General features: G+C 40.9%; 2 protein-coding genes, 3 long non-coding RNA genes and 1 pseudogene across 5 annotated transcripts; 1 reads left to right on the plus strand and 5 right to left on the minus strand.

The window, feature by feature from the left end:
* Nucleotides 1–13,296: 13,296 nt before the first annotated feature.
* Nucleotides 13,297–96,117, minus strand: LOC134625408 (ATP-binding cassette sub-family C member 12-like). Its single transcript, XM_063470665.1, has 25 exons — nucleotides 96,046–96,117; nucleotides 93,374–93,547; nucleotides 92,972–93,116; nucleotides 92,423–92,571; nucleotides 92,056–92,163; nucleotides 55,054–55,281; nucleotides 54,906–54,977; nucleotides 54,657–54,781; nucleotides 53,768–53,840; nucleotides 53,344–53,547; nucleotides 21,104–21,238; nucleotides 20,807–20,912; nucleotides 20,534–20,632; nucleotides 19,909–20,012; nucleotides 18,880–19,062; nucleotides 18,497–18,723; nucleotides 18,271–18,408; nucleotides 17,935–18,124; nucleotides 17,765–17,854; nucleotides 17,452–17,641; nucleotides 16,297–16,456; nucleotides 16,141–16,219; nucleotides 15,877–15,990; nucleotides 14,470–14,646; nucleotides 13,297–13,389 (listed from the first exon to the last, which is right to left on the minus strand). The coding sequence occupies exons 1-25, from the start codon at nucleotides 96,115–96,117 to the stop codon at nucleotides 13,297–13,299; spliced, it is 3,435 nt and encodes a 1,144-aa protein (XP_063326735.1).
* LOC134624169 (ATP-binding cassette sub-family C member 12-like) lies at nucleotides 60,765–72,380 on the plus strand. The gene is made up of 20 exons (XM_063469154.1): nucleotides 60,765–61,001; nucleotides 61,078–61,149; nucleotides 61,274–61,398; nucleotides 62,215–62,287; nucleotides 62,508–62,711; nucleotides 64,454–64,588; nucleotides 64,772–64,877; nucleotides 65,052–65,150; nucleotides 65,672–65,775; nucleotides 66,622–66,804; nucleotides 66,961–67,187; nucleotides 67,276–67,413; nucleotides 67,560–67,749; nucleotides 67,830–67,919; nucleotides 68,043–68,232; nucleotides 69,228–69,387; nucleotides 69,465–69,543; nucleotides 69,687–69,800; nucleotides 71,031–71,207; nucleotides 72,288–72,380. The coding sequence occupies exons 1-20, from the start codon at nucleotides 60,765–60,767 to the stop codon at nucleotides 72,378–72,380; spliced, it is 2,796 nt and encodes a 931-aa protein (XP_063325224.1).
* On the minus strand, nucleotides 87,270–87,994 carry LOC134629677 (uncharacterized). The gene is made up of 4 exons (XR_010094086.2): nucleotides 87,808–87,994; nucleotides 87,620–87,710; nucleotides 87,394–87,482; nucleotides 87,270–87,307 (listed from the first exon to the last, which is right to left on the minus strand). It is a non-coding gene; the product is annotated as an uncharacterized LOC134629677 (long non-coding RNA).
* A 10-nt stretch (nucleotides 96,118–96,127) lies between the features above and the next one.
* On the minus strand, nucleotides 96,128–97,996 carry LOC134615882 (uncharacterized). Its single transcript, XR_010091371.1, has 3 exons — nucleotides 97,935–97,996; nucleotides 96,374–96,400; nucleotides 96,128–96,216 (listed from the first exon to the last, which is right to left on the minus strand). It is a non-coding gene; the product is annotated as an uncharacterized LOC134615882 (long non-coding RNA).
* A 2,025-nt stretch (nucleotides 97,997–100,021) lies between these two features.
* Nucleotides 100,022–101,891, minus strand: LOC134615946 (uncharacterized). The gene is made up of 3 exons (XR_010091375.1): nucleotides 101,830–101,891; nucleotides 100,268–100,294; nucleotides 100,022–100,110 (listed from the first exon to the last, which is right to left on the minus strand). It is a non-coding gene; the product is annotated as an uncharacterized LOC134615946 (long non-coding RNA).
* Nucleotides 101,892–134,061: 32,170 nt separating this feature from the next.
* On the minus strand, nucleotides 134,062–139,156 carry LOC134615984 (G2/M phase-specific E3 ubiquitin-protein ligase-like; annotated as a pseudogene).
* Between the last annotated feature and the right edge of the window lie 5,023 nt (nucleotides 139,157–144,179).

The following is a 144,179-nucleotide window of genomic DNA, read 5'->3' on the forward strand; positions in this document are numbered from 1 at the left end:
CCCCAGAATTAACAGCAACAAATTTTGTCAGTCAAATATCCCCAAACTTTTATTTTCACTAATTACCCAAAATCACCACAGACAAAATCCCCAGCAACTCTACTGAGTGAACATTTAATTTAGCTTAATTTCCAATTCAGCACCTTTGGATATTATTTAAATCAACAGGTGGTGCTTACCTTTCTGTTTTGCCTGGCACGTCACTCAGTCGACCTGCTGGGCTCTCGTCCGTCCGTCCGACCGCACCAAGTCCCCCCTCAAACCGGGTTTCCGGCACCAAGAGCTGTCCTGAATTCGTAGTTTGAGGTGAGGGACAAACGACTACAGAGCCCAGTGATGCGTCAAAACAATGATTTTATTACACATATATATATATGTGGGAAGCCGAGCACGATCACCAAAACAGCATCAGTCTTCCCCGAACAATAATAAGGAGTGGTATATATAACAGTTGATGACGGAGAACAGGCGTCAAACACTTAGATTTCCTGGAAATGAAAGTATCAATTCTTGTAATCTAAGAACGTTCCAGCACAGTGGACCCTGAAGACCCCACACCAGATGTTTCCCATTATTGCTCAACAGTCTTCTACGCCGGACAAGTCACGTATCAACTTCTGAACAAAACAAGTCTAGATAGAGTGTGTGTATGAGCAGGCCCCCGATGTGTGTTGTCCTCAGTTAACCTTCTCCTAGTCAGCTTCACATATACACACAGGTCTCTATTCTGTTTCAGAGTTATATGTGGTGTATTGTAAGCAAAAATGCAATGTGGATAACATAAATACAGTTTAACCTGCAATGGAAGATTATTATGCAATTATTATCACCTGGAATACAAACTGTAATATAACATCAACAGATTCAATTAATGCTTTAATGAAATGATAATGGTAAATGATGCACACTCATATATACTGGTTATGAATAGTAACAGAAAAAATAATTTCCTCCCCACACCCGGCTCAGGACATTTTCATGACAAGTGACAGCGCAAACATCTACTAATGAGAGAACATGTTTTATCATCATAAACACGGTGATATGAAGCATCGTTAAAGTGTCACTCCAGTAGTGTTGACTCATGTTTTAATAGAGGACTTTAAAACACTAAAAACTAATTTCTGGGATTTGTTTTAAGCTTACAGAATATAACATGTGGTAAGACGACGAGTTTTACTTCTCACTGTCCGTGTTATGTGTATCTATTTATCATGTATGCTACTTTGCTCTGTGGACTGTTTATTCATAAAATAAACCAGACTTTCACTGTCTGCATCTTTTACTGTTTTTCTGCTTTTGTTCACTCCAAGTTTGACAAAACCTACAGATATCCAGAGTTAACTCACTAACAATGTGGAGCAGTCTCAGTGTATTTAGCTGCTTTTCCCTAAACACAACCGAGAGAAACGCCTGTAGTCCTCACTTTGGTCATTTGAACGCTGAAGGAGATTTGCTCCATAGACACCTTATATTAGTGTTTCCTACACTTAATTCATCACTACTATGTTCTATTTAAATCCAGATTCCTCTTATAGTTTGCACTTTCTTTACTAACACATTTGTAGATATGTTTATTGCTGAACGACACAGCTAGCAGGCTCACACTCACTCTTTAGGTTTTGAAGTTTTGTGTGTAGTGGTTTAGTCTATCAAACCTTACCCTTTTCTCCCCCCAGTATCACAACAGTATGACTCCCAAAGTACGGCTCAGTAAACAACCAATGATTCTAAAGCCAGAACAGAAAGGTACGGTTGGAAGATGAATGATTGCGTTTTTATGATGCATAGTAAAACTACCCCTCTTCTTCTTCGCTGTGTTGTTGTTGTTCTTGTGTGTGTGTGTGTGTTTGTGTGTGTGTGTGTGTGACTTAGAAGTCAAATAATACATTAGCCATACTTAAAAAACATCTGAATTTCATTTAGAAGTGAGATTCTAAGTTGTAAGCAGAAATCTTATGCCCAGCCAGAAGCACGTTTCCCCACTTTCACAATGCTAAGGTGTCAAATCCACAACCCCCAACAAATGGTTTGTTACACGCGGGTGTGAAGGGCAAGCTTTACTTACACAGCCTCACTAAACAGAAAATTTTTAAAGTTTTGGGGGGTGCAATGCTTTAGCCACAGGTGTAACTTCTACTTTTGATAAAGACCACTCCACCTGTATATTTCTTAAGAAATTAAGCATCTTTATTAAGCTCTTATTTATAAATGTCTACACAATAATAGACACCGTGTGCTCTGTGACATTATAGTCTTCTACTTATGCTTCCATTGGTTTGCATTTTAAACTCCCAACCTTTCAGGTTGTTATGAATGACTTATATTTCTAAAATTTTGTGGTATAAAAGTGGACCATGTGGGGTTTTTTTTATTTTCTGTGTGACGGAATGACTTAAGACACGAGTTATTTAAACAATTCTAAATGACAGTGTGATGGCCATAGTTCTTTATGCTGGGCCAAATATGTTAAGGATAATGTTTATCAATGTAAAATTGCAAAGAACCTTTGAATAGATTATAACATTTTGTAAACAGTTACCTCAGAAGCTGTACTGTCAGCCCTATGTATGTAAGGTAAAACTTTCCACAGTACTTCCACTTAAGTAACTAAACACATAAAGTCACCCTTACCAATAATCCACTGCTCCTTGAAAAAAGTAGCACTAACAGACAACTGACTCAGCAATGATAAGTAGAGCTATCCGAGGAAGAGACTCAAGCGGATGAAAATTAAAAGTTTTGGTTTTTGTGGCTCGGAAAATTAAAGAAAGTATGTTTAATAATTCAACAAGACCTACACTTTCAACACATGTACATTCAAATTTTGGATCAGCCTAACATCGCTGTTGTTCAATAGTTTTTTAGCCTCTCTCAAAATTAATTTTATGACCTTTATATACACGTTGTCACGGTGTTTTTGTACTACCAGCTGTGAGGGCTCTGCTTTTGCTTTGAGCAGTCTGTTTTTATTTTGTCTCGTGAGTGTGTGTTTTTCAAACGAGCTCCTGGTCAGTTTGATTTTCTTATCACAAACTTTGTGTGAAGTTCACAACAGAGGTAAAGAGATTTAAACACACCAGTTTAAGGAGGCAGCGGTTGGACCAGCTGCATAGGGCAGGTGAAGCAGAGAGTGTCAGTGGAGATGTGCAACATAAGCAGAGGGAACATTTTACAAGATGATAAATGGCACATTTAGGTGATTAAGGATTTGTTGACAAGATTAAAAGACACGGCCGTCCAGAGTAAGGATCTTGTTAGCCACAGTGTTTCTAAGATTTTTGTGCACGGTTGGATCGGAGCTCTTGTGGACAGGAAGTCGGAGAAGCAGAGTCTAAAATGGACTTCCTGTTGGAGGGGAACTTTGACACCAAATACGTGTACCCATCCATTCTGACAAGCTGAATGGTCCTGGAGCAGCCCGAGAGTCTGGAGAAAGCTGCAGACGGGAGACTGACCATGAAACATTCAAACACGAAGGGTGGCCTGGTCACTGCCTGCCTGTATGGACGAATGTACCACCTGGACAATGAATAAACTTTAGAGGGATCAGGAAAATAAAGTTCAGTGTTATGGTTAAGAGCTGCTCCAACCTTTAGCTATTACACATTTGTTTTATCTCTTATAAAATAAACCAAAACAAATGTCTTTATTCATCTGTTACTTAATCTTTACAGTACAAACATTGCACCAAGTAGCATTCATCCTCTCTTTGAATGTTGCATATTCCTCAAAAGGCAATATTTAATAGTTTTCATTTCACAAACAAATCCACACAGCGTCAGCCACCACCTCTTGTCTCCTGTACATAAAACAGACATTAAGAAGTTACACATCTGCAGTGGTGGGAATGAACAAAACACAACACTTCTGTACTCCTCGACATAAATATAATTTGCAGAAATCTTTAACAGTTAAAAAAAAATAACCTATATGAAGTTAATAGTTGGAGCCACCTGCTGGATGCATAATGCAACGAGGGAAAAATAACACATTTTCTGTTTAGGTTTTTATTCCCACATCTATCATTATTATTATTATTATTATATGTTTATTTTAGCATGAAGTTAACTTAGTTTTGCACAAGAATAGTCAATATAAATTTCAATTCAATTCAGTAAAACTTTATTTATCCTGAAGGTTGACTCCGAAGGAAATTGGGTAATGTCCTTTCTTTCTTTGATTCTGCAATATCTAAACAAACATGAAAGCGTGAAGGTCAAACATCTTTTAACTTTTATTAGATAAAAGAGAAAGGCCTATTTCAGTCGGGTATAGAGAGCAACTGAAAAGAGGAATTGCAACCAAGGTGAACCCAGAGCAGAGTAGCAGTTAAAGTATTATATCTTTACAATAAAATATACAGTAAAAGTCCTAAAATACCTAAAGGAACTGTCAGCCAAACAGTACTTTATCAAAAGCCCAAAGTCAGAACAGTCTCAACAGCATAACAAGAATATACCCAGTCTCCTCAGGCTTCAGTAGCCTCTTTGACTGTCTCTTGCAACTATTCTGGATCTAAACCTCTAAACTCTGGATGAGCTACTGGCACACCAGACGGGTCAGATCCACAATAGTCTAGACAAAACTCCATAGTTTGTGATTTCCAGGTTAATTTTGCAATTCCATCTGTTTCCTAGTTATTATCCTGCTCTCCTGTGTGTCCTGCTCCATTGGGTCACTCTCTTCTATGAACAGGACCAGCTCTGTCTTAATTTAGTGCATCTTCTTTTCATTTTTGTAGAAACTAATCATTTTTGCCTTTTTTCCCCTGTCCTTCAAAATACCACACCAGCTAACAGTGACTAATCAGCAGACTTAACATGCAAAATACCAAACTCACATAAAATGATTTTGGTCAAATACTTTAATATCTTTGGAATCATCTACCTGATTTTTTTTTTAAAGAACATTATGCGTTTTGCATACAAGAAGCTGTGAATCAAGTATTTGTCACCTACCTACAACCTTCTACCTCCAACTTGAGCTACACTCCTGAGTCTGTATTCAGAGCCAGAGTACCTGAAGGACCTATGTCAAGTTGTTTTCGAGATAATTGAGTTTTATAATAAACCCTCAAAACAGGATTTTAGAAAATCCCCACCTTCATCACTTTAAATATTGTTTGGGGGGGGGGGGCTAATGATAGTAGTGTACGGTCTTTGAATTTAGCATAAATTTCATTAATAAGAACATCTTTTACGTTTTTTAGGAACTGAGTGATAAAAGGATGAATTTGTTGAATGTCAATAATCCAATAGACCAATTTTGCAGCACATCTTAAATTGTAATCTCCATGTGCTGTTGCTGTAATCTACGGCAGGACAAGCATGCACATGCTACATCTGGGAGCAGCCACTGTTAATATTACTGGGCTTTTCCCACATTAACATTGGAAAATTTAATCTGTGATAAAGGTCTGTAGGTGAGAACATCATAATGAGAGCTGTGCACTTGGTTAAATATCCTTTCTTTGTAGACAATTGTTTACTAAGTTATTCTATTGAATGAGCCCTTACAGTTCACATTTACATGCATTTTGACAGTCTAAAGCAGCGGTCCCCAACCCCCGGGTACCGGTCCGTGAGTCGTTTGGTACCGGGCCGCGAGAGTTGAGGCTCAGGTAGTTTTCAGGGGTTTTATCGGTTTTCAGCGTTATTTTGTTATCGTTTTTATCGTTTACTCGGTTTTCGCTTTTCACGTGTGTTATGAATAAATCTTCTTTTTTTCGGTACCGGTACTAGTTTTATTTTGTTGTATTTATCCGCGACACCTTAAAGGCTGGTCCGTGAAAATATTGTCGGGCATAAACTGGTCCGTGGCGCAAAAAAGGTTGGGGACCGCTGGTCTAAAGAGTAGGGATGGGTATCGTTTAGGTTTTATCCGATACCAGTACCAAACCGGTACCTTTGAAACGGTGCCGGTGCTTAAATGGTGCTTGCACCGGTGCTTAAAGAATGGAGAACACAAAATTGGTCCAAAAACCTCTCATGTTCAGCTGTTTTTTTGTAAAAAGATAACAATGTTAGCCTTTTCTGCAGCTATGGGGCATATATGGTATCACTCTTGACTGGAAGCAGTGCTTAATCAATGGAAAAAACACAAGCTTTGTCCAAAAACCTCTCATGTTTAACTGTTTTCCACTTTTTCTTTGGTCATTTTAGCCTTTTTGGCCAGGGTGAAGGGAGTATCTGCCATCAAACAAGAAGACAGCCGCATGTAACTACGACGGTGTTTGCTAGTTCACCTTACATGCATTAATGTAATAACGTGGTTAGCCTACTCAACGTAATTACACACGAACAACATTAAGCCACTCACTCAGAGAAGAACGGCTGCTGCTGCCATCATCATCCATCCTCATTTCTGCTACACTGGCAGGGCTAGGGGCCAGGACTCTACTCTTTGGGTTTTTGGGGGATGTTGCTAACTCCGGGTCCGATAACAGGCACCACACCCGCAGTAGATGTGCACGGTGTGAGGTCTCGCAGCAAGCTATCAAATACGGTGCATTTCTCGGCTTTTAACAAAATGCTACACGTCGCCAGGTGTTTCATCAGATTCGAGGAGTTACCTCCTTTGCACAGTATCAGCTTAAAGCACTTGTTGCAGGCTGCTGAGTTTGCATCTTTTGCTGTGAAGTACAGCCAGACTTTGATCGCTTCGCCTTGGGCATTTTTAATCTGTAGCTCTGCTCTAAAAGAACGTACGTACCTGGGCCCGCCTACTACGCTTGCAAAGGTAAAATGATTGGCTACGATCCAAAGTGTATGACATCTCAGGAAAAAAAAGCACCGAAATAAAGCACCGAAATATGCGCTGCTTTTCGGTCTGGTTACTACCGTTTATGTCAGAACCGGTGCCATACTGGTACCCATCCCTACTAAAGAGTCTTTAAGCCTTCCTCTGCATTTTTCCTACAGGTCAGGGATTACAACTATTCTCCAAACCTTAAACACAAGCGCATCTTTATTCACGTGACCGTGTTCCACCACAATGCTCTGCAACACATTCAGAAAAACTCGTACTGTATATCTACGAGGAGCAGACATCCTGGGAAGCCCAGCAGGTATCCACACACTTACATCTCTTTAGTTACAAATCAGTATTGCTCATTTACTTCTTCATAATTCTGTTGGCATATTTTTCAAATTAATCAACTTAGTCGAGGTTCAAGAACTTTGTCAATACAACAGTATACAGCGTACCGAAATGCCACATGGTGCATTTATAAGTATATAAAATATATATCTCCAAGAGATATAAAAAATAGGAATTACATATAAATAACATGATAAATTTGGGCAAAATTAAGGGGTAAAAAGGTATTAATTACTAACTATCCAATACCCTACAATACTATAATAATAACTATGCAAAATTAACTGTACAAACATCAAAGACAGGAAAGAGGCAATACAAAGTGGATTGTGCAGTAGATATGAAAACCAGGTTCAGGTCATGGTCAGGATATTGTAGACAAGACAGGACGAAGACATGTGCAAGATTCAAAATGTGCAAATATAGTATAATTTAGATGTGTGTTAATTAACTATGTGACCGTGGATTTGTGGAAGTTTTTGTTGTTTTAAGTCTTTGGGTGAGTATTGTAAGGTGTTTGTGTATATATATCCATATATATCTATATATATATATCTATATATATATAGATATATATATATATACATATACATATATATATACACATATACACACACACACATACACACATATATATATATATATAACCAATGTATATATATATATATATATATATATAAAACCATATATATATATATATATATATATATATATATATATATATATATATATATATATATACATATATATATATATATATATATATATATATATATAAAACCAATGACTGTTGGTTTAAACACCTACAGCAGACGGCCTTTAGGCACCGCCCAGCCAAAATGTCATGTGACCTTTTCTTTATGACATCATCACTCCTTGATTTAGAGTGATGATGTCATAAAGTCAAATTTAGAATCTTAAATCCTTTGTTTTTCCTTAAATAGGACCGAGAAGCAGCAATTTTTAGTCAGTGTTTTCACAGCATTCAAACGTTCACCAGAGAAACATTTGAAAACCTTTTCAAAGTCACTGTAGTGTATACCGCCATGAATCCACAAAAACACCAAAAACGACAAAACGCATCCCTGTCCTCTCTTCGCTCTGTCGATCAAATAAAAAAAGTTGTAAAACGCCCAAAAAGAATACAGAATAAAAGAAAAAGAATCTTAAACATCCGAAGGGCATTCGACAAAAGGAGGAAGGAAAAATACGATCTATAAAACAAAATTAAACGAGCTGAAGAAGAGATGCTTCGACTTCAGGAGAAGTGCATAGAAATGGAAGCACAAATTAAACGCCAGCCTGACATAGAGATCATTAATAGAGGCTGGGAAACCATGTTTAGTAAAGCCAAAAATGAGATTTATTCCCTGAGAAAAAACGACAAGGAACAGATCGCTCTTTTAAAAGAAATGGCCGACGAGTTTGATGCAGGTCGTGCTTATATAACCAACTTACAAGAAGAGCTCGAACACAAACACAAAATTAATGAGGAGCTCCAAGAAAACCTCTACAAAGCGCTGGAAAAAAATAGAGACATGCAGTGCAAACTCAAAGACATTGAGGAAAAATACAGAGAGTCCACAATGGCTGAATTTCAGACTGTAGTCTCTGTCCTCATTACTCCAGAGAATATCTTACCTGCTGTCAGCGAGTGTTTCAATCGGTTCTCCCGAGTACAATGGGGGACGATTGAACATGGCTGACATGATAACTGAAATAATTCAGACAGTTTCTACTGGCATCCTGAACTCTGCACTTCCCGTAGTTCAGAAGTTTATGACACATGTGTCCCAAACAGATATTAGCATACCTGTGGTAAAAATAGCTCCGTCGCTGGGAGACTCTCTCTCAATAAGCATTGCCATCTCTCTTAACATCCCCCATGACAAGTATGAGTCCATTAAGACGCTGACAAAACTGATTGAAATGGAGATTTCAGAAAAGGTCAACTCGGCTGTGACTCTACTTTTAAACAACCCGGATTTACGGTCAGATCCCGCTGTTTATGTCAGCGGAAAAATTACATGCATAAAAAACCTTCGACGCATGGTCTCTCATGCAGCCTCGTATCTGAAGAGATGTGCAGGTAAGCTAAGCTGCCTGTGCATGCGAAAGGGGGCCAGTTCGAGTTCCCCTAGTCCCTCTGATTCAAGTGCAGAGAGTACTAAATCAAAGATTCGTGAGAGGGTGACACTTGATGAGGTCAGCATTGCTCTCACCAAATGGAGCACAGATGCAGCAATCACTGAGGACAAAATGGAAAGTCTAACCAAAGTGATCGCAGCCGATGCTGTCAATAAAATACTTGACAATCTGAATTATTTAGCTGAAGATGCCACAGGAATAGAGCAGTGCACAGATGCTGTGGCTGCTGAAAGTCTGCAGCCTCCCAGCACGCCAGAAGAAATAGCTGCAGCGGATATTGTAAACACAGTAATTGATAATCTGCAGTCTTCTGATGGTGAAGATGTCACATCTAGTAACAAATGTGGCTCATGCAAACCTTTTAATGTGCAGCTAATTATCCCAAAGGTGAAAAACTTTTTTGCCTCATGCATCCCACCCCTAAAAACCAATGAAAAAAAGCTGCACAAAGACCACTTCTGCAGCTTTGCCAAAAAGCAGTTTTATAAAGTGATAAGAGAGATAAAACACCTGGTGAAGAAAAACAAAAGGTTCTTCATCTGTCTCCAAGATCCGGTCAAGTCACCTGATAATCAGAGAGCAGATTCTATGGACAGCTACAGTTCTTTCTGTAGCTATGTAAACACACCAACTATGCAAACCAGGTTTAAAAGTTCTTCCTCAGTTGATTTTACCACTTTCAACCCTTATCTTGATCAACTGTTTAATAAATTAAAACGGACAAAACACGTTAACCTTATCCAGAAACCCATGGAAAACGTAAATGCATTTGTTGAAATTGAGACGTTTTGCAGGGAGTTGACAGATAAAATTTATGACCATCTCCAGTCAACTCAAAGATATTCACTCCCTGTGATGCTACTGGGAAGAAGTCTTTCAGACTCTGTGATTTCTAGGTCTCCAGAGCCAACAGGTGAGTTACCCTTTTCGCCCGAAGTCCTCTATGTAACTGTAGAAGACTCAGTGCAAAAGTTTTTGCAAAACATTCTTCTGTGGTTAGATGTGCTTTGGATGAAACTGTCCAAAGTGACAAAGTTTCTGGTGCCGTGGAAGACATCCAGGATGTGATTTTACGAGCACTAACCCCAACAGAGCAAAGAGAACGTGACAGACTGTCTGAACCAGAGTCAAGTCCAGTTTCTCCTCACAAAAATCAACCCATCTCCTGTGTGAGTGTACTAGAGCAGGACCTACCTCCAGAAAAAAGCCCTGAGCCTGAGCCAGTCGCTGACACTGGGCCTACAGAAGGTCAAAGTCAGCCATCAGTCTCTAAAAACTTACAGGAGGAACCTTCAGAATATTTTATATCACCTTTTGCTGCTGAGAAAATTGCCAAAGACTTCAGCGCCGTTCTGTTACCGAGTCTCCTCGAGAAATGCAGTTTTGACACAAGAAAGACAGTGAATACAGAAAAAAGAAAGGCCATCACCAGGCGTCTTACACATCTGGTTTTAGATAACGTCAGAAGCTCAGAATATCTGAGTGCTCTTGAAAATAACAAACTTCAGATTGTAAAGAAAATGACTAAAGCCCTTAGAAAGGAGCTTGGCTCTTTAGATCAGTTCGTACATTCTGCTCTTACACCACATGATTCAACATTTGCTCAACTTTTACTGGCTCATCTGGAAATCATTATTGAGGTTGTACTGAATCCCCCAATGAAGTCTAAAATTGCTAGGTTCTTTCGAGCAGTGGGAAAAGCTTTAATGAAGCCGTTCAGCTGCTGCTTTAAGGGCAGCAGTGATGACTAAATGACCATCTTGACTTTTTTCCCCACTAGCATGCTTCTTTAAAGATCTTGAAGCATTTGGCCATCAGAAGTATACTTCATCTTGTCTCCCTATATTTTCTTTTCACACCCCCAACCGGCCGCAGCAGATGGCCGCCCCTTCTTGAGCCAGGTTCTGCTGGAGGTTTCTTCCTATTAAAGGGAGTTTTTCCTCCCCACTGTCGCCAAATGCTTGCTCAAAGGGGATCTTTTGATTGTTGGGTTTTTTCTTGGTAGGACAGGGGTGGCCAACTCCAGGCCTCAAGAGCCCATGTCCTGCAGGTTTTAGATGTGTCCTTGATCCATCACAGCTAATGTAAATGGCTACATTACCTCCTCAACATTTCTTGAAGTTCTTCAGAGGCCTGGTAATGAAGTGATCATTTGATTCAGGTGTGTTGACCGAGGGTGTTATCTAAAACCTGCAGGACATCAGCTCTCGAGGCCTGGAGTTGGCCACCCCGCTGTAGGGTTTTCACCCTACAGTATAAAGCACCATGAGGAGACTGTTGTTTTGCCGTGATGCTATATAATCTTGAATTTAACTGAATTTTAAAAACATCTATTATAGCATCAAAGTAAAACTAAACGACTAAAGTATACTTCATTCAAATGAATCAAAACCTGACATGAAGAAAATATTATTCAGCATCAAATAAAAATCCAAATCACAAATACATTCTGATTTTCTTGTGTTTTATTGTGTTGTCAAGTATGAAAAAAAGTGTTGCATTTGTGCGCTCTGATCATCAGTACTGGCAGTGGCGGCTATGGTTAACTAAGACAAAGAGAAGTTAATGTGGAGTGGAAATTCCCCAGAGGATACCTGTGTGGGGGTCTCAACATTTAACTTTATAACTGTGGTCTGGAAGGGAGATGGAGTCTTATGGCCGGCAGGGAGTCACGTACGCAGAGACACACACAGTGCTTAAACTGTTACACTCACACATTCACATGCACACTCACTCACGTGCACTCACACATACACACAGGTATGCACATACATTCACTCTCGTGCACTCACATAGGCACATGGGAACGTGCACACACAGGCATTCACATGCTCGTGCACATAGACACAGACACAGAGTTTGGAGCACACTGTGGGGGATTTATGATGCGGCCGCTTCTATAAAGCTGGCTGTGACTAACAAAGGGGTGAAGATTTTTAGAGGGACACACCGGCCTCATCTTCCCTTCTAGAAGTGCATGCTTAAATGAAGATAAATAAAGATGAGTAAAGATGAATAAAGGTTTTGTGAAAATGGCTACTGGGTCCGGTGCGTCTCTGGATGCTCGAGGAATAAAAGAACCGGGGTAAAACTGATTTCGTAACACATGCTTAACCTTTCAATGTAAATCTATGCTAAATGTCTTTATAAAAAAAAAAAAAAAAAAAAACAACCAAAAAACAAAAACAAATAAAAATCTGCTAGCATAAATAAAACTCAGTTATTGGCTGAGTGACAGGTCCCGACCTCTTAGGTCCACCCTTCCCACCTGCTGATCCTATTGGCTGAGTTCTGAGTCCTGTAGCCAATGGGTGCACTCCAGGGCATATATAAACTGACTTTGTAATTGGTTTTAAGAATGTTGGGTGCTTTTGTGTACGCTGCTCTTCTTAGTTTGATCCCTCCCCCCAATACAATGATTGTCATTCACGAATCCTCATATTTACTTAATAAATACTTTGTGTGTGTTTCAATAAGGAATCCAAATGATAGTTATTTACTTGCATTGCTGAACAGAAAAATAAAAATGTTTTAGTGGTCAAATTTTCTGCTTGACTCATTTCAGACTTCTCAAACAAGTCCAGTCTGCCAGCCCACATTTTGGTAAACAAATCTTTTTAGCCACCACTGCATCACTGAATGTTTACATTTGATTTAGTGCAGTTGTCCATTAACTGGTGGAAAAAATTAAGATGCTATGCAATAACAGATGCACGCAAAAACAAGCAATAGGCTAAAACTAAGCTAATAAGATGGGGATGTGTTTAACTCTTAAATTATGAATAATTTAACTCAACATTTTGTCAGCAACACTGGAAAAGAACTGCAGTAAGTTGGCAAAACATGGTTTTACAGTTTGTTACAATATTTTTATTTACTGTAGTTTTTTTTTAATACAATACATTATAGATACACAATTATAGATTTAAACTTTAAAGACAATAAAATAATTAACATTTTTAAATATACAGAATAGTCATTAAAATAGTAATCTAAATACATGTGCCTACTCCACAGATGTTCTTTGGTTTTAAGGTTTACTTTGTTTCACAAATTTACAGTGTTTGAAGCAGTCAGCAGTAATGAGAACAGAGAGAATGGCTTTTGCTTCAGTGTATTTGGATCATCCAACTCTGCCACCTGTCATATGGAGCAATTAGTAAGCATAAGATGACAACATTAATCTGTGCATATTTGGGGTTGTTAGTAGGGCTGCCACGATTAGTCGACTAGTCACGATTACGTCGACTATCAAAATCGTCGACGACTGATTTAATAGTCGACGCTTCGTTTGAAGCTTTGTAAGATCCCAAAAGACGCAGGAATAAGTAGCAGGATTTAAGAGTGTAATAACGGACTGAAACAGAAGATGGCAGCACTGCATGTACAAGGATGCCAGCTGCCGTTAAACCCCGAAGAAGAAGAAGTAGCTCTGTCCCAGAATTCATAGCGCAGCCCAGCTCAGTTGTCAACAATGGCGGCAGCTAGTTAGTTTTAATATTACTCTTATTATTCTTTCTGGGTCACAAAATAAACGTTTAACATATTTTCAGGCGAGAATGTAACTGTGTAAACCTCAAATATCTGCTCAGTTTATCAAGACACCACATATTTTCAAAAGCGCTCCGACGTTTTCGGAGACGTCTGTTAACCACTAGCTCGATAGTTAGCCGGGGGCAAGGCTCACTAGAGCCGCTGAAAACACCGGACTCCCGGCAAATCGTTTTCAAACCCACCGCCGTCTTTCGCTACTCAGGTTAAACATGCATAAGTCACTTAGATAACTTAAAAATGTTATTGTTTGGCTTTTTTAGTATTTTATTTGTTCCTGAGTAAATCGCTTTGCCTGAGATTAAAGTTATAGTTTTTACACAGCTGAATAAACGTCAAGCAGACAGCTGGTTATCAGAAGTGTGAGATGCTCGAGAATATACTCCGGTGTCCTGTTATATTTTAGATAGCAAGGAGTTTATTAAACTTCACCGAAACAATCTGCAAATTTCATTAAAATTTAATAAACTATCATCTTGTCTTTATTTTTAGTTAGCACAAACTTTAAACACTTAAAGCTGTAAGCTAATGATAGTTATATAAGAGCAGATGCATGCTGGTGCAATAAGCTGTACGTTTTACGTCCAATGGATGCAAGATCTGATTAGTCGACTAATCGCAAAAATAATCGGTGACTAGTCGACTATCAAAATAATCGTTTGTGGCAGCCCTAGTTGTTAGCTGTCCATTGTCCATGACCAGAATACGATCTGCTTGCATCACAGTGCTGATCCGATGAGCTATTGTGAGCATAGTGCTATTACGGAAGGCTTCTTGGATGGTGTTTTGGATCAGAGCATCTGTCTCTGCATCTATGGAGGCAGTGGCTTCATCCAAAAGAATGATCTCCTCAACAAGAGGACAGACCATTAGTATAAGCAAAAACAATTTTAAAGGAGGACAGCATGTCACAATACATAAAACGCCCATACTTTCTAAATACAAACGTGGCGATTAGCAATCTCATACAAATGTGAGACATTACAGAATAGTTTTAAGAACAAGTCCATAATAATCATAACCCTTAACCAATTTCAATTTGGCCTCTCATTCATTCACCGTCATGGGGCCCCGTGAATTCGAGCCCCGGCTCAGACAGTCTCGGTCATCGTGTCCTTGGGCAAGACACTTCACCCGTTGCCTACTGGCGGTGGTCAGAGGGCCTGGTGGCGGCAGTGTCCGGCAGCCTCGCCTCTGTCAGTGCGCCCCAGGGCGGCTATGGCTACAGTGTAGCTTGCCATCACCAGTGTGTGAATGGGTGGATGACTGAATGTAGTGTAAAGTGCTTTAGGGTCCTTAGGGACTAAGTAAAGCGCTATACAAATACAGGCCATTTACCATTCTCATTCACCTCTGGGCCATTTTGAGCATGGCTGCTAATTTTGGATTTCTGAAAAGTCCCATTATGAATCGGAGAAGTTCGTAAAAATAATTTTCCTTTGTCTTAAGTTATTTTTTTTATTTTTTTTTTCCACAGGAAGTTGCCCACAGGGTGGCAGACCTCTCCAACAGATACAGAGTGAAAATTATGTTGCAGTGGCCATGTAAAGAGGAAAAAAAACAGACAAAGACAAAATACTGGTGACTGCCAATGGTGCCACTCAGCCTCCTAGCAGACACACCTATGTATGAATTTCAAAGTCTTACATCACCTTGTTCTCAAGTTTTTATACTCAAATTTTTAGAAATTTGACATTCAACTCTGTCTGAGATTTTTAGTAAATATGTCTATGGTCTCAATTTGACGCTCCTACGTCACCTCAATCTCAAGTAGCATTCACAAACTTAGGTGTACATGCTGTTCATCTGCCCTGTGGAGTGACGACAATACCGTACCAGGCTTTTAAGGCGTAGGGGTAATTCTAAAGAGGGATCTAAACATTGTACTGATGACCTTAAGGGGAAAAAATTTAAATCAGGACAGATTTGCGATGTTTAAGGACAGTGCAGAGCATATTGACAGAGAGTCACAGGAAATTGCTTTGACTGGCATCAGTGAATGCAGTATGTGACAGCATTGTCCCAGCCAGGTGACAAATCATCAAGCCCCCCCCCCCAAAAAAAGTGCACTCTGACCTTGGAGTTACGGAGTAAAGCTCTAGCCATACAGATCAGCTGTCTCTGGCCTACAGAGAAGTTTTCGCCATTCTCCATAACATGTGCTTCAAGCTTCCCCTCCAGCTTTGAGATCTGAGGAAACAAATCACATTACAGCTCTGCTCCACTATCCTAATTCATCATGTATACAAACAAAGAGCAGAGGGGAAAAAAAAAAAAGAAAAAAGAGGGCTGTATAGGAATTTTAAATGTACCAACTTTCACGTTGCACTCAAAACATACCGAGTCCTTCATGTAGCTCTTCTCGAGCGCTGCCCAGATCTCCTCATCAGTGTATTTATTAAAGGGGTCCAAGTTGTACCTGCAGGGATGGGGGTCATTAGCCAGTTACTGATCCACAGTGGTCAGACCAGTGTGAGATTTATGGGTTAAGGTTACCTGACTGTACCAACAAATAGCACAGGGTCCTGAGGAATCACAGACAATTTGCTACGCAGGTCTTGCAGGCCAATGGACATGATGTCCACCCCACCTATCAGTATGGTTCCTGCTGCAGGCTCCACAAGTCTAAATAGAGCTACTCCTAAAGACGATTTTCCTACAGATGCAAACCGCAGATTAGAGTAGCTGAATTAACCTACAATGGTTAAAATTTACATAAAAATGTGCTACATTAAATATTATTTGAGATCAGGAATATGGGAGGATTTAGAGTCAATCACTAAACTTTCAGCACAACCAGGTGTAGGCAGGGGTGCCATCTACCTTAGAGGGTTGGGGTGGGGGAATAATAGCAACAATAACAAAAAAGCCCTCCTACCATTAACTAAAGATTCAATCTTAATTATGATCAGCTTATTTTTATTAACAGGTTATTTACCACAAATGAGGCAGTAATTAAACCATCATTTAAAAGCCATCACTTGACCCAGCTATCTTAGCCAATCATAGGCCAGTCTCCAACTTTATCTCAAAAATTCTTGAACATAAAACAGCAGTTTCAGTCAACTTTCAGAGCTCACAGTACAGAAACGGAACAAGTGAAGGTGGCAAATGGTTTTCTTCTGGCATCTTACAGTCAACTCTTTGTTCTTGCCTTGTTAGACCTCAGCATTTGATGCAGTTACAGTTCCACAGGGTTCTGTGTTGGGACCATTTCTGTATACATTATATGAGTTTCCCTTATACAGTGTTATTATAAATGGCATACATTTTCATTGCTGATGATACCCAGACCTATGAAGCCTGTTGCGACACACCAATTAATTAAACTACAGGAATTTCTTAAAGATATTAAAACCTGGAACACCTAATTCCCTGCTTCTAAATTCAGAAAGAACTGAGGTTGTTGTGCACTGCCTTATCTTAGAAACACGGCCAGATACCCTGGATGGCATTACCTTGGCCTCCAGTAACATTGAGGATATTAAACAACTATGTAGGACTGTCTTCATATAGATTGCCTGTCTCAGAGTGATATTGAAAAACTAGTTCATGTATTTATCATCATTTCTAGGGTGTATTGTTGTAAATCGTCACCCAAAGACTAGATGAAATCAACAATAGAAACAGCTACTGAACCCAGAGCCTTACCAGAGCCAGTCCTTCCCACGATCCCCAGCTTCTCTCCAGGTTGAATGTGGAAATCAATGCCGTTCAGGACAATTGGTGTATTCTCTCTGTACCTCATCTTGTAGTCTACGAAGGTGATGCCCCCACTGCTAGGCCAGTCCTGTGGGATCTGAGTCTCCTTAACATGCCTGGGAGCCTCAGACTTACAATTCTGCAAACACAATTAAAAGCTTTCAGGAATCAAGCAGATGGGTGTGCAGGATATTTTAATGAACTTTGGCCTTGGTCTCAGCAAAACAATGACAGGTGAATGATTTCAGGACATGAGTCTGACCGTGACATATTCCTGGAGCCGTTCCGCTGAGTCGAATTTTGTTTCCACTTCTATCGAGAGTCTGGCTACATATTGAAGCATGCCTGTCAACTGAAAATAAGTTTTAAAATTATGTAAATCCATGTCTAAAAAGCAAAATGAACATGGATTCATGTGCTGTCCAAATGTACCTGCAAGGAATAGGATATTGCGAGGCCTTTCAAGGATGGACTGATTAAGTCATTACTGCTGAGCACTACAAAGAGAGCCACAAACAGCGTTGTAGTAGCAGCCATTAATTCCAGGCAAAAGACGAATGCACGTGTGCCAGCATTAAACATGAAAAGGTATTTGGAGTTGATATCAGTCAAGATATTGAACCTGTAATATGAAACGGGAGTTTTTGAACATCCCACTGTCCACAGTCACCCCGCCCCAAAGAAACATACAATTTACAATGATGTGTTGTATCAAAAACATTGCAAAAGCAAGAGGTGATAGCCTAGTAACAAATTTCAGAAACTTACTCTTCTATAAGGCTGTCTCTTCTATTATAGGCATGGATGGTGCTGAGGCCATGCAAAGTTGAGGTGGTTAGAGAGAACCATGGAGAGCGACTGATGTTTTCTAGATTCTTCATATGACGTATACTCCTCTGGAATATACTGCACAGAAGGCACAGATATATAGTACCTTAGAGGACCTGTTACTGTCAGTAAGTGTGTTTTATAGATTTAACCAGCATAAACTCACAAGACAGTAAAGGCAAGAAAAGCTGCCATAATAACTCCAACTACAAGCATGGCGGGGAAAATAACTGAGATGACAGCAATTGTGGATGCGACGAGTAGAGAACACGGTAAGAAAGAGTCCATGACAAGAGGAAGGACAGCTTCCACTTCGTCTTGATCTTTAGAGAAACGATTTAGAAGTCGCCCCGTTGGAGTTGTGTCAAAGAAACTCATTGGACTATCAATAATCTGCAATAGGAAAACAAACAGTTCATCTGTAGCTAGTAAACGTTCCCAGTTTTGGATTCGATACATTTGTGATAAGTAAACCCTTATCCATATTTAAAATGACCATGTGTAATGGTGACTAGTAGAGATTTCTATGGTGCTGAGAATTCAAAGTACCTTTTTGAACAGCATGTCATGGAATTTGCAGGAGGCCTTCAACGTGAAATAAGTGTAGATTATGGATTTCACAATGGAAAGTACAACAATGACAACCACTGTTGCAGCATAAATAACCTGGTAGAAGTGAAGGTGTGGATTTTGAGAGATTTCTCCCTGGACTGCAGTTGTGTTACTGGATGACTTGGAAATAAAAACATAAATTAATAAAAAAAAAAGAAAAGTTAGTGAAGTCAGACAAAGTCATTGTATACATAAATGACATTTCACATGATTAAATATAATTTCCTAAAACTAGAAATAAGCAGAATTTGAGGGGTCAGAAACAGTTTTTCGCTTGCTACATCTGCCAGGCTTGGTCTATAATGTGTGGCTCTCTGGATTTTAAATCACGATACTTCTCACTCAAGTTCTTGACACTGAGACATACAAAGTTACCACAGGATTTCATCTCCTGCTTTGTGAGCATCAATTACTTTTCCTCAAGATTTCCTCAAACTGATTTCTTATGTTTCAGGGATGACGCTTACTCAAGTGACAGCTAAAACCCTTGCTGAAATTTTTATACTGTCTGCAAGCTGAAAGATGACCCTCAGGCATTCCAAGTATTTTAAGGGGCAAGTGCATGGAAACTAGAGTAAGTGTGTAATGACCAAAACAAAGTGACAAAACCAACAGAAGATCAAAACATCAAGTTGTTTCAAGGAGAAATGCTTGGACTAGGCCAAAATAAACATTTTCAAAAATAACTGGCAATTGGAAAGAAACTTGATTGCTGATGAATCCAACTTTGAGATATTGGCAGTAGGAGAAGTGTGTAAGTGTGTGGACCAGCAGGAGAGCTGGAAGACCAATGAGTGATGATGTAACATCAACTCAGCTTTACGTAGCAAAATGTAAATACAGAAAGAGTTTATCTTGCACAACAGCCACAAAAAAGGCATGACTTTTTACCCTCTTGTGAGTTGAAGGCTCACAGAGAACCATTTCAACGTGTGTGACAGCGATAAGGAATGCAATAATTCTCACCCCATCACCACTTGCCATCCAGAAGCTAAACCACCAGTTGCTGAAGACTGTGGATCCTGCCAACAAGAACATATTCAGGAGGATAATGAAGGAAACTGTGTAGCCTGTAACAACAATGAGCAGTTTGGCTGTGTATTAATGCTCATAATAATGTATCCACAAGCATATGCAGCATTGGGAAACAGGAGTTTACAGTGTACTCAGTGGTAGTTATATGGGGGAAAAACATAAATGAAAGCTACTGATCAATATGTTATGTTGACTTGAATTTTAATATCTGACCAATTCTCTTGTTTGCTCTAAACAACCAAAGTCTGGAGTAGTTCTTGGTCTTACAAATCTATTCTTGTGAAGCGTTGTAGTGATTTATCTTCTTTGAGACTACAATTCTTGACTTTGCCAAGTTGTTGTGTTTAGAACCCAGTATATATAGCCAAGCTTGTTTAACACCAGTAAAAAGGCTAATATCGAATCCTTTATTTTAAACTTAAACATAAATTAAAAACTGACATGCAATAACTTTCTGTGCATTGATAAAACAATTTATAAACAAAAAACATTTAAAATAAAAATACGCAATTTAATTTCATACATAACCCCAACACTCCATGTGTGAATAACAGACCTCCAACTGCCTGGGAGTATGTGCGGTATGTTCTCCAGGAGATGGCACCTTTTGTAGAGGACTCCTGACTCACTAGCTGGTTACCAGCTGGGACAGCGGCTTAAAAACAAAAAACAAAAACACAACAAAAAAAATGTATCATTATAGAATGAAAAAGAAAAATACACATTTTTATTAGCAGACATCTAATATCTGAATTAATTTTTTTAAAACTTGCTCTTCAGGGAAAATATGTCAGTTTAAATCAAATGTTTTTCTTCCATGTTTTCACACCAGGATTCTCAGTGCCAGTGCTTGCACAATGTCTGAGGTCAATCTCTTCCAACTGGCCATCAATAAATGATGCTAGTGCCATGTCCCCATCTTCCTTTTTCTTGGTCTGACAGAAGAAAAATAAAAATAAATAAATAAATAAATAAATAAATAAATAAATATCAGGGACAGTCTTACAGCTCAGTCTGGATAAGCTTAAAACATTGACACTTATGGAACGCACACTTTGTTTTACAGTCAACAATTTTCTTTCAATAATAAGGACAGTAATAGAACCATGATACATGACACCCTTACTTTGGACTCTTCCATCTGGTAGGTACTGATGAGCTGAGTATAGCGTCCATTGGCTCTCATCAGATCCCTGTGGTTTCCAGACTCCCATACCGTTCCATTGTCCAGAACCAGGATCTCATCACAGAACTCCAAATACTAAAAGCCACAAGGAAGAACAAATTATCAAAACCAGCTCAACTCTGGTTAGAGCTCTAAGCAGTTGTGTGCATTACTGGCATGTGACAAATCCTTATTCTTTGGAAAAATTGCACCTTACAACTCATGAGCAAAATATGTAGGTCTTCCATACATACTCAGGTATGTTTCTTTAAACCAGAGCTTCCCAAAGTGTGTGTGTGTGTGTGTGTGTGTGTGTGGGGGGGGGGGGGGGGGGGGGGGGGGGGCAATATGAAAAAGGGGGGGGGGGAACAAAACAAAAAAAACAAACTACAAAGCGAAAATTTCAGAAGAAATTTTAAGTGTGCCTATGCCGCTGGTAAACAGTGTAGTTTGCCATTCATACAGCTACAGAGAGCAAAACTCAGCAGAGCAGCCATTCTCCACCATGAACTATGGTAAAAACAAACACCGCTCGCACCTCACAGATGACAGCTTACAATTTTGGGTAAAGATGAAGTGACTTTGTACAGCCCCGATTTGCAGACGCTGTGCACATAGTTTCATGAGCAGAAGTCCCATTGTACCACGGCAGACCCGACAATGTTTGCATGAACACGCTTTGAAGCATTACGTTATGGACCACTTTTCACACATAGTTGGTGTACCCACACAGCCGGCTGTAGCTTTTCAACTCACAGCCTGACACACACCCAAAAAACAGCCGAGAGAGCACAGACTACGCCAGAGAGGCGTGATTGCAGATGCCGCTCAGGTGGGTCCACCTCCCCTGCAGCGGCACTGCAGACCACGCCCCGCCATACACATCAATCACGTAAAATAAATATTTATGCACTTTTGCATTCACTTTTTGTTTTTTGTTATTTTTACACAGTGTTCTGAATGATTAACAATGGTCTACAGACAATCTTGTGTATTATTATACAAACTTTGGTTGTAAGATGCCCTACCTGGCCCCCTGGCAAAAGCTTTGCTAGATCCGCCCCTGCACAGTTACCAGCTGTCAGCTAAATAAAAAAGGAGCTTGGTGTTTATTTCTCTCAGAAACAGTTCATAACTTCCCTTCAACTCATTCATGTCACCTAAAAAAAAGGTAAACCTGTTTCTCCATCACCAGTTCAGCTCTGATGATTCGGTAAGGTCATCTCCTGGTTTCCACCAGCCGCTTCTACAGCTGTGGCTCCAGCAAACATCAGCTGATACTAGAAATTAAAATCAAATGAATTCTAACAACAGCTGATCAAGCTTAAACGTGCTGCTGTTGTTTAGCGCGATAAACAAACAAGAGAGAAAAGCCGATCATTGATCAGTTTCATGACTGAAGTTTGAACAGGCGAGAGAATGACAGGGGAGGCTGTCATAAAGTTCAACATCAGTAACTTAGCGCGCACACAGCTGTATAGAAACTCCGTCGTGCTAGCTAGCACGCAGTACAAGTTATTATAACTGATTGTAAAAAGTCAGCACAACGAAAATAAACTACACCTAAACTCGGTTTATATCTGACCCAAATAGAGTGCAGTTCATAACTTCTTACCTGAAATTCAGTTCACCTCACGCTCTGACCGGCAGCCGCCTGCTTCTCCTGCCTTCGGTTTCCCTGATCCACGATCTACCACCGGTTGATCGGCGGTCGCCTCGCCGCCTCGTTCCCTGCATGCTCTGTCTGACACACACCGGTGGATAGCTGCCCTCGGTTGTAGCTCCGCGTCAGCGACCACCAAACAACTCAGTTATTTTTTCCACATCGACCAGCATCTGGACAATCCACCGCCTTTCACTGTTTGTACCGTTACTAAAAAAAACCCCTCATTGGCTCATAAAAACGAAAAATAAGTCCAGCTATGACCCTGAGTCAAAAAGACAGCCAGTTAGCTAGCTAGCTGTCTAGCTCTTTGCAGGCACCGAAACCATCAGAGCTAATATGGGATGTCTTGGTAACACGAGCACATATTTGAAGTTTACATCTGGCCAATCCACCACCTTTCACTGTTTATACCGTTACTAAAATGAATAAATAAATAAATCATTTATTTATTTAAAATAAGTCCAGCTGTGACCACGAGACTTTACGAAGGACCGGGTGTGAAACCAGAGTAAGCCGCTCTCACTGTCATCCAGGCCGGCTGTAGCTTGTTAGCAAAGCCGCGCTAGCCACACTAGCCAGCTAGCCTCAAGCAGAAACGACATCGTCAGAACATTGTCGCTAATATGGGATGTTTTGACAAAATGAGCAGATATTTGAAGTTTACACACCTATATTCTCGCCTGAAAATATCTTAAAAGTTTATTTTGTGACCTAGAAACAGTATTAAGAGGAAAATAAAAACTAAGTGATGGCCGCCATTGTTTGACTCGGCAGACGCGTGCTATGAATTGTGGGATATTGAGTTTTCCACCAAGCATTACCGTAACTTTTGAATGATTTGCGCAACCTTAAAAATTCCAATGGCTCCTGAAAGCAGCGACGCTGTGCGCACCGTTGATATTGTCATCATTACGGTAATCCAAATAAGGGTAGACAGGCCGTACTACTCCCGGCATACCACTAGAGAGAGCCAACACACCACAAATGAAGTTTGAAATTTGTATCAGTGGGACCAAAAGATGGAGCCAACACACCACAAATGAAGTCTGTTTCTATGGCGCCAAAAGAAGAATCTTTCTAAATTTGCACTAAAATATTAATATTTAAAAAACTATAAAAGTCATAAACACCAAAAGTGTATACCATACTAGTCCAGCTCCAGCCGCACAAAATGATCTAACATATGTAACCCTATTGTCAAAACTGTTTGGCAGAGAAGCGCGGGAAAATTTTCACTAAAATATTAATATTTAAAAAACTATAATAGTCATAAACACCAAAAGTCATAGCACACCATTCCTGATCCAGCCGCACAAAATGAGGTAACATATATGAAGCTTGTCTCAAAACTGCGAGGCGAGATTCGCTGCAAAATTTCAGGCGGAAACTGAAGAATAATAATAATAACTAGAAAAATTTGCATTTCCTGCGAAAATGCTGTGTGGATGCCTTAACGCTGAAGCTGTCTGCTGAAAAGCTGAAAAAGCTGAAAAGTTGCAAAAAGTTGTATGGTGGTGAAAAAAAAAATGTTGTCCTGAGCAGGATTTGAACCTGGCCCTCCTGGTCTCAAGGTAGCAACTCATCTCACTGTGCCTAACTCACTCTGTCAAAGAAAGAGATGGAGAGACTGACAATTATGGTGGAATGAGCAGAAGCTGCTGAGAATTGTGCTGATAAGAGGTGAAAAGGCTGAAAATTTTGCAGAAAAGAGGTGAATCAGCAGAATTTCTGCAGAAAAGAGGCAAAGAAGCAGAAACTTGCGCTGAAAAGTGATGAATCAGCAGAGTTTCTGCTGAAAAGGGTTTTTTTTTTCTGAAAACAGCCAAAAAAGCTGGAATTTGTGCTGAAAAGGGGTGAAAAAATGAAAATTTTGCTGAAAAGGGGTGAAGAAGCTAAAGTATACCAAATCAAAGTATTTCTGCCAAAACATAGTGTTTCTGCCATATTGTGGTACTACTACATTACAACATGAATACGGATTAAAGATGAAAGAAACGGTCAACAAATTCCTCCACTACAAACCAGTCTGATACCACTTCTTTGCAGTGTTCACGTTTACTAAGGCACTACCCAAAAGGCGCCACGAGAGGGCACTCCAACACAACAGATGACCTATGTACACTGATGCACTTAGTAACAGTCAGCCTCCTTGAATTGGCAGAAATAATGTGATTTAGTAGTAATACTATAACATAACAGATATACTGTGATGTTGCAGACATAGTATGTTTTTGTACTACTCATTTGTAGTGAAAAAAATTAGCAATATAAATTACAGGTCTGTGATAGTGTATCAATTTTTAGTGAAAAAAAAATATTGACCAAGGTGGGATTGAACCCACGACCTTTGAGGTGCAGAGCCGTGTCAATACTGATTGCGCCACCTGGCAAGGGGGCGGGCGGCCGAAAAACAAAGAGATCAGCAATCAGAAATAGATCGCGGTGAGAGGCGAAAAGCGCCGTTTTTTGGAGTTACAAAACGTCGTGTAACTCAAAAACTAGGTGGAATAGAAGCATAATTCTTGTACTGGGTGAATCAGCGGACTTTGGTGTACTTTGACTGCGATTTTCATAGCTCTTTGTACCTCCGTCACGGAGATATGACGAGAGAAGAAACGGCTTCATTTTCAGAGTTTGAAAACTGAGAGGACAGATTTCCACCCCTCAAACAAACGTAATTTATGGCTCAACAGTAAGATGACTGTAAAAACTGCTCCAACCCTGAGTGTCAGCAGTGTCTGAAGATGAATTGGCACAAGCCTCTCGTCTTACCTTTGCTTTGTTAAAATTATTTATGATTTATGATTTGGCAGAAACACTGGGACTTGGTAGAAATACTATGATTTACATGAAATACTTTGACTTAGCAGAAATTCTATAATCTTGCAAAAAGCACTACAGCATAGCAGAAGTTCTATCATTGAGCAGAATTACTAGGATTTAGCACAAACACTATGATTTGGCTCAAAAACCTTTATTTTGCAGTTATATTGTGATTTGGCAGAAATACTATGAGCAATAATAATATAACATAGCAGAAATACTGTTATTTGTGGAAATACTATGCTTTGGCACAAATACCATGATTTGGCAAAAATACTATGATTTAGCAGAAATACTATGATTGAGCAGAAGTACTTAAATGTAGTAGAAGTACTTTGATTTAGCACAAATACTATTATGGAGGAGTAATACTTTAACATGGGAGAAATATTGATACAGACACACAAACATACACATACACAGAGCCTAAAGGGAGCAGTGGCTTTTAAGACTCTGCGCTTGGTATATCTAGGTCAGTTAAATTGGCTGCACCTGCTGCACCTGGGGTGAAGAAGCTAAAGTATACCAAATCAAAGTATTTGTGCCAAAACATAGTATTTCTGCCATATTGTGGTATTTGTGCCACAAAAGTTACTACATTACAACATGAATACGGATTAAAGATGAAAGAAACTGGCAACAAATTCCTCCACTACAAACCAGTCTGATACCACTTCTTTGCAGTGTTCACGTTTACTAAGGCACTACCCAAAAGGCGCCACAAGAGGGCACTCCAACACAACAGATGACCTATGTACACTGATGCACTTAGTAACAGTCAGCCTCCTTGAATTGGGAGAAATACTGTGTCTTAAATATTATGGTTCTGCCCCAAAACCATGATTTGGCACAAATACCATGATTTTTCAAAAATACCATGATTTAGCAGAAATACTATGATTGAGCAGAAGTACTAAGATGCAGTAGAAGTACATTGATTTAGCAGAAATACTATTATGGAGGAGTAATACTTTAACATGGGAGAAATATTGATATACACACACACACATACACAGAGAGCAAAGTGTACAGGGCTGTTAAGAGTCTGGGCATGGTATATCTAGGTCACCTAAATTGGCTGCACCTGCTGTAATCAGCACTTACACACAATTTAGCACAACTACTGAGATTTGGGTGAAATACTATGATTTAGAAGAAATACTATGACTTCGTCCAAACACAGTGTTTTGGTTCAAATAATATGATTTGCAAAAAATACTATGATTTGGCACAAGTACCATGATTTAGTACAAATACTACGATTTCGCTCAAATACTATGAAATTGCAGTAATACTATGATTTTGAAGGAATACTATGATTTGGTAGAAATACTATGCCTTAGTAGTAATACTATAACATAGCAGATATAATGTGATTTTGCAGACATAGTATGTTTTTGCACAAATACTACGATGTCGCTCAAATACTATGAAATTGCAGTAATACTATGATTTTGAAGGAATACTATGATTTGGTAGAAACACTATGCCTTAGTAGTATTACTACAACATAACAGATATACTGTGATTTTGCAGACATAGTGTGTTTTTGCACAAATACTACGATTTTGCTCAAATACTATGAAATTGCAGTAATACTATGATTTTGAAGGCATACTATGATTTGGTAGAAATACTATGCCTTAGTAGTAATATTATAACATAACAGATATACTGTGATTTTGCAGACATAGTGTGTTTTTGCACAAATACTACGATTTTGCTCAAATACTATGAAATTGCAGTAATACTATGATTTTGAAGGAATACTCTGATTTGGTAGAAATACTATGCCTTAGTAGTAATACTATAACATAGCAGTTATAATGTGATTTTGCAGACATAGTATGTTTTTGCACGAATACTACGATTTTGCTCAAATACTATGAAATTGCAGTAATACTATGATTTTGAAGGAATACTATGATTTGGTAGAAATACTATGCCTAAGTAGTAATACTATAACATAGCAGATATAATGTGATTTCTACAGACATAGTATGTTTTGGCACGGATACTATGATTTCACTCAAATACTATGAAATTGCAGTAATACTATGATTTTGAAGGAATACTATGATTTGGTAGAAATACTATGCCTAAGTAGTAATACTATAACATAGCAGATATGATTTGATTTCTGCAGACATAGTATGTTTTGGCACGAATACTATGATTTCGCTCAAATACTATGAAATTGCAGTAATACTATGATTTTGAAGGAATACTATGATTTGGTAGAAATACTATGCCTTAGTACTAGTAAGTTTGTTTTTGCACAAATACTACAATTTGGCAGAAATACTATTTTGGGCACAAATACTATGATTTGCTATAAATGCTATGATTTGGCACATATACTATAATCACCAGATATACTATAACATAACAGAAAGTCTACGACTTAGTAGTAATACTATAACATAACAGAAATTTTAATTGGGCCCAAATAACATGATTTGGCACAAATACCATGATTTGGAAAAAAAATACCATGGTTTGGCACAAATACGATGATATGGCAGAAATACTATGATTGGGTTCAAATACTATGATTTGGCACAAGTTCTATGACTTAGTACAAATACTATGATTTGTCACAAATACTCTGATTTAGCAGAAATACTATGTTTTAACATAAATAATATCTTTTGACAGAAATTTCTGCTAAAAGGTACTATTTCTGCTTTTTAACAGAAATACAGTAATTTTGCATAAATACTATGATTTTGGATAAATACTATGATTTGGCAGATATACTGTGTTCAGCAAATGTACTATAACATAACAGACATTCCTCCACTTAGTAGTAATACTATAACATAAAATAAATATTATGGTTTTGCCCCAAAACCATGATTTGGCACAGACACCATGATTTTTCAAAAATACTATGATTTAGCAGAAATACTATGATTAAGCAGAAATACTATGATTGAGCAGAAGTACTAAGATGTAGCAGAAGTACTAATATTATGGAGGAGTAATACTTTAACATGGGAGAAATATTGATACACACACACACATACACAGAGAGCAAAGGGAGCAGTGGCTGTTAAGAGTCTGGGCTTGGCATATCTAGGTCAGCTAAATTGGCTGCACCTGCTGTAATCAGCACTTACACACACAGACACAGAGAGAGCTATGGGTTTTCTTCAGTGTATTTCTCACATTCAGGATTCCCCTCGAACAAATGGCTATAATTTCCTAACCGTAGGAACTAGAACGGTCATTCTAACACCGTTTTGTTCAGAAGAGATGGGGGAATCAGCAGGTCTTCATAATTCAGAGATAGAATATAAATTATTGAAGATATATGACTTGTAATACACTGTAACTGAGTAGAGGCAAAGCAAAACTGCCTTGACTTGCCCTCAAACAACGTTTTGTAACTCTAAATCTATATGGAGCATCAAAATCATTCTTTCACCGTAAGAAACAGCAGGCTTTGGTGAACAGTCATGGAAATTTTCAGGTCTCTGTGGAAATCCATCAAAAAGATATGACGAGAGAAAAAAGTGCCTCATTTCCAGAGTTTGAAATCTGAAGAGATCTGAGAAAGGCACAAATTTCCTACCCTCAAACAAATGTAATTCATGGCCAAACGGTAATAGGTGAGAAAAGAATTCTTGAATTGTGAGCATCAGGGATGTCTGAAGATATATTGGCACAAGCGTCATGCCTCAACTTTGTTTCGTTAAGGAGATATGACGATTTGAAAATGCCTCTCATTACAGAATTCCAGCGCTGATTTTGAAGAAACTCTCCATTGAGTTTCTATGGAGAGTTTTCAAACTTCATGTTACTCTGAGGAGATTTGCAGAAAATCTATAAGTCCCACAAGAATGATAGTGACATTTTCTGAAAGCCAGCAAAAATACCCACGTTTTGATGTATAATTTGTGGGGGTTGAGTGGAAATTGAGCGAGTTGCAAGACGTTGTTCAGACATGAAGAGAGAATTCAGAAAGGACAAGTGCACACTCTGAGTTAATTGCATAGCAACCATAACAACGCATGTATTTTCTGAAAAATCACAATTTTGCAACTGAAAACTTAAAGAGGTATAAAATTAAAATGGTAGAAGATCTGAAAAAACTGAATCATACAGGAATAGCCCAATAATCTGAGAACATTTTAAAGTTTGAATGGAGTTTCTAGGTGAAAGTATGAGGAAGTAGTTAAGTTTCAAAAACAAGCAAGTTTTAGCAGAATTTCTGAAGATTTCCATTCATTTCAATGGGACAAAAAAAAAGCATAAAAAGTGTAATATTTTAAAAAGTATAATAGTAATAAACACCAAAAGTCATAGCACACATTAGCAGAAATAGCAGAACAGTTTAGAGTTTGAACTGAGAAAATCGGCTGAAAACTGCGGAAGTAGTTAAGCGGCAAAAAACGTACGGAAACCCCCAAGAATAATAAAGAACTAGAAAAATTTGCATTTCCTGCGAAAATGCAGTGTGGATGCTGAAACGCTGAAGCTGTCTGCTAAAAATAGCTGAAAAAGCTGGAAAGTTGCAGAAATTGTAAAAACTTTGAACAAACTCTCCATTGACTTTGTATGGAGACTTTTCCGACCTTGTGTTGGTCTGAGGAGATTTGGCAAAATTCTATAAATCCCACAACAATGACAATGACATATTCTGAAAGCCAGCAAAAATACCTACGTTTTGATGTATAACTTGTGGAAGTTGAGTGAAAATTGAGCAAGTAGCAAGAAGTTGTTCGGACATGAAGAGAAGACTGCAAAACTTACAGTGGCTCACTGAAAGCCAAGTGCATAGCAACCATAACAACGCATGTATTTTCTGAAAAATCACAAAAATGAAACTCAAAACTTAAAGAAGGATAAGATGAAAATGGTAAAAGATATGAAAAAGCTGAATCATACATGAATAGCCCAATAATTTGTGAACATTTTAAAGTTTGAATGGTTGTTCTAGGTGAAAGTATGAGGAAGTAGTTAAGTTTCAAAAACAGGCAAGTTTTAGCAGAATTTTGGAAGTTTTCCATTCATTTCAATGGGACAAATTAAAGGAAAAAAACTTAATATTTTAAAAAGTATAATAGCAGAAAAAACCAAAAATCATTGCCGGAAAGAGCAGAAATAGCAGAATAGTTTAAAATTTGAACGGTGAAAATAGCACAAAAATTGTGGAAGTAGTTCTACGGCGAAAAACGTACGGAAGCAACTTGAAGAATAATAATAATAATAATAATAATAATAATAATAAAGAATAAAGAGAAACAGGAACTCAATAGTGTGGATGCATAAAGCATCCACACAATAAAGAGAAACAGGAACTCAATAGTGTGGAAGCCCTTTGAGGGCATCCACACAATAACTAGAAAGCGAAAATTTCAGAAGAAATTTTAAGTGTGCCTATGCCGCTGGTAAACAGTGTAGTTTGCCATTCATACAGCTACAGAGAGCAAAACTCAGCAGAGCAGCCATTCTCCACCATGAACTATGGTAAAAACAAACACCGCTCGCGCCTCACAGATGACAGCTTACAATTTTGGGTAAAGATGAAGTGACTTTGTACAGCCCCGATTTGCAGACGCTGTGCACATAGTTTCATGAGCAGAAGTCCCATTGTACCACGGCAGACCCGACAATGTTTGCATGAACACGCTTTGAAGCATTACGTTATGGACCACTTTTCACACATAGTTGGTGTACCCACACAGCCGGCTGTAGCTTTTCAACTCACAGCCTGACACACACCCAAAAAACAGCCGAGAGAGCACAGACTACGCCAGAGAGGCGTGATTGCAGATGCCGCTCAGGTGGGTCCACCTCCCCTGCAGCGGCACTGCAGACCACGCCCCGCCACACACATCAATCACGTAAAATAAATATTTATGCACTTTTGCATTCACTTTTTGTTTTTTGTTATTTTTACACAGTGTTCTGAATGATTAACAATGGTCTACAGCCAATCTTGTGTATTATTATACAAACTTTGGTTGTAAGATGCCCTACCTGGCCCCCTGGCAAAAGCTTTGCTAGATCCGCCCCTGCACAGTTACCAGCTGTCAGCTAAATAAAAAAGGAGCTTGGTGTTTATTTCTCTCAGAAATAGTTCATAACTTCCCTTCAACTCATTCATGTCACCTAAAAAAAAGGTAAACCTGTTTCTCCATCACCAGTTCAGCTCTAATGATTCGGTAAGGTCATCTCCTGGTTTCCACCAGCCGCTTCTACAGCTGTGGCTCCAGCAAACATCAGCTGATACTAGAAATTAAAATCAAATGAATTCTAACAACAGCTGATCAAGCTTAAACGTGCTGCTGTTGTTTAGCGCAATAAACAAACAAGAGAGAAAAGCCGATCATTGATCAGTTTCATGACTGAAGTTTGAACAGGCGAGAGAATGACAGGGGAGGCTGTCATAAAGTTCAACATCAGTAACTTAGCGCGCACACAGCTGTATAGAAACTCCGTCGTGCTAGCTAGCACGCAGTACGAGTTATTATAACTGATTGTAAAAAGTCAGCACAACGAAAATAAACTACACCTAAACTCGGTTTATATCTGACCCAAATAGAGTGCAGTTCATAACTTCTTACCTGAAATTCAGTTCACCTCACGCTCTGACCGGCAGCCGCCTGCTTCTCCTGCCTTCGGTTTCCCTGATCCACGATCTACCACCGGTCGATCGGCGGTCGCCTCGCCGCCTCTTATGTCTCGTTCCCTGCATGCTCTGTCTGACACACACCGGTGGATAGCTGCCCTCGGTTGTAGCTCCGTGTCAGCGACCACCAAACAACTCAGTTATTTTTTCCACATCGACCAGCATCTGGACAATCCACCGCCTTTCACTGTTTGTACCGTTACTAAAAAAAACCCCTCATCAGCTCATAAAAACGAAAAATAAGTCCAGCTATGACCCTGAGTCAAAAAGACAGCCAGTTAGCTAGCTAGCTGTCTAGCTCTTTGCAGGCACCGAAACCATCAGAGCTAATATGGGATGTCTTGGTAACACGAGCACATATTTGAAGTTTACATCTGGCCAATCCACCACCTTTCACTGTTTATACCGTTACTAAAATGAATAAATAAATGAATCATCGGTCCATTTAAACGAAAAATAAGTCCAGCTGTGACCACGAGACTTTACGAAGGACCGGGTGTGAAACCAGAGTAAGCCGCTCTCACTGTCATCCAGGCCGGCTGTAGCTTGTTAGCAAAGCCGCGCTAGCCACACTAGCCAGCTAGCCTCAAGCAGAAACGACATCGTCAGAACATTGTCGCTAATATGGGATGTTTTGACAAAACGAGCAGATATTTGAAGTTTACACACCTATATTCTCGCCTGAAAATATCTTAAAAGTTTATTTTGTGACCTAGAAACAGTATTAAGAGGAAAATAAAAACTAAGTGATGGCCGCCATTGTTTGACTCGGCAGAGGCGTGCTATGAATTGTGGGATATTGAGTTTTCCACCAAGCATTACCGTAACTTTTGAATGATTTGCGCAACCTTAAAAATTCCAATGGCTCCTGAAAGCAGCGACGCTGTGCGCACCGTTGATATTGTCATCATTACGGTAATCCAAATAAGGGTAGACAGGCCGTACTACTCCCGGCATACCACTAGAGAGAGCCAACACACCACAAATGAAGTTTGAAATTTGTATCAGTGGGACCAAAAGATGGAGCCAACACACCACAAATGAAGTCTGTTTCTATGGCGCCAAAAGAAGAATCTTTCTAAATTTGCACTAAAATATTAATATTTAAAAAACTATAAAAGTCATAAACACCAAAAGTGTATACCATACTAGTCCAGCTCCAGCCGCACAAAATGATCTAACATATGTAACCCTATTGTCAAAACTGTTTGGCAGAGAAGCGCGGGAAAATTTTCACTAAAATATTAATATTTAAAAAACTATAATAGTCATAAACACCAAAAGTCATAGCACACCATTCCTGATCCAGCCGCACAAAATGAGGTAACATATATGAAGCTTGTCTCAAAACTGCGAGGCGAGATTCGCTGCAAAATTTCAGGCGGAAACTGAAGAATAATAATAATAACTAGAAAAATTTGCATTTCCTGCGAAAATGCTGTGTGGATGCCTTAACGCTGAAGCTGTCTGCTGAAAAGCTGAAAAAGCTGAAAAGTTGCAAAAAGTTGTATGGTGGTGAAAAAAAAAATGTTGTCCTGAGCAGGATTTGAACCTGGCCCTCCTGGTCTCAAGGTAGCAACTCATCTCACTGTGCCTAACTCACTCTGTCAAAGAAAGAGATGGAGAGACTGACAATTATGGTGGAATGAGCAGAAGCTGCTGAGAATTGTGCTGATAAGAGGTGAAAAGGCTGAAAATTTTGCAGAAAAGAGGTGAATCAGCAGAATTTCTGCAGAAAAGAGGCAAAGAAGCAGAAACTTGCGCTGAAAAGTGATGAATCAGCAGAGTTTCTGCTGAAAAGGGTTTTTTTTTTCTGAAAACAGCCAAAAAAGCTGGAATTTGTGCTGAAAAGGGGTGAAAAAATGAAAATTTTGCTGAAAAGGGGTGAAGAAGCTAAAGTATACCAAATCAAAGTATTTCTGCCAAAACATAGTGTTTCTGCCATATTGTGGTACTACTACATTACAACATGAATACGGATTAAAGATGAAAGAAACGGTCAACAAATTCCTCCACTACAAACCAGTCTGATACCACTTCTTTGCAGTGTTCACGTTTACTAAGGCACTACCCAAAAGGCGCCACGAGAGGGCACTCCAACACAACAGATGACCTATGTACACTGATGCACTTAGTAACAGTCAGCCTCCTTGAATTGGCAGAAATAATGTGATTTAGTAGTAATACTATAACATAACAGATATACTGTGATGTTGCAGACATAGTATGTTTTTGTACTACTCATTTGTAGTGAAAAAAATTAGCAATATAAATTACAGGTCTGTGATAGTGTATCAATTTTTAGTGAAAAAAAAATATTGACCAAGGTGGGATTGAACCCACGACCTTTGAGGTGCAGAGCCGTGTCAATACTGATTGCGCCACCTGGCAAGGGGGCGGGCGGCCGAAAAACAAAGAGATCAGCAATCAGAAATAGATCGCGGTGAGAGGCGAAAAGCGCCGTTTTTTGGAGTTACAAAACGTCGTGTAACTCAAAAACTAGGTGGAATAGAAGCATAATTCTTGTACTGGGTGAATCAGCGGACTTTGGTGTACTTTGACTGCGATTTTCATAGCTCTTTGTACCTCCGTCACGGAGATATGACGAGAGAAGAAACGGCTTCATTTTCAGAGTTTGAAAACTGAGAGGACAGATTTCCACCCCTCAAACAAACGTAATTTATGGCTCAACAGTAAGATGACTGTAAAAACTGCTCCAACCCTGAGTGTCAGCAGTGTCTGAAGATGAATTGGCACAAGCCTCTCGTCTTACCTTTGCTTTGTTAAAATTATTTATGATTTATGATTTGGCAGAAACACTGGGACTTGGTAGAAATACTATGATTTACATGAAATACTTTGACTTAGCAGAAATTCTATAATCTTGCAAAAAGCACTACAGCATAGCAGAAGTTCTATCATTGAGCAGAATTACTAGGATTTAGCACAAACACTATGATTTGGCTCAAAAACCTTTATTTTGCAGTTATATTGTGATTTGGCAGAAATACTATGAGCAATAATAATATAACATAGCAGAAATACTGTTATTTGTGGAAATACTATGCTTTGGCACAAATACCATGATTTGGCAAAAATACTATGATTTAGCAGAAATACTATGATTGAGCAGAAGTACTTAAATGTAGTAGAAGTACTTTGATTTAGCACAAATACTATTATGGAGGAGTAATACTTTAACATGGGAGAAATATTGATACAGACACACAAACATACACATACACAGAGCCTAAAGGGAGCAGTGGCTTTTAAGACTCTGCGCTTGGTATATCTAGGTCAGTTAAATTGGCTGCACCTGCTGCACCTGGGGTGAAGAAGCTAAAGTATACCAAATCAAAGTATTTGTGCCAAAACATAGTACTTCTGCCATATTGTGGTATTTGTGCCACAAAAGTTACTACATTACAACATGAATACGGATTAAAGATGAAAGAAACTGGCAACAAATTCCTCCACTACAAACCAGTCTGATACCACTTCTTTGCAGTGTTCACGTTTACTAAGGCACTACCCAAAAGGCGCCACAAGAGGGCACTCCAACACAACAGATGACCTATGTACACTGATGCACTTAGTAACAGTCAGCCTCCTTGAATTGGGAGAAATACTGTGTCTTAAATATTATGGTTCTGCCCCAAAACCATGATTTGGCACAAATACCATGATTTTTCAAAAATACCATGATTTAGCAGAAATACTATGATTGAGCAGAAGTACTAAGATGCAGTAGAAGTACATTGATTTAGCAGAAATACTATTATGGAGGAGTAATACTTTAACATGGGAGAAATATTGATATACACACACACACATACACAGAGAGCAAAGTGTACAGGGCTGTTAAGAGTCTGGGCATGGTATATCTAGGTCACCTAAATTGGCTGCACCTGCTGTAATCAGCACTTACACACAATTTAGCACAACTACTGAGATTTGGGTGAAATACTATGATTTAGAAGAAATACTATGACTTCGTCCAAACACAGTGTTTTGGTTCAAATAATATGATTTGCAAAAAATACTATGATTTGGCACAAGTACCATGATTTAGTACAAATACTACGATTTCGCTCAAATACTATGAAATTGCAGTAATACTATGATTTTGAAGGAATACTATGATTTGGTAGAAATACTATGCCTTAGTAGTAATACTATAACATAGCAGATATAATGTGATTTTGCAAACATAGTATGTTTTTGCACAAATACTACGATGTCGCTCAAATACTATGAAATTGCAGTAATACTATGATTTTGAAGGAATACTATGATTTGGTAGAAACACTATGCCTTAGTAGTATTACTACAACATAACAGATATACTGTGATTTTGCAGACATAGTGTGTTTTTGCACAAATACTACGATTTTGCTCAAATACTATGAAATTGCAGTAATACTATGATTTTGAAGGCATACTATGATTTGGTAGAAATACTATGCCTTAGTAGTAATATTATAACATAACAGATATACTGTGATTTTGCAGACATAGTGTGTTTTTGCACAAATACTACGATTTTGCTCAAATACTATGAAATTGCAGTAATACTATGATTTTGAAGGAATACTCTGATTTGGTAGAAATACTATGCCTTAGTAGTAATACTATAACATAGCAGTTATAATGTGATTTTGCAGACATAGTATGTTTTTGCACGAATACTACGATTTTGCTCAAATACTATGAAATTGCAGTAATACTATGATTTTGAAGGAATACTATGATTTGGTAGAAATACTATGCCTAAGTAGTAATACTATAACATAGCAGATATAATGTGATTTCTACAGACATAGTATGTTTTGGCACGGATACTATGATTTCACTCAAATACTATGAAATTGCAGTAATACTATGATTTTGAAGGAATACTATGATTTGGTAGAAATACTATGCCTAAGTAGTAATACTATAACATAGCAGATATGATTTGATTTCTGCAGACATAGTATGTTTTGGCACGAATACTATGATTTCGCTCAAATACTATGAAATTGCAGTAATACTATGATTTTGAAGGAATACTATGATTTGGTAGAAATACTATGCCTTAGTACTAGTAAGTTTGTTTTTGCACAAATACTACAATTTGGCAGAAATACTATTTTGGGCACAAATACTATGATTTGCTATAAATGCTATGATTTGGCACATATACTATAATCACCAGATATACTATAACATAACAGAAAGTCTACGACTTAGTAGTAATACTATAACATAACAGAAATTTTAATTGGGCCCAAATAACATGATTTGGCACAAATACCATGATTTGGAAAAAAAATACCATGGTTTGGCACAAATACGATGATATGGCAGAAATACTATGATTGGGTTCAAATACTATGATTTGGCACAAGTTCTATGACTTAGTACAAATACTATGATTTGTCACAAATACTCTGATTTAGCAGAAATACTATGTTTTAACATAAATAATATCTTTTGACAGAAATTTCTGCTAAAAGGTACTATTTCTGCTTTTTAACAGAAATACAGTAATTTTGCATAAATACTATGATTTTGGATAAATACTATGATTTGGCAGATATACTGTGTTCAGCAAATGTACTATAACATAACAGACATTCCTCCACTTAGTAGTAATACTATAACATAAAATAAATATTATGGTTTTGCCCCAAAACCATGATTTGGCACAGACACCATGATTTTTCAAAAATACTATGATTTAGCAGAAATACTATGATTAAGCAGAAATACTATGATTGAGCAGAAGTACTAAGATGTAGCAGAAGTACTAATATTATGGAGGAGTAATACTTTAACATGGGAGAAATATTGATACACACACACACATACACAGAGAGCAAAGGGAGCAGTGGCTGTTAAGAGTCTGGGCTTGGCATATCTAGGTCAGCTAAATTGGCTGCACCTGCTGTAATCAGCACTTACACACACAGACACAGAGAGAGCTATGGGTTTTCTTCAGTGTATTTCTCACATTCAGGATTCCCCTCGAACAAATGGCTATAATTTCCTAACCGTAGGAACTAGAACGGTCATTCTAACACCGTTTTGTTCAGAAGAGATGGGGGAATCAGCAGGTCTTCATAATTCAGAGATAGAATATAAATTATTGAAGATATATGACTTGTAATACACTGTAACTGAGTAGAGGCAAAGCAAAACTGCCTTGACTTGCCCTCAAACAACGTTTTGTAACTCTAAATCTATATGGAGCATCAAAATCATTCTTTCACCGTAAGAAACAGCAGGCTTTGGTGAACAGTCATGGAAATTTTCAGGTCTCTGTGGAAATCCATCAAAAAGATATGACGAGAGAAAAAAGTGCCTCATTTCCAGAGTTTGAAATCTGAAGAGATCTGAGAAAGGCACAAATTTCCTACCCTCAAACAAATGTAATTCATGGCCAAACGGTAATAGGTGAGAAAAGAATTCTTGAATTGTGAGCATCAGGGATGTCTGAAGATATATTGGCACAAGCGTCATGCCTCAACTTTGTTTCGTTAAGGAGATATGACGATTTGAAAATGCCTCTCATTACAGAATTCCAGCGCTGATTTTGAAGAAACTCTCCATTGAGTTTCTATGGAGAGTTTTCAAACTTCATGTTACTCTGAGGAGATTTGCAGAAAATCTATAAGTCCCACAAGAATGATAGTGACATTTTCTGAAAGCCAGCAAAAATACCCACGTTTTGATGTATAATTTGTGGGGGTTGAGTGGAAATTGAGCGAGTTGCAAGACGTTGTTCAGACATGAAGAGAGAATTCAGAAAGGACAAGTGCACACTCTGAGTTAATTGCATAGCAACCATAACAACGCATGTATTTTCTGAAAAATCACAATTTTGCAACTGAAAACTTAAAGAGGTATAAAATTAAAATGGTAGAAGATCTGAAAAAACTGAATCATACAGGAATAGCCCAATAATCTGAGAACATTTTAAAGTTTGAATGGAGTTTCTAGGTGAAAGTATGAGGAAGTAGTTAAGTTTCAAAAACAAGCAAGTTTTAGCAGAATTTCTGAAGATTTCCATTCATTTCAATGGGACAAAAAAAAAGCATAAAAAGTGTAATATTTTAAAAAGTATAATAGTAATAAACACCAAAAGTCATAGCACACATTAGCAGAAATAGCAGAACAGTTTAGAGTTTGAACTGAGAAAATCGGCTGAAAACTGCGGAAGTAGTTAAGCGGCAAAAAACGTACGGAAACCCCCAAGAATAATAAAGAACTAGAAAAATTTGCATTTCCTGCGAAAATGCAGTGTGGATGCTGAAACGCTGAAGCTGTCTGCTAAAAATAGCTGAAAAAGCTGGAAAGTTGCAGAAATTGTAAAAACTTTGAACAAACTCTCCATTGACTTTGTATGGAGACTTTTCCGACCTTGTGTTGGTCTGAGGAGATTTGGCAAAATTCTATAAATCCCACAACAATGACAATGACATATTCTGAAAGCCAGCAAAAATACCTACGTTTTGATGTATAACTTGTGGAAGTTGAGTGAAAATTGAGCAAGTAGCAAGAAGTTGTTCGGACATGAAGAGAAGACTGCAAAACTTACAGTGGCTCACTGAAAGCCAAGTGCATAGCAACCATAACAACGCATGTATTTTCTGAAAAATCACAAAAATGAAACTCAAAACTTAAAGAAGGATAAGATGAAAATGGTAAAAGATATGAAAAAGCTGAATCATACATGAATAGCCCAATAATTTGTGAACATTTTAAAGTTTGAATGGTTGTTCTAGGTGAAAGTATGAGGAAGTAGTTAAGTTTCAAAAACAGGCAAGTTTTAGCAGAATTTTGGAAGTTTTCCATTCATTTCAATGGGACAAATTAAAGGAAAAAAACTTAATATTTTAAAAAGTATAATAGCAGAAAAAACCAAAAATCATTGCCGGAAAGAGCAGAAATAGCAGAATAGTTTAAAATTTGAACGGTGAAAATAGCACAAAAATTGTGGAAGTAGTTCTACGGCGAAAAACGTACGGAAGCAACTTGAAGAATAATAATAATAATAATAATAATAATAATAATAAAGAATAAAGAGAAACAGGAACTCAATAGTGTGGATGCATAAAGCATCCACACAATAAAGAGAAACAGGAACTCAATAGTGTGGAAGCCCTTTGAGGGCATCCACACAATAACTAGAAAGCGAAAATTTCAGAAGAAATTTTAAGTGTGCCTATGCCGCTGGTAAACAGTGTAGTTTGCCATTCATACAGCTACAGAGAGCAAAACTCAGCAGAGCAGCCATTCTCCACCATGAACTATGGTAAAAACAAACACCGCTCGCGCCTCACAGATGACAGCTTACAATTTTGGGTAAAGATGAAGTGACTTTGTACAGCCCCGATTTGCAGACGCTGTGCACATAGTTTCATGAGCAGAAGTCCCATTGTACCACGGCAGACCCGACAATGTTTGCATGAACATGCTTTGAAGCATTACGTTATGGACCACTTTTCACACATAGTTGGTGTACCCACACAGCCGGCTGTAGCTTTTCAACTCACAGCCTGACACACACCCAAAAAACAGCCGAGAGAGCACAGACTACGCCAGAGAGGCGTGATTGCAGATGCCGCTCAGGTGGGTCCACCTCCCCTGCAGCGGCACTGCAGACCACGCCCCGCCACACACATCAATCACGTAAAATAAATATTTATGCACTTTTGCATTCACTTTTTGTTTTTTGTTATTTTTACACAGTGTTCTGAATGATTAACAATGGTCTACAGCCAATCTTGTGTATTATTATACAAACTTTGGTTGTAAGATGCCCTACCTGGCCCCCTGGCAAAAGCTTTGCTAGATCCGCCCCTGCACAGTTACCAGCTGTCAGCTAAATAAAAAAGGAGCTTGGTGTTTATTTCTCTCAGAAATAGTTCATAACTTCCCTTCAACTCATTCATGTCACCTAAAAAAAAGGTAAACCTGTTTCTCCATCACCAGTTCAGCTCTAATGATTCGGTAAGGTCATCTCCTGGTTTCCACCAGCCGCTTCTACAGCTGTGGCTCCAGCAAACATCAGCTGATACTAGAAATTAAAATCAAATGAATTCTAACAACAGCTGATCAAGCTTAAACGTGCTGCTGTTGTTTAGCGCAATAAACAAACAAGAGAGAAAAGCCGATCATTGATCAGTTTCATGACTGAAGTTTGAACAGGCGAGAGAATGACAGGGGAGGCTGTCATAAAGTTCAACATCAGTAACTTAGCGCGCACACAGCTGTATAGAAACTCCGTCGTGCTAGCTAGCACGCAGTACGAGTTATTATAACTGATTGTAAAAAGTCAGCACAACGAAAATAAACTACACCTAAACTCGGTTTATATCTGACCCAAATAGAGTGCAGTTCATAACTTCTTACCTGAAATTCAGTTCACCTCACGCTCTGACCGGCAGCCGCCTGCTTCTCCTGCCTTCGGTTTCCCTGATCCACGATCTACCACCGGTCGATCGGCGGTCGCCTCGCCGCCTCTTATGTCTCGTTCCCTGCATGCTCTGTCTGACACACACCGGTGGATAGCTGCCCTCGGTTGTAGCTCCGTGTCAGCGACCACCAAACAACTCAGTTATTTTTTCCACATCGACCAGCATCTGGACAATCCACCGCCTTTCACTGTTTGTACCGTTACTAAAAAAAACCCCTCATCAGCTCATAAAAACGAAAAATAAGTCCAGCTATGACCCTGAGTCAAAAAGACAGCCAGTTAGCTAGCTAGCTGTCTAGCTCTTTGCAGGCACCGAAACCATCAGAGCTAATATGGGATGTCTTGGTAACACGAGCACATATTTGAAGTTTACATCTGGCCAATCCACCACCTTTCACTGTTTATACCGTTACTAAAATGAATAAATAAATGAATCATCGGTCCATTTAAACGAAAAATAAGTCCAGCTGTGACCACGAGACTTTACGAAGGACCGGGTGTGAAACCAGAGTAAGCCGCTCTCACTGTCATCCAGGCCGGCTGTAGCTTGTTAGCAAAGCCGCGCTAGCCACACTAGCCAGCTAGCCTCAAGCAGAAACGACATCGTCAGAACATTGTCGCTAATATGGGATGTTTTGACAAAACGAGCAGATATTTGAAGTTTACACACCTATATTCTCGCCTGAAAATATCTTAAAAGTTTATTTTGTGACCTAGAAACAGTATTAAGAGGAAAATAAAAACTAAGTGATGGCCGCCATTGTTTGACTCGGCAGAGGCGTGCTATGAATTGTGGGATATTGAGTTTTCCACCAAGCATTACCGTAACTTTTGAATGATTTGCGCAACCTTAAAAATTCCAATGGCTCCTGAAAGCAGCGACGCTGTGCGCACCGTTGATATTGTCATCATTACGGTAATCCAAATAAGGGTAGACAGGCCGTACTACTCCCGGCATACCACTAGAGAGAGCCAACACACCACAAATGAAGTTTGAAATTTGTATCAGTGGGACCAAAAGATGGAGCCAACACACCACAAATGAAGTCTGTTTCTATGGCGCCAAAAGAAGAATCTTTCTAAATTTGCACTAAAATATTAATATTTAAAAAACTATAAAAGTCATAAACACCAAAAGTGTATACCATACTAGTCCAGCTCCAGCCGCACAAAATGATCTAACATATGTAACCCTATTGTCAAAACTGTTTGGCAGAGAAGCGCGGGAAAATTTTCACTAAAATATTAATATTTAAAAAACTATAATAGTCATAAACACCAAAAGTCATAGCACACCATTCCTGATCCAGCCGCACAAAATGAGGTAACATATATGAAGCTTGTCTCAAAACTGCGAGGCGAGATTCGCTGCAAAATTTCAGGCGGAAACTGAAGAATAATAATAATAACTAGAAAAATTTGCATTTCCTGCGAAAATGCTGTGTGGATGCCTTAACGCTGAAGCTGTCTGCTGAAAAGCTGAAAAAGCTGAAAAGTTGCAAAAAGTTGTATGGTGGTGAAAAAAAAAATGTTGTCCTGAGCAGGATTTGAACCTGGCCCTCCTGGTCTCAAGGTAGCAACTCATCTCACTGTGCCTAACTCACTCTGTCAAAGAAAGAGATGGAGAGACTGACAATTATGGTGGAATGAGCAGAAGCTGCTGAGAATTGTGCTGATAAGAGGTGAAAAGGCTGAAAATTTTGCAGAAAAGAGGTGAATCAGCAGAATTTCTGCAGAAAAGAGGCAAAGAAGCAGAAACTTGCGCTGAAAAGTGATGAATCAGCAGAGTTTCTGCTGAAAAGGGTTTTTTTTTTCTGAAAACAGCCAAAAAAGCTGGAATTTGTGCTGAAAAGGGGTGAAAAAATGAAAATTTTGCTGAAAAGGGGTGAAGAAGCTAAAGTATACCAAATCAAAGTATTTCTGCCAAAACATAGTGTTTCTGCCATATTGTGGTACTACTACATTACAACATGAATACGGATTAAAGATGAAAGAAACGGTCAACAAATTCCTCCACTACAAACCAGTCTGATACCACTTCTTTGCAGTGTTCACGTTTACTAAGGCACTACCCAAAAGGCGCCACGAGAGGGCACTCCAACACAACAGATGACCTATGTACACTGATGCACTTAGTAACAGTCAGCCTCCTTGAATTGGCAGAAATAATGTGATTTAGTAGTAATACTATAACATAACAGATATACTGTGATGTTGCAGACATAGTATGTTTTTGTACTACTCATTTGTAGTGAAAAAAATTAGCAATATAAATTACAGGTCTGTGATAGTGTATCAATTTTTAGTGAAAAAAAAATATTGACCAAGGTGGGATTGAACCCACGACCTTTGAGGTGCAGAGCCGTGTCAATACTGATTGCGCCACCTGGCAAGGGGGCGGGCGGCCGAAAAACAAAGAGATCAGCAATCAGAAATAGATCGCGGTGAGAGGCGAAAAGCGCCGTTTTTTGGAGTTACAAAACGTCGTGTAACTCAAAAACTAGGTGGAATAGAAGCATAATTCTTGTACTGGGTGAATCAGCGGACTTTGGTGTACTTTGACTGCGATTTTCATAGCTCTTTGTACCTCCGTCACGGAGATATGACGAGAGAAGAAACGGCTTCATTTTCAGAGTTTGAAAACTGAGAGGACAGATTTCCACCCCTCAAACAAACGTAATTTATGGCTCAACAGTAAGATGACTGTAAAAACTGCTCCAACCCTGAGTGTCAGCAGTGTCTGAAGATGAATTGGCACAAGCCTCTCGTCTTACCTTTGCTTTGTTAAAATTATTTATGATTTATGATTTGGCAGAAACACTGGGACTTGGTAGAAATACTATGATTTACATGAAATACTTTGACTTAGCAGAAATTCTATAATCTTGCAAAAAGCACTACAGCATAGCAGAAGTTCTATCATTGAGCAGAATTACTAGGATTTAGCACAAACACTATGATTTGGCTCAAAAACCTTTATTTTGCAGTTATATTGTGATTTGGCAGAAATACTATGAGCAATAATAATATAACATAGCAGAAATACTGTTATTTGTGGAAATACTATGCTTTGGCACAAATACCATGATTTGGCAAAAATACTATGATTTAGCAGAAATACTATGATTGAGCAGAAGTACTTAAATGTAGTAGAAGTACTTTGATTTAGCACAAATACTATTATGGAGGAGTAATACTTTAACATGGGAGAAATATTGATACAGACACACAAACATACACATACACAGAGCCTAAAGGGAGCAGTGGCTTTTAAGACTCTGCGCTTGGTATATCTAGGTCAGTTAAATTGGCTGCACCTGCTGCACCTGGGGTGAAGAAGCTAAAGTATACCAAATCAAAGTATTTGTGCCAAAACATAGTATTTCTGCCATATTGTGGTATTTGTGCCACAAAAGTTACTACATTACAACATGAATACGGATTAAAGATGAAAGAAACTGGCAACAAATTCCTCCACTACAAACCAGTCTGATACCACTTCTTTGCAGTGTTCACGTTTACTAAGGCACTACCCAAAAGGCGCCACAAGAGGGCACTCCAACACAACAGATGACCTATGTACACTGATGCACTTAGTAACAGTCAGCCTCCTTGAATTGGGAGAAATACTGTGTCTTAAATATTATGGTTCTGCCCCAAAACCATGATTTGGCACAAATACCATGATTTTTCAAAAATACCATGATTTAGCAGAAATACTATGATTGAGCAGAAGTACTAAGATGCAGTAGAAGTACATTGATTTAGCAGAAATACTATTATGGAGGAGTAATACTTTAACATGGGAGAAATATTGATATACACACACACACATACACAGAGAGCAAAGTGTACAGGGCTGTTAAGAGTCTGGGCATGGTATATCTAGGTCACCTAAATTGGCTGCACCTGCTGTAATCAGCACTTACACACAATTTAGCACAACTACTGAGATTTGGGTGAAATACTATGATTTAGAAGAAATACTATGACTTCGTCCAAACACAGTGTTTTGGTTCAAATAATATGATTTGCAAAAAATACTATGATTTGGCACAAGTACCATGATTTAGTACAAATACTACGATTTCGCTCAAATACTATGAAATTGCAGTAATACTATGATTTTGAAGGAATACTATGATTTGGTAGAAATACTATGCCTTAGTAGTAATACTATAACATAGCAGATATAATGTGATTTTGCAGACATAGTATGTTTTTGCACAAATACTACGATGTCGCTCAAATACTATGAAATTGCAGTAATACTATGATTTTGAAGGAATACTATGATTTGGTAGAAACACTATGCCTTAGTAGTATTACTACAACATAACAGATATACTGTGATTTTGCAGACATAGTGTGTTTTTGCACAAATACTACGATTTTGCTCAAATACTATGAAATTGCAGTAATACTATGATTTTGAAGGCATACTATGATTTGGTAGAAATACTATGCCTTAGTAGTAATATTATAACATAACAGATATACTGTGATTTTGCAGACATAGTGTGTTTTTGCACAAATACTACGATTTTGCTCAAATACTATGAAATTGCAGTAATACTATGATTTTGAAGGAATACTCTGATTTGGTAGAAATACTATGCCTTAGTAGTAATACTATAACATAGCAGTTATAATGTGATTTTGCAGACATAGAATGTTTTTGCACGAATACTACGATTTTGCTCAAATACTATGAAATTGCAGTAATACTATGATTTTGAAGGAATACTATGATTTGGTAGAAATACTATGCCTAAGTAGTAATACTATAACATAGCAGATATAATGTGATTTCTACAGACATAGTATGTTTTGGCACGGATACTATGATTTCACTCAAATACTATGAAATTGCAGTAATACTATGATTTTGAAGGAATACTATGATTTGGTAGAAATACTATGCCTAAGTAGTAATACTATAACATAGCAGATATGATTTGATTTCTGCAGACATAGTATGTTTTGGCACGAATACTATGATTTCGCTCAAATACTATGAAATTGCAGTAATACTATGATTTTGAAGGAATACTATGATTTGGTAGAAATACTATGCCTTAGTACTAGTAAGTTTGTTTTTGCACAAATACTACAATTTGGCAGAAATACTATTTTGGGCACAAATACTATGATTTGCTATAAATGCTATGATTTGGCACATATACTATAATCACCAGATATACTATAACATAACAGAAAGTCTACGACTTAGTAGTAATACTATAACATAACAGAAATTTTAATTGGGCCCAAATAACATGATTTGGCACAAATACCATGATTTGGAAAAAAAATACCATGGTTTGGCACAAATACGATGATATGGCAGAAATACTATGATTGGGTTCAAATACTATGATTTGGCACAAGTTCTATGACTTAGTACAAATACTATGATTTGTCACAAATACTCTGATTTAGCAGAAATACTATGTTTTAACATAAATAATATCTTTTGACAGAAATTTCTGCTAAAAGGTACTATTTCTGCTTTTTAACAGAAATACAGTAATTTTGCATAAATACTATGATTTTGGATAAATACTATGATTTGGCAGATATACTGTGTTCAGCAAATGTACTATAACATAACAGACATTCCTCCACTTAGTAGTAATACTATAACATAAAATAAATATTATGGTTTTGCCCCAAAACCATGATTTGGCACAGACACCATGATTTTTCAAAAATACTATGATTTAGCAGAAATACTATGATTAAGCAGAAATACTATGATTGAGCAGAAGTACTAAGATGTAGCAGAAGTACTAATATTATGGAGGAGTAATACTTTAACATGGGAGAAATATTGATACACACACACACATACACAGAGAGCAAAGGGAGCAGTGGCTGTTAAGAGTCTGGGCTTGGCATATCTAGGTCAGCTAAATTGGCTGCACCTGCTGTAATCAGCACTTACACACACAGACACAGAGAGAGCTATGGGTTTTCTTCAGTGTATTTCTCACATTCAGGATTCCCCTCGAACAAATGGCTATAATTTCCTAACCGTAGGAACTAGAACGGTCATTCTAACACCGTTTTGTTCAGAAGAGATGGGGGAATCAGCAGGTCTTCATAATTCAGAGATAGAATATAAATTATTGAAGATATATGACTTGTAATACACTGTAACTGAGTAGAGGCAAAGCAAAACTGCCTTGACTTGCCCTCAAACAACGTTTTGTAACTCTAAATCTATATGGAGCATCAAAATCATTCTTTCACCGTAAGAAACAGCAGGCTTTGGTGAACAGTCATGGAAATTTTCAGGTCTCTGTGGAAATCCATCAAAAAGATATGACGAGAGAAAAAAGTGCCTCATTTCCAGAGTTTGAAATCTGAAGAGATCTGAGAAAGGCACAAATTTCCTACCCTCAAACAAATGTAATTCATGGCCAAACGGTAATAGGTGAGAAAAAAATTCTTGAATTGTGAGCATCAGGGATGTCTGAAGATATATTGGCACAAGCGTCATGCCTCAACTTTGTTTCGTTAAGGAGATATGACGATTTGAAAATGCCTCTCATTACAGAATTCCAGCGCTGATTTTGAAGAAACTCTCCATTGAGTTTCTATGGAGAGTTTTCAAACTTCATGTTACTCTGAGGAGATTTGCAGAAAATCTATAAGTCCCACAAGAATGATAGTGACATTTTCTGAAAGCCAGCAAAAATACCCACGTTTTGATGTATAATTTGTGGGGGTTGAGTGGAAATTGAGCGAGTTGCAAGACGTTGTTCAGACATGAAGAGAGAATTCAGAAAGGACAAGTGCACACTCTGAGTTAATTGCATAGCAACCATAACAACGCATGTATTTTCTGAAAAATCACAATTTTGCAACTGAAAACTTAAAGAGGTATAAAATTAAAATGGTAGAAGATCTGAAAAAACTGAATCATACAGGAATAGCCCAATAATCTGAGAACATTTTAAAGTTTGAATGGAGTTTCTAGGTGAAAGTATGAGGAAGTAGTTAAGTTTCAAAAACAAGCAAGTTTTAGCAGAATTTCTGAAGATTTCCATTCATTTCAATGGGACAAAAAAAAAGCATAAAAAGTGTAATATTTTAAAAAGTATAATAGTAATAAACACCAAAAGTCATAGCACACATTAGCAGAAATAGCAGAACAGTTTAGAGTTTGAACTGAGAAAATCGGCTGAAAACTGCGGAAGTAGTTAAGCGGCAAAAAACGTACGGAAACCCCCAAGAATAATAAAGAATAAAGAGAAACAGGAACTCAATAGTGTGGAAGCCCTTTGAGGGCATCCACACAATAACTAGAAAGCGAAAATTTCAGAAGAAATTTTAAGTGTGCCTATGCCGCTGGTAAACAGTGTAGTTTGCCATTCATACAGCTACAGAGAGCAAAACTCAGCAGAGCAGCCATTCTCCACCATGAACTATGGTAAAAACAAACACCGCTCGCACCTCACAGATGACAGCTTACAATTTTGGGTAAAGATGAAGTGACTTTGTACAGCCCCGATTTGCAGACGCTGTGCACATAGTTTCATGAGCAGAAGTCCCATTGTACCACGGCAGACCCGACAATGTTTGCATGAACACGCTTTGAAGCATTACGTTATGGACCACTTTTCACACATAGTTGGTGTACCCACACAGCCGGCTGTAGCTTTTCAACTCACAGCCTGACACACACCCAAAAAACAGCCGAGAGAGCACAGACTACGCCAGAGAGGCGTGATTGCAGATGCCGCTCAGGTGGGTCCACCTCCCCTGCAGCGGCACTGCAGACCACGCCCCGCCACACACATCAATCACGTAAAATAAATATTTATGCACTTTTGCATTCACTTTTTGTTTTTTGTTATTTTTACACAGTGTTCTGAATGATTAACAATGGTCTACAGCCAATCTTGTGTATTATTATACAAACTTTGGTTGTAAGATGCCCTACCTGGCCCCCTGGCAAAAGCTTTGCTAGATCCGCCCCTGCACAGTTACCAGCTGTCAGCTAAATAAAAAAGGAGCTTGGTGTTTATTTCTCTCAGAAACAGTTCATAACTTCCCTTCAACTCATTCATGTCACCTAAAAAAAAGGTAAACCTGTTTCTCCATCACCAGTTCAGCTCTGATGATTCGGTAAGGTCATCTCCTGGTTTCCACCAGCCGCTTCTACAGCTGTGGCTCCAGCAAACATCAGCTGATACTAGAAATTAAAATCAAATGAATTCTAACAACAGCTGATCAAGCTTAAACGTGCTGCTGTTGTTTAGCGCGATAAACAAACAAGAGAGAAAAGCCGATCATTGATCAGTTTCATGACTGAAGTTTGAACAGGCGAGAGAATGACAGGGGAGGCTGTCATAAAGTTCAACATCAGTAACTTAGCGCGCACACAGCTGTATAGAAACTCCGTCGTGCTAGCTAGCACGCAGTACAAGTTATTATAACTGATTGTAAAAAGTCAGCACAACGAAAATAAACTACACCTAAACTCGGTTTATATCTGACCCAAATAGAGTGCAGTTCATAACTTCTTACCTGAAATTCAGTTCACCTCACGCTCTGACCGGCAGCCGCCTGCTTCTCCTGCCTTCGGTTTCCCTGATCCACGATCTACCACCGGTTGATCGGCGGTCGCCTTGCCGCCTCGTTCCCTGCATGCTCTGTCTGACACACACCGGTGGATAGCTGCCCTCGGTTGTAGCTCCGCGTCAGCGATCACCAAACAACTCAGTTATTTTTTCCACATCGACCAGCATCTGGACAATCCACCGCCTTTCACTGTTTGTACCGTTACTAAAAAAAAACCCTCATCGGCTCATAAAAACGAAAAATAAGTCCAGCTATGACCCTGAGTCAAAAAGACAGCCAGTTAGCTAGCTAGCTGTCTAGCTCTTTGCAGGCACCGAAACCATCAGAGCTAATATGGGATGTCTTGGTAACACGAGCACATATTTGAAGTTTACATCTGGCCAATCCACCACCTTTCACTGTTTATACCGTTACTAAAATGAATAAATAAATAAATCATTTATTTATTTAAAATAAGTCCAGCTGTGACCACGAGACTTTACGAAGGACCGGGTGTGAAACCAGAGTAAGCCGCTCTCACTGTCATCCAGGCCGGCTGTAGCTTGTTAGCAAAGCCGCGCTAGCCACACTAGCCAGCTAGCCTCAAGCAGAAACGACATCGTCAGAACATTGTCGCTAATATGGGATGTTTTGACAAAATGAGCAGATATTTGAAGTTTACACACCTATATTCTCGCCTGAAAATATCTTAAAAGTTTATTTTGTGACCTAGAAACAGTATTAAGAGGAAAATAAAAACTAAGTGATGGCCGCCATTGTTTGACTCGGCAGAGGCGTGCTATGAATTGTGGGATATTGAGTTTTCCACCAAGCATTACCGTAACTTTTGAATGATTTGCGCAACCTTAAAAATTCCAATGGCTCCTGAAAGCAGCGACGCTGTGTTGATATTGTCATCATTACGGTAATCCAAATAAGGGTAGACAGGCCGTACTACTCCCGGCATACCACTAGAGAGAGCCAACACACCACAAATGAAGTTTGAAATTTGTATCAGTGGGACCAAAAGATGGAGCCAACACACCACAAATGAAGTCTGTTTCTATGGCGCCAAAAGAAGAATCTTTCTAAATTTGCACTAAAATATTAATATTTAAAAAACTATAAAAGTCATAAACACCAAAAGTGTATACCATACTAGTCCAGCTCCAGCCGCACAAAATGATCTAACATATGTAACCCTATTGTCAAAACTGTTTGGCAGAGAAGCGCAGGAAAATTTTCACTAAAATATTAATATTTAAAAAACTATAATAGTCATAAACACCAAAAGTCATAGCACACCATTCCTGATCCAGCCGCACAAAATGAGGTAACATATATGAAGCTTGTCTCAAAACTGCGAGGCGAGATTCGCTGCAAAATTTCAGGCGGAAACTGAAGAATAATAATAATAATAATAATAATAAATCCGACGAATAGTAATATGTGTGCGTCTTGGCATAGGCACACATAATAAATCCGACGAATAGTAATATGTGTGCCTCTTGGCATAGGCACACATAATAAATCCGACGAATGGCACACATAAAAACAAAACAAAACAAAAAAACGTTTGGAAACTGCTAGCATAATGGACAGGTTTTTTGACGGGGCTCCCACACAAACGCAAAGCAGGAGATTAAGCATAGCTGAATATGTTTCCAAACCAACTTCATACTAAGCCAAAGACTAGAAAATATGGTGAAGCATGTCTTCCCTTTGGTTTCACCTGCACATGTGCCAAGGTAAGTCTCCCCTGCAGAATTGGTTTTCCCTGTGTCAGCTCTCCAAATCACGGACAAACAGTATCCCACATTCTTGATTTTTAGTTCACAAACACTTGCTGTAATGACTAACTACTCCTGACATTTTGCAGATGTTAGCTCTTTATACAGTAAAGTTACAGCGGGATACAAATAACATCAGGTCGTTCCTGCCACGATTTGTTCTCTCGGTTCAAATCACGGACAAACAGTATCCCACAGTTGTTTGTTTTTGAACCCATTTTGCATAGAGAGACATTTTTTTGAAAAATGTATTGATAGCAATGTTGAATATTATTACACAGGAAACAACAGAAACAGCAACAACAACAAGTAACATAATCACACCGTGACGCCTCTGCCTTTCTAAATGGAGGGACAGTAACTGCATGTAAAACCTGCAGATAGAGACAAAATACTCTTAATCTGACTATCTTCCATTCTGCAATTCATCTCATGTAAACAATAACGTGCGCACAGCGTGACATGAAAAAAGGCACATACCTTTGATGTTGCGTGACAAACTCCGTATTCCTCGTTCACATGTAAACGCAAAAAAGGAGTTTAAAAAAAAATCTCAGTTTTCGGATTCGAAACACCGTGTGGACGAAAGGCCCAAACGCCCAGAAACAGCTGTGTTTTCAAAAATACCCATGTAGGTGTGGACGTAGCGTACAAGAGTTAGTAGTTTATTTCATTGCTACCTGTAATTTATTGCAGATTACTTGTATTTGCTTAATTGTTTACTAAATGTTTGAGGTGTGAAATAAACCGCAATGGAGTTTGGAAACAAAATATGGGTGTGTGTGGTTGGAGGATGTGTTTGTGCGAGGGGGGAAACCGTTTTCTTGTAAAACAAAGGGGGGCCCAGTAAAAAGGTTTGGGAACCACCGCTTTAAACGATAGCCTGTTTTCCCATTAGTACCTACTCTGATCGACTTGCACGGTTTTCAGTTAGGCCATAGTACCTGCTCGCCTGGGGTTAATCCGAGCAGGTACTAAAATGTGACGTTGTAACACTGCATGGGACTGATTGGCTGGCAGCAGCAGGTATATTTCTTGCCTCGACATCCATCTTTTTTGTAGCATTCATGTTGCATATTAATTACGTCGCCGGACACTTAGACGCTTTGGTATGACGACAACCACGCATGTGGTACCAGATTACAATGGAAAACCAGTCGATCCGAGGCGAGTCAATCAGAGTAGGTACTAATGGAAAAGGTGCTTTTGAGCCCAGACAGCTCAGTCTAATTCAATACGTTTTCCTACCTGGAGCTGATGTGTAACCAGTATGATGGATTTTCCTCTCAGCTCTTTCTTTATACATTCTTCAAAAATGTGTTTCCCCACATGAGCATCAACAGCAGATAGTGGGTCATCAAGGAGGAAAATGTCCCTGTTGGAATACACTGCTCTTGCCAGGCTGATTCTCTGCTTCTGTCCCCCTGACAGATTTAGACCCCGCTCTCCAATCTGCCCACAAAAAGGATATTTATAATACTGTGAACTTTTGATTAATACTAAATTACAATTTAATCCTTCCACTTTATTGCAGCATCAATTTGCAAGCTTAAATTACATCTTAAGTGAGTGGGGTAAATAAATACACTTATTAAAAAAAAAAAAAAAAAAAGATACAGCAAAACCCTGTGTCAGTGTGTGACACTCCCCTGTTAGTCTGGAAAGCACTCACCTCAGTTTGGTCACCATATTGCAGGATGCTTAGGTCTGCTCTGAGGCTACAGACATCCACAACTCTGTCATATCTGTTGGGGAGCAGTACAAGGCAACAAACTGGTTAATACTATAGAGAAGTATATTTTAATAGGATGTGAGCTAGTCATTTATTCAGCCAATTATAACTTGTGGGTGACTGCGGCTCAGTTAGCAGAACAAGAGGTCACTGAATTTATCCCCAATTCCTCGACATACTGAACCCCTAGTTGCCCTTGATGCATCCATCAAAGCGTGAGTGAGTGTCTAAGAATGTTATAAATGAAGACACTGTATGAATGTGTATGTGATTGGATGTGTGCAAGAACAAAATGCTTTGAGTGCTCACCTGAATAGAAAGGTGTTACAGAAGTTCCAGTCCAATTTACCAATTAGCTGACAGTAAAGCATGACCAAAATCATTTAACGTGTCAAGAAAAATGATTTCATGCAAAATGTTGCATTAAATGTATCAATTCAGTTATGCAATTTTGACATATTTTAAGGACTGCTATTAATTTATTCCTAAACTGTTTTCCCCTCAGCAGCAGTTTATGGAAATCTGATTTTGAAACAAAGTGAAATGATAAAGTTTACAGCAAACACTGGTTCCTAGCCAAGCTGTTTACCATTTCTGGCAGTAGAGGTGATACTGTCAGAAAACCAAGAGGACCTCCTTTTGGTTGACTATGAGCCTTCCACCAACATTTCAGAATGTCAAAATAAAAACTGTTAGAAGTTCCATGGAAGGTATCCAACTTGATTTTTTTTGTGCCTCCCAGGATATCCACGATTAACTATCCAGACAAAGTGGTGGTTGACAAGGAGGAGATGGCAGCCACAAATGCAAGAAGATGGATTAAACTTACCTGGCCTGATCAAAAGGTTCCCCCATAAGAATATTTTCTCGAACAGTTCCATGAAAAATCCAGGCCTGCTGGCAAACGTACGCAAATGTCCCATCAGCTGTGATGGAGCCCTGAAGAAGGTGCATCTAAAAGGAAAGTGAGCAGGCCAAAAAACTAATGTCACTGTAATGTAAAGTTAGAAATAGTAAAAACATAATGTGAATAAATGCAGACAGATACAAAACAATAGAACATACAAAAGAAACAAACCTGTTCCAAAATGCTGCAAATCAGTGACGTCTTTCCGCTACCCACATTCCCACAAACACCAAGCAGTTTTCCCTTCAGGAAATATCACAGAGGTCATCATTTCACATCCAACAGAGTCTTGATAACTTCAATTATTATTTGATCACACCTTGGGTAGTGTAAAAGAGATGTTTCTGAGGGTTGGTAAGGTCTCAACATTTTCATTCGGAGAAGTCACGTCCGTATTGTGTTCCGTCACCTCATTAGCTGCTCTGGGTGGTGACTCTGACTGGCTGCGTTTGGTCCATGAAAGTGTAGCATTTCTCATCACTACAGCAGAATTACTGCCTGCTATCTGCGTCAGGTAAGGCTCAGGATTCTGGATGAGTAAGATTTTCTGAAACATACGGTGGCTGGGAAGTGCAAACCGCAACAAATTAAAAAAACCCGCAACAAATTAAAAAAACCCACAACAAATTACAAAAACCCGCAACAAATTACAAAAACCCACAACAAATTAAAAAAACCCGCAACAAATTAAAAAAACCCGCAACAAATTACAAAAACCCACAACAAATTACAAAAACCCGCAACAAATTTAAAAAAACAAAACAAAACGCAACAAATTAAAAAACCCCACAACAAATTAAAAAAACCCGCAACAAATTACAAAAACCCGCAACAAATTACAAAAACCCACAACAAATTAAAAAACCCCACAACAAATTACAAAAACCCGCAACAAATTTAAAAAACCCACAACAAATTACAAAAACCCACAACAAATTTTAAAAAACCTTGACGGAAAGGGATTGTCTGAAATACCAGAAGTGACACAACGATTAGCCTAATAGGGCTTTTGGAGCGTGATGTCACGAGAGGGGGCGTGGTCAGGATTTTTGGTTGAGGCGCCATGTTTCTGGGCCAAACAAAGCGCTAGCGAAAGAGGAGCGAAAGTACACGGATAACACCAGCTATGGTTCGTACTTGCTGTGCGGTCGGTTGTAAAGTTAGATCGCACGACCGGCAAGGGAATAAGGTTGAAAATGGTTTATCTTTTCATTCTTTCCCCACCTGGAAGCAACATGAGGCAGCTCATGTATCGGATGTTACCAAAAGAAGGCGACTAGTCTGGATAGCAGCTGTGAGACGAGCTGATATCCAGTTTTCTTCCATCTCCAAATATCTGTTGGTGTGCTCCAGACATTTTCATTCCGGTAAGTTATAGATATGTTCATATCACTCTTTATCCGGTCTTTAAGTCTGACGTCACTAGCCGTGTCTGGGCTCAAACTCCGCTGCAGGTCCATAAATCACACGATCACTGTGGCATCACTGAGAGTTGAAAAACTATCTAAAGTCTTTCATCTGTAACAAAATGATCAGCGTTCTGCTCTACCATGTGTAACAATTGAGTTTATCATCCACGCATCCATGAAAACGAAACGGAATTTATGACATTTAACAGAGTTAGAAATTAGCAGGAAGTTAGCTCGCTAGCTTCCATCTAAATGAGGGATTTTGGAAACAAATTCAAACGTACAGCTCTGCTATCACTTCCAACATAAATGAAGACAGAAAACTAAACAGCAGTGATGTTTGTAGGTTTGTAGGGTACTGTGAGTAAAATGCGTTTGATTTTCTCCCGAACATTCAAATTAGTGCAATCATAAATTCATTCGTGAGGGACAAATTACAGTGAGAACATGTGGAGGCTCTGGCTACGTTCACACTGCACGCGAAAGCGCATCAAATCCAACTTTTTTGACCGTATGCGACCCATATCCAATCATGGTATAACAGTGTAAAAACAGCACAAATCCGATCTTGGTCACTTTCGTATGTGGTACTGAATCCGATACATATCTGATGTTTTAGAAAACAACTGCTGTTTGAATGGTCATGTCGCATTAAATCCGTCTTTTATGTCACTGACACAAAACATATGCCAATTATCAGCACTGGAGAAGCGCCCGAGAAGACATTGAGAACACATGAGCGCTTCGTGTCCATCCCGTGCAGATGTTAGTGAAACTGTTGGGAAGACGACGTGAACATTTTATTTATACTGTATAATCTGCAGATTCTGACAGAAATCTGCAACTATCCTTTGAAGCACCGCTCCTCTCTAAAACAGCAATAAGGATCATTATTAGGCCATATGTAAATAACAAAATAACTTAAAGCAAAATTGGAGAACGTAAAGTCTGAAACAAGTCTTTATATTAAGGGCCATCAGTCAAACAATACTGTTTGCTCTGGGTCTAAACAGAGCGTGTTGTGTGTGACGTCTGCTTTTGCGCATGCGGGCCGCTTTGAGGGTTCACAAAGGAGCGCGTTTGCTGTCACATTTTATTTGTAGTGTGAACAAGCAGACAAAAAATCTGATTTAAATATAAAAATCGGAATTGAGCATTAAGACCTGCAGTGTGAACGTAGCCATAGTGAGTTCAGTGCATTGATGTGACATTGTCCTGAAGGATTTAGTTATTCTCAATGGTTAAAGAAATTGCAATTATTTATTCATATTTATTATAAATAATCCTAATTATATATCTTGCTTCCATGTTTGTGTCCTGTGTCACAAAAAATAAATTTTTTACTATAATACATTAATTAATGACCTGCAGAATCTCCTAATCATATTACGTGTCCATAATTGTCACCTAAAGTCAAACTTTATGCTTTCTCCATCTTGAAAGTGATTACATCCTTGCATTACTTACTTTAGGTTCATTTTCCGAAGGCAGGTTTCTGAAAGAGAACAGGCAGATTTGGAATACAACATGCAGCGTTCTGTAGATGGATACATAAAAAAATGAAAAATTACATGTATGTGCTAACTTTCTAAACACTTTGTTACATTTATGATAAATGGATTTGAAAGTAGATAAAACACATTTATGTCGGCCTTGGCTCATTAAAGTCCTTGTCTTTAAATTAACTGTGTATGTTTCAGGTACTGCACTCTCAAAGACTGAATGAACCAGCATTGCAGCCATGTGTCACTGTGAGCATCACAGGGAAGGTTGAAGCCGCCCACTGCACCTGTATGGCCGGAGTCGTGGAGACCTGCACCCATGTCGCTGCTCTTCTGTTTAAAGTAGAAGTAACAGTGCGGATCTGTGGCACAAGGACTGTTACAGATGAACCTGCATACTGGGTTTTGCCTGGTAATATGACCAAGATACAGCCAGAGGTTGGCCACAAGATAGACTTCTCCTCTTCAGCTGCCCAAAAACAGCTCTGGATCAAAACATAAACAGACCATCCGTATTGAAAGGTAAAAGGAGCCGTCCCCAAAAACGAAAAATCCCACCTGCTACTGTGGAGGAGTTGTCACCATTACTGGATACTTTGCTGGAACACAGTAAAGCTGTGGGTTGTGGGAATGACCCATAATGTTTTATCTAGGGGGTCTAGATTTATGCCTGAATTGCACTGCCATGTAAATAATTTGCATTTACTGAATATGTACTGACTGAGTACCACTGTTCAAAAGTTGAATAAAGAAACAAACAAATTTTTGCCTCTTTTTAATTTTTTTTATTAAAACCACTTTATAGAACATCACATCAGTTACAATGTAGAATCCATGTCATTTATAGTTTATAAAAGACAAAATGTTTACACAAAATCATGACAGCATTTACACGATATCACCCACTACTAACATTACTTTATTTACTATCAATTACTTCAATTTATCTTTTGAAAAATTACCGCTATTTATACAGCACAAGACTTAAGAATATTTAACAGGAGCAAGTTTCATTTTCCCCTGGTTTTACTACCACACTGTTCACCAAAACGGCAGCAAACCTTCACCATCTTATCCAGAAGGGTCACCTCTTCACCCTCACATGGAAGAAGTAATCTGATTGGCATGGTGGTATGTTTGAAGCAGGTCCCTTGTGTAGCGCTGGAACCCAGTCACGATGTTTCATCCATTTCATAGGCTGGTTTGCCTGCAATAATGCCAAATAATTAGCAAGTCTATAAATAGAACGTAGTTCTGCAAAATCACTCATTAGGATGTTTTTTTCTAATTTGCTATGACCTCAGAGTGCATCGAAAATAAAACTAATAGGCTATCTGGTCTTTAAGTGATGGCGTGACGAATCCTGCTTCCGGGCCTAAAGTAGTCTGCGTTTAATATGGGTTTTGGGTTGTTAACATGTTTAATGTTTTGTATTGTCTTCTATTTAATCTCAAAAAGCTCCTAAAACAGTCAGTGATCACTGTTGGCCTCCCTCGGCTTTTATCACCACTAATCATTTGAAAGCTCAGTTTTTAAAACCTTACGATGTAGCTACAGCCCAGCCCATGCAGCAGTATATGAATGACTAATCCTATTCATCCTTGTACATGAATTATCTCAGTTGTTCTCCTGGCTGAAGTTTGGCCCGTTTACAGCAACCTGCCATGAGATTATATTTGTTCCTGACCACCGAGAATCCTCACGCTAACTTTTATCGAGTGGAAAAAAGTTAGCGTGTTTATATTATGCTCACATAGCTGTGTCGCTAGCGGTCACATAGCACATCGTTATATACCAGCTAGCCAACCTTCAATAACCCTACAAACGTCACTGCTGTTTAGTTTTTTTGTCTTCATTTATGTTGGAAGTGATAGCAGAGCTGATATTTGGAGATGGAAGAAAACTGGATATCAGCTCGTCTCACAGCTGCTATCCAGACTAGTCGCCTTCTTTTGGTAACATCCGATACATGAGCTGCCTCATGTTGCTTCCAGGTGGGGAAAGAATGAAAAGATAAACCATTTCAACCTTATTCCCTTGCCGGTCGTGCGATCTAACTTTACAACCGACCGCACAGCAAGTACGAACCATAGCTGGTGTTATCCGTGTACTTTCGCTCCTCTTTCGCTAGCACTTTGTTTCGCCCAGAAACATGGCGCCTCAACCAAAAATCCTGACCACGCCCCCTCTCGTGACATCACGCTCCAAAAGCCCTATTAGGCTAATCGTTGTGTCACTTCTGGTATTTCAGACAATCCCTTTCCGTCAAGGTTTTTTAAAATTTGTTGTGGGTTTTTGTAATTTGTTGTGGGTTTTTTAAATTTGTTGCGGGTTTTTGTAATTTGTTGTGGGTTTTTTTAATTTGTTGTGGGTTTTTGTAATTTGTTGCGGGTTTTTGTAATTTGTTGTGGGTTTTTTTAATTTGTTGCGTTTTGGTTTTTTTTGTAATTTGTTGCGGGTTTTTGTAATTTGTTGCGGGTTTTTGTAATTTGTTGCGGGTTTTTGTAATTTGTTGCGGGTTTTTTTAATTTGTTGCGGGTTTTTTAAAATTTGTTGTGGGTTTTTGTAATTTGTTGTGGGTTTTTGTAATTTGTTGCGGGTTTTTTTAATTTGTTGTGGGTTTTTTTAATTTGTTGTGGGTTTTTGTAATTTGTTGCGGGTTTTTGTAATTTGTTGCGGGTTTTTGTAATTTGTTGTGGGTTTTTTTAATTTGTTGCGGGTTTTTTTTAATTTGTTGTGGTTTTTTGTAATTTGTTGCGGGTTTTTTTAATTTGTTGTGGGTTTTTGTAATTTGTTGCGGGTTTTTGTAATTTGTTGTGGGTTTTTTTAATTTGTTGCGGGTTTTTTTTTTTTATTTGTTGCGGGTTTTGTAATTTGTTGTGGGTTTTTGTAATTTGTTGTGGTTTTTAATTTGTTGTGGGTTTTTTTAATTTGTTGCGGGTTTTTGTAATTTGTTGTGTGTTTTTGTAATTTGTTGCGGTTTTTTTTAAATTTGTTGTGGTTTTTTAATTTTGTTGCGGGTTTTTGTAATTTGTTGCAGGTTTTTGTAATTTGTTGCGGGTTTTTTTAATTTGTTGCGGTTTTTTAATTTGTTGCGATTTGCACTTCCCAGCCACCGTATGTTTCAGAAAATCTTACTCATCCAGAATCCTGAGCCTTACCTGACGCAGATAGCAGGCAGTAATTCTGCTGTAGTGATGAGAAATGCTACACTTTCATGGACCAAACGCAGCCAGTCAGAGTCACCACCCAGAGCAGCTAATGAGGTGACGGAACACAATACGGACGTGACTTCTCCGAATGAAAATGTTGAGACCTTACCAACCCTCAGAAACATCTCTTTTACACTACCCAAGGTGTGATCAAATAATAATTGAAGTTATCAAGACTCTGTTGGATGTGAAATGATGACCTCTGTGATATTTCCTGAAGGGAAAACTGCTTGGTGTTTGTGGGAATGTGGGTAGCGGAAAGACGTCACTGATTTGCAGCATTTTGGAACAGGTTTGTTTCTTTTGTATGTTCTATTGTTTTGTATCTGTCTGCATTTATTCACATTATGTTTTTACTATTTCTAACTTTACATTACAGTGACATTAGTTTTTTGGCCTGCTCACTTTCCTTTTAGATGCACCTTCTTCAGGGCTCCATCACAGCTGATGGGACATTTGCGTACGTTTGCCAGCAGGCCTGGATTTTTCATGGAACTGTTCGAGAAAATATTCTTATGGGGGAACCTTTTGATCAGGCCAGGTAAGTTTAATCCATCTTCTTGCATTTGTGGCTGCCATCTCCTCCTTGTCAACCACCACTTTGTCTGGATAGTTAATCGTGGATATCCTGGGAGGCACAAAAAAAATCAAGTTGGATACCTTCCATGGAACTTCTAACAGTTTTTATTTTGACATTCTGAAATGTTGGTGGAAGGCTCATAGTCAACCAAAAGGAGGTCCTCTTGGTTTTCTGACAGTATCACCTCTACTGCCAGAAATGGTAAACAGCTTGGCTAGGAACCAGTGTTTGCTGTAAACTTTATCATTTCACTTTGTTTCAAAATCAGATTTCCATAAACTGCTGCTGAGGGGAAAACAGTTTAGGAATAAATTAATAGCAGTCCTTAAAATATGTCAAAATTGCATAACTGAATTGATACATTTAATGCAACATTTTGCATGAAATCATTTTTCTTGACACGTTAAATGATTTTGGTCATGCTTTACTGTCAGCTAATTGGTAAATTGGACTGGAACTTCTGTAACACCTTTCTATTCAGGTGAGCACTCAAAGCATTTTGTTCTTGCACACATCCAATCACATACACATTCATACAGTGTCTTCATTTATAACATTCTTAGACACTCACTCACGCTTTGATGGATGCATCAAGGGCAACTAGGGGTTCAGTATGTCGAGGAATTGGGGATAAATTCAGTGACCTCTTGTTCTGCTAACTGAGCCGCAGTCACCCACAAGTTATAATTGGCTGAATAAATGACTAGCTCACATCCTATTAAAATATACTTCTCTATAGTATTAACCAGTTTGTTGCCTTGTACTGCTCCCCAACAGATATGACAGAGTTGTGGATGTCTGTAGCCTCAGAGCAGACCTAAGCATCCTGCAATATGGTGACCAAACTGAGGTGAGTGCTTTCCAGACTAACAGGGGAGTGTCACACACTGACACAGGGTTTTGCTGTATCTTTTTTTTTTTTTTTTTTTAATAAGTGTATTTATTTACCCCACTCACTTAAGATGTAATTTAAGCTTGCAAATTGATGCTGCAATAAAGTGGAAGGATTAAATTGTAATTTAGTATTAATCAAAAGTTCACAGTATTATAAATATCCTTTTTGTGGGCAGATTGGAGAGCGGGGTCTAAATCTGTCAGGGGGACAGAAGCAGAGAATCAGCCTGGCAAGAGCAGTGTATTCCAACAGGGACATTTTCCTCCTTGATGACCCACTATCTGCTGTTGATGCTCATGTGGGGAAACACATTTTTGAAGAATGTATAAAGAAAGAGCTGAGAGGAAAATCCATCATACTGGTTACACATCAGCTCCAGGTAGGAAAACGTATTGAATTAGACTGAGCTGTCTGGGCTCAAAAGCACCTTTTCCATTAGTACCTACTCTGATTGACTCGCCTCGGATCGACTGGTTTTCCATTGTAATCTGGTACCACATGCGTGGTTGTCGTCATACCAAAGCGTCTAAGTGTCCGGCGACGTAATTAATATGCAACATGAATGCTACAAAAAAGATGGATGTCGAGGCAAGAAATATACCTGCTGCTGCCAGCCAATCAGTCCCATGCAGTGTTACAACGTCACATTTTAGTACCTGCTCGGATTAACCCCAGGCGAGCAGGTACTATGGCCTAACTGAAAACCGTGCAAGTCGATCAGAGTAGGTACTAATGGGAAAACAGGCTATCGTTTAAAGCGGTGGTTCCCAAACCTTTTTACTGGGCCCCCCTTTGTTTTACAAGAAAACGGTTTCCCCCCTCGCACAAACACATCCTCCAACCACACACACCCATATTTTGTTTCCAAACTCCATTGCGGTTTATTTCACACCTCAAACATTTAGTAAACAATTAAGCAAATACAAGTAATCTGCAATAAATTACAGGTAGCAATGAAATAAACTACTAACTCTTGTACGCTACGTCCACACCTACATGGGTATTTTTGAAAACACAGCTGTTTCTGGGCGTTTGGGCCTTTCGTCCACACGGTGTTTCGAATCCGAAAACTGAGATTTTTTTTTAAACTCCTTTTTTGCGTTTACATGTGAACGAGGAATACGGAGTTTGTCACGCAACATCAAAGGTATGTGCCTTTTTTCATGTCACGCTGTGCGCACGTTATTGTTTACATGAGATGAATTGCAGAATGGAAGATAGTCAGATTAAGAGTATTTTGTCTCTATCTGCAGGTTTTACATGCAGTTACTGTCCCTCCATTTAGAAAGGCAGAGGCGTCACGGTGTGATTATGTTACTTGTTGTTGTTGCTGTTTCTGTTGTTTCCTGTGTAATAATATTCAACATTGCTATCAATACATTTTTCAAAAAAATGTCTCTCTATGCAAAATGGGTTCAAAAACAAACAACTGTGGGATACTGTTTGTCCGTGATTTGAACCGAGAGAACAAATCGTGGCAGGAACGACCTGATGTTATTTGTATCCCGCTGTAACTTTACTGTATAAAGAGCTAACATCTGCAAAATGTCAGGAGTAGTTAGTCATTACAGCAAGTGTTTGTGAACTAAAAATCAAGAATGTGGGATACTGTTTGTCCGTGATTTGGAGAGCTGACACAGGGAAAACCAATTCTGCAGGGGAGACTTACCTTGGCACATGTGCAGGTGAAACCAAAGGGAAGACATGCTTCACCATATTTTCTAGTCTTTGGCTTAGTATGAAGTTGGTTTGGAAACATATTCAGCTATGCTTAATCTCCTGCTTTGCGTTTGTGTGGGAGCCCCATCAAAAAACCTGTCCATTATGCTAGCAGTGTCCAAACGTTTTTTTGTTTTGTTTTGTTTTTTTTTTGTTTTGTTTTGTTCCCCCCCCCCCCCCCCCCCCCCCCACACACACACACACACACACTTTGGGAAGCTCTGGTTTAAAGAAACATACCTGAGTATGTATGGAAGACCTACATATTTTGCTCATGAGTTGTAAGGTGCAATTTTTCCAAAGAATAAGGATTTGTCACATGCCAGTAATGCACACAACTGCTTAGAGCTCTAACCAGAGTTGAGCTGGTTTTGATAATTTGTTCTTCCTTGTGGCTTTTAGTATTTGGAGTTCTGTGATGAGATCCTGGTTCTGGACAATGGAACGGTATGGGAGTCTGGAAACCACAGGGATCTGATGAGAGCCAATGGACGCTATACTCAGCTCATCAGTACCTACCAGATGGAAGAGTCCAAAGTAAGGGTGTCATGTATCATGGTTCTATTACTGTCCTTATTATTGAAAGAAAATTGTTGACTGTAAAACAAAGTGTGCGTTCCATAAGTGTCAATGTTTTAAGCTTATCCAGACTGAGCTGTAAGACTGTCCCTGATATTTATTTATTTATTTATTTATTTATTTTTATTTTTCTTCTGTCAGACCAAGAAAAAGGAAGATGGGGACATGGCACTAGCATCATTTATTGATGGCCAGTTGGAAGAGATTGACCTCAGACATTGTGCAAGCACTGGCACTGAGAATCCTGGTGTGAAAACATGGAAGAAAAACATTTGATTTAAACTGACATATTTTCCCTGAAGAGCAAGTTTTAAAAAAATTAATTCAGATATTAGATGTCTGCTAATAAAAATGTGTATTTTTCTTTTTCATTCTATAATGATACATTTTTTTTGTTGTGTTTTTGTTTTTTGTTTTTAAGCCGCTGTCCCAGCTGGTAACCAGCTAGTGAGTCAGGAGTCCTCTACAAAAGGTGCCATCTCCTGGAGAACATACCGCACATACTCCCAGGCAGTTGGAGGTCTGTTATTCACACATGGAGTGTTGGGGTTATGTATGAAATTAAATTGCGTATTTTTATTTTAAATGTTTTTTGTTTATAAATTGTTTTATCAATGCACAGAAAGTTATTGCATGTCAGTTTTTAATTTATGTTTAAGTTTAAAATAAAGGATTCGATATTAGCCTTTTTACTGGTGTTAAACAAGCTTGGCTATATATACTGGGTTCTAAACACAACAACTTGGCAAAGTCAAGAATTGTAGTCTCAAAGAAGATAAATCACTACAACGCTTCACAAGAATAGATTTGTAAGACCAAGAACTACTCCAGACTTTGGTTGTTTAGAGCAAACAAGAGAATTGGTCAGATATTAAAATTCAAGTCAACATAACATATTGATCAGTAGCTTTCATTTATGTTTTTCCCCCATATAACTACCACTGAGTACACTGTAAACTCCTGTTTCCCAATGCTGCATATGCTTGTGGATACATTATTATGAGCATTAATACACAGCCAAACTGCTCATTGTTGTTACAGGCTACACAGTTTCCTTCATTATCCTCCTGAATATGTTCTTGTTGGCAGGATCCACAGTCTTCAGCAACTGGTGGTTTAGCTTCTGGATGGCAAGTGGTGATGGGGTGAGAATTATTGCATTCCTTATCGCTGTCACACACGTTGAAATGGTTCTCTGTGAGCCTTCAACTCACAAGAGGGTAAAAAGTCATGCCTTTTTTGTGGCTGTTGTGCAAGATAAACTCTTTCTGTATTTACATTTTGCTACGTAAAGCTGAGTTGATGTTACATCATCACTCATTGGTCTTCCAGCTCTCCTGCTGGTCCACACACTTACACACTTCTCCTACTGCCAATATCTCAAAGTTGGATTCATCAGCAATCAAGTTTCTTTCCAATTGCCAGTTATTTTTGAAAATGTTTATTTTGGCCTAGTCCAAGCATTTCTCCTTGAAACAACTTGATGTTTTGATCTTCTGTTGGTTTTGTCACTTTGTTTTGGTCATTACACACTTACTCTAGTTTCCATGAACTTGCCCCTTAAAATACTTGGAATGCCTGAGGGTCATCTTTCAGCTTGCAGACAGTATAAAAATTTCAGCAAGGGTTTTAGCTGTCACTTGAGTAAGCGTCATCCCTGAAACATAAGAAATCAGTTTGAGGAAATCTTGAGGAAAAGTAATTGATGCTCACAAAGCAGGAGATGAAATCCTGTGGTAACTTTGTATGTCTCAGTGTCAAGAACTTGAGTGAGAAGTATCGTGATTTAAAATCCAGAGAGCCACACATTATAGACCAAGCCTGGCAGATGTAGCAAGCGAAAAACTGTTTCTGACCCCTCAAATTCTGCTTATTTCTAGTTTTAGGAAATTATATTTAATCATGTGAAATGTCATTTATGTATACAATGACTTTGTCTGACTTCACTAACTTTTCTTTTTTTTTTATTAATTTATGTTTTTATTTCCAAGTCATCCAGTAACACAACTGCAGTCCAGGGAGAAATCTCTCAAAATCCACACCTTCACTTCTACCAGGTTATTTATGCTGCAACAGTGGTTGTCATTGTTGTACTTTCCATTGTGAAATCCATAATCTACACTTATTTCACGTTGAAGGCCTCCTGCAAATTCCATGACATGCTGTTCAAAAAGGTACTTTGAATTCTCAGCACCATAGAAATCTCTACTAGTCACCATTACACATGGTCATTTTAAATATGGATAAGGGTTTACTTATCACAAATGTATCGAATCCAAAACTGGGAACGTTTACTAGCTACAGATGAACTGTTTGTTTTCCTATTGCAGATTATTGATAGTCCAATGAGTTTCTTTGACACAACTCCAACGGGGCGACTTCTAAATCGTTTCTCTAAAGATCAAGACGAAGTGGAAGCTGTCCTTCCTCTTGTCATGGACTCTTTCTTACCGTGTTCTCTACTCGTCGCATCCACAATTGCTGTCATCTCAGTTATTTTCCCCGCCATGCTTGTAGTTGGAGTTATTATGGCAGCTTTTCTTGCCTTTACTGTCTTGTGAGTTTATGCTGGTTAAATCTATAAAACACACTTACTGACAGTAACAGGTCCTCTAAGGTACTATATATCTGTGCCTTCTGTGCAGTATATTCCAGAGGAGTATACGTCATATGAAGAATCTAGAAAACATCAGTCGCTCTCCATGGTTCTCTCTAACCACCTCAACTTTGCATGGCCTCAGCACCATCCATGCCTATAATAGAAGAGACAGCCTTATAGAAGAGTAAGTTTCTGAAATTTGTTACTAGGCTATCACCTCTTGCTTTTGCAATGTTTTTGATACAACACATCATTGTAAATTGTATGTTTCTTTGGGGCGGGGTGACTGTGGACAGTGGGATGTTCAAAAACTCCCGTTTCATATTACAGGTTCAATATCTTGACTGATATCAACTCCAAATACCTTTTCATGTTTAATGCTGGCACACGTGCATTCGTCTTTTGCCTGGAATTAATGGCTGCTACTACAACGCTGTTTGTGGCTCTCTTTGTAGTGCTCAGCAGTAATGACTTAATCAGTCCATCCTTGAAAGGCCTCGCAATATCCTATTCCTTGCAGGTACATTTGGACAGCACATGAATCCATGTTCATTTTGCTTTTTAGACATGGATTTACATAATTTTAAAACTTATTTTCAGTTGACAGGCATGCTTCAATATGTAGCCAGACTCTCGATAGAAGTGGAAACAAAATTCGACTCAGCGGAACGGCTCCAGGAATATGTCACGGTCAGACTCATGTCCTGAAATCATTCACCTGTCATTGTTTTGCTGAGACCAAGGCCAAAGTTCATTAAAATATCCTGCACACCCATCTGCTTGATTCCTGAAAGCTTTTAATTGTGTTTGCAGAATTGTAAGTCTGAGGCTCCCAGGCATGTTAAGGAGACTCAGATCCCACAGGACTGGCCTAGCAGTGGGGGCATCACCTTCGTAGACTACAAGATGAGGTACAGAGAGAATACACCAATTGTCCTGAACGGCATTGATTTCCACATTCAACCTGGAGAGAAGCTGGGGATCGTGGGAAGGACTGGCTCTGGTAAGGCTCTGGGTTCAGTAGCTGTTTCTATTGTTGATTTCATCTAGTCTTTGGGTGACGATTTACAACAATACACCCTAGAAATGATGATAAATACATGAACTAGTTTTTCAATATCACTCTGAGACAGGCAATCTATATGAAGACAGTCCTACATAGTTGTTTAATATCCTCAATGTTACTGGAGGCCAAGGTAATGCCATCCAGGGTATCTGGCCGTGTTTCTAAGATAAGGCAGTGCACAACAACCTCAGTTCTTTCTGAATTTAGAAGCAGGGAATTAGGTGTTCCAGGTTTTAATATCTTTAAGAAATTCCTGTAGTTTAATTAATTGGTGTGTCGCAACAGGCTTCATAGGTCTGGGTATCATCAGCAATGAAAATGTATGCCATTTATAATAACACTGTATAAGGGAAACTCATATAATGTATACAGAAATGGTCCCAACACAGAACCCTGTGGAACTGTAACTGCATCAAATGCTGAGGTCTAACAAGGCAAGAACAAAGAGTTGACTGTAAGATGCCAGAAGAAAACCATTTGCCACCTTCACTTGTTCCGTTTCTGTACTGTGAGCTCTGAAAGTTGACTGAAACTGCTGTTTTATGTTCAAGAATTTTTGAGATAAAGTTGGAGACTGGCCTATGATTGGCTAAGATAGCTGGGTCAAGTGATGGCTTTTAAATGATGGTTTAATTACTGCCTCATTTGTGGTAAATAACCTGTTAATAAAAATAAGCTGATCATAATTAAGATTGAATCTTTAGTTAATGGTAGGAGGGCTTTTTTGTTATTGTTGCTATTATTCCCCCACCCCAACCCTCTAAGGTAGATGGCACCCCTGCCTACACCTGGTTGTGCTGAAAGTTTAGTGATTGACTCTAAATCCTCCCATATTCCTGATCTCAAATAATATTTAATGTAGCACATTTTTATGTAAATTTTAACCATTGTAGGTTAATTCAGCTACTCTAATCTGCGGTTTGCATCTGTAGGAAAATCGTCTTTAGGAGTAGCTCTATTTAGACTTGTGGAGCCTGCAGCAGGAACCATACTGATAGGTGGGGTGGACATCATGTCCATTGGCCTGCAAGACCTGCGTAGCAAATTGTCTGTGATTCCTCAGGACCCTGTGCTATTTGTTGGTACAGTCAGGTAACCTTAACCCATAAATCTCACACTGGTCTGACCACTGTGGATCAGTAACTGGCTAATGACCCCCATCCCTGCAGGTACAACTTGGACCCCTTTAATAAATACACTGATGAGGAGATCTGGGCAGCGCTCGAGAAGAGCTACATGAAGGACTCGGTATGTTTTGAGTGCAACGTGAAAGTTGGTACATTTAAAATTCCTATACAGCCCTCTTTTTTCTTTTTCCCCTCTGCTCTTTGTTTGTATACATGATGAATTAGGATAGTGGAGCAGAGCTGTAATGTGATTTGTTTCCTCAGATCTCAAAGCTGGAGGGGAAGCTTGAAGCACATGTTATGGAGAATGGCGAAAACTTCTCTGTAGGCCAGAGACAGCTGATCTGTATGGCTAGAGCTTTACTCCGTAACTCCAAGGTCAGAGTGCACTTTTTTTGGGGGGGGGGGCTTGATGATTTGTCACCTGGCTGGGACAATGCTGTCACATACTGCATTCACTGATGCCAGTCAAAGCAATTTCCTGTGACTCTCTGTCAATATGCTCTGCACTGTCCTTAAACATCACAAATCTGTCCTGATTTAAATTTTTTCCCCTTAAGGTCATCAGTACAATGTTTAGATCCCTCTTTAGAAGTACCCCTACGCCTTAAAAGCCTGGTACGGTATTGTCGTCACTCCACAGGGCAGATGAACAGCATGTACACCTAAGTTTGTGAATGCTACTTGAGATTGAGGTGACGTAGGAGCGTCAAATTGAGACCATAGACATATTTACTAAAAATCTCAGACAGAGTTGAATGTCAAATTTCTAAAAATTTGAGTATAAAAACTTGAGAACAAGGTGATGTAAGACTTTGAAATTCATACATAGGTGTGTCTGCTAGGAGGCTGAGTGGCACCATTGGCAGTCACCAGTATTTTGTCTTTGTCTGTTTTTTTTCCTCTTTACATGGCCACTGCAACATAATTTTCACTCTGTATCTGTTGGAGAGGTCTGCCACCCTGTGGGCAACTTCCTGTGGAAAAAAAAAATAAAAAAAATAACTTAAGACAAAGGAAAATTATTTTTACGAACTTCTCCGATTCATAATGGGACTTTTCAGAAATCCAAAATTAGCAGCCATGCTCAAAATGGCCCAGAGGTGAATGAGAATGGTAAATGGCCTGTATTTGTATAGCGCTTTACTTAGTCCCTAAGGACCCTAAAGCACTTTACACTACATTCAGTCATCCACCCATTCACACACTGGTGATGGCAAGCTACACTGTAGCCATAGCCGCCCTGGGGCGCACTGACAGAGGCGAGGCTGCCGGACACTGCCGCCACCAGGCCCTCTGACCACCGCCAGTAGGCAACGGGTGAAGTGTCTTGCCCAAGGACACGATGACCGAGACTGTCTGAGCCGGGGCTCGAATTCACGGGGCCCCATGACGGTGAATGAATGAGAGGCCAAATTGAAATTGGTTAAGGGTTATGATTATTATGGACTTGTTCTTAAAACTATTCTGTAATGTCTCACATTTGTATGAGATTGCTAATCGCCACGTTTGTATTTAGAAAGTATGGGCGTTTTATGTATTGTGACATGCTGTCCTCCTTTAAAATTGTTTTTGCTTATACTAATGGTCTGTCCTCTTGTTGAGGAGATCATTCTTTTGGATGAAGCCACTGCCTCCATAGATGCAGAGACAGATGCTCTGATCCAAAACACCATCCAAGAAGCCTTCCGTAATAGCACTATGCTCACAATAGCTCATCGGATCAGCACTGTGATGCAAGCAGATCGTATTCTGGTCATGGACAATGGACAGCTAACAACTAGGGCTGCCACAAACGATTATTTTGATAGTCGACTAGTCACCGATTATTTTTGCGATTAGTCGACTAATCAGATCTTGCATCCATTGGACGTAAAACGTACAGCTTATTGCACCAGCATGCATCTGCTCTTATATAACTATCATTAGCTTACAGCTTTAAGTGTTTAAAGTTTGTGCTAACTAAAAATAAAGACAAGATGATAGTTTATTAAATTTTAATGAAATTTGCAGATTGTTTCGGTGAAGTTTAATAAACTCCTTGCTATCTAAAATATAACAGGACACCGGAGTATATTCTCGAGCATCTCACACTTCTGATAACCAGCTGTCTGCTTGACGTTTATTCAGCTGTGTAAAAACTATAACTTTAATCTCAGGCAAAGCGATTTACTCAGGAACAAATAAAATACTAAAAAAGCCAAACAATAACATTTTTAAGTTATCTAAGTGACTTATGCATGTTTAACCTGAGTAGCGAAAGACGGCGGTGGGTTTGAAAACGATTTGCCGGGAGTCCGGTGTTTTCAGCGGCTCTAGTGAGCCTTGCCCCCGGCTAACTATCGAGCTAGTGGTTAACAGACGTCTCCGAAAACGTCGGAGCGCTTTTGAAAATATGTGGTGTCTTGATAAACTGAGCAGATATTTGAGGTTTACACAGTTACATTCTCGCCTGAAAATATGTTAAACGTTTATTTTGTGACCCAGAAAGAATAATAAGAGTAATATTAAAACTAACTAGCTGCCGCCATTGTTGACAACTGAGCTGGGCTGCGCTATGAATTCTGGGACAGAGCTACTTCTTCTTCTTCGGGGTTTAACGGCAGCTGGCATCCTTGTACATGCAGTGCTGCCATCTTCTGTTTCAGTCCGTTATTACACTCTTAAATCCTGCTACTTATTCCTGCGTCTTTTGGGATCTTACAAAGCTTCAAACGAAGCGTCGACTATTAAATCAGTCGTCGACGATTTTGATAGTCGACGTAATCGTGACTAGTCGACTAATCGTGGCAGCCCTACTAACAACCCCAAATATGCACAGATTAATGTTGTCATCTTATGCTTACTAATTGCTCCATATGACAGGTGGCAGAGTTGGATGATCCAAATACACTGAAGCAAAAGCCATTCTCTCTGTTCTCATTACTGCTGACTGCTTCAAACACTGTAAATTTGTGAAACAAAGTAAACCTTAAAACCAAAGAACATCTGTGGAGTAGGCACATGTATTTAGATTACTATTTTAATGACTATTCTGTATATTTAAAAATGTTATTTTATTGTCTTTAAAGTTTAAATCTATAATTGTGTATCTATAATGTGTTGTATTAAAAAAAAACTACAGTAAATATAAATATTGTAACAAACTGTAAAACCATGTTTTGCCAACTTACTGCAGTTCTTTTCCAGTGTTGCTGACAAAATGTTGAGTTAAATTATTCATAATTTAAGAGTTAAACACATCCCCATCTTATTAGCTTAGTTTTAGCCTATTGCTTGTTTTTGCGTGCATCTGTTATTGCATAGCATCTTAATTTTTTCCACCAGTTAATGGACAACTGCACTAAATCAAATGTAAACATTCAGTGATGCAGTGGTGGCTAAAAAGATTTGTTTACCAAAATGTGGGCTGGCGGACTGGACTTGTTTGAGAAGTCTGAAATGAGTCAAGCAGAAAATTTGACCACTAAAACATTTTTATTTTTCTGTTCAGCAATGCAAGTAAATAACTATCATTTGGATTCCTTATTGAAACACACACAAAGTATTTATTAACCCTCAAACCCCCATCCTTTCGTGGTCCTCATGGCAAAAAACGGCCACGCCCCAAAAAGTGTTCTAAAAATGTTATATATTAATATTTTTTTCCACTTTAAATTAGTCAGTCTTTTAAAACTACTTCTGCTTAAAATATCCATATCAAGTTTTAATTATATTTTCATTGTTTTAACCCTTTAAATCCCAGTTTAAGGACATGAGCGCCCTGTTTTTTAACAGAAAAAAAAATAAAAACTTAAATATTTTCCATAAAATACATTTGAAGTAATATTTGATTGTTATTATAATTAGGCCTTTAGATGGTCTAAACATTGGCACCAACATTCATTTTGATCCATTATTATTTTTTGTGCAGGAGCACACTAAATGTCATATAGTGCCATATCAGGATTAACTTTTTTTTTGCCTACACCAAGTGCTTTTTACTTTTTTGTTCTAAAATAAAATAAAAATTGTCTAAATAACAATACAAGATCACTTTGAACCAGAAAAACATTTTAGAACGATGAACATGAACATTTAGGTTACTGGGAATCGGAGAAAGTTGTGTGTCCGGGGGCCGTTGCGAACACCGGCAGCACCCGTCCCCGTCCCCCGCTAGAAGCACCCGTCCCCCGCTTCAACAATGACCATTTACCGCTATCAGTAGCTCCGACGGTGGGATGGTGTTTGTGTCCTGGTCTCAGTCTCCCCAGGGCTCGCAAAATTTCAAAATCCCTGGTAGCCCTTCGGGCAGGGACTCTTCAGTTTTTGGTAGCCCGAAATAAATTTAAGTAGCCCGAATAAAAAAGGGAGCAATTTTTTTTTATGTTTTGTTTCCTGTTTTGTTTCCGTTACAATATTATACTTATATTGTAACGGAAACAAAACATTAATCAAAGAATTGTTGAAACACAAATTACAATATTGTGTAAAAATTACAATCATCAACTCAAATACTTGGTTCTAATTGAACAGAAATTTCTATGAACTTATAAGAACTGTACAACAGGAATCAGTCTGTGTCAGATCCTGAATTTGAAATTTCCACTGAAATCACAGGTAAGAGGCAAGTGGAACCAAGATCTAGGCCATTTGCTTTTTGAAGTTTGTAAAGATTGCTAAATTTTGCCAGTGGTAGTTCACTCTTTGCAACATAGTAGGCTATTCTAAACAGATTTTTCAGGTTGATTTTTAGTATGTTATTTGCAGACTGAGCAATAATCAATTTCTTGCATTTCTCACGGGTTCTAATGGGGGCCTTTCTTAAAAATACTGGTCCCAGTAACAAAGGCACATGTCGACTCAGAAATCGAGGGACACCAACAACACACCCGGCAGTGTGTTGTTGGTGTCACCCGACATTATGTTATTTACACGGGTGCACATAAGTGGTCCGCATGTGCGCATTCGCTGTCAAAATAAAAGACGCGCACCAGATAAGAAGTTGCAACGCGCGTTTGCGTCCATATAAAAGCCACTGTTTTTGTCCGCTAGACTGGGATTTTCACGGCACATTCTGCACCAAATCTCTGTGTGTTCATCATTTGTTTAAAGCCAGCTCACCTCCTGCAACCACTTTTCCTAGAATACGCGCTTCTTTTGTCCCAGTAAACACCAGTATGTGGGCCCCACATGGGCTATGGGGGTTCCAAGTGGGGATGGGCTTACGATGGGCATCCAATCTGGGGCCCACCTGGTTTAGCCAAGTAGGACCCACCTGAGCCAGCCCAGATGGGCAATGTTCTATGGGCACCATATGGGTAACATATGGGAAGTTGCATGAACAGGCAACTGAGTTTAACGACCTTAGTTAAGTGTAATTATTAGTCATGTGTAAGTATAAACATGAATTAAGATGAAATAACTGATAATAAATTATGCCAGAGGCAGCATATGTATATTTAAGTAATAAAAAATATACATATAAAATATATTAATATAAGTGAAACACAAAGAACAGATGTGACTTAAATCTGTAAGACGCTTAATAAAATAAAATAAATGGTTTTACATTTGAGTGGGAAAAAAATTTCACTCCATTTAGGAGTGCTTTTCGAAATCTCATGTTATTTCAAGAAATATCACGAGGTTTTCTCAAACCCGTCCCCCCCATTCTGGAACATTCTTCATTTCGCGCCCTTGGACAAAGCTGACCGTTAAGCTGGCAATTTTTGGATTAAGTGCATCTTTGAGCAACGGACTGATTTTCTGCTGTAAAGGTAAGAACTTTTTGACTTAATTTGAATCCCTAAGTATAAATGAAATGTTTACAAAGTTATGATGCTGCAAAGTAATGTATGGCACAAGTGCTGGCGAACTTTTTCCTAGCACTCAAGCAAGGCTAAGCTAGTTGAAATTTTTACGTAATGTAATGCCTGATTTGGGGCTTATCTGGGGCCCAGCATAAACCCATCTAGGAAAACACATTTGGGGCCACCATGGAAACTGAGGACAAAATTAGCTGTACCCCACTTGGGAAACCCAAGTGGGCCCCAAATATTAGCCCTGCTAGGGCTGTTCGATATAACGATATATATCGGATGACGATATAAAAACGTCTGTCGTTTCATTTTACGCTATCGTCTGTTTCGTGGTGTCGCAAAAAAAACTGTTTACGGCAATATTTTTCATCATTTTGATGGTCACTGTAGTGGAAGTTCTCTCCTTCTCTTATATTTAATATAACCACACTACAGACGGACAAGCGCTTGTTTTTATGCGTTGTCGTTAGCAACAACGACCGTAAAACCACCGCATGTCCGCTTGTTTATTTTCCACATAAACCTTTCACAATAAAGATCAAGATCCTGTTGAGACTTTTCAAAATAAACTGAATCACGTGAAAGATGCAGAGTATTTACAGATGAGAAGCAAAAAAAGAGCTGTCAGGTGCTAAAAAATAAACCTTAGACTCAAACGTTAGAACAGGCCTTTCCCCGCAGCACGCTGTGTAATAAATACTCACAAAGAAAACGGCGGCCGTTACAACTTATGTCTAAAAATGTATAGTTTCATGCATCAGTTAAAACACTCGACTCCAGGTCCATGACGCCCAGGTGGAAACACTTCACGCAAGTCGAGCTGCCCGAGATTCACAGAATTTACAGAAAATGTTACATTTTGTGATTTATATCGTTATCGGACGATAGATGTCTTAATATCGGGATATGAGATTTTAGTCATATCGCACAGCCCTAAGCCCTGCTGCTCCCTATTTGGGCCCCACATATGTGTGTTTACTGGGGTGGTTCGGACTCCATCTGACATTTCTTTGGAGGTGGAGGAACACCAAAGTAATTGCTTAAAGGAGCTTCTTCGACATCTTTAAGAGTTCTAAACAAATGTCTGTCCTCCTCCAGAAAATCTTATGTACACAAACGAGCGTTGCAACTTCTTATCTTGTGCGCGTATTTTATTTTGACAGCGAATGCGCACCTGCGGCCACTTATGTGCACCCCTGGTTATTTAGCTTGTCATATTCCAGCCACAGAAATTATTTTGTCCATGAAACCATAAAGCTGTACTTTCTTTTTGCCTTATAGTCTGATTTGTCATAACTTTTCCGTTTTGTGGTAAGCTTTTCTTTGGCTGTCACTTCTTCACCCTGACCGGTCTTATTTGGCTCAGCAGAACTAAAATATATATCCTGCTGCTTTTACACACGCACTCACATAACGCTCAGCGATTCTCTGCGCGATCAACCTCTCACATGTTTAAGCTTGCTGCGGGAGATTTCACTTGTCATGTTTGCATAGTAAACTAACGATTGATAAGACGATGTCAGAGGAATTGGTGCGCAAATTATCGTCACTCACCAATCAGTACTGTCGCTCTCTATACACAGTTCGCGCGATTGCAAAGTGAAAGCAAAAAACAAGAGCAAATTCAAATGCGATTTCAATATGTCACATATAGGGCTGCTCGATTATGGCAAAAATGATAATCACGATTATTTTCACTGAAATTGAGATTTCGATTATTTGATATTCATTTAACAATAACAATGTATTGAATAATAGCTTTAAAGATTGTCAAAAATAGTATAAAATAGTGTGCAAATACTGATAACAGTGCAAATGTTTGCAATATAAAAAATAAAATGTAAACATCTATGTTTAGTGAACTTTGCCATGTCGCTCTGTGGTGCAGCTACCACACCAAAGTTTACACACTATGTCTACTTGATCCACGTCTGACTCCGCGAACCCATAATGTTTCCACACCACTGAAGGGTTTTTTTTTTTACCTCTCTTTTCAACCAACGGCAGTCACTCTCCTCTCCAAATAACTTCTGCTTAGCTTTCCGAGCTTCCCTCTGTTAGCTCCTCTTAATTGTTGTGACGCGTGTTCGAAACGCAGAGAGGTGCGCTCGATTTGCCACACGGAGCAGCGTGAGAGTAAAGCACGAGGGAGGTGCTAATAATCGGCTCAGTCATTTTTAATGATCGTTGAAAGCCCAGATCGTAATTTAGATTAAAATTCGATTAATTGAGCAGCCCTAGTCACATATTGACAGTGGTTCACCGATGCCAATGACATATTTACCCAGCTACATTTCCGAAAGAATGCAAAAGCATTGACATTTTTCCTTCCTATGATAGCCCGACGGGCAGGGCAGGGATAGATTCTGGTAGCCCGACTGGAAAAATCGCTAGCCCCGGGACGTCGGGCTAGCGATTTTGCGAGCCCTGCTCCCCACCACGACACTTCGATACCATGTGAAAACAAACGTATAATTTTTGTCGTAGCCAAAGGAGTTTGCAAAACAAATCTTGCAAAACAAAGATACTTTGCGCATACTCGCAAACCAGTGCAGTCTAATTTGGCACGACAGCACATGAGAATAGTAAGATTCAAGATTCTTTTTTTGGCACATGCATAGTTACACAAGTAAAACACGCAGTGAAATGTATCAGAAAAGTTCCTTACGCTTTCCCCGCGTACGGTGTACATTTTAGGACATCGTCAGGTCTCAGGAAAAAAGTTGTCAGGTATCAGTCTCACACGAAAAATTGTCAGGTCTCAGGAAAAAAGGTGTCAGGTCTCAGGAAAAAAGTTGTCAGGTATCAGTCTCACACGAAAAATTGTCAGGTCTCAGACTCACATGAAAAAATGTCAGGTCTCAGACTCACACGAAAAATTGTCAGGTCTCAGAATCACACGAAAAAATGTCAGGTCTCAGAATCACACGAAAAATTGTCAGGTCTCAGAATCACACGAAAAAATGTCAGGTCTCAGAATCACACGAAAAATTGTCAGGTCTCAGAATCACACGAAAAAATGTCAGGTCTCAGAATCACACGAAAAATTGTCAGGTCTCAGAATCACACGAAAAAATGTCAGGTCTCAGAATCACACGAAAAAATGTCAGGTCTCAGACTCACACGAAAAAATGTCAGGTCTCAGAATCACACGAAAAATTGTCAGGTCTCAGAATCACACGAAAAAATGTCAGGTCTCAGAATCACACGAAAAAATGTCAGGTCTCAGAATCACACGAAAAATTGTCAGGTCTCAGAATCACACGAAAAATTGTCAGGTCTCAGAATCACACGAAAAAATGTCAGGTCTCAGAATCACACGAAAAATTGTCAGGTACCAGACTCACACGAAAAATTGTCAGGTCTCAGAATCACACGAAAAAATGTCAGGTCTCAGAATCACACGAAAAATTGTCAGGTCTCAGAATCACACGAAAAATTGTCAGGTCTCAGAATCACACGAAAAAATGTCAGGTCTCAGACTCACACGAAAAATTGTCAGGTCTCAGAATCACACGAAAAATTGTCAGGTCTCAGAATCACACGAAAAAATGTCAGGTATCAGGCTCACACGAAAAATTGTCAGGTCTCAGACTCACATGAAAAAATGTCAGGTCTCAGACTCAGACGGAAAAATGTCAGGTCTCAGAAAATCTTCCTGCAGGTGGCGCTGTTGTCATGTCCCATCCGAATTGATTTCCAAATACGTCATCAACGTGTGACAGTGGGAGAGCGCAAGGTCATTGACCTCACCGGAGTTTTACCGCGGTCCAGGCTCCTAACGACACAAGGTAAGTTTAACTTTTTCTCCCTTTTGTTCATATTTTTGCCACAGTTGTGTGATATTAAGTTGCGGTTATGTTGTGAAAGTTACATATCAAAGAAGGAAATCTAGTTTTGTACGAAACCAAATCAGCACTATTCTTGTCTGGCTAATTCGTTCTAGCTAGCGACAGTGGTGGTGAAACGTGATTTAAATTTAAACTGTTTAGTAATTGTTTTGTATACGTTTCAGCAAATGGACAAGCTGAAAGCCTACGAGCAGCTGAAAAAGACCTTGAAAATGGTAATCAAACGCTTTATTAAATGTTTTTGTAATGCTTGCAATTTCCTTTTTTAACTGCCAAGAACCCTGACAATATCGTGCTTTAATGGTTTAACATTGTTTGGTATTCCTATTTACTTCTCTTAATTAATATGCATGTTAAAAGACGTATATAGTTATTACTTTGTGATATTGTCGGAGTGCCATATTTAAAAAAAAAACTGACAAAAGATAGATTTCTCACAAAATTAAAAGACTTTATTGCAATTTAAAAGTTAGATACTCATGTAGGATTTGGCTCCTACAGTCTAGCTATAACTCCTTACTTTCTAAAATTTTATTTGAAGGTGAGATTACCCAAAAAGGCTTTGATAACAACGTAAAAAAGCTTCTGACAGCAGAAAAATCAGGTAGGTTTTGATACTTTTGAACAACATGTAAAATAATCTCCTTTATATAACATGATATGCTTAGCAGGTTATGATTGACTAACCACTTTATTTATAGATGCAATACATTTTGAAAGCAGATTAGTGTGCAGTAGTCTGTGATTGTAGTAGAATTCTATAAACCACATGTTTCACATCACTGCCCTATTTATATTGCAGATGACACTCCTTCAACAAGTGGCAATAAATTTCTCAGTAAGAAAACCCCAATTATTTTGCTTTAAGATCAGTTGTAATATAGAACTTTCTGCGGATCAGTTTGATTAACTTTCAACTTCATCCATTACAGGTGCAGCAGAGGCCTTTGGTAAAGCCAAGAAACTACTACAGCCTCAAGTAAAGAAAAGGCAATTTCCATTGAATGATAAACGTTTGGACCATGGCAAATCATTATTGAAGGTTAGTTAAAAAGTGAAGCTATGTGTATGACTATCAGCAATATATTAAAAATTAACTTTCTAAAAAGGCATATTTTTTCATAAACTTTGCTTTTTCTCCTTGATGCTAGGTCAGAATGGCTCCCATGGAGTGGAAACCAAGAACTCTTAGAAAGTGTGGACGGTACCAGAAGTTAATAATGGACGAAGCTCCACCTCGAATCATCCTGCAAGGCCATGAAACCTATGATGATTTAATTACCATAGCCAAAGAACGCTTCTGGCCAGAGCGTACTGAGGGGAGTGAGTTCACTCTTTGCCATTCTGACGGGACCAGGTGGAGTAAGGAGGATTTCCACAAAGAATACAGAACTGTTTCTGATATTACACATCTGTGGAAAAGAACACTATACATCGGGCGAAGACAACTGGGTAATAAAGTGATCAATATTGCTATTAACTACTGTCTAGCACTCGATTTTGTATGGTATGAAATAATTTTACTTTTTGTACAGAGGTCGTGTGTTTGGATGATCAAAGTTCCATCTCAGGTGTGTGCCTGCCCAAACCAAATTGAATATTTTTGATGTTATGATTGAACATGGTACACGGACTATGGTGGGCATTCAGACATATTGCAATTAATGTGTTATTTTACAGATGAAGACCCTGTAACTAAAGTGGGTGGTGATGAAAGTTGCAGTTTAGGTGAATGCCTGGACATCTAACTAAATCATTAAAATTGACTTCTTATTTTGTTTGCATTACATTTCCAATCTTTACACACTTGTTTACTATGCTTGGTCATTGCACAGTTGTAATATGCATCTTATTCTGCAGATGAACTTCCTGAAACCCTCATAGGACAAAATGTTGTAGAACAGGTAAAACCATGGCTTCTTTTTGAACAGACCAATTAATTTCTTATCATTGTCATAAATGTGGATATTTTCACAGTGCACCCTGCAAAAAGTATATCTTGGCTGAATGTGTTCATAGGATTTCCATCCAGAAACATCCAGCTCAGGTGAATTTGAAACAGGGAGAGTCAGAAAGAAAAGCCAGTCCAAGCAAAGGAAGGAGGAAAATGTAGGGTCATCTCTAGGTCCAGGTGGAGCAGTGAGCCAAGACATGTTACCACATGCAGTTATTGAGGCAAAAGAAGCTATGGAGGGAGCTGAAGAGCTATCTGAAGGTGCTGGAAATAGTGGGCTTTTGATAGATTTTGCAGTCTTTCAACACAACTCCAAAATCGCCATCATGTAAGCATTATTTCCCATTTAGGGCTAACATCATATCATCAGACAAAATTGTAAATAAAGGTTTTCATTCTTCACTATTTAGTACTCAAGTTCCTGGAGTAAACCTAGATATTACTGATCCAGCAGTTAATAGAAGAATGTTTAGCAGTAGCTGTATGTTAATGTATGTTACTTTGTGTTTTTTATCCCCAAGTGTATCTTCCACGTGTTCCATATGTGGAAGAGGCTTTAATTACATACAGCGAGGACAGTCTACTGGGAGAAGGGACATTTGGCAAGGTATATAGAGGTTCTTTTCATGGTACTCCAGCAGCTGTTAAAAGGATCATGTGTGGCCAACAAGGGATGGAGGACAGCGACATTCATCATGAGATAAATGTTTCACTGTAAGAACTTTGACACACTTTTTTTTGTTTCATTTTCAAAATCGATTGTTCCTCAAGCTGTAATGCCTCTATTTTGTTTTTTTTATTCGGACATGTTTCTGTTTTATTAGGAGACTGTCTCACCCCAACATCGTCAGACTCATGGCAGTTGCCCGCACTGAGTCCTGCTTTTTGTTGGCAGCTGAATACATTCATGGCGCAACCCTGCAGCAAGTGCTTCACACAGACAGCTGCTTGGTGAAGGTACCAATACTCATAATTTTATATTTAATACATTTTGTGAATAATCTTAATACCATCATATTAAAAAAGAACTTCTTATTGCTGGCATTTGTTTAAATATGTACTTGAAACCATCTTTGCGTACAACATATAAAAAGACTGATTAATTTTTTTTTCTCTCATGTTTTCAACCATTTAGAATTACAAAAATGATCTTTAATTGTCAAATGCCAGAAAAGTATGAACTTAGTAAAATAATAATCTTAACTTTTTAATAATAAGCTTCTTTACTATTTTGGTAGAATTGCTTTTTTTTACTTGGATGAGTTCAGACATTTTAGGTTTTCTTCTACAATATTCTTACAATATTTTTCAGGGATTTTGGTCCAGTCCCCAGACAGGACTGGTGTAACTGAGTCAGATTTGTTGGCCACCTTGCTCACACACACCATTCACCTCTGCTTACAGTTTTACAAGAGGACTGCAATCAGGGATTTTTGATGGTCACTTCCAAACATTGACTTTGTTGGTCTTAGGTCCTATTGTAATTTATTAGGGCCCGAGCACTGAGAGTGCGAAGGCCCTATTGTATCTGCTCCGTTTCTTCTTATTATTATTATTATTATTATTGAATGAGATGAAATGTTGGCTGGTGGTTAAATGCATGAATTCCATCAATGTGACATCAGATCGGACGTGCTGGTTTTAGGTGTCGGGCGTGGCTCGACACGATGGGGTGCGAGGGCCCTCATAACGCTGCTTGCAGGTTTAATTGAAATTGCAATTGCATTTGAATACTAATCCTATTTGAAGTAATACATTTCCAGTGGTAGACATGTTAGATTGTCACACCTGGCTATGCATTGTTTTATTAACATTATATATTGTCTTGATAGCTTGAAGGGGATAATGCCGGTTTCATATCACTGGACTTATCCATGGCAGTAGAGTACATCCATGCACAGAGAATCATTCACCAGGATATAAAGCCAGCAAATGTCATGGTAAGCCATACTGAATTTTTCTTTATTTAACTTTATTCTCTTCAGTCTATTAAACACTACATTTCAACAATGAGGAACTGTTCTGGCATATTCATATAAAGGACTTTTTTAAAAGTAAGAAGCCTTACATTGTTTCTTTAATATGTTGGTTGTTGCACACCTACAAAATTCCCAAACATGTTGTAATAAGTTTAGGCTTTACAAACTGAATTTTTCTATTATTCTATTAGTCTGTACCACTTTCTTAAGTGGAATGGGGATAAAAAAAAAAAGCACAGGACTATAAAACCGTGTTTGATCATTATCCAATCTGTTAATTTTAATCTTAGGTATAATAAACAATCTCAGAATAAATCTGCAGTGATTGGGTGATCTGGGTGCTAAAAGCTTTGAGGGTTTTTTTTTTCAATTATGAGCTGTGGTCTTTGGAATGACAGTTTTGATAACATTTGTGAGATTTTAGACAACCTGGTAAGTTCTCATATGTATACCTTATAGGTTCACCACCCTTCTAAGAAGGCAGTCCTGACAGACTGGGGCATGGCAAACATAAGAGACACTGTGATGCTTCGTCAAGGGAGTAAGTTCACTGCCCAGGCTATTGGTCCAGCTGGTGGCACATATCTTTACATGGCTCCTGAATGCATACTGATGTTTGAAGAGGCCTCGTTCCAGACAGACATGTGGTCCCTCGGAGCCACGTATCTAGAGATCCTGATGGGGTCCGCTCCGTGGATTGTTAAAAAACAAAGAGAACTGGCTGCACTAATGGCCACCAAAACCCCACCACATGCCCTATCACATCTCAGTGACAAACACAGTTTTCTTGGTGGTTTGGTGAGCTATGACCCAGACTCAAGGCCTTCCGCATCTGATGTTGTTAAGTTTCTCAAGTCAGGCCTTGATCTTACAAGCCGATATGGCTACAAGTGGTAATGTTGCTACAGTCTGCAGTTCAAAAGTCTTTCAATGTTAATTATGTTATACATTAGGGTTAACAAAAGTTGTGGTAAATGAAACACTGAATCATTATGAAAGATGGCACCTTGTCAATTGTTTTTCAACATTTTATTGTACATTTTGTTGGTCAGACAGTTTTCAAATTACCTGTTGATTGTAAACAAGGATAAATAAATGTTAACAAACAATGTTGTATGATTTTATTGGTCATTGGAAATGTTTACTGGTGCACCTTCCATCCTCTGTCTCTTCAGAAAGATGTATATGTCATTTGCCTCTGCAAACGTAGAAGGTGTAGGAACTGCATTTCTGTTCATGGCAGTTGTGAGCTCTTGGACTAGCATGAGGTATGCAGCAAGGCAACCATCAGGTGTGCAGGGAAATTGGCTGTTTTCTAAAATGTTCTGGCACATGTCTCTGAATTCCTGGTTTGCTACCAGTGAAGGCTCTTCCACCTCACAGATTAATTGCTTGGCGTAGTCTAAAAGGTCTGAATCAACTATGTGCAGCACATTGCCATATCCTGCGAATGAAAGACAATATTGAAAAGATGTTCACTTTGAATGTTAAAAATAAACGAATAATCATAAAGCTGTTCTACAACCTGTATAATAAGCAGTCAGTGTTTACAGATGTTATTGCAGAAACTTAAAGATGGAAATATCACTCAAACATTTTGATAAATTTTTAGTTAAAGGTGCCAATATGAAGCCATTTTTGTATTGACAGTAGAAATTCAGAAATCTCTTATTGTGCTAGAAGTAGGCTTCTTAGGAAGACACAAAAAAGAAAGCACATTATAACAGTTTTACACTCATTACACTGGATTCCAGTATATTTTAGAAAAATCATTTTAAAATTTTAGTAATGACTTTCAAAGCTCCGAATCGTGAAGCTCCTGCCTACATTTCTGATCTTATAGAACCCCACACTCCCTCTCCCAGCCTGTGATCATCTAATCAATGGCTGTTAGTAGTCCCACCAGAAGACCAGAGGCAATAGATCTTATACAGCAGAACGGTGGCTCCCAGGTCATGGAATGCTCTGCCTCCATCATTACGTTTCCTTGATTGTATTTATTCTGTATGTTCGATTGTGCTGTTTTATGTCTGTTTTACATAATTGTGAAGCCACTTTGTGGTTTTTATCCTGTGAAGAGTGCTATATCAAAGTAAAAGTAAACTAATGAAAGTTAAAAGAAAAAAAAGACAAAAAACCCCACAGACTTTCAAATGACATACCAGGAGGTGGTGAGGTAAACAGAAGGTCGGGTTTCCCAAATGGACCTGGTGCATTGCGTTGCTTGCGGATGTCATGGGTGTTCCAAACTGTTTGCTCCGTTTTTAAGTCTCTTTGAAGCAGTGGCAAGTGTGAGTACTGCAAGCAGTTGCTATGAAAAAGGAGAATTAAAAACTTAATATGTTCATCTGCTTCTTTGAGGAAGAATATGTAAAAGCTCAATTTTAATCAGTACTCAAAAAACAAAGGCATTCCTAGACCACATACTTTCATACTGCTGCTTGATCATTTTTCATGTCTAAAAATATTGACTTACATGTGCACAGGATTGTCCAGTTCAAGGATCCCAGACTCCATCATGGCCTAAGCATGTGGTTTTGAAAAAGACATAAGTTGTGAAGGTGAGCATTTCATCAGTGAAAAGGTACAGATGTACAAAAAAAAAAATTCCGGCATAGTGTTTTCAGATAAACGAATCCATCGTATGTTTAGCGAAATTTTGATGGCTAGTCTTTGTTAATAGGTTTTACAGGTGAAAGATTTGCTTTACCTCAAATGTTGTCAGCCATTTCTTAATCCATGTCCGCTTTAAAATACTGTTAAAACATTCAGCTCTCTAAACAACATAAACATGACATTATCAGTTTTGTTGTCAGGTTGTTACTTTAGAAATAGTCATTTACCAGCTTAAAGACATACCTGGTTGTGCACTGATGTCCCCATTCTGAAGCACCTCCATGCCTGATTCCCAAGATCTCGCATGTGAAATGCCATCTGCATTTGACCCACAACAAGGTTCTCCTTTCCTCTGTCCCCCCGAATCATTTGAGGACAGCCTAAAGACACAAACTGAAGATAATTAGTGAATGATGAAAAAATAAATTTATTACCAAAATGTAATCTTTTTTAACCCCCCTTTTTTAAGTATATTGCATACCACCCTGTTCTTGAACAGCCTCAAAGAAGTATCTGGCCACAAAGTTTTGTTTGCGGTTGGATGTGCCCACCTTTAGCCATAGAACCTTCCTGGAAAATCTGAAAAGAGAGAAATTGAAAAGTGGCCACTCGTACATATGATTTAATCATGTTTTGGCACTATGTTTGGTTTTTGTTACATTCCCCAAGAGTATTCTGGTTTTCCATTGTATTCTGTCTAGGCGTTGTTTCTGGTTCCTCCGGCCATTTTGACTGCCATAGTTGTGTAGGCTTACATGCCTTTGGAATTGAATGTGACCCTTGACTGTGTTCAGACTGATGCGAGGAGAGAGCTGCCTTTTGTTTTGTAATCCCTTGTATTCTCCTGTTTATGTGTTGGTTAGGTAGATTATCGTAAATTGTACATTTTATTTTCTTTGGAGTTAAATTCTGTTTACTTTATATCAGGGATGTTTTATTTATTGTGTTGTTCTTGGCCCTCCCTGAAATTAACTGCCAGTCTGAAATGGACTAGCAAGAAATAAACCTTTTAAAAAATGCCATCTTGAATCCTCCTTCACTATTCATTATTTATCTTGGTCCCTTAGACCAGGCTTGGCCCATTCCAGACCTCGAGGGCCAATGTCCTGCATGTTTTAGAGATCACCCTGGGTAAACACACTTGAATAAAATGATTAGTTCATTACCAGGCCTCTGGAGAATTACAAAACATGTTGTGAGGGTAATTTAGCCATTTGAATCAGCTGTGGATCAAGGACACATCTAAAACCTGCAGGATACCGGCACCTCGAGGCCTGGAGTTGCCCATCCCTGCCCTAGACTACTCAGGAGAGATAACACCTCAGTTTACCTCACATCCTTATCTTGAAGCAACTTTGTACTATCACTGAATATAATAAATTAAGTAGCGAATGCCATATTCAGACCTACCCATCAATCCCCAAATGTATCCACATTCCAAAGAACTTCAGTTTATCATTGCCTATATGAAACAACAAATAAAAATTACAATTTGTTTCGACAGAAGTACCATCAAAACATGACAGGAAGGTTAATTGAAAAGATAAAATAAATACCATCAGTGTGCCAGGTGTCATTTGGACCACGGCTGATGTAATTCCGACGGGGAATTTTCTTCTTTCCAGGAGATCTCCTCTGAAGACCATTTGCATCCATATCCCTCATTATATTAGCAACATCGTCTCTACAGTAACAATAGATTTTACTCTGAGCTCAACAGTAAAACAAGAGAATACTTGATTGTATTGAGTACACACTATGGAAACCAACCTGTAACAAGGCCGCACTCCTCTGACATCCCTTACCCGCTTTACCATTGCCCTGATTCCTTGTTCAGGAGACCACTGTTTCATCTCACTCTAAAAAACAAACAAACAATTAATTGAATGGGCTTTTTTAAATAACTACAGAAAATAACATTTATTGTTTCTACAATAGCTCCTAACACAGACTTCAGGAAAATATGTATTTTTTGCACTGATGTTTTAACGCTTACCTCCACTGCTTTGTGGATTTCAGTAAAAGGTCGTTGGGGGCATCTTCGCTTCAACCCTAGAAGTTTTAAAACTCGTCTCAGATGCCTCTCACTGTTAAAAGACAACAGACTTACATTATATTAAAGGAAAACTGCATGTTTTGTAATTTTAGAGAGTTGTCATGGAAACTGTTGAAATGCAGACTTACCTTATTTTATGCCCATATGAATTGAGTACACAGCTGATTTCCTTTTGTTTTAAGCCTTTGTTGAACAATGTTATTATCATCGTATCTTGAAAGGTTAAGTGTAACAACAACAGTCTAATTGATCACCCACCTCTTACACTGAACATAAGTAATTAACCAGTAAATTACTAAATCTTTTTAGGTGGCAGTTATACTAAAAGCAGCGTCTATTCAGTGCCCACAAATAAAATATGTGTAGCAAAAAATACACTTCTTTGATATGAAAGAGGTGAACAGTAGTTTATAAATAAGTTGTACTTTCGTCATTTATTTTTAATGCTCATTAAAAAAAAAAAAAAAAAAGTATTTTTGGTACAGTCATAAGAACCAGCCAGAGTCGGATACTCCTTTCATCATGTCAGATGACATATTGCAGAAAAGTCTAAAAACAACAACAGAAAAATACATACCAGGATCACAAAATATCTCAACAGTAGAAATATAGAAAAGAGAAAACAGCGAGAGAAAGGATGCAGGCTGCTCGTAAGCTTTCAGCTTGTCCATTTGCTGAAACGTATAAAAAGCAATTACTAAACAGTTTAAATTTAAATCACGTTTCACCACCGCTGTCGCTAGCTAGAACGAATTGGCCAGACAAGAATAGTGCTGATTTGGTTTCGTACAAAACTAGATTTCCTTCTTTGATATGTAACTTTCACAACATAACCGCAACTTAATATCACACAACTGTGGCAAAAATATGAACAAAAGGGAGAAAAAGTTAAACTTACCTTGTGTCGTTAGGAGCCTGGACCGCGGTAAAACTCCGGTGAGGTCAATGACCTTGCGCTCTCCCACTGTCACACGTTGATGACGTATTTGGAAATCAATTCGGATGGGACATGACAACAGCGCCACCTGCAGGAAGATTTTCTGAGACCTGACATTTTTCCGTCTGAGTCTGAGACCTGACATTTTTTCATGTGAGTCTGAGACCTGACAATTTTTCGTGTGAGCCTGATACCTGACATTTTTTCATGTGATTCTGAGACCTGACAATTTTTCGTGTGATTCTGAGACCTGACATTTTTTCGTGTGATTCTGAGACCTGACAATTTTTCGTGTGAGTCTGAGACCTGACATTTTTTCGTGTGATTCTGAGACCTGACAATTTTTCGTGTGATTCTGAGACCTGACAATTTTTCGTGTGATTCTGAGACCTGACAATTTTTCGTGTGAGTCTGATACCTGACAATTTTTCGTGTGATTCTGAGACCTGACAATTTTTCGTGTGATTCTGAGACCTGACCTTTTTTCGTGTGATTCTGAGACCTGACAATTTTTCGTGTGATTCTGAGACCTGACATTTTTTCGTGTGAGTCTGAGACCTGACATTTTTTCGTGTGATTCTGAGACCTGACATTTTTTCGTGTGATTCTGAGACCTGACAATTTTTCGTGTGATTCTGAGACCTGACAATTTTTCGTGTGATTCTGAGACCTGACAATTTTTCGTGTGATTCTGAGACCTGACAATTTTTCGTGTGATTCTGAGACCTGACAATTTTTCGTGTGAGTCTGATACCTGACAATTTTTCGTGTGATTCTGAGACCTGACAATTTTTCGTGTGATTCTGAGACCTGACATTTTTTCGTGTGATTCTGAGACCTGACAATTTTTCGTGTGATTCTGAGACCTGACATTTTTTCGTGTGAGTCTGAGACCTGACATTTTTTCGTGTGATTCTGAGACCTGACATTTTTTCGTGTGATTCTGAGACCTGACAATTTTTCGTGTGATTCTGAGACCTGACATTTTTTCGTGTGATTCTGAGACCTGACATTTTTTCGTGTGATTCTGAGACCTGACAATTTTTCGTGTGATTCTGAGACCTGACATTTTTTCGTGTGATTCTGAGACCTGACATTTTTTCGTGTGATTCTGAGACCTGACAATTTTTCGTGTGAGTCTGAGACCTGACATTTTTTCATGTGAGTCTGAGACCTGACAATTTTTCGTGTGAGACTGATACCTGACAACTTTTTTCCTGAGACCTGACGATGTCCTAAAATGTACTTTCGCTAGCGCTTTGTTTGGCCCAGAAACATGGCGCCTCAACCAAAAATCCTGACCACGCCCCCTCTCGTGACATCACGCTCCAAAAGCCCTATTAGGCTAATCGTTGTGTCACTTCCGGTATTTCAGACAATCCCTTTCCGTCAAGGTTTTTTAAAATTTGTTGCGGGTTTTTTAACTTTGTTGTGGGTTTTTGTAATTTGTTGTGGGTTTTTTTAATTTGTTGCAGGTTTTTGTAATTTGTGGTTTTTTTTAATTTGTTGCGGGTTTTTGCAATTTGTTGCGGGTTTTTTTAATTTGTTGTGGGTTTTTGTAATTTGTTGTGGGATTTTTTAATTTGTTGTGGGTTTTTGTAATTTGTTGTGGGGTTTTTTAATTTGTTGTGGGGTTTTTTAATTTGTTGTGGGTTTTTGTAATTTGTTGTGGGTTTTTGTAATTTGTTGTGGGTTTTTTTAATTTGTTGTGGGGGTTTTTAATTTGTTGTGGGTTTTTGTAATTTGTTGTGGGTTTTCTTAATTTGTTGTGGGTTTTTTTAATTTGTTGCGATTTGCACTTCCCAGCCACCGTAGAAACAGTCAGTGCATTTACAACATCATTCAGGTTTTTACCAATTTTGCTTTTCAAATTTCTAAGATCCATGACAGCAACAACTTTAACAAAACTAAAAAAAGATTATGAATTAAAATACTGTACTGCAAGTCCTAAAAGCATAATGATTAATACGAATCCAGCTTGTGATTAGCAGCATGGCCTTTTTCACTGGTTTGTAGAGGACAAGATTTGGAGAGGTGCACATGAGTGTGTGGTGAGTGTGAGACTACTCCTTTACATTTAGTCTGGCATCAATGCAATAGGAATAATGAAATTCAAAAAGACACAGAATAACTATGACTCTACCTAAAGTCTGTGGCACGGGTATGGTAGAGAAACAAGTCAAAGTGTGGCCACAGGGTAGGTCTGCAGGGCAAACTTAGCTAGGTCAGCAGTTATCTTATCCTATAGACAGGCACTCTACTCTAATTTACAATGGTAAGCAACATTTTGATGTTTAGTGGTATTGTACCATCCCCTGATCTGACTGGATGAGCTCCATCAGGTCATCTTGACTGTGTCTACATGTCTAAATGAGTTTCTGCCTTGCAAAACCAATTACTTTCCATAGAAATACTTCACAAGTAAGCAATGCTTAAATTGTACTTATATTACAATAGTGATAAAAGTGTGTCTGAAGGTTCTCAGTCATCGTAGTCTAAGGAGCTTGGAAAGAAAAGCGTCTAGACTTCTTTAAGTTGCTTGAACACGTTTCACCTCTCATCCGAGAAGCTTCTGGGCCAGGATGTAAAGGACAAAGGTCACGCTTTCAAGGATGCCAATGTTCACATTTTGGAAATAGAAGACAGATGGTTTGAAAGAGGAGTGAAAGAAGCCATCTATGTCCACTGTGAACAACCATCTTTGAACAGAGGCGGTGGCTTACGACACCAACTGTCTGCCATCTATAATCCAGTTTTGAGATCCCTTCCTAGATGCCTTAATGCCCACTCACATCTTGGGCTATTTGACCTCAGGAAATCACATGATAGGGTGGGGCTAGGTTTCACAATGAGCTCACCCGAAACCTTGGCCGATTGTGACCTACACCCGCTTTCACACCTTGGTTCGTGTGATTAGGTAGAGGATCATTTGGGGGTCTCCAAAAGTTGATTCTGTTCATCTGGACGTAGCGTTTAGTGGGAGAATCGTTTCGTCACTCATCCAAGTGACTTCTTCAGTCTCAGCTGACTGCAGGTTTCCCCAATCTTATAAACAGTACATTTGCATAATGACTGAAACCAGCCCACTGAAGGAACAATGGGCTGGGAGGTCAGTTCCTTAATCTTAATTATGCAAATTCTCATGACCATTGATCATTTGGGGGTTTCATTGTCCCTCTTGGGGGGGACACTCCCGCAGGGCTTAAATCTGGGACTCTCCACCATTTGACCCTAGAACTGAAGAAGCTTCTCAGATGAGAGATGAAACGTGTTCAAGCAACTTAAAGAAGTCCAGACACTTTTCTTTCCAAGCTCCTTAGACAGTGATAAAAGTGTATTAAAGAAAACTTAATAATGAACAGAAAGACCATAACAAGTGGAAACGTTGCTGCTGCTACTACTGCTGCTGGACCTTGAGGAACCAAAAAGAAGAGCTTACCCTAAATCGTTTTAGTGACACAAAAGCATCAGTGAGGGCCTTCACAGCAATCGGCATGAGAGCAAAGGTGAACCTCATGGAGGTAAAGATGGCAACAACAGTAAAAGCCTGGGAAGAAAATATTGCACTATAATCACACAACACAAAAACCAAACCAAAAAAAACAACAAAAAAAAAAACAAAAAAACAACAACAAAACCTTAATTTATATGTTAGACCTTTTCTGTCAGTAGACCAAGCCTTCTTACAGAATTCTTGCAGTGTCTTCTCAGTTCATCTCTACTAACAACTTCTCCAAATCACCGAGTGGAAATGCTAACAGAAGCTGTGTTACTGCATAATATTTTTACAGAGCTGTGCTACTTACATCAGATGTTTTCAGTGGCAACCCCAACAAAGTGTGGATGAGAAAGGTGAAAACAGTGGCAATGGTGCTGATGGCCATGGTCAAGCTGCCATTAATAGTCTGGATTTCAAGGATCTTCTGTACTAGTTTCTTTTCAAGTTTCCTCAACTCTGTAAGAAAGAAAGTTTGTTTGCCTTGTCTGTTACTTTCATTATTCTTTGTAGACACACCCTAACACACATCCATAGCACTCAAACATTTCATTCATTGCAATTGTTAAGTCATTAACTACTAGACACATTAAGAACCTTCTGATATATGCCGATATGCTTGAATGTTGAATGGAGACATCTCGATATTTGTGACCTATATAGGGAACCCTTCTGTGTAGGTGTGTTGCTTTAGATGTGAGAGCTTCACAATTAACTCACCTCACCGCTTTTGCATCTAGTAACAAGATTACATGCCTGATTTTGTATCTAAACAAATGGGAGTCTATAAATAATGGATATGCGATATTACTAGATAAATGGAAAGTGCGGCCAAATGGCAAACAGCTGCTCGACTTACCTGCAATTTTCATCTCAAAAGAATCTTCCCAGGCGTACATCTTGATTAGCTTAATGCTGCGAATCTCAGTCATTGTATGAACACGTTTGTCTTTTATTACCATTGCTTTTGTCTTGAATACATTTGTGAGATGTGCCATGAGATACTAGAAAAGAAGAAAAAATAAATAAATTAGTCCCCTGATTGCCAAGATTCCAAAAGTAGAAGGTAAGGGTATTTCTAAATGATGACTTAGACCTCACAGCATATTAAACTACATGCCCAATATTATGTTTGGGCAAATTCTTTCATAGTTTATCTACATTACAACTTTTTTACATTACAAAATTGACTGTAATGCTTACCTCAATCAGAGCCCTTTTTGTATTTATCTATCTCACTTTATTAACTTCAGGTACATACTTCAATGGGAATACAGATGAGGTAGATGAGGATTCCAATAATTGCGGTGTAGCCCAGAATGTTCCAGGCATAACAAATGCCCGCAACAAAGAGTACAGGGGTGGACATCACAAAGCTCCCATTCACAACTGCCTCAAAAACCGTGTGTCCAACATTGGTCAAAATATTAAGAATCTAGATTAAAGAAAAATGAGAAAAGGAAAGTTTATATTTCACCTGTTTTTCATAATACACCAAATGTGAGAAGATGTACTGAAAAACTTGTGTTTAAGAAGAATGAAACAGAATTGCATGATATTAGACGCCTGTATATTAAACAAGAGCTCAGAGTCTTTTAGGTTTTGAGCCTCTTTACAGGCACAAAGCTCAGACTAGAAGAGAGTTCAATACTATTTCTAGAGCAGGAAGGTGTAATTATGATTATTTCAGTCCTGGAGTCATTCAGCTTAAAAAACAACAACCAGATTCAGAAAGAACTTTGAATCTCTGTGAGATCAGCATGAAATAAAGTAATAAAGTCAAAAAGCATAAAAAACAGAAAGAATGTCAAATACTTTTTCAGTTTTGCAGCATCAGTTTTCAATAAATTAATGATTAATTAAGTGAAGTGGACTTGGCATTAAAGCAAGAAACTGAAGAATCAAGGAAAATGTTTAAATACAGTGAATAATGGCACGTTTTTATATAATAATAAGCAAGGAAGGGGCTTTTCTTCTTAAACACTATCCAAAACAGACTGTAGGTTTCTAACGTAAGCCTGTCATCACCATCGCAGATAATGGTAACAACCTGGGGATGGAATGGCTGCGGCAACAGTCCGCTGCTGTCCTTACATCACTCTGGGTTGCTGGGAAGCTGGGAAGCCATCCTGTCTTCCTTTTCTCTCCCCAACCCGTCGCCCCTCCCTGAGCCTGGTTCTGCCGGAGGTTTCTTCCTGTTAAAAGGAAGTTTTTCCTTCCCACTGTGGCCAAAGTGCTTGCTCACAGGGGGCCATATGATTGTTGGGTTTTTCTCTGTATGTATTATTGTAGGGTCTTTAACATATAAAGTGCCTTGTTGTGATTTGGCACTGTATAAATAAAATTGAATTGAATATTAACATGCATGATCCAGCAGCACTGCCTGATCATGAGCTTAATTAAAATATAGTTTTGTTTTGTTTTTTAAAAAATCCGGTGAAAACAGCAAAACCTATTTCAAAAACAGAAACGATTACGCTCCTTTATCTTTTAAAATCTTTGTTCATGGTCACGTGCAAAAACAAGGAAATCTGTCTGTTTAAATCTATAAACTATATTAATATTATTCTGAATTCATGCATTTATACTCTAGTTGAAAGTCAGAAATAAACATTCAACCACTAAAATATTTTTTCTGTTCAGGAATGCAAGTAAATAACACATTTTTAAAACATTTTTTCTTTTCTTTTGTAAAATGTAACTTTAAAAATTGATGGATAACAACAATAATTATTATTTAGCATTAAAAATATCATTTTGATTAAAGAGCGTGTGCATATCAGTGAATAACCATTACAGAAACGGAAATAATGATTTTGGTAATTACAGTTCTGTTTATTTGGCATAAATGTTATACTGAGTGGTGATATTAATAAACTTGCTAAGCACTATGTTACTGTTCAGATATTTTAAATGATCACCAGTGCACCAAATCCACAGCTAAGAACAGGCCCCAAAAACAAAGCTTTAAAAACCCAACATCTTTAGTTAATCAAAGACTGAAATTGTTGTTTTCTGTCACATTAAGTCTTAAATAGGAGCCACTGTTGTGAGTAAAATACAAGTTGTATCAAAACCACCGACTCCCAGCCGGGGCTACCCTAACCCAACAAAATCCAGTGGACAAGCTATACAAACATACAGCTGAGTTATTGGTACATTAATGTCATTAAGATTAAATTAACATTAAAATGGCTCAAAAAGTGAATAAGCTGTATTCTGTAGAAGCTGCATAAAAACAGCTTAAATGAATGAAACTGCTGCATGCTGGTACCCTCAATGCCAGAGATGGGTTTAAATGCAACAACAGCTGAACGAAGTCAGGAAATGGCTGAAATAGTGAACTAACAGCTGTGACAGTTGTCCAGGGCGCACCCCGCCTCTCGACCTACGACAGCTGGGGATAGGCTCCAAAAAACAGAGTTAAGTATATTTTACAATGTCAGACGCTGTCGATGAGGAAGTTTATGATTTGACCGGATAAAAGTGCCTTTAAACACTTGAGCCCATCGTATAATTCATATACTTAAGTTTTCATCTGTATTCCCTACAGCTGCCATCTGCTTCCTCCAATTAGTCAAAACACTGATTTTAAAACACAGTTTAAATGTAAGAATAAAGACTAAATGCTTTTAGTGATTAAACAATAATTAAGGGATTCACAATTTGTAGTAAACAGCAAAGAAAACAGAAAAATAAATACATAAACATTTAATTTTCCAGTTTCTCTTAAACCAACAGGGGGCAGAAAATCCTCTTTAAAAAAATACTTGAGTGAGTGCCAAAACGCAGCACCATGAGGCTTGTAATTTTAAGGCTCTTTGGGATTTTCTGCTGATTACTTTAATGCCTCTGGGTCTTTTTTTTTTTGACATCCTATGAGACAATGTGAAACGGCTAAACTACACCTGCTATCCCACCTGTCTCCCTCACGCCCTTGAAAGCGTAATTGAACACACAAAACCGAGCGCGACGAGCGGGACGAACACCCAGGAGGCGAGACATTTACCTTAATTCCTCCCCCTCCTCCATGATAGCCAAGCAAATTGGGCATTTCTCCTCTTCCTCCTCGTCTTCATGTTCCTCACCCAACTTTCTCTGTTTCTGAGAAACGTTTGGAGACTGAGTTTTGATGAGCAGTGTCGATCAACAACTTAATACATTAAGATAGATATATATATCTTATATATATATATATAGATATATATATACATATGTATGTATATAATTGAAAAAAACAAACCCCTGGAGAAATACTTACAGGCACGAGGCCTTTGGCCAGCAGCTCCTGAAAAAAACACATTAAAAAAAACACATAAGTACTTCCAACAAACATTGCTGCCCAGGACAATGAAACTGATGGTGTAATAACTTCTTTTCTCATCCCACACATACCCAAATCCATGCTTCATCTTCTTTCTCAATTATATCTAAAGTAGCGCCAGAGGCATTGTATATTATGATTGAAAAAGAGAAGCACACATAGCACCCCATCAGAATGTAATAGAACAGAAATGCAGTTGTTGGTTTGGGTGAATTTCAGTGCAGGCACTCCAAAATGAAGAGTATACTGAGCAAATAGGAGTATGCATTAAGATCCATTGAGAATGTGTGGAAAATCACTGCTTTATAATAGAAAGGTTAGCTAAAAAGGTACCCCTATTGTTATAAATAAACATTAAGCAATACAAACTGCAGCTACTGAAAAGCTCAGTAAGTTAAATGGGCACCTCTCCAAATTAGATAAAAAAATGAAACATTACGATTTTTATAAACACAAGATTCACTGTGGGGATGTTAGTCAAGAACTAATTGAAAAAATCCATCAGTCGTGTGTTTATGCATGTGTGTGTGAATGTATAAGCCTAAAGGTTAATGCCAGCAGTCATAACAGTAAGGGTTTAACATTCAGCTGATCACAACATTAACTGCTTACAATCCAAACAAACATGGGAATAATCTGAGGACTAAATGTCTTCCTGATCCATTAATGACAGCAACTGCAATCGATTGTACTGACAGTTTAAATAAGAATTTGATCCTTTTTAAAAAAATATATTCTACACACGAATGCGCAATTATTTATTCATGTGAGCGTAGCCTGCCATCTGATGTGCATTCTTAATGTCAGCAACAAGCCAGCAGTCAAATTAGAAATGTTACACAAACAACTGGTGATGTATTTGAGAGTGATCCTAGAGCTTGTCTAATGGAAAGAACTTATAGTAGGAAAAGAAAACCTGAGTTAAAAGATAACAAGATGCGACTCAAATTTTCTGAACATGTAACAGATATTAAAAAAAGCATAAAAACAAAAACCGACTAGTTGCTGACCAGATGCATTTTTCTGTTGTTACACAAATATACATTAACTAGAGGAAACACTTTTTAAAGGCTCAGCGCTGCAGTGACTGAGCATCAGGCTTTACGGCACTATAACTCTCTTCATTCTGCAATTCAGTAGCAAAAGTTTACAACCAGATTGACCTATAATTTGTTTAATAAACAACCTCTGGTTGAACAGTCAGTTAATTAGACTGTGCTGATAATCAGAGGCTTTCGACAAACAAGCACGAGTTTTATAAACTTCATCACTTTCTGTGGCATCTGGTCGGACTTGGATTAGACATCACAAATCTCACAAGCACACAGAGTGCTACCTTCCTCAATTAGAGATTATAAATAAAATATTTAGCTTCTAAAATCAGTCTCCCTGAAGGCTTTAAATCACATTGACCACAACACTTACCTTCATGTCAGTAGGGATTTTTTTTTTTTTTTTAGCTAGAGCAGACGAGCACTTCCTCATGAAATTAACTCACCAGGCACAATGCAGGAAAAAGTGGAGTGTTTCTAAACATCTGCTCTGCATAAAGGGCATTTGTTATTATTTAGCAGCCATTGATGAACACACACGGCATGGAAATGATGCATACATGGTAGGCATCTGGAGGGGAAACAGAGGAGAGAGACGTGAGACAAAGAAATAGATTAAACAGGCTTTCCCTTTTCCCTATCCTATCCTGTCTTCCTTTTCTCTCCCCAACCCGTCGCCCCTCCCTGAGCCTGGTTCTGCCGGAGGTTTCTTCCTGTTAAAAGGAAGTTTTTCCTTCCCACTGTGGCCAAAGTGCTTGCTCACAGGGGGCCATATGATTGTTGGGTTTTTCTCTGTATGTATTATTGTAGGGTCTTTAACATATAAAGTGCCTTGTTGTGATTTGGCACTGTATAAATAAAATTGAATTGAATATTAACATGCATGATCCAGCAGCACTGCCTGATCATGAGCTTAATTAAAATATAGTTTTGTTTTGTTTTTTAAAAAATCCGGTGAAAACAGCAAAACCTATTTCAAAAACAGAAACGATTACGCTCCTTTATCTTTTAAAATCTTTGTTCATGGTCACGTGCAAAAACAAGGAAATCTGTCTGTTTAAATCTATAAACTATATTAATATTATTCTGAATTCATGCATTTATACTCTAGTTGAAAGTCAGAAATAAACATTCAACCACTAAAATATTTTTTCTGTTCAGGAATGCAAGTAAATAACACATTTTTAAAACATTTTTTCTTTTCTTTTGTAAAATGTAACTTTAAAAATTGATGGATAACAACAATAATTATTATTTAGCATTAAAAATATCATTTTGATTAAAGAGCGTGTGCATATCAGTGAATAACCATTACAGAAACGGAAATAATGATTTTGGTAATTACAGTTCTGTTTATTTGGCATAAATGTTATACTGAGTGGTGATATTAATAAACTTGCTAAGCACTATGTTACTGTTCAGATATTTTAAATGATCACCAGTGCACCAAATCCACAGCTAAGAACAGGCCCCAAAAACAAAGCTTTAAAAACCCAACATCTTTAGTTAATCAAAGACTGAAATTGTTGTTTTCTGTCACATTAAGTCTTAAATAGGAGCCACTGTTGTGAGTAAAATACAAGTTGTATCAAAACCACCGACTCCCAGCCGGGGCTACCCTAACCCAACAAAATCCAGTGGACAAGCTATACAAACATACAGCTGAGTTATTGGTACATTAATGTCATTAAGATTAAATTAACATTAAAATGGCTCAAAAAGTGAATAAGCTGTATTCTGTAGAAGCTGCATAAAAACAGCTTAAATGAATGAAACTGCTGCATGCTGGTACCCTCAATGCCAGAGATGGGTTTAAATGCAACAACAGCTGAACGAAGTCAGGAAATGGCTGAAATAGTGAACTAACAGCTGTGACAGTTGTCCAGGGCGCACCCCGCCTCTCGACCTACGACAGCTGGGGATAGGCTCCAAAAAACAGAGTTAAGTATATTTTACAATGTCAGACGCTGTCGATGAGGAAGTTTATGATTTGACCGGATAAAAGTGCCTTTAAACACTTGAGCCCATCGTATAATTCATATACTTAAGTTTTCATCTGTATTCCCTACAGCTGCCATCTGCTTCCTCCAATTAGTCAAAACACTGATTTTAAAACACAGTTTAAATGTAAGAATAAAGACTAAATGCTTTTAGTGATTAAACAATAATTAAGGGATTCACAATTTGTAGTAAACAGCAAAGAAAACAGAAAAATAAATACATAAACATTTAATTTTCCAGTTTCTCTTAAACCAACAGGGGGCAGAAAATCCTCTTTAAAAAAATACTTGAGTGAGTGCCAAAACGCAGCACCATGAGGCTTGTAATTTTAAGGCTCTTTGGGATTTTCTGCTGATTACTTTAATGCCTCTGGGTCTTTTTTTTTTTGACATCCTATGAGACAATGTGAAACGGCTAAACTACACCTGCTATCCCACCTGTCTCCCTCACGCCCTTGAAAGCGTAATTGAACACACAAAACCGAGCGCGACGAGCGGGACGAACACCCAGGAGGCGAGACATTTACCTTAATTCCTCCCCCTCCTCCATGATAGCCAAGCAAATTGGGCATTTCTCCTCTTCCTCCTCGTCTTCATGTTCCTCACCCAACTTTCTCTGTTTCTGAGAAACGTTTGGAGACTGAGTTTTGATGAGCAGTGTCGATCAACAACTTAATACATTAAGATAGATATATATATCTTATATATATATATATAGATATATATATACATATGTATGTATATAATTGAAAAAAACAAACCCCTGGAGAAATACTTACAGGCACGAGGCCTTTGGCCAGCAGCTCCTGAAAAAAACACATTAAAAAAAACACATAAGTACTTCCAACAAACATTGCTGCCCAGGACAATGAAACTGATGGTGTAATAACTTCTTTTCTCATCCCACACATACCCAAATCCATGCTTCATCTTCTTTCTCAATTATATCTAAAGTAGCGCCAGAGGCATTGTCTATTATGATTGAAAAAGAGAAGCACACATAGCACCCCATCAGAATGTAATAGAACAGAAATGCAGTTGTTGGTTTGGGTGAATTTCAGTGCAGGCACTCCAAAATGAAGAGTATACTGAGCAAATAGGAGTATGCATTAAGATCCATTGAGAATGTGTGGAAAATCACTGCTTTATAATAGAAAGGTTAGCTAAAAAGGTACCCCTATTGTTATAAATAAACATTAAGCAATACAAACTGCAGCTACTGAAAAGCTCAGTAAGTTAAATGGGCACCTCTCCAAATTAGATAAAAAAATGAAACATTACGATTTTTATAAACACAAGATTCACTGTGGGGATGTTAGTCAAGAACTAATTGAAAAAATCCATCAGTCGTGTGTTTATGCATGTGTGTGTGAATGTATAAGCCTAAAGGTTAATGCCAGCAGTCATAACAGTAAGGGTTTAACATTCAGCTGATCACAACATTAACTGCTTACAATCCAAACAAACATGGGAATAATCTGAGGACTAAATGTCTTCCTGATCCATTAATGACAGCAACTGCAATCGATTGTACTGACAGTTTAAATAAGAATTTGATCCTTTTTAAAAAAATATATTCTACACACGAATGCGCAATTATTTATTCATGTGAGCGTAGCCTGCCATCTGATGTGCATTCTTAATGTCAGCAACAAGCCAGCAGTCAAATTAGAAATGTTACACAAACAACTGGTGATGTATTTGAGAGTGATCCTAGAGCTTGTCTAATGGAAAGAACTTATAGTAGGAAAAGAAAACCTGAGTTAAAAGATAACAAGATGCGACTCAAATTTTCTGAACATGTAACAGATATTAAAAAAAGCATAAAAACAAAAACCGACTAGTTGCTGACCAGATGCATTTTTCTGTTGTTACACAAATATACATTAACTAGAGGAAACACTTTTTAAAGGCTCAGCGCTGCAGTGACTGAGCATCAGGCTTTACGGCACTATAACTCTCTTCATTCTGCAATTCAGTAGCAAAAGTTTACAACCAGATTGACCTATAATTTGTTTAATAAACAACCTCTGGTTGAACAGTCAGTTAATTAGACTGTGCTGATAATCAGAGGCTTTCGACAAACAAGCACGAGTTTTATAAACTTCATCACTTTCTGTGGCATCTGGTCGGACTTGGATTAGACATCACAAATCTCACAAGCACACAGAGTGCTACCTTCCTCAATTAGAGATTATAAATAAAATATTTAGCTTCTAAAATCAGTCTCCCTGAAGGCTTTAAATCACATTGACCACAACACTTACCTTCATGTCAGTAGGGATTTTTTTTTTTTTTTTTAGCTAGAGCAGACGAGCACTTCCTCATGAAATTAACTCACCAGGCACAATGCAGGAAAAAGTGGAGTGTTTCTAAACATCTGCTCTGCATAAAGGGCATTTGTTATTATTTAGCAGCCATTGATGAACACACACGGCATGGAAATGATGCATACATGGTAGGCATCTGGAGGGGAAACAGAGGAGAGAGACGTGAGACAAAGAAATAGATTAAACAGGCTTTCCCTTTTCCCTATCCTATCCTGTCTTCCTTTTCTCTCCCCAACCCGTCGCCCCTCCCTGAGCCTGGTTCTGCCGGAGGTTTCTTCCTGTTAAAAGGAAGTTTTTCCTTCCCACTGTGGCCAAAGTGCTTGCTCACAGGGGGCCATATGATTGTTGGGTTTTTCTCTGTATGTATTATTGTAGGGTCTTTAACCCTTGTGCGCCCTGGACCAAAAAAAAAAAAAAAAGGGAGGGGGGGGGGGGGGGTCACACAGACCCCGGCAGCGCAGACCCAGGTCTCGTCGCGAAACAGGGCCCCGGCTCGGGGTGGGGGCGGATGGGGGTCAGGTGGACCCCCTGCTATAGCGGGTCTCGTCACAGCGTCGGACAAAGGCACCTAATCGGCTGTAACCCTCCATCGATCGGGTAAGTTACGATGGCAAACCTTGGGGTCTGGAGGGACCCCCAAGCGCCAAGGCAACAACTCTCAACTTCACATCATCATCTTCATCATCATCATCATCGTCTCCTTCTCGAGAGTGTTCACGTAAACCGGCCTCAGTGAGGACCTCGGACTCTCCCTGCCTGCTAGTCCTCCTACCTCCTTCCTCTTGGTTCTCCTGCTCCTCGCAGGGTAGGGCTTAGCCTTACGGGCCCCGGGTTACGCGTAAACCGGCCTAAGTGAGGACCTCGGACGCCTCCTGTATCCCAGTCCTCCTACCTCCTGCTCCTCGGTTCTCCTGCTCCTCGCAGGGTAGGGCTTAGCCTTACGGGCCCCGGGTTACGCGTAAACCGGCCTAAGTGAGGACCTCGGACCTTCCATGCCTGCTGGTCCTCCTTCCTCCTTCTGCTCCATTCTCCTGCTCCTCGAAGGCGAGCACCTTGCCGGATGGGCCCCGGTTTACGCATAAACCGGCCTAAGTGAGGACTGGGGTAGCTCTCTACTCCGTGGGTACTCTGTGACCACTTAGTAATGGCGATGGGGTATTTCGCAACCCCAATGCACGTTCGTAAGTTACGATGGGAAACACTGGGGTCTGGAAGGACCCCCAAGCGCCACGGCAACAACTCTCAACTTCATATCATCATCTTCATCATCATCATCATCATCATCGTCTCCTTCTCGGCAGTGTTCGCGTAAACCAGCCTAAGTGGGGACCTCGGACTCTCCCTGCCTGCTAGTCCTCCTACCTCCTTCTGCTCCGTTCTGCTGCTCCTCGAAGGCAAGCACCTTGTCGGATGGGCCCCGGGTTATGCGTAAACCGGCCTAAGTGAGGACCTCGGACTCTCCCTGCCTCCAAGTCCTCCTTCCTCCTTCTGTTCCGTTCTCCTGCTCCTCACAGGGGAGCGTTTAGCCGGATTGGCCTCGGGTTACGCGTAAACCGGCCTTCGAGAGGAGCAGGGATGTTCTCTACTCCACGATTACTATGGGGTCAAAGCGTACCCACGATGGGGTATTTCGCCACCCCAATACACATTCGTGAGTTACGATGGCAAACACTGGGGTCCGGAGAGACCCCGAACCGCCGGAGGAAACAACTCTCAACTTCACATCATCATCATCATCATCATCATCATCATCATCGTCGTCTCCTTCTCGGCAGTGTTCGCGTAAACGGGCCTAAGTGAGGACCTCGGACTCTCCCTGCCTCCAAGTCCTCCTTCCTCCTTCTGCTCCGTTCTCCTGCTCCTCACAGGGGAGCGTTTAGCCGGATGGGCCTCGGGTTACACGTAAACCGGCCTTCGAGAGGAGCAGGGATGTTTTCAACTCCACGATTACTATGGGGTCAAAGTGTACCCACGATGGGGTATTTCGCAACCCCAATACACATTCGTGAGTTACGATGGCAAACACTGGGGTCTGGAGAGACCCCGAACCGCCATTCGTGAGTTACGATGGCAAACACTGGGGTCCGAGAAAGTTTTCCCGACCGAGAGAGTTTTCCCGACCGAGAGTCAAAATGAGGAAGTTTTCAAACAGGCAGTGTGTTTCACAAACTCAGGCTGGTATTTTCAGATCAGCTGTCATTTTCATTGTTTCATTTTATCATGGGTATGTGAAGTGCCGTGGTTCATCTTACACAATGATGATTGCTAAGCCAGATATGAGTCCTGAACGCCACACAGGCATTTGTAGGAAATCATGGTCAACTTTTGTATGTGTATCGTTTTTAACATTGTAAAAGATGTAAAATGTAGATGGATGTGTCGAGAAAAATAAACAAACGAAATCCAAAGTATTACTTTGCCATGACATTTATTTCTTTTGTATCACACAGAATACATGTCATTTCACGTACATTACACAGAATCCATCAAAACGGCAAACCGTTCTTTACAACAAAACTTTCCCGACCGAAAGAGTTTTCCCCACCGAGAAAGTTTTCCCGACCGAGAGTCCCGACCGAGAAAGTTTTCCCGACCGAGAGTTCCGACCGAGAAAGTTTTCCCGACCGAGAGTCCCGACCGAGAGTCCCGACCGAGAAAGTTTTCCCGACCGAGAGAGTTTTCCCGACCGAGAGTCCAAATGAGGAAGTTTTCAAACAGGCAGTGTGTTTCACAAAGTCAGGCTGGTATTTTCAGATCAGCTGTCATTTTCATTGTTTCATTTTATCATGGGTATGTGAAGTGTCGTGGTTCATCTTACACAATGATGATTGCTAAGCCAGATATGAGTCCTGAACGCCACACAGGCATTTGTAGGAAATCATGGTCAACTTTTGTATGTGTATCGTTTTTAACATTGTAAAAGATGTAAAATGTAGATGGATGTGTCGAGAAAAATAAACAAACGAAATCCAAAGTATTACTTTGCCATGACATTTATTTCTTTTGTATCACACAGAATACATGTCATTTCACGTACATTACACAGAATCCATCAAAACGGCAAACCGTTCTTTACAACAAAACTTTCCCGACCGAAAGAGTTTTCCCCACCGAGAAAGTTTTCCCGACCGAGAAAGTTTTCCCGACCGAGAGTCCCGACCGAGAGAGTTTTCCCAACCGAGAGTCCCGACCGGGAAAGTTTTCCCGACCGAGAGTCCCGACCGAGAGACTTTTGCCGACCGAGAGTCCCGACCGAGAAAGTTTTCCCGACCGAGAGTCCACAAACTCAGGCTGGTATTTTCAGATCAGCTGTCATTTTCATTGTTTCATTTTATCATGGGTATTTGAAGTGCCGTGGTTCATCTTACACAATGATGATTGCTAAGCCAGATATGAGTCCTGAACGCCACACAGGCATTTGTAGGAAATCATGGTCAACTTTTGTATGTGTATCGTTTTTAACATTGTAAAAGATGTCAAATGTAGATGACTCTGTTGAGAATAATAAAAAAAACGAAATCCAAAGTATAACTTTGACTTGACATTTATTTCTTTTGCATCACACAAAATCCATGCCATTTCACGTACATTACACAGAATCCATGAAAATGGGAAAGTTTTCCCGACCGAGAAAGTTTTCCCGACCGAGAGAGTTTTCCCGACCGAGAGTCCCGACCGAGAGAGTTTTCCCGACCGAGAGTCCAAATGAGGAAGTTTTCAAACAGGCAGTGTGTTTCACAAACTCAGGCTGGTATTTTCAGATCAGCTGTCATTTTCATTGTTTCATTTTATCATGGGTATGTGAAATGTTGTGCCGTGGTATGTGTGTATGTGTATCGTTTTTAACATTGTAAAAGATGTACAATGTTGATGGATGTGTCGAGAAAAAAAAACAAACGAAATCCAAAGTATTACTTTGCCATGACATTTATTTCTTTTGTATCACACAGAATACATCAGAATCAGAATCAGAATCAGAATCGTGTTTATTGGCCAAGTATATGTGCAGACAAATACAAGGAATTTGGTTCCGGTAGATGGTGGCTCTCAAGCACAGCAATGTAAAAACACACACACACACACACACACACACACACACACACACACACCTATATGTACATTACGCATGCATACACATACATACACAAAGCTGTGTAAACCAACTATAAATAACTAAACTTATGTACATAAAATACAGAAATGAAATGAGGTGGAATGAATACTACAGAATGTACATAAGGTGCAGTTGCAGTCTGGCAGTGGGAAGCAGTGTGACAGGTCAACTGTTTAGGAGGGAGATGGCGAGGGGAAAGAAAGTGTACCTGTGTCGGGTGGTCTTGGTTTGCAGGCTTCTGTACCGTCTGCCAGAGGGCAGCAGGTCAAAAAGTCTGTGTCCAGGGTGTGAGGGGTCTGTGACGATTTTCCCTGCCCGTTTCCTGGTTCTTGAGAGGTACAGATCCTGGATGGAGGGCAGGGGGGCACCGATGATCCTTTCTGCTGCCCGTACAGTCCGCTGCAGTCTGCTCCTGTCCTGTTTAGTGGCTGCACCATACCAGACTGTGATGGAGGAGCACAGGACAGACTCAATGACTGCAGTGTAGAACTGGATCAGCAGCTCCTGTGGAAGACTGTACTTCCCCAGTTGTCTCAGGAAGTACATCCTCTGCTGGGTCTTTTTGAGGATGGAGTTGATGTTGGTCTCCCACTTCAGGTCCTGGGAGATGGTGGTACCCAGGAACTTGAAGATCTCCACAGTCGACACAGGGCTGTCTGATATGATGAGGGGGGGCAGAGTTGGGGGGTGTCTCCTGAAGTCCACTGTCATCTCTACAGTTTTAAGAGTGTTCAGCTCCAGATTGTGCTGACTGCACCAGAGTACCAGCCGCTCAACTTCCTGCCGGTATGCAGACTCATCACCATCCTGAATGAGGCCAATGACGGTGGTGTCATCTGCAAACTTTAGGAGTTTAACAGCCGAGTTCTTGGAGGTGCAGTCATTAGTGTAGAGGGAGAACAGTAGTGGTGAGAGGACACATCCTTGAGGGGCACCAGTACTGAGGGACCGAGTTTCAGAGGTGATCTCCCCCAGCCTCACTTGTTGCTTTCTGTCTGTCAGGAAGCTGGTGATCCACTGACAGGTAGCTGGAGACACGCTGAGCTGGGAGAGTTTGGAAGAGAGAAGTTCAGGCACGATGGTGTTAAAAGCCGAACTAAAGTCCACAAACAGGATCCTGGCATAAGTTCCCGGGCGGTTGAGGTGTTGCAGGATGTAATGCAGCCCCATATTCACTGCATCATCCACCGACCTGTTTGCCCGGTAGGCAAACTGCAGAGGGTCCAGCTGGTGGCCTGTAATGTCCTTCAGATGGGCTAACACCAGTCGTTCGAAGGATTTCATGACCACAGACGTCAAGGCGATAGGTCTGTAGTTGTTCAGTCCTGTGATGGTAGGTTTCTTGGGAACAGGGATGATGGTGGAGCGTTTGAAGCAGGATGGAACTTCACACAGCTCCAGGGATCTGTTGAAGATGTGAGTGAAGATGGGAGCCAGCTGTTCAGCACAGGTCTTGAGGCAGGAGGGTGAAACACCGTCTGGTCCGGGGGCTTTCCTGGGCTTCTGTTTCTGAAATAGTCGGCTCACATCCTCAGTGTGTATTCTGAGTTCCAGGGAGGAGGAAAGGGGGGTGGGAGGTGTGATGGAGGTCGTTGAGTCTGGATTGGAGAGGGTGGTGGCGGTCGTTGAGTCTGAAATGGGAAGGGTGGTGGTGGTCGTTGGGTCTGGATTGGGGAGGGTGGGGGTTGTCGTTGAGACTGGATTGGGGAGGGGGAGGGTGAAGGGGGGAGAAGTGGAAGGTGTGTTGGGGGTCATTGTCTGAAGCAGTGTCTCTGGGGAGGGGAGGATGAGGCGTGGGAGTCTGTCCGTCTCAAACCTGCAGTAGAATGTATTTAGCTCGTTGGCAAGGTCTTTGTTTGCTTCAACAGTGGGTGGGGGGCGTCTGTAGCTGGTGATTTCCTGCAGGCCCCTCCACACTGACGCAGGGTCGTTGGCTGAGAGCCGTTCTTCCAGCTTCTGGGAGTAGATCCTTTTAGCTGCTTTGATCTCCTTGGTCAGTGTGTTCCTGGCTTGCTTGTACAGGGCCCTGTCACCACTTCTGTAGGCGTCCTCCTTAGCTTTACGAAGATGTTGGAGTTTAGGAGTGAACCATGGTTTATTGTTGTTGTATGTGCAAAAGGTCTTTGTTGGCACACACACGTCTTCACAAAAACTGATGTATGATGTCACAGTGTCCGTGAGCTCATCCAGGTTATCAGATGCAGCTTCAAAAACAGTCCAATCAGTGCAGTCAAAACAGTCCTGTAGTTCCTGCTTTGCTGCGTTAGTCCACTTCTTCACAGTTTTGACTACAGGTTTGGCACGTTTGAGTTTTTGCCTATAAACTGGAATAAGATGGACCATGCAGTGATCAGAATGTCCCAAAGCTGCCCGGGGCACAGAGCGATAGGCATCTTTTAGAGTGGTGTAGCAGTGATCCAGTATGATGTTGTCCCTGGTGGGGCAGTCTATATGCTGTCTGTATTTAGGGAGTTCGTGGTTGAGGTTTGCTCTGTTAAAATCCCCAAGGATAATTGTAAAGGAGTCCGGGAATTTCCTCTCCAGGGTGGTGATCTGGTCAGCCAGCTCGCACAGTGCGTTGTTCGCGTTGGCCTGAGGAGGGATGTAAACTCCGACCAGCATGAAGGAAGAAAACTCCCGCGGTGAATAAAACGGTTTACAATTGATGAAAAGACTTTCCAAGTGTGGGCTGCAGTGTTTCTGTAACACTGTGACATCAGTACACCAACCTTCATTAATGTAGAAGCAGACTCCACCACCCTTTGTTTTCCCTGAGAGCTCCGTTTCGCGGTCCGCCCGGTGAAGTTGGAAGCCCGGCAGATTTAAGACAGCGTCTGGGACACGCTCACTGAGCCAGGTTTCAGTGAAGCAGAGGGCAGCAGAGCGTGCAAAGTCCTTGTTAGTCCGGTTTAAGAGCAGTAATTCGTCGACTTTGTTTGGAAGAGAGCGGAGATTCGCGAGGTGAATGGAGGGGAGTGCCGTGCGGAATCCTCGCCGACGTAGTTTCACCAGTGCACCAGCGCGGGTCCCCCGTCTGCATCTCCTCCAGGAGCCACAGAGAGCTGCTGCGCCTCCAACTAAAATCTCCAAAAAACTTTCCGGGTTTGTGAAAAATGGATAAGAACTATAGTGAGACGACTGCCTGATGTTTAGCAGTTCATCTCTGGAGAAAGTGATGTGGTCTGAGTGACCAAAAGCGCAGAAAATAAACAAAAACAAGAAAAGTGCGAGAGAGCGCAGTACCGAGGCTGCCATCCGCGGCGCCATCTTGAAGTAGAAAAGTACATGTCATTTCACGTACATTACACAGAATCCATCAAAACGGCAAACCGTTCTTTACAACAAAACTTTCCCGACCGAAAGAGTTTTCCCCACCGAGAAAGTTTTCCCGACCGAGAGTCCCAACCGAGAAAGTTTTCCCGACCGAGAAAGTTTTCCCGACCGAGAGTCCCGACTGAGAGAGTTTTCCTGACCGAGAGGCCCAGCAGAATTCACCAAGACGGCCGATCCGTTCACTGTGACTTTCAAGGTCATTATGTCTAACAGGTTTCTGTATATACAGTTGATGACTGGTGGCGGAAGCAGTTGGTGTCTGGCTATGCTTCATTATGTGCACAAATACCCTCAGGACCACTGCGATAATGCTAAGGATCTTTATATCACCGCTAATACAATCGTAGACTTTCGTGATAAGTTATGCAAAGCTTCAGGTGATCCGCTTTATCCGAAATCATATGCAAATGCTGACAACGTGGAATTAGCCGAGGACGGATACGAACTGTGGTTCACCTATGAAATGGACCATTATTTCACAGTGAGGACCAAGGTCGAGCCTACAGCTAAGTGTCCTAGCGAGACCGCCCGTGTCTTGAGAGAAGGTGTTGTGGATATAGAACCTGTGTGGAAGATGATGAAAGAGATAACAGGCTACATCTGCCTAGGCGCCCTGGAGGCCGCTCAAAAGGCCGCTGAGAGGGCCGATACAGAGGAGAGGTCCGATGCCGCTGAGATCTCAGACAATGGTGAGAGCACTGACAACACTAGGAGGGCCGACACGGCTGTGAGCGCCGACACAGCTGAGAGGGGCGACAACGGTGAGAGGACTGATAACTCAGAGAACGAGGACACCTCAGAGAGCGCAGACACCTCCGAGAATGCGGACACCTCCGAGAGCAAAGAAACCGCAGAGAGCGAGGATACCTCCGAGAACGACGACACCTCCGAGAGCGAAGACACCAGCGTATTGCACCTGAGAACACGAAAAGTCCTCGACGAAATCAACACGTTACACGACACTTTAACCCTGATTTCTCCAAGTGTAAAAACAATATGAGTGATACATATTGTTTGTACGCTTTTATTGTTGTCAATAAAACTCGTGATAAAAATGTCTTTCTTTGTGCATGTGTGGTGTTTTTTCCAAAAATACAATAAACTGTACAATCATTGGATGCAACGTTCGTTAATTTGTAGAGAATACATTCAGAGAAAGTGAAGAGTGTTTCAAATCGTGACAATAACCAACAGCTTAACAAGAAATGACCGTTCGCTTTTGACAGCACCACCTCTGGGTTCAAGTGTATGTGAGTTAGGACGAGCCGATGCTTCCACAGGCACAAAAAGTAAGGTGCTCGCCACAAAACCATGTCGATGACTTTGGATATGCCTTATTCTGATGCTCATAATGTCTTAACCGCATGTGTATGTACATGTGTATGGTTGTGAGGAAGAGGAGCTTCATTTAGTGACTTTGAATTTCAAGCAGCTACTATTTCAGGGAATAAAGCATCTGTGATCCAAGGCTTATTACGAAGGGCAGGCTTTCAAAGGCATGACCGACAATGATTGGTAAGGGATAGGGAAAAGTTGGTTGGATGAAGAAAGCCTATGTACTTCATGAAACACAACCAGATACTTAGAGGTTGTTCATTTTTCTTGTTTTGTTGTTTCTCTGCAGCTGAGAGAGATTGCTCTGAACTGGAGAAAACATCAGAGACGTCGAACAGAGGATCGGTCTGTGTTTTGGACTGACAACAGCTCCGCTTGTGTCAGAGTGAATTGTTAAATGTTTGTCATTTTTATGCTTACCATCCATTTCTACATTGTAAAGCAATTCCACAGTCCCCCTCCTCAGATTCTTGAGTTTTTGGGTGAGGGGCTGTAGGTCTGTTTGATGTAAGCTTCCTGCCCAGCAGGAGGTCTCACACACACACACACACACACACACACACACACACACACACACACACAAACACACACAGTGCCTCGTCTTTGTAACCAAGGGGGGTTAAGAGGGGAGGTACGTGTTGTAAACTATTGTGTGAACTGTTTCTCAATAAATAGCTGCGAGGGAAGCTGCTCTTTGAAGGACTTTGGGCTGGAGACAGGTTAGGAGCGTGAGCTCCAAGAGCTGGTTCTTGACCAAAGGCCTCCCTTGCGCAAGTAATCGATCGAACGCTGTTGCCTTGTTTTTCTTTCATGATGAATAAGTCTCTAGAACTAGCGGGGTTTGTGGGAACAGACCCAACAGCTTGCTTGTTTTTTTTCTTGTAATCTAGCGATGAATTTGCAGAAGTAGACCTTTCCAAATGAAATTATGAGACTGAGATTCTTTGCTTCTGAAATTTATTACAGGGTTCAAATAAAGGCTTACACTGCCACAATTACCACTGTATTTGTATTGTGTTGTGCTCAACATATTAGCTACATAGGCCACTTTCTGTAAGACGTTACAAACATAAGAATACATACTCTCAAAGCACGCAAACAAGTTATCAGGAAGGTATTCCTGTGTATATTCGTACACTTTCAAATAGTTTATTTGAAAGCAGGCGACATGTGGTTACATTTGTGGTTATAATCGTAAGAATACATATGGTTACATTTGTGGTTATACTCCTAAGAATACATATGGTCACGCAAGCAAACAAGGTTAAGAATGCATATTCTTCATAGCTACTGGTCCGGACGGGATTCCCGGCCGCGTCCTCAAGTCATGCGCGGCTCAGCTGGCTGGAGTGTTTACACACATCTTCAACCTTTCCCTCTCTCTGTCTGTAGTCCCAGCCTGCTTCAAAATGGCCACCATCGTCCCTGTACCCAAATCCTCCACCATCTCCTCATTGAACGACTGGCGACCCGTAGCCCTGACCCCCATCGTGAGCAAATGCTTCGAGAAGCTGGTCAGGGACTTCATCTGCTCTGCACTACCCGACTCACTGGACCCTCTACAGTTCGCATACCGCCACAACAGGTCCACTGATGATGCCATAGCCCTGACACTCCATGCTGCCCTGTCACACCTGGAGAAGAGAGACACGTATGTGAGAATGCTGTTTGTAGATTACAGCTCAGCATTCAACACCATCGTTCCCTCGAAGCTGGACAGGAAACTGCAGGATCTAGGACTGAGCAGCTCCCTCTGCAGCTGGATCCTTAACTTCCTGTCTGACAGACGCCAAGTGGTCAGACTGGGCAGCACCACCTCATCCCCCATCACACTGAACACTGGTGCTCCACAGGGGTGTGTACTGAGCCCTCTCCTGTACTCACTCTACACCTACGACTGGACGGCCACTAGAAACTCCAACATCATTGTGAAGTTTGCGGACGACACTACAGTGGTGGGTCTTATTACCAACGGTGATGAGACGGCCTACAGGGAGGAGGTCAGCGCCCTGACCCACTGGTGTCAAGACAACCATCTCACCCTCAACGTCGCAAAGACAAAGGAGTTGATAGTGGACCGGAGGTGCAGAGGAGTACACACCCCCATCACCATCAACGGCGCCGCTGTGGAGAGAGTGAGCAGCTTCCGCTTCCTTGGTGTACATCTGGCTGAGGATCTTACGTGGTCAGTACACATAAACAAAACAGTGAAGAAGGCGCAGCAGCGCCTCTTCTTTCTCAGGAGACTGAAGAGATTCGGCATGAGCCCCCGCATCCTCAGGACCTTCTATCGCTGTGTCATTGAGAGCATCCTCACTGGATGCATCACCACCTGGTACGGCAACAGCACCGCTCACAACCGCAAAGCTCTCCAGAGAGTGGTGCGGTGCTCTGAACGGATAATTGGAGGTGAGCTTCCCTCCCTCCAAGACATCTACAGGAAGCGGTGCCTGAGGAAAGCGGAGAGGATCATCAAGGACTCCAGTCACCCCAGCCATAAACTGTTCAGACTACTACCATCAGGAAGGAGGTTCTGCAGCATCCGGTCCCATACCAGCAGACTGAGAGACAGCTTTTTCCATCATGCCATCAGACTGCTGAACACTTCATAGACACCTCACCCTCACTACTGGAACTTCAACATTATGCACTCCATACTGTATATAAATACCACTGTTTTGCACATACCAACCTCTGTATATTTTATATATCTTATTTTATTGTTTGCTTTATTTCATTTGTAAAACATGTATATACATACTATATACACACTCAAACACACACACGTAGAAAAACATATTTAGTATACACATTCAGTAATGTATATACCTTTACATATTGTACATATATTTATTACTTTTTAGATTAGCCATTTTTATATTTTGCTTGTTTTACATTATTGTATTTTGCACAACTCTGTTGCTTGTGAAGCTCGCACACAAGAATTTCACTCACATGTACTGTACCAGTGTACCTGCACATGTGATGTGACAATAAAAGTGATTTGATTTGATTTGATTTGAATCACCAGTGCTGTACAACACTACGCATAGATTCTTTGATACATGAAAACTATTCCATGCGTTGAAAGCGATTACGCTTAAAGGGTGTGTTGTGCTCAACATATCAGCTACATAGGCCACTTTCTGTAAGATGTTACAAACATTCATGGTTATAATCATAAGGATCCATACTCTCACACTCACGCAAACAAGGTATCAGGAAAGTATCGCTGCGTATATTCGTACACTTTCAGATAGTTGATTGGAAAGCAGGCGACATGTGGTTACATTTGGGGCCAGCCATTAGTGACATGCGCAATAGGGTAGTGCGTTTTTAAAATGCCCCCTTGTGACTGTATTTTTTATTACAATATCAACAAACTGTCCGTGTTTCAGACGCTCGGTGCTGTACAGCGCCTCCTGTGGACGAACATGATAGAGCCTGCACGAAACTAGGAGAAAAATTTAAATGGGCGTGGTATCCGCGGAGGGAAATGATGATGCACGGGGGGGCATACCATTAGGGACATGCGCAACAGGGGAGTGCGTTTTTAAAACGCCCCCCTGTGGCTGAATTTTTTTTTACAATATCAACAAACTGTCCGTGTTTCAGGCGCTCGATCCCTTAACCCTTGTGCGCCCTGGACCAAAAAAAAAAAAAAAAAGGGAGGGGGGGGGGGGGGGGGGGTCACACAGACCCCGGCAGCGCAGACCCAGGTCTCGTCGCGAAACAGGGCCCCGGCTCGGGGTGGGGGCGGATGGGGGTCAGGTGGACCCCCTGCTATAGCGGGTCTCGTCACAGCGTCGGACAAAGGCACCTAATCGGCTGTAACCCTCCATCGATCGGGTAAGTTACGATGGCAAACCTTGGGGTCTGGAGGGACCCCCAAGCGCCAAGGCAACAACTCTCAACTTCACATCATCATCTTCATCATCATCATCATCGTCTCCTTCTCGAGAGTGTTCACGTAAACCGGCCTCAGTGAGGACCTCGGACTCTCCCTGCCTGCTAGTCCTCCTACCTCCTTCCTCTTGGTTCTCCTGCTCCTCGCAGGGTAGGGCTTAGCCTTACGGGCCCCGGGTTACGCGTAAACCGGCCTAAGTGAGGACCTCGGACGCCTCCTGCATCCCAGTCCTCCTACCTCCTGCTCCTCGGTTCTCCTGCTCCTCGCAGGGTAGGGCTTAGCCTTACGGGCCCCGGGTTACGCGTAAACCGGCCTAAGTGAGGACCTCGGACCTTCCATGCCTGCTGGTCCTCCTTCCTCCTTCTGCTCCATTCTCCTGCTCCTCGAAGGCGAGCACCTTGCCGGATGGGCCCCGGTTTACGCATAAACCGGCCTAAGTGAGGACTGGGGTAGCTCTCTACTCCGTGGGTACTCTGTGACCACTTAGTAATGGCGATGGGGTATTTCGCAACCCCAATGCACGTTCGTAAGTTACGATGGGAAACACTGGGGTCTGGAAGGACCCCCAAGCGCCACGGCAACAACTCTCAACTTCATATCATCATCTTCATCATCATCATCATCATCATCGTCTCCTTCTCGGCAGTGTTCGCGTAAACCAGCCTAAGTGGGGACCTCGGACTCTCCCTGCCTGCTAGTCCTCCTACCTCCTTCTGCTCCGTTCTGCTGCTCCTCGAAGGCAAGCACCTTGTCGGATGGGCCCCGGGTTATGCGTAAACCAGCCTAAGTGAGGACCTCGGACTCTCCCTGCCTCCAAGTCCTCCTTCCTCCTTCTGTTCCGTTCTCCTGCTCCTCACAGGGGAGCGTTTAGCCGGATTGGCCTCGGGTTACGCGTAAACCGGCCTTCGAGAGGAGCAGGGATGTTCTCTACTCCACGATTACTATGGGGTCAAAGCGTACCCACGATGGGGTATTTCGCCACCCCAATACACATTCGTGAGTTACGATGGCAAACACTGGGGTCCGGAGAGATCCCGAACCGCCGGAGGAAACAACTCTCAACTTCACATCATCATCATCATCATCATCATCATCATCATCGTCGTCTCCTTCTCGGCAGTGTTCGCGTAAACGGGCCTAAGTGAGGACCTCGGACTCTCCCTGCCTCCAAGTCCTCCTTCCTCCTTCTGCTCCGTTCTCCTGCTCCTCACAGGGGAGCGTTTAGCCGGATGGGCCTCGGGTTACACGTAAACCGGCCTTCGAGAGGAGCAGGGATGTTTTCAACTCCACGATTACTATGGGGTCAAAGTGTACCCACGATGGGGTATTTCGCAACACCAATACACATTCGTGAGTTACGATGGCAAACACTGGGGTCTGGAGAGACCCCGAACCGCCATTCGTGAGTTACGATGGCAAACACTGGGGTCCGGAGGGACCCCGAACCGCCGGAGGAAACAACTCTCAACTTTAGATCATCATCATCATCATCATCATCATCATCGTCGTCGTCGTCGTCTCCTTCTCGGCAGTGTTCGTGTAAATGGCCCTAAGTGAGGACCTCGGACTCTCCCTGCCTCCAAGTCCTCCTTCCTCCTTCTGCTCCGTTCTCCTGCTCCTCACAGGGGAGCGTTTAGCCGGATGGGCCTCGGGTTACGCGTAAAACGGCGTTCGACAGGAGCAGGGATGTTCTCTACTCCACGATTACTATGGGGTCAAAGCGTACCCACGATGGGGTATTTCGCAACCCCAATACACATTCGTGAGTTACGATGGCAAACACTGGGGTCTGGAGAGACCCCGAACCGCCATTCGTGAGTTACGATGGCAAACACTGGGGTCCGGAGGGACCCCGAACCGCCGGAGGAAACAACTCTCAACTTTAGATCATCATCATCATCATCATCATCATCATCATCATCGTCGTCGTCGTCTCCTTCTCGGCAGTGTTCGCGTAAATGGCCCTAAGTGAGGACCTCGGACTCTCCCTGCCTCCAAGTCCTCCTTCCTCCTTCTGCTCCGTTCTCCTGCTCCTCACAGGGGAGCGTTTAGCCGGATGGGCCTCGGGTTACGCGTAAAACGGCGTTCGACAGGAGCAGGGATGTTCTCTACTCCACGATTACTATGGGGTCAAAGCATACCCACGATGGGGTATTTCGCAACCCCAATACACATTCGTAAGTTACGATGGCAAACACTGGGGTCTGGAGGGACCCCGAACCGCCATTCGAAAGTTACGATGGCAAACACTGGGGTCCGGAGGGACCCCGAACCGCCGGAGCAAACAACTCTCAACTTCAGATCATCATCATCATCATCATCATCAATGTCTCCTTCTCGGCAGTGTTCGCGTAAACCGGCCTAAGTGAGGACCTCGGACTCTCCCTGCCTCTCCATCCTGCGACCTCCTTCTGCTCCGTTCTCCCGCTCCTCGCAGGTGAGCGCTTTGCCGGATGGGCCTCGGGTTACGTGTAAATGGGCCTAAGTGAGGACCTCGGGCTCTCCGTTGCTCCTCGTCTTCCTTGCTCCTTCTCCATCATTCTCCTGCGCCTCGCTAGTGAAAGAGCAGCTGTTTGGCCTGCCTATTACGCGAACACCGCCCTCCAGTTGGACCTCGGGCTCTCCGTGCATCCTCGTCCTCCTTGCTCCCTCTACATCCTTGTCACGCTCCTCGTTAGAGTACGCTTAGCTTTGCAGAGGGCAGTGTTCGCGTAAACCAGCCTAAGCGAGGACCTCGGACGCCTCCTGCATCCCAGTCCTCCTACCTCCTGCTCCTCGGTTCTCCCTCTCCTCGCAGGGTAGGGCTTAGCCGGACGGGCCCCGGGTTACGCGTAAACCGGTCTAAGTGAGGACCTCGGACTCTCCCTGCCTGCTGGTCCTCCTTCCTCCTTCTGCTCCGTTCTCCTGCTCCTCGAAGGCGAGCACCTTGCCGGATGGGCCCCAAGTTACGCGTAAACCGGCCTAAGTAAGGACCGGTAGTGCTCTCTACTCCGTGGGTACACTGTGACCCCTTAGTAATGGCGATGGGGTATTTCGCAACCCCAATGCACATTCGTAAGTTACGATGACAAACACTGGGGTCTGGAAGGACCCCGAACCGCCGGAGAAAAACAACTCTCAACTTTAGATCATCATCATCATCATCATCATCGTCGTCTCCTTCTCGGCAGTGTTCGCGTAAACCGGCCTAAGTGAGGACCTCGGACTCTCTTTGACTCCTAGTCCTGCGACCTCCTTCTGCTCCGTTCTCCTGCTCCTCGCAGGTGAGCGCTTTGCCGGATGGGCCTTGGGTTACGCGTAAATGGGCCTGAGTGAGGACCTCAGGCTCTCCGTTGCTCCTCGTCTGCTCCTCGATGGTTTGAAGTCCAAACCATCCTCCGTTTGGACTTCAGACACTCCTTGCCTCCTCCTCATCCTTGCTCCCTCTACATCATTCAGATGCTCCTCGCTAGCGTACGCTTAGGTCTCCGGAGGGCCGGTTTCGCGAACACCCCCCTTCGGTGAGGACCTCGGGCTTTCCGTGCCTCCATGTCCTCCTTGCTTTCTCTCCATCATTCTCAAGTGCCTCGCTAGTGAAAGCGCAGCTGTTTGGCCTGCCCATTACGCGAACACCGCCCTCTGTATATGCTCCTCGCTAGCATACGCTTATGTCTGCGGAGGGCGGGTTTCGCGAACACCCCCTTCGGTGAGGACCTCGGGATCTCCGTTGCTCCGCGTCCTCCTTGCTCCTTCTCCTTCGTTCTCATGCGCCTCGCTAGTGAAAGAGAAGCTGTTTGGCCTGCCTAGTACACGAACACCGCCCTCGGTTTATGCTCCTCGCGAGAGTAGGCTGAGGTCTGTGGAGGGCCTATTACGCGAACACCGCCCTCCAGTTGGACCTCGGGCTCTCCGTTGCTCCTCGTCCTCCTTGCTCCCTCTACATCCTTCTCAAGCGCCTCGCTAGTGAAAGCGCAGCTGTTTGGCCTGCCCATTACGCGAACACCGCCCTCCGTTTATGCTCCTCACGAGCGTACGCTTAGGTCTGCGGATGGCCGGTTTCACAAACACCGCCCTCTAGTTGGACCTCGGGCTCTCCGTTGTTCCTCGTCCTCCTCGCTCCTTCTTCTTCGTTCTCATGCACTTCGCTAGTGAAAGAGAAGCTGTTTGGCCTTCCTATTACGCGAACACCGCCCTCCAGTTGGATCTCGGGCTCTCCGTTGCTCCTCGTCCTCCTCGCTCCCTCTACATCGTTCTCAAGCGCCTCGCTAGTAAAAGAGAAGCTGTTTGGCCTTCCTATTACGCGAACACCGCCCTCCAGTTGGATCTCGGGCTCTCCGTTGCTCCTCGTCCTCCTCGCTCCCTCTACATCGTTCTCAAGCGCCTCGCTAGTAAAAGAGAAGCTGTTTGGCCTGCCCATTACGCGAACACCGCCCTCCGTTTATGCTCCTCGCTAGCGTACGCTTATGTCTGCGGAGGGCCGGTTTCTTGAACACCGCCATCGGTGAGGACCTCTGGATCTCCTTTGCTCCTCGTCCTCCCTGCTCCCTCTCCTTTGTTCTCATGTGCCTCGCTAGTGAAAGAGAAGCTGTTTGGCCTGCCTATTACGCGAACACTGCCCTCCAGTTGGACCTCGGGCTCTCCATGCCTCCTCGTCCTCCTCGCTCCCTCTACATCGTTCCCCTGCGCCTCACTAGTGAAAGAGCAGCTGTTTGGCCTGCCTATTACGCAAACACCGCCCTCCATTTGGACCTCGGGCTCTCCGTGCCTCCGTGTCCTCCTTGCTTTCTTTCCATCATTCTCAAGTGCCTCGCTAGTAAAAGTGCAGCTGTTTGGCCTGCCCATTACGCGAACACCGCCCTCCGTTTATGCTCCTCGCTAGCGTACGCTTATGTCTGCGGAGGGCCGGTTTCGCGAACACCCCCTTCGGTGAGGACCTCGGGATCTCCGTTGCTCCTCGTCCTCCTTGCTCCTTCTCCTTCGTTCTCATGCGCCTCGCTAGTGAAAGAGAAGCTGTTTGGCCTTCCTATTACGCGAACACTGCCCTCCAGTTGGACCTCAGGCTCTCCGTTGCTTCTCGTCCTCCTTGCTCCCTCTACATCGTTCTCAAGTGCCTCGCTAGTGAAAGCGAAGCTGTTTTGCCTGCCTATTACGTGAACACCGCCCTCCAGTTGGACCTCGGGCTCTCCGTGTCTCCTCCTCCTCCTTGCTCCCTCTCATTGTTCTCAAGTGCCTCGCTAGTGAAAGAGCAGCCGTTTGGCCTACCCATTACGTGAACATGGCCCTCCATTTATGCTCCTCGCGAGCGTATGCTTAGGCCTGCGGATGGCCGGTTTCGCGAACACCGCCCTCTAGTTGGACATCGGGCTCTCCGTTTCTCCTCGTACTCCTTACTCCCTCTACATCTTTCTCAAGCGCCTCGCTAGTGAAAGAGCAGCTCTGTGACCTGCCTACTACGCGAACACCGCCCTCCGTTTGGACTTCAGACACTCCTTGCCTCCTCCTCATCCTTGCTCCCTCTACATCGTTCTCAAGTGCCTCGGTAGCGTACGCTTAGGTCTGCGGAGGGCGGGTTACGCGAACACCACCATTTTTGAGGAACCCAGTACCTCCTACACACACACACACACACACACACACACACACAGACACACACACACACACACACACACACACGAGGCAGTGAGGAGGAGAAGGAGGTTGTTGCTACGCCTGCGTCGCGAAACCAGGGCTCATTGTGTGCGCGCCCGGAGTAGCTACGGGGAAACACGTGGGACAACCGACCAGTTTGGGGTCATGGTTTATTCAACGCGTATTTTCAGTGTGGTTTAACTTGGTAATCTGATCTGAAAGACTTTCCCTGAATGTGCCTTAATTTCACCTCTTTTTCCTTTCTCCTTTTCTTAGCTTACTGAAAATGTTGGCGACCAAAGGCCGGATTCAGGGACGTGTGCTGCTTGTGCTACTCGCGTTACGTGGGCAAACTGCTCGCTGTCATCATCGATACAAAGGTAAAGTGCAATCCCAGGGTTGTGTGCTGCTTGTGGTACTCGCTTTATGTAGACAAACTGCTTGCTGTCAACATCGATACAAAGATAACAAAAGAATAGCCTAGTGTAACGTAGTGTTTCATGTTTTGTTTTGTTTTTTTCTAGAATGATTCAAATGTAACCATCGTTTCCCCAACCCCGCAGGCTCTGCGACCCGTGAAGAACTGAGACTCCTTCTGGTCGGTAAAACAGGCTCGAGAAAGAGTGCGTCCGGAAACACCATCCTGGGGGATGCGTACGCTTTCAAAGAGGACGTTTCGCCCGAGTCTCTCACCGACAGCTGTCTCAGAAAAGAGGCAGAGGGCGACAAACTGGTGGGAGAGGATGTGGTGAAAATCGGCCAGCTGCGGCTGGTCACAGAGTGTTACAAAGGAGATTACTGAGATTCGTTTGTAACAAAAGGCTGATTCTTTCAATGCACGCATCCTACGGTGAGATTTATATCATGTATTCACAGCCACCAGAGGCACTGTACAGCACCGAGTGCCTGAAACACAGACAGTTTGTTGATATTTTTTTAATGTAAACCTTCTTTTTTTTTCATGTAAACCTGTTCTTGACATATCTACTGAGATTCGTTTGTCTTGAAAGGCTGATTCAACCCCGTTGTTGACTTTTATTTTGCCTTCCAGATTGCCTCAGTTGTATCGTGAGTGTAATTTCAAATAAAATAAAATAAAACTCAGAAGCATCTGTGTGTTGTATTCTTCTTCTTCTTCTTCTTCTTCTTCTTCTCATTATTATTATTATTATTATTATTATTATTATTATTATCATTATTATTATTATTATTGTGATTATGCTTCATTTTCATGTACTGGGGTATCAATGACCCCCATGGTGCCACAGCAGCTTCTGTGCGTGGTCCCCAAGTGCTACGTTTTCTTTCCCGATCCCCTGACGAACCCATTAGAATCGCTCTGGGGCACTCTTCGACCCCAAATGATCATTCTGGTTTTTTTTAACATTTTCATTCACCGGTCTCTACTGAGGTTGGGGTACTCTGGGACCCCCGGGGTCTGGGGCTGCCCCGAAGGGAAGCATGAGGGTTAACACTTTCATTCACCGGTCTCTACTGAGGGTGGGGTACTCTGAGACCCCCGGGGTCTGGGGCTGCCCCGAAGGGGAGCATGAGGGTTAATTTGTTGTGGATTTTTAATTTGTTGCGGATTTTTAATTTGTTGCGGTTTTTTAATTTGTTGCGGATTTTTAATTTGTTGTGGATTTTTAATTTGTTGCGGTTTTTTAATTTGTTGTGGATTTTTAATTTGTTGCGGATTTTTAATTTGTTGCGGTTTTTTAATTTGTTGTGGATTTTTAATTTGTTGTGGATTTTTAATTTGTTGCGGTTTTTTAATTTGTTGCGCTTTGCACTTCCCAGCCACCGTATATTTAAGACTTAATGTGACAGAAAACAACAATTTCAGTCTTTGATTAACTAAAGATGTTGGGTTTTTAAAGCTTTGTTTTTGGGGCCTGTTCTTAGCTGTGGATTTGGTGCACTGGTGATCATTTAAAATATCTGAACAGTAACATAGTGCTTAGCAAGTTTATTAATATCACCACTCAGTATAACATTTATGCCAAATAAACAGAACTGTAATTACCAAAATCATTATTTCCGTTTCTGTAATGGTTATTCACTGATATGCACACGCTCTTTAATCAAAATGATATTTTTAATGCTAAATAATAATTATTGTTGTTATCCATCAATTTTTAAAGTTACATTTTACAAAAGAAAAGAAAAAATGTTTTAAAAATGTGTTATTTACTTGCATTCCTGAACAGAAAAAATATTTTAGTGGTTGAATGTTTATTTCTGACTTTCAACTAGAGTATAAATGCATGAATTCAGAATAATATTAATATAGTTTATAGATTTAAACAGACAGATTTCCTTGTTTTTGCACGTGACCATGAACAAAGATTTTAAAAGATAAAGGAGCGTAATCGTTTCTGTTTTTGAAATAGGTTTTGCTGTTTTCACCGGATTTTTTAAAAAACAAAACAAAACTATATTTTAATTAAGCTCATGATCAGGCAGTGCTGCTGGATCATGCATGTTAATATTCAATTCAATTTTATTTATACAGTGCCAAATCACAACAAGGCACTTTATATGTTAACCCTCATGCTCCCCTTCGGGGCAGCCCCAGACCCCGGGGGTCTCAGAGTACCCCACCCTCAGTAGAGACCGGTGAATGAAAGTGTTAACCCTCATGCTTCCCTTCGGGGCAGCCCCAGACCCCGGGGGTCCCAGAGTACCCCAACCTCAGTAGAGACCGGTGAATGAAAATGTTAAAAAAAACCAGAATGATCATTTGGGGTCGAAGAGTGCCCCAGAGCGATTCTAATGGGTTCGTCAGGGGATCGGGAAAGAAAACGTAGCACTTGGGGACCACGCACAGAAGCTGCTGTGGCACCATGGGGGTCATTGATACCCCAGTACATGAAAATGAAGCATAATCACAATAATAATAATAATAATGATAATAATAATAATAATAATAATAATAATAATAATAATGAGAAGAAGAAGAAGAAGAAGAAGAAGAAGAATACAACACACAGATGCTTCTGAGTTTTATTTTATTTTATTTGAAATTACACTCACGATACAACTGAGGCAATCTGGAAGGCAAAATAAAAGTCAACAACGGGGTTGAATCAGCCTTTCAAGACAAACGAATCTCAGTAGATATGTCAAGAACAGGTTTACATGAAAAAAAAAGAAGGTTTACATTAAAAAAATATCAACAAACTGTCTGTGTTTCAGGCACTCGGTGCTGTACAGTGCCTCTGGTGGCTGTGAATACATGATATAAATCTCACCGTAGGATGCGTGCATTGAAAGAATCAGCCTTTTGTTACAAACGAATCTCAGTAATCTCCTTTGTAACACTCTGTGACCAGCCGCAGCTGGCCGATTTTCACCACATCCTCTCCCACCAGTTTGTCGCCCTCTGCCTCTTTTCTGAGACAGCTGTCGGTGAGAGACTCGGGCGAAACGTCCTCTTTGAAAGCGTACGCATCCCCCAGGATGGTGTTTCCGGACGCACTCTTTCTCGAGCCTGTTTTACCGACCAGAAGGAGTCTCAGTTCTTCACGGGTCGCAGAGCCTGCGGGGTTGGGGAAACGATGGTTACATTTGAATCATTCTAGAAAAAAACAAAACAAAACATGAAACACTACGTTACACTAGGCTATTCTTTTGTTATCTTTGTATCGATGTTGACAGCAAGCAGTTTGTCTACATAAAGCGAGTACCACAAGCAGCACACAACCCTGGGATTGCACTTTACCTTTGTATCGATGATGACAGCGAGCAGTTTGCCCACGTAACGCGAGTAGCACAAGCAGCACACGTCCCTGAATCCGGCCTTTGGTCGCCAACATTTTCAGTAAGCTAAGAAAAGGAGAAAGGAAAAAGAGGTGAAATTAAGGCACATTCAGGGAAAGTCTTTCAGATCAGATTACCAAGTTAAACCACACTGAAAATACGCGTTGAATAAACCATGACCCCAAACTGGTCGGTTGTCCCACGTGTTTCCCCGTAGCTACTCCGGGCGCGCACACAATGAGCCCTGGTTTCGCGACGCAGGCGTAGCAACAACCTCCTTCTCCTCCTCACTGCCTCGTGTGTGTGTGTGTGTGTGTGTGTGTGTCTGTGTGTGTGTGTGTGTGTGTGTGTGTGTAGGAGGTACTGGGTTCCTCAAAAATGGTGGTGTTCGCGTAACCCGCCCTCCGCAGACCTAAGCGTACGCTACCGAGGCACTTGAGAACGATGTAGAGGGAGCAAGGATGAGGAGGAGGCAAGGAGTGTCTGAAGTCCAAACGGAGGGCGGTGTTCGCGTAGTAGGCAGGTCACAGAGCTGCTCTTTCACTAGCGAGGCGCTTGAGAAAGATGTAGAGGGAGTAAGGAGTACGAGGAGAAACGGAGAGCCCGATGTCCAACTAGAGGGCGGTGTTCGCGAAACCGGCCATCCGCAGGCCTAAGCATACGCTCGCGAGGAGCATAAATGGAGGGCCATGTTCACGTAATGGGTAGGCCAAACGGCTGCTCTTTCACTAGCGAGGCACTTGAGAACAATGAGAGGGAGCAAGGAGGAGGAGGAGACACGGAGAGCCCGAGGTCCAACTGGAGGGCGGTGTTCACGTAATAGGCAGGCAAAACAGCTTCGCTTTCACTAGCGAGGCACTTGAGAACGATGTAGAGGGAGCAAGGAGGACGAGAAGCAACGGAGAGCCTGAGGTCCAACTGGAGGGCAGTGTTCGCGTAATAGGAAGGCCAAACAGCTTCTCTTTCACTAGCGAGGCGCATGAGAACGAAGGAGAAGGAGCAAGGAGGACGAGGAGCAACGGAGATCCCGAGGTCCTCACCGAAGGGGGTGTTCGCGAAACCGGCCCTCCGCAGACATAAGCGTACGCTAGCGAGGAGCATAAACGGAGGGCGGTGTTCGCGTAATGGGCAGGCCAAACAGCTGCACTTTTACTAGCGAGGCACTTGAGAATGATGGAAAGAAAGCAAGGAGGACACGGAGGCACGGAGAGCCCGAGGTCCAAATGGAGGGCGGTGTTTGCGTAATAGGCAGGCCAAACAGCTGCTCTTTCACTAGCGAGGCGCAGGGGAACGATGTAGAGGGAGCGAGGAGGACGAGGAGGCATGGAGAGCCCGAGGTCCAACTGGAGGGCAGTGTTCGCGTAATAGGCAGGCCAAACAGCTTCTCTTTCACTAGCGAGGCACATGAGAACAAAGGAGAGGGAGCAGGGAGGACGAGGAGCAAAGGAGATCCAGAGGTCCTCACCGATGGCGGTGTTCAAGAAACCGGCCCTCCGCAGACATAAGCGTACGCTAGCGAGGAGCATAAACGGAGGGCGGTGTTCGCGTAATGGGCAGGCCAAACAGCTTCTCTTTTACTAGCGAGGCGCTTGAGAACGATGTAGAGGGAGCGAGGAGGACGAGGAGCAACGGAGAGCCCGAGATCCAACTGGAGGGCGGTGTTCGCGTAATAGGAAGGCCAAACAGCTTCTCTTTCACTAGCGAAGTGCATGAGAACGAAGAAGAAGGAGCGAGGAGGACGAGGAACAACGGAGAGCCCGAGGTCCAACTAGAGGGCGGTGTTCGCGAAACCGGCCATCCGCAGACCTAAGCGTACGCTCGTGAGGAGCATAAACGGAGGGCGGTGTTCGCGTAATGGGCAGGCCAAACAGCTGCGCTTTCACTAGCGAGGCGCTTGAGAAGGATGTAGAGGGAGCAAGGAGGACGAGGAGCAACGGAGAGCCCGAGGTCCAACTGGAGGGCGGTGTTCGCGTAATAGGCCCTCCACAGACCTCAGCCTACTCTCGCGAGGAGCATAAACCGAGGGCGGTGTTCGTGTACTAGGCAGGCCAAACACCTTCTCTTTCACTAGCGAGGCGCATGAGAACGAAGGAGAAGGAGCAAGGAGGACGCGGAGCAACGGAGATCCCGAGGTCCTCACCGAAGGGGGTGTTCGCGAAACCCGCCCTCCGCAGACATAAGCGTATGCTAGCGAGGAGCATAAACGGAGGGCGGTGTTCGCGTAATGGGCAGGCCAAACAGCTGCGCTTTCACTAGCGAGGCGCTTGAGAAGGATGTAGAGGGAGCAAGGAGGACGAGGAGCAACGGAGAGCCCGAGGTCCAACTGGAGGGCGGTGTTCGCGTAATAGGCCCTCCACAGACCTCAGCCTACTCTCGCGAGGAGCATAAACCGAGGGCGGTGTTCGTGTACTAGGCAGGCCAAACACCTTCTCTTTCACTAGCGAGGCGCATGAGAACGAAGGAGAAGGAGCAAGGAGGACGCGGAGCAACGGAGATCCCGAGGTCCTCACCGAAGGGGGTGTTCGCGAAACCCGCCCTCCGCAGACATAAGCGTATGCTAGCGAGGAGCATAAACAGAGGGCGGTGTTCGCGTAATGGGCAGGCCAAACAGCTGCGCTTTCACTAGCGAGGCACTTGAGAATGATGGAGAGAAAGCAAGGAGGACATGGAGGCACGGAAAGCCCGAGGTCCTCACCGAAGGGGGGTGTTCGCGAAACCGGCCCTCCGGAGACCTAAGCGTACGCTAGCGAGGAGCATCTGAATGATGTAGAGGGAGCAAGGATGAGGAGGAGGCAAGGAGTGTCTGAAGTCCAAACGGAGGATGGTTTGGACTTCAAACCATCGAGGAGCAGACGAGGAGCAACGGAGAGCCCGAGGTCCTCACTCAGGCCCATTTACGCGTAACCCAAGGCCCATCCGGCAAAGCGCTCACCTGCGAGGAGCAGGAGAACGGAGCAGAAGGAGGTCGCAGGACTAGGAGGCAAAGAGAGTCCGAGGTCCTCACTTAGGCCGGTTTACGCGAACACTGCCGAGAAGGAGACGACGATGATGATGATGATGATGATGATCTAAAGTTGAGAGTTGTTTTTCTCCGGCGGTTCGGGGTCCTTCCAGACCCCAGTGTTTGTCATCGTAACTTACGAATGTGCATTGGGGTTGCGAAATACCCCATCGCCATTACTAAGGGGTCACAGTGTACCCACGGAGTAGAGAGCACTACCGGTCCTTACTTAGGCCGGTTTACGCGTAACTTGGGGCCCATCCGGCAAGGTGCTCGCCTTCGAGGAGCAGGAGAACGGAGCAGAAGGAGGAAGGAGGACCAGCAGGCAGGGAGAGTCCGAGGTCCTCACTTAGACCGGTTTACGCGTAACCCGGGGCCCGTCCGGCTAAGCCCTACCCTGCGAGGAGAGGGAGAACCGAGGAGCAGGAGGTAGGAGGACTGGGATGCAGGAGGCGTCCGAGGTCCTCGCTTAGGCTGGTTTACGCGAACACTGCCCTCTGCAAAGCTAAGCGTACTCTAACGAGGAGCGTGACAAGGATGTAGAGGGAGCAAGGAGGACGAGGATGCACGGAGAGCCCGAGGTCCAACTGGAGGGCGGTGTTCGCGTAATAGGCAGGCCAAACAGCTGCTCTTTCACTAGCGAGGCGCAGGAGAATGATGGAGAAGGAGCAAGGAAGACGAGGAGCAACGGAGAGCCCGAGGTCCTCACTTAGGCCCATTTACACGTAACCCGAGGCCCATCCGGCAAAGCGCTCACCTGCGAGGAGCGGGAGAACGGAGCAGAAGGAGGTCGCAGGATGGAGAGGCAGGGAGAGTCCGAGGTCCTCACTTAGGCCGGTTTACGCGAACACTGCCGAGAAGGAGACATTGATGATGATGATGATGATGATGATCTGAAGTTGAGAGTTGTTTGCTCCGGCGGTTCGGGGTCCCTCCGGACCCCAGTGTTTGCCATCGTAACTTTCGAATGGCGGTTCGGGGTCCCTCCAGACCCCAGTGTTTGCCATCGTAACTTACGAATGTGTATTGGGGTTGCGAAATACCCCATCGTGGGTACGCTTTGACCCCATAGTAATCGTGGAGTAGAGAACATCCCTGCTCCTGTCGAACGCCGTTTTACGCGTAACCCGAGGCCCATCCGGCTAAACGCTCCCCTGTGAGGAGCAGGAGAACGGAGCAGAAGGAGGAAGGAGGACTTGGAGGCAGGGAGAGTCCGAGGTCCTCACTTAGGGCCATTTACGCGAACACTGCCGAGAAGGAGACGACGACGACGATGATGATGATGATGATGATGATGATCTAAAGTTGAGAGTTGTTTCCTCCGGCGGTTCGGGGTCCCTCCGGACCCCAGTGTTTGCCATCGTAACTCACGAATGGCGGTTCGGGGTCTCTCCAGACCCCAGTGTTTGCCATCGTAACTCACGAATGTGTATTGGGGTTGCGAAATACCCCATCGTGGGTACGCTTTGACCCCATAGTAATCGTGGAGTAGAGAACATCCCTGCTCCTGTCGAACGCCGTTTTACGCGTAACCCGAGGCCCATCCGGCTAAACGCTCCCCTGTGAGGAGCAGGAGAACGGAGCAGAAGGAGGAAGGAGGACTTGGAGGCAGGGAGAGTCCGAGGTCCTCACTTAGGGCCATTTACGCGAACACTGCCGAGAAGGAGACGACGACGACGATGATGATGATGATGATGATGATGATGATGATCTAAAGTTGAGAGTTGTTTCCTCCGGCGGTTCGGGGTCCCTCCGGACCCCAGTGTTTGCCATCGTAACTCACGAATGGCGGTTCGGGGTCTCTCCAGACCCCAGTGTTTGCCATCGTAACTCACGAATGTGTATTGGGGTTGCGAAATACCCCATCGTGGGTACACTTTGACCCCATAGTAATCGTGGAGTTGAAAACATCCCTGCTCCTCTCGAAGGCCGGTTTACGTGTAACCCGAGGCCCATCCGGCTAAACGCTCCCCTGTGAGGAGCAGGAGAACGGAGCAGAAGGAGGAAGGAGGACTTGGAGGCAGGGAGAGTCCGAGGTCCTCACTTAGGCCCGTTTACGCGAACACTGCCGAGAAGGAGACGACGATGATGATGATGATGATGATGATGATGATGATGATGATGATGATGATGATGATGTGAAGTTGAGAGTTGTTTCCTCCGGCGGTTCGGGGTCTCTCCGGACCCCAGTGTTTGCCATCGTAACTCATGAATGTGTATTGGGGTGGCGAAATACCCCATCGTGGGTACGCTTTGACCCCATAGTAATCGTGGAGTAGAGAACATCCCTGCTCCTCTCGAAGGCCGGTTTACGCGTAACCCGAGGCCAATCCGGCTAAACGCTCCCCTGTGAGGAGCAGGAGAACGGAACAGAAGGAGGAAGGAGGACTTGGAGGCAGGGAGAGTCCGAGGTCCTCACTTAGGCCGGTTTACGCATAACCCGGGGCCCATCCGACAAGGTGCTTGCCTTCGAGGAGCAGCAGAACGGAGCAGAAGGAGGTAGGAGGACTAGCAGGCAGGGAGAGTCCGAGGTCCCCACTTAGGCTGGTTTACGCGAACACTGCCGAGAAGGAGACGATGATGATGATGATGATGATGAAGATGATGATATGAAGTTGAGAGTTGTTGCCGTGGCGCTTGGGGGTCCTTCCAGACCCCAGTGTTTCCCATCGTAACTTACGAACGTGCATTGGGGTTGCGAAATACCCCATCGCCATTACTAAGTGGTCACAGAGTACCCACGGAGTAGAGAGCTACCCCAGTCCTCACTTAGGCCGGTTTATGCGTAAACCGGGGCCCATCCGGCAAGGTGCTCGCCTTCGAGGAGCAGGAGAATGGAGCAGAAGGAGGAAGGAGGACCAGCAGGCATGGAAGGTCCGAGGTCCTCACTTAGGCCGGTTTACGCGTAACCCGGGGCCCGTAAGGCTAAGCCCTACCCTGCGAGGAGCAGGAGAACCGAGGAGCAGGAGGTAGGAGGACTGGGATGCAGGAGGCGTCCGAGGTCCTCACTTAGGCCGGTTTACGCGTAACCCGGGGCCCGTAAGGCTAAGCCCTACCCTGCGAGGAGCAGGAGAACCAAGAGGAAGGAGGTAGGAGGACTAGCAGGCAGGGAGAGTCCGAGGTCCTCACTGAGGCCGGTTTACGTGAACACTCTCGAGAAGGAGACGATGATGATGATGATGAAGATGATGATGTGAAGTTGAGAGTTGTTGCCTTGGCGCTTGGGGGTCCCTCCAGACCCCAAGGTTTGCCATCGTAACTTACCCGATCGATGGAGGGTTACAGCCGATTAGGTGCCTTTGTCCGACGCTGTGACGAGACCCGCTATAGCAGGGGGTCCACCTGACCCCCATCCGCCCCCACCCCGAGCCGGGGCCCTGTTTCGCGACGAGACCTGGGTCTGCGCTGCCGGGGTCTGTGTGACCCCCCCCCCCCTCCCTTTTTTTTTTTTTTTTTGGTCCAGGGCGCACAAGGGTTAAAAAACCGCAACAAATTAAAAATCTGCAACAAATTAAAAATCCGCAACATATTAAAAATTCACAACAAATTAAAAATCCTTGACGGAACGGGATTGTCTGAAATACCGGAAGTGGCAGAACGATTAGGCTTACTCCATATTTTAGCTCAGAAAAGTGATTCGGGATGTCAACAAACGTTGAGAAACTCACTCCTCACAGCGCTTCCTTATTACCCTGACGGTGCTCGCTGCACTACATAGAGAACTGGAAAATGTTTTCCCCATTTTGTGGCGTTAGCTTCACACTCTTCACCCCTTTTTGTGCTTCCTGTGGACGGTCTCTGGAGCTTTTGCGGGACACAGACCAGGATGAAGGGTCAGACAACCTACAGTACTGCATTAAATATTTCAACGAAGGTCACTCATATAGTGTTGTCGTGGACATGATGTTAAGTTTGCATGGTGTAAAGATGAGTTTAAGGAGTCTTAAAAGTAAACTCAATAATGCTGGACTTTACCGAAGAAAACATTTTCACTCCAGAACAACGATCATTAACGCAATCAGAGCGGAGCTTCAAGGACCTGGGCGATTGTTTGGGTATCGAACAATGTGGCAGGTAATTAAACAAAAGCATCATCTTAAAGTGAAGAGGGATGATGTGATGAAAATACTCCGGGAGCTTAATCCTCATGGATGCCAGATGAGAACACGCAGAAGATTCATTAGGAGAACCTATCATTCGCTGGGACCCAACTACATGTGGCATGCTGATGGTTATGACAAGCTCAAACCATTCGGTTTGGCCATTTCAGGGTGCATTGATGGATTTTCACGCAAGGTTTTGTGGCTAGAATGTGGACCAACCAACAATAATCCAGTGGTTATAGCTTACTATTACTTGTCATGTGTTGGGAGCCTTGGTGTTGTACCGATGAGACTGAGAACGGACTGTGGGAGAGAAAACGGCATTATGGCTGCAGTTCAGTGCACACTACGTCATCATCATGATGACCACTTCAGCGGAGAGTCCAGTCACATGTTTGGTTCATCAACGAATAACCAGCGAATTGAGTCCTGGTGGTCCATATATCGAAAAGGAAGGTAAATATAACATTTAATTTTGCATGATATTTAAAGGTGTAACAAATTTGAATGTTGTGCAAAAGTTGATTTATTGTCAGTCTGCCCCAGGGCAGCTGTGGCTACACTGTAGCTGCCTCCACCAGTGTGTGAATGTGACAGTGAATGAATAGTGGAACTGTAAAGCGCTTTGAGGGCCTCGAAAAGCGCTATATAAATGCAATCCATTATTATTGTTATTGTTATTATTTTTATTATTTCAGCAATTCAACTTAAAAAGTAAAACCGATATTAAATACTCATTATATGCCAAACTAGACATTTTTAGCCCATTTAGTAATTATGATGATTATGATTTGGAACTTAAGAAAAACCCAACTTCAAAACCAGAATATTGTGAAAAGGTTAAATATTTTAGACTTAAAGTGCCACTCTACTATGAGCTAATTAATTCAAATCATCTGCAAAGGGTTCCTGAGCCTCTAAATGGTCTTTCTAATTCAGGAGGACTCACAGGATGGACATGACTGCTGTCCTGACAGCTGTGGGGGGAAAAAACATAATCGATACCCTCCATAAAGAACACCTTAAAAGAAGTTGGATGTTCACAGAGACTATCAAAGCACATTAATAGAAAGTTTTGTCTAATGTAAGTTTGGATGAAAGGGGTGTCACATAGTGTAGTGGCTAAGACCCCAAGGCTGCTACTGAAGCATCCTGGTCTTCCATAACACCTCAACAGATCCACAGACTGATAGTATCCATGCCACGCTGCATGGAGGCAGTAATTTATGCAAAAAGGACCCAAACAAATAGAACATACAAATTGTTAGAGACTTTGGATTTGGGTTTTTCATAAGTTCTACGTCTTAATCATTAACATTATAACAAATACTTGAAATACCTCACTTTGTATGTAATGAGTCAGTATAGCTAATTTCACATTTAATTTGAATTACTAAAATAAATGAACTTTTGCACATTACTCAAATGTTTTACAGTTTTGCCTGTATGCAATCCCTTTCGATAGAAAACATTTAAACTGACTGGAGTCTATATATGATTCAGTTAAAATGAACTGTAAAGTGCCATGCGATGACGTGTTGTGAAACGATGCCATGTAAACAAACTAAACTATTTCTAAACAATTTTTTTTAACAATTTCTGTAGGGCTCAGTTTTGGTTGGAGCTGTTTGCAGATCTTCGAGACGCTGGACACTTCAATGGAAGTCACGAGCATCAGTGCCTTTTGAGATTTTGCTTCACTGACATTGTTCAGACAACCCGTTCTCACTCCCAAATCGTAACATTTTACGCTAGGTGACAAATCGTCAACATATTACGTTTTCGGGCACCCAAGGCGTTCCTACGTCACGACATCGGAAAACTGCGGACACATGAGAACCGTTTGGACTCAATCTACACATCTTCGCTTTTTCCCTTAAAATCGCTTTAGAAAACACTATTTCACCTCATTAAAGTGCTGGTTAAGGTTAGGAATAAGGTTATGGTTAGGTTTAGCCATAAGGTTAGGTTTAGGCTTAGGTATACGGTTATGGTTAGGTTTAGGCATAAGGTTATGGTTAGGTTTAGGGATAAGGTTAGGTTTAGGCGTAGGGATACGGTTATGGTTAAGGTTAGGAATAAGGTTATGGTTAGGCATAAGGTTATGGTTAAGGTTAGGCATAAGGTTATGGTTAGGCTTAGTGATAAGGTTAAGTTTAGGGCTGCAGTACAGGGCTGGAAACCGCCGCGTACCATAACAACGTGGAAGGTCACCTTTCGCGTTCCTCAGGAACGCCGCAGGACGTGACAAAACGTCTGGATGTTACGCCTCGGGAGTGAGAACGGGCTCGTTCAGAAGGATCTTGATGAATGTGTAAAGCAGTGGAACACTCATTCTCTTCGTCCCTCAAGAACAGCTTCATGTCCAGGAGGTGTGCCAAATGAACTGTACTACCTACCCCACAGGTAATGGATAATAATGATCAAATAATTACTTTATGTGTAAACCTATATTAATGCAATTGTCTTCCATTGACCACAGATATGGCTCCAGGGACTGTGGATTCCTGATTCAACAATCTGAACTGGACGCTTTTCCTGAGTCTAGGCTGTCAGTAGTTGTATGTGGGGACTCAAACATACAGGAGTATCTGAATTTTGTAATGGAGCAAAATCATTTTCAAAAGCCAGTGTGCTGGGAGTCTGCCACTGAACTTTACATAAAGTTAATAGAAATTGCACATTTCTAAAAAAAAAAAAAAAAAAAAAAAAAAACTGTCTTTTTGTTGTTTTTACCAAAACCTAGAGCACATGCTGTATTTTTGAACTAGGCTACATGAGTTGGCTGAAGATGCCAAAAGTTTAAGTTTGTGTTTGTAAAAGCACATTCTTACTGAATGTCTTGCTAATTCTGGTCCTTGTTTAGTTGATGGAAGTTGAGATACAGTCCTGAACATTTAGATAAATAATAAATCAAATCAAAATCAAATCTTGCACTGTATTGTGTGTTTATTACAACTTTTAAGAGTAGAACACAGTACACCTTTAAATGCCTTTACTTTTAGTAGCACTGTCAAACCTTTTAAAATACAATGGCTTGACTTGATTTGTTCAATCTCCTTTGAACAGATGTACCTACATTTTAGAATAAAAAAACATGCTCAAATACATAACTGATTTCTGCATAAGTCCCGAAGCAAAAAACCTACAGAATTTACAATGTAATGCCAAGAAGAAGCAGCTGTAAGTAACTGGGTTATCTAATAAAACTACAATAAACCTGGTAAACTATAATGGATTTGTGCTGTACTACCAGCATGTCCCACCTTCTCCTATTCATAACATCTTTAAAACAAATCTTGACTTAAAAACTTGAGGAATAAATCAACAGCAGGTTTGAACTACAAGGCCAGACATCCTAGAAACATCCAAATCCTGGGGAGTTTTGAATTCCAAAATCCATGTTGGATTTAAACACGGAATATGAGGTTATCATTGGTAGTTTCAATAAGTTTAAGCATGTATTTGCCATCGGGAATAAAGAGTCATCCAGGAACTGTAGGCTTGGTAGTGGATCTAATCCAGAAGGTGGCAGTGATGTTAGCCCAGTTGCAAACATCAGAACATCGCCCACCGACACAGCAGTTTGTGATTCTGCAAAAAATAAAAATAAATTAAAAAAAATTATATATGTATATGTGAATTCAACACATTGTCTTGTAATGAGTACTAAAAGAAATACTGGTATAAACCTTCACAGTCAAGCAGATAGTCGGACCAGTAGCCCACAGTTTGACTTTCCAGACGTCTCCTGTTACTTCCAGATGGGCTGAAGTCAGGTTTGAAAAGTCTCTCAAGTTCAAGAGCTGTGAGTTTCTTTTCCATGTGACACAGGACCGGGGAAAGCAAAGTAGGGTGTTGCTGGAGCGCACTCAGGAAATAAAGTGCTGAAAGACCCTCTTTAAATCTAAAGAATGAGGAGAACTTTGTGTCATTTACCAGTTCATAATACATGCACAAACTATGGACAAACTTTGAACTTTGGAAACCTTGGAGAATGTAAAACATTTCAGTCGGAAATTATGCACAACACTGTCATAACAATAATTCACCTGTCTCACCTGTCAATTACAGATGAGTTTCGAGCAATTATATACCACCGGAGATAGTCAGACACAATGTCTTTCTTTTCCTCAACTGTGGAAACATGCCTTAGACAACCAGCCACCTGTAGCATAGTACTGTGTTTTATGACACAGTCACGCAGGACATCCACTGAACCAGCACTGTCGATCTGAAAAACCCATAAAAATGGACATACACAATGTAAGCTTAGGCGTCTGATTTTCATTCCTGTTTTTTCCCTACACAAAGAAAAAATATTTTAATTTCACACCGATGAAGAAGCTATAGTTCTATCCTGCATTCAAATCCTGCGCTGTCCTCACCTCTTGTAAAGCTTTCCCTATGTCGTCATCTGTGACTGAGGCAACTGTTGCTTTTACTGAAGTCTGGCCTGCAAGATAATGTACCAGATCTTCTGACAGGAAATGGGGCCCTGGACCACCATGCACAACTGACACGGCTATCATCTTTCCTGCTAGGTAGTATTCATCCTCCCTTACAGCTGTGAATGAATACAGTAAATGATAAACTCTCTCACACACACACCTCTCTCTATCGATCGATCAGATCCGATCGATGTCAGATCGATCGATCAGATAGACAGACTAATGCTGTGTTGAAATAATCCAAAAAATTATTATGAGTTGCTTCTGATAATAATTAAAAACAAATAGATTTACAAGTTCAAAAAAAGTATTTAAGTTTATCAAACATCTGACCATTGCATACCCTTTGCATTGTAGACGAGGAATCGAAGTCCTTCTGGTCCATCAAAAATGGGACGATCTTTCATGTGTTTCATTAGCAGACTCAAAAACTCTCGTTTTGGGCCACCTGCATCAAGTCCTTCTTCTAGAATGCCAGCATCATCAGTAAATTTAACCAGCATGTCATTGGTTTCAGAGTATGACAACCGCCTGAAACCCCTGACTGCTCCATCCCAGACATTTGCTCTTGAGATGTTGAATCTGCTGACACTTCCATGATGAATAGCACTGGATAAGTTTGCAATGATGTCAGGTAGAGTAATGTTAACGTCTTCCCTGTAATCACAAAAATGAAAGACAGAATGCAAGACTATACAATTTAGCGTTGTTATTTGAAGTAGTATTTGATATTTTACAGTGCTCTGTCATCAATCGGTGAGGCAACTTCAACCAGCTCTTCATCCTCGTCCTCAATGCAGGGGGCACACAGGTCTGCATATTTACTGTTGAGAAATTATAATTCCAACATTGGAATAACTTCTATTCACCCTTTAATTATCTTTACCCATTTCACAAACCCAAATGTGTACTATAGTTACAGGTTTAAAATTACATATAAGACAATTTTATTTACCTATAGGGACTCATGACTGGATTTGTTTCGTTTTGGTGATCAAGTTCCTCTGTATCAGATAATACAATCTGAAAAACAACAACAACAAAGATTGCATACTGTACATAAACATACATAGCATTGTATTATTTCAACAATAGCAAAAAACCTCATGCTGACATAAATTGCCCAAATACCTGACATGGCTGTATGGTAGATGAAGGTCCTGGAGCATGTCTGAAACAGAATACAAGTATTGGAATTAAAATGTCCAGATAAGTAGCTCATACAGTTTAATATGATTTATGATACCAACATTATAAAAAGGCTATGAAACCAATAACTATTTATATTAGGGCGGGGCAATAAAATAACAACAATATGTATTGCAGTATACTTTTCTCTCAATGGAAATATGAGACTATTCCAATAGAGCTATCCATCCATCCATTCATCCATCCATTTTATATGCTGCTTATTCCTCTAATCCCTCTTTTTTCATTGACATAAGAATAGTCAATCCTTATCAAGTAGCGCGGCAACCAATCGCTCTGGGAACAGCGTCATGTCCAGTTAGGGTGATTTTATTTATTTAGATTTATTTTTAGAATCATTCTTTTTTGTTTTTAAATGTAATTTAGTGATCTGGTGTTTGTTGTCTTTTGAAACTGGATATCTTTATCCCCGACTTTTTATTTAGTTTTTAACATGTACCTTTTTTTAGTTATCTGAAACGTATGTAATATGTTAATACATGTGTCTGTCTGAACTTATGACAGGAAATAAATATTTAAATCAAAACAAGCTTCTGAGGATTTCACATCTTACTTATGTGAAATTTTAAGTTCGCCTTGTAATCGGAAGGTTGCCGGTTCGAGCCCCGGCTTGGACAGTCTCGGTCGTTGTGTCCTTGGGCAAGACACTTCACCCGTTGCCTACTGGTGGCGCCAGTGTCCGGCAGCCTCGCCTCTGTCAGTGTGCCCCAGGGTGGCTGTGGCTACTATGTAGCTTGCCATCACCAGTGTGTGAATGTGTGTGTGATTGGGTGGATGACTGGATGTGTCCTTAGGGACTAGTAAAACGCTATACGAATACAGGCCATTTACCATTTAACATGAGCAACGGCACATTTAATATGTACAAATCTAGCGGTTTATATCGTGATGTATATCAATATTCCCTGAAATAAAACAAAGAAATATTGTGACATGAGAAAATATTGTATTGCCCAACTCTAACATATATATAGCAGAACAAGCTCTGAAATAACTTACTCCTTCTCTGCATGTTTACCATTAGGGGTACTCTGGTCTTGTGGTTTGAAAACCTAAGATGAAAAATATACACTTTTCAAAGCTTTCACCAACTTCGTATCGGATTTAGATAGTTCATCAATACTTAAAAAAAAAAAATTTAAAGAACATATAATCACACAATGACAAAATAATCGACCCATGGATGTTACAGAATTATGATCATTATAGAGAAAAAAAATAGAGCACTCAGAGGACATGCACCTCTGCCAGGGCCACTCACAGGCCTCTGGCATGGTGGAGGGGGAAAAAAGTACACACCAATGTGTCTGCCTGGTTGAACTCAGCTGTGCTTCTTGATGTAATCACAATCTCAGGGTCTGAGTCTGAGGTACCATCCTCTGCAATCAGAGCTGAGAAAATAAACACATTATTAGTTGTTGTATATGTAAACACATCAAAATATAAAATTAACAAACCTCGTTTGAAGTGGCTCTCTGGGCAAATGAAAAGAGAAATCCTGTTGTAGTTCTTTCCTATTTCCTCTTTGTAGTCTGCCAATCAGAATGGCCTTTCTGTCCCAGGCACATTTATCACCTCTGTGCAGTCGGGATACAAAAGGACATATGGTCCCTCCACCAAGTCCTTGTTGAATGTTCTCATTTTTTCTACAGCCTACTTCAGGAGGTCGGGGGCTGTAATTTCAGGGCTAATAAACAAGGGCAGTGTTTTCCCTCTTAGCGGTTTTAAGTCGGTTTGTTGTGACACCATAAATCCTATGTTGATCTAGAAACAAATAATAAAAGCCAGATCACTTTAAGAATAATTGCCAAATCCTCATTTATAAAGTTACCTGTGATGGCTTACCTTGACAGGTTTACTCTGTTGCTTGAGTTTTAATTTTGCTCCACAGCTGAAGGCCTGACACTCTTTGGATTTTGATTTTTTGTACTCCATGAACTGCTTGTATGACTGACATGTTTGTTCTGGTTGAATGAAAAACGTTTAACATCAAAACGGGGTTATAAGCACTCTCCATTACTAAACGTAGACGAGAATACAGTATAAGGAAACATAAAAAGAAACCGGAGCCAAAATGGTAAATAAACGTGCTATTTAACTTAAACAGCATAGACTGTCTGAAGAGAACAAAAAGTGAGTAATATATCAAAATTACTTTGTTCAGAATTTTCTGTTTGTTTTGATGTCCCTGGGGAGTTTGATCCTTCAGCCTGGTCTGTGTCCCGCAAAAGCTCCAGAGACCGTCCACAGGAAGCACAAAAAGGGGTGAAGAGTGTGAAGCTAACGCCACAAAATGGGGAAAACATTTTCCAGTTCTCTATGTAGTGCATCGAGCACCGTCAGGGTAATAAGGAAGCGCTGTGAGGAGTGAGTTTCTCAACGTTTGTTGACATCCCGAATCACTTTTCTGAGCTAAAATATGGAGTAAGCCTAATCGTTCTGCCACTTCCTGTATTTCAGACAATCCCTTTCCGTCAAGGATTTTTAATTTGTTGTGGATTTTTAATTTGTTGCGGTTTTTTAATTTGTTGCGGATTTTTAATTTGTTGCGGTTTTTTAATTTGTTGCGGATTTTTAATTTGTTGCGGTTTTTTAATTTGTTGCGGTTTTTTAATTTGTTGCGCTTTGCACTTCCCAGGCACCGTATAAATAGGAGCCACTGTTGTGAGTAAAATACAAGTTGTATCAAAACCACCGACTCCCAGCCGGGGCTACCCTAACCCAACAAAATCCAGTGGACAAGCTATACAAACATACAGCTGAGTTATTGGTACATTAATGTCATTAAGATTAAATTAACATTAAAATGGCTCAAAAAGTGAATAAGTTGTATTCTGTAGAAGCTGCATAAAAACAGCTTAAATGAATGAAACTGCTGCATGCTGGTACCCTCAATGCCAGAGATGGGTTTAAATGCAACAACAGCTGAACGAAGTCAGGAAATGGCTGAAATAGTGAACTAACAGCTGTGACAGTTGTCCAGGGCGCACCCCGCCTCTCGACCTACGACAGCTGGGGATAGGCTCCAAAAAACAGAGTTAAGTATATTTTACAATGTCAGACGCTGTCGATGAGGAAGTTTATGATTTGACCGGATAAAAGTGCCTTTAAACACTTGAGCCCATCGTATAATTCATATACTTAAGTTTTCATCTGTATTCCCTACAGCTGCCATCTGCTTCCTCCAATTAGTCAAAACACTGATTTTAAAACACAGTTTAAATGTAAGAATAAAGACTAAATGCTTTTAGTGATTAAACAATAATTAAGGGATTCACAATTTGTAGTAAACAGCAAAGAAAACAGAAAAATAAATACATAAACATTTAATTTTCCAGTTTCTCTTAAACCAACAGGGGGCAGAAAATCCTCTTTAAAAAAATACTTGAGTGAGTGCCAAAACGCAGCACCATGAGGCTTGTAATTTTAAGGCTCTTTGGGATTTTCTGCTGATTACTTTAATGCCTCTGGGTCTTTTTTTTTTTGACATCCTATGAGACAATGTGAAACGGCTAAACTACACCTGCTATCCCACCTGTCTCCCTCACGCCCTTGAAAGCGTAATTGAACACACAAAACCGAGCGCGACGAGCGGGACGAACACCCAGGAGGCGAGACATTTACCTTAATTCCTCCCCCTCCTCCATGATAGCCAAGCAAATTGGGCATTTCTCCTCTTCCTCCTCGTCTTCATGTTCCTCACCCAACTTTCTCTGTTTCTGAGAAACGTTTGGAGACTGAGTTTTGATGAGCAGTGTCGATCAACAACTTAATACATTAAGATAGATATATATATCTTATACACAAATATATATATATATATATATATATATATATATATATATATATATATATATATATATATATATATATATAGAGAGAGAGAGAGAGAGAGAGATATCTATATATATATACATATGTATGTATATAATTGAAAAAAACAAACCCCTGGAGAAATACTTACAGGCACGAGGCCTTTGGCCAGCAGCTCCTGAAAAAAACACATTAAAAAAAAACACATAAGTACTTCCAACAAACATTGCTGCCCAGGACAATGAAACTGATGGTGTAATAACTTCTTTTCTCATCCCACACATACCCAAATCCATGCTTCATCTTCTTTCTCAATTATATCTAAAGTAGCGCCAGAGGCATTGTATATTATGATTGAAAAAGAGAAGCACACATAGCACCCCATCAGAATGTAATAGAACAGAAATGCAGTTGTTGGTTTGGGTGAATTTCAGTGCAGGCACTCCAAAATGAAGAGTATACTGAGCAAATAGGAGTATGCATTAAGATCCATTGAGAATGTGTGGAAAATCACTGCTTTATAATAGAAAGGTTAGCTAAAAAGGTACCCCTATTGTTATAAATAAACATTAAGCAATACAAACTGCAGCTACTGAAAAGCTCAGTAAGTTAAATGGGCACCTCTCCAAATTAGATAAAAAAATGAAACATTACGATTTTTATAAACACAAGATTCACTGTGGGGATGTTAGTCAAGAACTAATTGAAAAAATCCATCAGTCGTGTGTTTATGCATGTGTGTGTGAATGTATAAGCCTAAAGGTTAATGCCAGCAGTCATAACAGTAAGGGTTTAACATTCAGCTGATCACAACATTAACTGCTTACAATCCAAACAAACATGGGAATAACCTGAGGACTAAATGTCTTCCTGATCCATTAATGACAGCAACTGCAATCGATTGTACTGACAGTTTAAATAAGACTTTGATCCTTTTTAAAAAAATATATTCTACACACGAATGCCCAATTATTTATTCATGTGAGTGTAGCCTGCCATCTGATGTGCATTCTTAATGTCAGCAACAAGCCAGCAGTCAAATTAGAAATGTTACACAAACAACTGGTGATGTATTTGAGAGTGATCCTAGAGCTTGTCTAATGGAAAGAACTTATAGTAGGAAAAGAAAACCTGAGTTAAAAGATGACAAGATGCGACTCAAATTTTCTGAACATGTAACAGATATTAAAAAAAGCATAAAAACAAAAACCGACTAGTTGCTGACCAGATGCATTTTTCTGTTGTTACACAAATATACATTAACTAGAGGAAACACTTTTTAAAGGCTCAGCGCTGCAGTGACTGAGCATCAGGCTTTACGGCACTATAACTCTCTTCATTCTGCAATTCAGTAGCAAAAGTTTACAACCAGATTGACCTATAATTTGTTTAATAAACAACCTCTGGTTGAACAGTCAGTTAATTAGACTGTGCTGATAATCAGAGGCTTTCGACAAACAAGCACGAGTTTTATAAACTTCATCACTTTCTGTGGCATCTGGTCGGACTTGGATTAGACATCACAAATCTCACAAGCACACAGAGTGCTACCTTCCTCAATTAGAGATTATAAATAAAATATTTAGCTTCTAAAATCAGTCTCCCTGAAGGCTTTAAATCACATTGACCACAACACTTACCTTCATGTCAGTAGGGATTTTTTTTTTTTTTTTTTAGCTAGAGCAGACGAGCACTTCCTCATGAAATTAACTCACCAGGCACAATGCAGGAAAAAGTGGAGTGTTTCTAAACATCTGCTCTGCATAAAGGGCATTTGCTATTATTTAGCAGCCATTGATGAACACACACGGCATGGAAATGATGCATACATGGTAGGCATCTGGAGGGGAAACAGAGGAGAGAGACGTGAGACAAAGAAATAGATTAAACAGGCTTTCCCTTTTCCCTATCCTATCCTGTCTTCCTTTTCTCTCCCCAACCCGTCGCCCCTCCCTGAGCCTGGTTCTGCCGGAGGTTTCTTCCTGTTAAAAGGAAGTTTTTCCTTCCCACTGTGGCCAAAGTGCTTGCTCACAGGGGGCCATATGATTGTTGGGTTTTTCTCTGTATGTATTATTGTAGGGTCTTTAACATATAAAGTGCCTTGTTGTGATTTGGCACTGTATAAATAAAATTGAATTGAATATTAACATGCATGATCCAGCAGCACTGCCTGATCATGAGCTTAATTAAAATATAGTTTTGTTTTTTTAAAAAATCCGGTGAAAACAGCAAAACCTATTTCAAAAACAGAAACGATTACGCTCCTTTATCTTTTAAAATCTTTGTTCATGGTCACGTGCAAAAACAAGGAAATCTGTCTGTTTAAATCTATAAACTATATTAATATTATTCTGAATTCATGCATTTATACTCTAGTTGAAAGTCAGAAATAAACATTCAACCACTAAAATATTTTTTCTGTTCAGGAATGCAAGTAAATAACACATTTTTAAAACATTTTTTCTTTTGTTTTGTAAAATGTAACTTTAAAAATTGATGGATAACAACAATAATTATTATTTAGCATTAAAAATATCATTTTGATTAAAGAGCGTGTGCATATCAGTGAATAACCATTACAGAAACGGAAATAATGATTTTGGTAATTACAGTTCTGTTTATTTGGCATAAATGTTATACTGAGTGGTGATATTAATAAACTTGCTAAGCACTATGTTACTGTTCAGATATTTTAAATGATCACCAGTGCACCAAATCCACAGCTAAGAACAGGCCCCAAAAACAAAGCTTTAAAAACCCAACATCTTTAGTTAATCAAAGACTGAAATTGTTGTTTTCTGTCACATTAAGTCTTAAATAGGAGCCACTGTTGTGAGTAAAATACAAGTTGTATCAAAACCACCGACTCCCAGCCGGGGCTACCCTAACCCAACAAAATCCAGTGGACAAGCTATACAAACATACAGCTGAGTTATTGGTACATTAATGTCATTAAGATTAAATTAACATTAAAATGGCTCAAAAAGTGAATAAGTTGTATTCTGTAGAAGCTGCATAAAAACAGCTTAAATGAATGAAACTGCTGCATGCTGGTACCCTCAATGCCAGAGATGGGTTTAAATGCAACAACAGCTGAACGAAGTCAGGAAATGGCTGAAATAGTGAACTAACAGCTGTGACAGTTGTCCAGGGCGCACCCCGCCTCTCGACCTACGACAGCTGGGGATAGGCTCCAAAAAACAGAGTTAAGTATATTTTACAATGTCAGACGCTGTCGATGAGGAAGTTTATGATTTGACCGGATAAAAGTGCCTTTAAACACTTGAGCCCATCGTATAATTCATATACTTAAGTTTTCATCTGTATTCCCTACAGCTGCCATCTGCTTCCTCCAATTAGTCAAAACACTGATTTTAAAACACAGTTTAAATGTAAGAATAAAGACTAAATGCTTTTAGTGATTAAACAATAATTAAGGGATTCACAATTTGTAGTAAACAGCAAAGAAAACAGAAAAATAAATACATAAACATTTAATTTTCCAGTCTCTCTTAAACCAACAGGGGGCAGAAAATCCTCTTTAAAAAAATACTTGAGTGAGTGCCAAAACGCAGCACCATGAGGCTTGTAATTTTAAGGCTCTTTGGGATTTTCTGCTGATTACTTTAATGCCTCTGGGTCTTTTTTTTTTGACATCCTATGAGACAATGTGAAACGGCTAAACTACACCTGCTATCCCACCTGTCTCCCTCACGCCCTTGAAAG

The sequence above is a fragment of the Pelmatolapia mariae genome, linkage group LG1 (assembly GCF_036321145.2).
Source record: "Pelmatolapia mariae isolate MD_Pm_ZW linkage group LG1, Pm_UMD_F_2, whole genome shotgun sequence".
NCBI lineage: Eukaryota > Metazoa > Chordata > Actinopteri > Cichliformes > Cichlidae > Pelmatolapia > Pelmatolapia mariae.

Coding starts and splice junctions, on each gene's coding strand:
- LOC134625408 (XM_063470665.1), bottom strand. CDS start 96,117: ATGTCTCGCCTCCTGGGTGTTCGTCCCGCTCGTCGCGCTCGGTTTTGT. Junction 92,572..92,971: donor TTTTGAGATGAAAATTGCAG/GTAAGTCGAGCA, acceptor TCTTTCTTACAG/AGTTGAGGAAACTTGAAAAG. Junction 17,642..17,764: donor GGCTCCAGGAATATGTCACG/GTCAGACTCATG, acceptor TTGTGTTTGCAG/AATTGTAAGTCTGAGGCTCC.
- LOC134624169 (XM_063469154.1), top strand. CDS start 60,765: ATGTTTCAGAAAATCTTACTCATCCAGAATCCTGAGCCTTACCTGACG. Junction 62,288..62,507: donor AATATGGTGACCAAACTGAG/GTGAGTGCTTTC, acceptor TTTTGTGGGCAG/ATTGGAGAGCGGGGTCTAAA. Junction 67,750..67,829: donor CAATATCCTATTCCTTGCAG/GTACATTTGGAC, acceptor ACTTATTTTCAG/TTGACAGGCATGCTTCAATA.